The sequence below is a fragment of the Camelus ferus genome, chromosome 5 (assembly GCF_009834535.1).
Source record: "Camelus ferus isolate YT-003-E chromosome 5, BCGSAC_Cfer_1.0, whole genome shotgun sequence".
NCBI lineage: Eukaryota > Metazoa > Chordata > Mammalia > Artiodactyla > Camelidae > Camelus > Camelus ferus.
Genome location: NC_045700.1, coordinates 37,218,707 through 37,362,885, shown reverse-complemented (window position 1 = coordinate 37,362,885; position 144,179 = coordinate 37,218,707). Strand labels below are relative to the sequence as shown.

Sequence of the window (144,179 nt, the reverse complement as noted above, 5' to 3'; positions counted from 1 at the left end):
AATTTGCAATTTTTATTTAAGAAGAGGGATCTGCCAAGCTACCCACTGTTCCTTTGCTTTCCAATTTGGGGTAGTGATGGTATACCTAATTCCAGAGAGAAATTTTGGTTTTTTAAAAAATAAGACAATGTACTTTACTGCAAAGTCAAGCATATCATGAGTCACCTTGACATTTTTCAGGAAATGAGTTTGTTTTCAACCTTCCTTCTTTCTGGGTCTTAATTTTCTCCCTGAAATGATATGATCATTCTTTATCTTACAAGTAAATCTATTTCAGAATCAAAGTTCACAGTGAGGAGCTAATGAATGAACTCAGTGTTAAGATGGAGAAATGACAAAGATGCAGAGAAAACTAAAGGACCACCAATGCAAGTAGATGTTATGCTAAAATAAAGTTTAAAATTTTGGATTTTTTACCCTTTACATTTCTCTTGAAGTTAACTTCTGCACTTCATAATCAATGACTAAAATAGCATAAGCAAGAAGACTAGGTAGATGTGTTGTCTAATAGGGCCACCACGATGCCAATCCTCATTTGAGGTAAAAGAACGATTGCTGATTTACAAATACTAAAACAAGGCCACATAAGGCATTTAGGTTCCTGCCTGAACACATCAAACACATCAATGAATTTGCCACATGGAAGGTTTTGCTACAAACGATGACTAGAGAAGTGTACTGCTTGCAAATACTCAGAGAATAATTTAGAATTACCAAACGCAAAGTATTAACGGCCTGCATTTGAAAACAAAACTGTTGTGTTGAAGTGTAGCCAACTAGGCAAAAACAAATGGTTGCGGGGGACCCCCGTCAAGTGGATAAGTTATTTTGGGTCTACCTGAGGAGGAACAAAGATGAGAGAAGCCATTTAAGAGCAGTTCTGCTTTCTGCCTCTTTTGTTCTTGCCAGGGTGCCCATTTTTAAAGTATTCAAACAAAGAACCACAAACCGCCAGTCACACCATAATACCAGCTTGTGTTTACATTTTCAGCTCTCCGGATCGTGATCCTATTCAGTGCACACAGAGCGAGTGCTCGTGTACACGCGCCCGTCCGCCATCAGGAGGACTGAAACTGTAAACACAAGCTGGTATTTTGGTGTGATCACGCTAATATGGCGGCTTGTGGGGTCAAGGGGTGGAAGGTGAATTATGGATCCAGAATTTCCTTGCTTTTGTCAGTTTTAAGTCAGGCTGCTTACGCAGTAGCTGCTTTTCAAACTTGAATAACTCAGCTATTTTAAATAAATGAAGACCTACCTTAAATAATTAGAGGGACTACACTGGAGAACTGTCTTCCCAGGAAAGTAGTGGAAGCTCCATTCCTCAGAACCTATAAAATGAGACCATGAAAGACCTGTAACTTCTAGTTCAGAACATAACCATGTTGGTCAAGGCAGAAAGCGTTGGGTAAAATTATCCGAAGTCTCTACAGGACGTCTTATCTCAAAAGAAAGCCATTTAGGTGGCTTGTTGTACTATTTGAAGTCCGTTTAGCCAAGAAAATAGAAAAAATAAAATAAATAAAGTTAATTATTCAATGTACCCTTAAGAGAAGTGGACCAAGTTTGAGAGTAACAGAATACTTTCCCCACCCTGCTATTGAACAAAGATTTACTTTTGACATCTAGTTACAGGTAGATAATAAACCCTTAGCCAAAGTTATGCTAGATGGGATCTTCAAGATTATTTGAATTTTGAAGTGCTATGAAGTATTCTCAGTATAAAAAATATCAGAAATGGTATCCTAGTTCACCCCAACAAGGACATGAAAAAGATCATTAGGAGCAGATTTCTTAGAGCTCAATTTCTATAGAAACATAGGCTAGCAAATAAATAGGTAAAATTAGTTTTATAGTCTCATTAATTTCTTCATCAGGTACAGGTACATATAATCCTTTTAGTCTGTTACTTTTTTAAAAGTATAATCTTACTAAAATCATCAATGTTAGAAAGATAAATGGTGGTTTTAGTAAACGGAATACATTCATCTTGCTCTTGGCTCTTTCGAGTGGAGGTTACATGAGGACTGGTTGTAGTTCTAGGAAAGTAATTTAAAATTTTCATTCCTGCTGACAACACAGACATTTCTTTCAATGTGTTTTTTTTTTTAATTAATTAATTAATTAATTAATTATTTAATGGAGGTACTGGGATTTGAACCCAGGACATCATGCATGCTAAGCACACACTCTACCACTGAGCTATACACTCCCCAGTGTAATATTTAGATTTGTGTGAAAATGGTCCTAAAGTAGAATTCAGTTATCAAACTGTGTTTTTTTGTTGTGCATGTTGTTCTGTGGAAATGGAAATGGAAAACAGAAAGAAAGATTTCTTTGTCATATATGAAGTTATTTCCAGTTTATCAGAAATAAAGCTTTAAAACAAAGCTCAAAGAAGGGAAGTTTTTCACCTTAACACGAACAGACCAATAATAAGAATTGTATATAATAATAATTTTCTCTCTCTGTATATTTTTTAGTTGTTCCATTCCTGTGACAACACTGCAATTTCTAGAAGTAAAAAGTTCAGGTAGTCCTTTGGTCCATTATAATCTTAAAGCTTTCTACAGACGTGAAATTATCAGCCATCCGTATGTCGAGATATGTGGAGTCCCTTTCTCTTAGAAGCCATTTCTGATTAACACAGAACAATTGACCACTTCCTCCCTTTCATGTGCATATTTCTTTTTTTTTTCACATGTAATAATATATGTAACAGATGCATATAAATATCTATACAATAAGCAATCTTATAAAAAAATAACTAGAATAACTAATTAATCCATAACAGCTTATTTTAAGTGAATTCATTTTGGACTTGTCTATCTTATTACACCAACTATTTTAGAATTTGAATTATATTTAAATGAAAGTTGTAGTTCCCACAGCACCGTTTGTTCTGCTGGCTGTAATGATGGCACTACTGATTAAAGATGGAGGTGGTGGAGGGTGAGAAAATAGAATGTAAGGAGAGGCCAATGTTCTAAAGGACTGGAAAGGCCTCGGGAGGATTTTCCATATTTTTAAACATCATTAACATATCTTTTATTACTTGGCCTGCAACAATGTCTTCACTTTCCATTGACTGTAGATATACAACTCTTTTAGAAGGAAGGGAAAAGTAGATTTAAAGAATAGAGAAAATAATATGAATGATTAAAAACAAACAAAAAGCCACACTATTTCTTGTTGTATTTTCCTGCTTTAAGGGTTTTACCTGGCTTTTTTTTTCCTTGGAACGTTTTAATAGAAAAATGTGTTAAAGTGGACTTACTTTCTCCTTGTTTAGTTAAAATTCTTCTCTTCTTGGAAAAGGGAGTGGCTATTTCTGAATTTGAGTAGTTACAGCAAAAAGGGGTAACTACCATGAGATTTTATTTCATCTTATTAGCGTAATGCTTTTTAATTTGGAAAATAGTGATGTTTTATGAAATGATTATTTGGTTAGTAGTTCTTCTACTGACCAGATCAGATTCTGTGGCGGCTAACGGGACAGGTGATGCCCAAATTTATTTTAATAGTCTTACGTTAGAAGTCAGCTCAGAATATCGTTGAATGAGACAACCTTGGGCCTCAATCATAAAAAGTGTTTCTTCTTTTCAAGACAGAAATCTGTTCAGATTTAGTTAGGCGTCAGAGAAAATAATGACAGACTTGGCTTAGATACTAGAAGTTTTGAAAAGTGGAACTCAAAACTTCAAAATTTAAATGAGAGTTTGCATAGAGCAAGCACAAGTTTAAGCATTTATAACATTTTAAAATTTACCCTCTTTGAAAGGCAATTTCTCATTGTATGTCAGCTTTACTCTTCCTTATTCATTATTTAAAATATTTCCCATATGATAATACAGATAGAAACAGGAAAATAATTTTATAACAAAATGTTAAATTGTATACAAGTATATATAAAACTAGACAGTAAGAAATGACAAGAGATGAGTAATGCTTTTGTTGTTTTTATACCTGGATTGCAAGGGCATGGACGAGACAGTCTCAGCAATAAATAATGTCATGCATGAGGTAGGCAAATAAATAGGAAATACTACACCACAATGGAATATACGTTAATAAACATTAATACCTAGTAGTGAAATTAAAGCAATGTGAAGAAGTACTTGAAGAAAAATAATCTAGTCAGATGTTAATCAGTATAAGACAAAGAGATAAAATCCTAACATTGGATGTTCAAAAAACCATTTTTTCTCACACAAAAAATGATTTCAGAACTATTCTATCTTTAAGTCTTGGTAGAAATGATCAACTAACTGCATCTCCCTAGAAGTTTACCAAGGGGGACCAACACTCCAGGTCCTCCAGTGGTCTCAATATCATGTGTATAAATAGTTATTTTGCCACTAAAGAAAGAGAGGGACATAATCTGAACAAGGCATTTTTAAGGCATATCTTTATTTATTTCCATTTTTTATTTTTTAAGAGATTTTTCTTTCTTTGCTCTTCGTACCTTGTAATGGGTGGGATTTGTGAAGAGAGGAGAGGCAAAAAAGACAGAGATGGAGAGAATAATTATAAATAGTTTACACTATACTTTAACCATTGTTTACCAAGGAAGAGTTTCTCTATATAAAAAAGTATTGTTTTTAAAAAGTCACAGGTTTATTTAATTATTGACTACACAAATGCATGCTCATTGTTAAAAATTAAAACAATACACCAATGTATTAGAGTAAAAAGTGGAAGCTCTGTATAACTGAAAAATTGTGCTCTACACTGGAATTTGACACAACATTGTAAAATGATTATAAATCAATAAAAAATGTTAAAAAAAAAAAAGAAAGCTCTTATTTGTACCTTTAAAGCACATCATTTTATTATCAATGTATCTCCCTATCCCAGAGGTAAATAAGATTAAATGTGTGGTGTCTATCACTTCAGAACATATTCTTCTGCATTTACATGACATAAATTATTTGGAGAGTTTTGCTTGTTCGGTTTTTTAACTCTCAACCATAAATCTTATAGATTTTTTCCATGTACTCATATGTTGATCTATATCCTTCTTTTAAAACTGCTGTATAGTATTCCAAAGTACAGATAGATGTACCCCAATTTATTTATTCTGCCAGTGATGAACTTCCAGTTTCTTTCAAGTATTTTGTATTGAAAATAATGATGCAGTGAGTAGCCTTGCATACCTGTCTTTGTGGGTAAGTTTGAGTAATTTACAGGATAGGTTCAAAGGACTGGAAAGCTGGATCAAATGCATGTGTGTTATATTTTGGTGAACACTGCTAAACCGCTGATTATAATGAACGAAAGTGCCAGCTAAATACTTTTAAACGGTAGCTTTAAAAACAACAAAGTTATGTAGAAATTCGAAGAACCAAAGGACCAGTTTTGACCATTATATTACATTGTTAGTTCATCTAAGCAACAAATACGTATTGAGTGCTGCCATAACTCAGGTGCAGGTTAGTGGTGGGACAGTAAGTTACAGGGCAGAATAAACATTATCTTCACCCTTAAGATCATAATCAGTTCTGAAAGCAGAGTCCTATGGTACTGTTTTCCCCTTTGTTTTACAAAAAAGGAATGGATGTTTGAATAAAATACAAAATAATATAAAGCTAACTTGATCTTTCAACTTGAAGTAGGCATCCTACATCAATTTCAACTTGTGCATGTGTATGCATGCATTGGCAATTCTGTGACCAAGACAGCAAGGCTATCACTTTTGAACAAACTATCTTCCAAATAAGTTGATCTCTCTAGCTCCAGTGCAAAGAAAATGTTAAGGGATATTCAAAACTAACACAGACATCAACACACTTTGACAGCCTATTAGTTATGCAAATATGAAGTTATCAATAGCTGGAAAATGCAGTGAAAAAAACCCATGGAACCCACTGGAAGGCTTTCAAGAAGTGAAGGCTGTTTAATCGGGTAGAAATGAGTAAAGCAGTGAAGAGTGAGAACAGGGCTTCACTTGGGCCAAAATAAAATCATGGCAAATAATATCATTAATTTGGAAAGACTATTCTTTAAAAAGTTGAGAAAGATTAATTGACCCATTTATAATATGCAAATACATTGTTACACCACTGAGTTAAGACTTAGGAATACACTAATGTGCTTTCCACATACATTTACACATTTCTCAGAATCACTGGCAGATGATTAAATAAAAATAAAACCAATTTACCTCATTCTTGCTTTCTACCAAAACATACTTCTTATGATTGGATCTAAATTAATTGACAGGTTTGTGTTACATTTTTGAAAAGTGACATTTATTCTTTCTTAAAAGTTCTCTTCATATATATATATATATGTATATATATATATGATACACACACACACGGAACAGTCAGTGCCGATAAGACTAAAAGCAGAGTATGTCTCAGCTCCTCCCAATTGCCCTTTTATTGATAATTTCTTGGATTTTGTATTACAGACCCCTTTTTAAATGCTTTGAAGATGCCCCCTTTCAAAATTCATTTTTTCAGAACAAATAACATTTAAGAGAGCATTTTATTTCCAAAACTTGGGTCTTTGAAGGACAACTTTGAATATATGGCTCTAAATTTAAGCCTCAAAGTAATACTTGAAAGTACATTTAAAACCCCAAATTTCTATGTTATAATTAAGAATGAACGGGTAGAGTTTGGGCAACATTTTATTAAAAGCTTGTGAATAATAGCCCCAAATGACCCACACAGAATAACTGATGTGTTTCTAATATATTTATTGCTATTTATTAAGAGAAAATAAGAGTAAATTAGACAACTGTGCTATTTGCTTTATATTCAAAATGTACATAAATGTGTCAGTGTATTGCTATGATGAAATCACATAATAAACATTTGAGTTAATTCATTAACGAATAATACAGATTAAAGTGTTAGACAACTTGAGATAAATGCACAGGCTCACAGTGTTAGAAGGGGTCACTTGATCTGTCACTGACCTTCAAATGACAGTTTTAAGCAGATTGATAATTGCCTGTTCTCTTACTTATAAAATAGAATATTTGTCTTTCTAGAAATGAAATTTAAGTATCTTTCTTGGTATTTATCTCTAGTGTTTTCTTGACCTAACAAACATTGCTTCCTTATAAAAGCCACATACATAGGGAACTATATTCAATACCTTGTAATAGCCTATAATGAAAAAGATCATGAAAAGGAATATATATATATATATAGAACTGAATCTCTGTGCCATATACCAGAAATTAGCACAACATTTAAACCCACTATACTTCAATTTAAAAACAAAGTCACATAAAACTGTCTGTTTTAATAAACAACTTTTTCTTATTTAGACATGAGGAACCCCTGCTCGGCATCTTTTCTCTGAAAATAAATCTTACAATTGAATATCAAGCAAGTCACACCCTAGCCTTTTAAGACTAAATAATGGCAATCCTTAGCTTTCCTCAGGGACCGAAATTAGATCTCTTTAGCTATTTTTGTTGTTGTTGTTGTTCTTTCAGCTCTCATCAATTTCTCCATATCCTGTAAAAATGTGATCCAAAACAGGGAGTAATTTTCAAATGAAAGTATAATTAATACCTGATACAGAAGAGAAACTGTCCCTTGACTATTTGAGGTTATTTAGGGAAATCACGAAGATCGTGCTTGCTTTCTCCCACACCGTTGACTATTTGTACTTTGCTGATAAACCTTAAAGTATTTTCTCCTGTCCTTTTTGCCTAGATGCTACTATATAATCCTATATTGCACTGAATATTTATGAGCATTTGCTACTTCTGAGCCTCATTTTTATACAATCATTATCCTAAATTGAATTTTATTTTTTCAAGATACTGATCACCCCAATTAATTGAATATCATTTGACAATTTGTGCAGTATAGTTTTGGCTTTTTTGAATAAGCAGAAAATACGTTGATTATTAGAGGGTCCCAAGAATAATCCCTAAATCATCTCTTGGTAAGGCTTTGAAACAACTTGCTCAACATTCTAAAAGTAGTATGATTGAGAAGATATTTTCCTTAATTATCAATGAGATGAACATATGTGATGGACTCAAAAGTCTATTCATTTGGGAAAAAATAGTAAAGAATAGTCAGAAAAATCCTATAAAAGAAATAGTGATAAAGTAGGAGCTATTATGTTTTCCACATATTAAAGTATCTTACAAAGCTGTAGTATACTGTGAGGAAGTGTATGTATATTTTTTGAATTACTAGATGCCAGGTGCAATGTGTTTGACATTTATCATACATATCATTGACTCTTCACAATAATCATACTTTAACAGTGAGGAATCTGAGACTTAAAAAATATAACTAGCACAACATGGTAGATTGTATCATTTGTTTATAATTCTTCATTTTCTTTAAGTCCTTAACCTGTGAAGGCAACATACTTTCCTTTCCTATTCACTTAGGGCTTGGCCATGTGGAATAATAGAATGTGAATGGAAAAGAGAATGTTGAGATTTTTAAAATGTGGCCAAGTTTTCTTGAACTCCTGCCACTTACCATGAGAAGAATATGTTCTAGGGAGCTACTGTTACTTCAGTCTGAAAAGAGATGCATGTGAAACAGTCATAATACCTGACCAGGAGCCTGGAGTAAAGTCCATTTGTGTCCAGTGGACACTGCAGTGTCACAGTTGACCCAGATACCCATGAAAGAGGAATAAATGTTTGGTGTTGTGAGACACTGAGATGAAAGGGAGTGGTTGTTACACAGCACTATTGCAGAAAAAACCTGAACAATATTCTCAGAATCTCACTAATACAGATCACATTAATACAGATCAGTGAAATGGAAGATAAAATCTGGACCTAGATTACATTATATCCAAGAACTTAGTGGAGAAAATATACATTGCTCAAAAATGGTATGGGGACATAAACACGTGGAAAAAAAATCTGGTTAGATTTCTACTTACATCTTAAAAAAGAAAGTCTAGATAGGTTAAAGATATAAGTGCAAAATATGAAAACATAAATATAGTTAGAATAAAACATAGAAGAAATTTTTCTTATTAATGTTGTCATAGAGGATTTCTTTCTAATAATGATACCAAAGACACTGAATTCAGTGATAACTTGTAAATTTGATTACATAAAAACTTTATAAGACAAAAATGACACAAATAAGGTAAAAAGACTAAAGACACACTGAAAGAAATATATATCACAAAAAAAGTTCATACTTTCAATCTTTAAAGAGCCACTTACAAGTCAAAAACAAGATATATACTCCAGAAGAAAAAGAGGAATAAAATAGAATAGTTAATTCACAAATATGGAAATAACAACAGACCATGAACATATGAAAACATGATAAACCTCATTACTAATCAAATTATGGAAATTAAAAGAACAATGAAATACCATTTCCCACCTGTCAGATAATAAAAGATTTTAAAAACAGTATTAACACTTAGTATTGGAAAGGCCTGAGAGAAATATTACTATGACTTTTTGGTGAAATGTTAGGCAGTATGTATCAAGTCTTAAAATTATGCAGACTCATAGATCTAGCATTTCTATTTCTTAAGGAAATAATGTATCAAATATAAAAAGATATTTTAGAACATTCATTGCAAAATATTGAAAACTAAATGTTGATCAATGGAGTATTGATCAAATAAATTATGGAACATTGTTAAATAAAATAAACACTTCTATGGTACCCACTAAGAATTATGAAGTTCTGCATTTATGAACATTAAAAGACAGCAGTGTTTATACATTAACTGAAAAAAGGAGGCTATAAAACAGTATGTATAGTGTGGTCTCATTTATAAATATATGAAATATACATGATTAGAATTAATTCTTGAAGAATAGGCAAAATACTAACAGTAGCTTTTTGTCTGAATGATAGCATTATGGTCGATCTTCAAAAAAGAGAATACTTTTTTCCTATAATATTTGAATGCTTTTTACAATGAGAATGTTATATATTTATAGTCAGAAATAATAGCAGTAAAATACTTTCCTTTTGAAAAGAAAAAATATGAAAAATAGCATAGGTATCTTCTACTACAAATATGGAAAAAAAGTCTACAGGACTCAAAATAGGTCATATTTATTGTTTCTTCCTTGTCTAGGTTCTCATAAATTATTCATAGAAATCCTATCTATACTAATAATTATTTTGTTCATTATTCTTTTGCATTTCTTTTCAGAAAATGACAGGTAATATATTCTGCAGTCATTTATATTTTAGAGAATTCTTCATAATTGCTATTAAAAATCATATAAATAAAAACAATTATATTGAGTAAACTAGAATACTTCTACCTAAACCAACAACTTTAACCTGAACTTGAACTGACAAATTACTTTAGGATTATTTTTAAAGTCAAGAAAATTTAAAAATCAACCATTTCTTTCAATAATTTAAAGAAAAACAGATAATAGTCTTCAATGAGACAAATATACAAATAACAATTATTCAACATACATATGTATGAAATATATCTTTATATTTCTGTATATCAATCTATAGATATAGATATATAATTTACATATATTTATAGATATATAAAATCTAGGGATAAACTAGTAAACTATAGGGCTTGTGTAGTACTCACCTGAAGAAAATTACAAAACTTTTACTGAGGAACATAAAACTTTTATAAAAGTGCTCTTATATGGAAAATGATAATATTATAAGGATATCCCACTTTGTTTGTAAATTAAATGTAATTCTGTTTAGAAGTTAAGGTAAAATTTTAAATCCAAACTACCTAAAAAGGACTACATTATAGTAAAAAGCAGAAGTTCCTCTTTCCCACAGTGTCCATTCCCAATCCCCAAAGGTAATCACTGTTAACAATTTTTTTGTCTATTCTTCCAGAAATTCCATAGGTGTCTACAAGGTGTGTACTCACACACACATAACCACACACACACTTCTATGCTCTTTCTGACTTTTTTTTTTTAATTCTAGGACGGATAATATTATACTTATTGTTCTATAACTTGCTTTTCACTTAATATATACTGGGCATTTTTCCATAGCAAAACATAAGTTCTCAAGTGAATTTTTTTAACTTAATAAAGTAAATCTGAAGGATATAAAGAATAAATAGGCAAGAACAACAAAGAAAACTTTCAGAAAAAAAAAAAAACTACTTAAGAGGGACCTGCAATACTAGATGTAAAAATGTATACTTAAAATATTGTGATAAAAGTAGAAGAGTAATCAGTGGAACAGAAATTAATCTAAGGAGTGGGCCCTGGAATATAAAAGCTTTCGGTTTGATTCAAAAATTCTTTTTAAATCAGTAGGAAAGAAGTATACTATTCAACAAATATCCAGAGACAACTGCTTAACAATTGGAAAAAATGATCAAATCTTCACTTCACATGATAAACTACAATAAATTGCAGATTAAAGCATTAAAAGCATGAAATAAAAACAAAAAACAAAAAGGAAACAAGTTATCAAATGTGTAGGAGAAAATATAAGTGAATAATCTTTGTGAAGAATATTTTCTAAATGTATAAGCAAGGATAGAAATTTTCATTTAAAACATTTGAGAAATTGATAATTTAAAAATTGTCAATAACAAAATATGATATTAAGTTGGAAAAATACTTGTAAAATGTATGACATATGGTCAGTATCCTTATTATATGAAGAACTATCGTAATTAATTTATAAATACAAACATCCCAATAGAAAATAAAAGGATGATGTATAGGAAAAAGCAAGCCATAATGAAATAATATAAATGGCTAATAAACATGTGAAACATTAAATTTTTCAAGTGGCCAAAGTAACTGAAACTAAAAGAACACTTTTTTTTTTTTTTTTTTCAAACATCAAATTAGAGAAGGTTAAAAACCTAACATTCAGTGCTGGTGAAGGTATGGATAACTAGAGACTCCTATTACACACTTTCATTTTGGAAGACACTTTGGCTTTAAGTATCAGAACTTGTTAAAAAAAAAAAAAACACACAAACTTTTTGACCCTGACATTCTTCTTTCAGAAATTTATCTGGAGGAAATAATTATAGATGTATTCAAATATTGTCTACAGAGATGTTCATCATAGCATTGTTTATAATGTGGGAAAATTAGAAACCACCAAATACACCTTGTTAGAGAAATTGTTAGATAAACTATGGTGCAGTATATAGGCATTCAAAATAATTCTGTTGACAAGTATTTAATGACATGGGGAAATATCTGTGATACATTTTAAGTGAAAAATGTAGTTCACAAATAAGCGATGTCATTTAATTTAACATATTAGTGCATAGGAAAATATGCTATAAGGATATACTCTAAAAAATTAAGAGTGGTTCTCTCTAACTGGCTAGGTTATGGGTGATTTTATTTCATTATATTATTTCTATAATTTCCACAATAAATACTTACTAGTCTTATAACCAGAAATAATGTTACAAAAATAAAATGCTTTAAGCAAATATTTAAGATGTGGACATTGAAACATATGGTTTTCCTCAAGTGATGGGTGGCTTTGGAATGTTTGGTGTGGATTAGGAATGATCTGAGGCCAGCTTGTAGGCATTTCATTGAAAAAAATAAATGAAATAAATCATCATAATAAAATTATATATTGATTTAAAAAAAAGCAGAGTGAAAATATATTTTCATTTTTAAAAATGAAACAAATTAGTATAATTAAAAGAATTCAGTTAGCATTATATGCCTCTAAGTAAAGATTAAATAAATGGCCCTCCCTCAAATTATATTGTGTAATTGAGCTTCATTTTTTTAATAATGGGAACACAAATAAGTGTAATTTTATAATTTAATACTCAGTAACAGATCAGTTTGTAAATTCAAATTTTCTAAATATTTTTCTACATACTATCCCTAAGGAACAAGTCATACCATAAAATATGGCAAATAACTTGTAGAAACGTCTTCATTTGTTCTTTCTAGAAAATGCTGGCAATGATTTTGTGACAAGCATACATAGATATATTGAAAATAAATTTAATGTAAACTTAAGGAAATATTGAAATTGTGAAGTGCAAAGCAGCTACTTAAAATGCCCCATTCTGACTCATATATCCATCTTTCATTTTCTATTTATATTAATAAAGCAAACTTTGCAAAATCCTCAAATGGTCAATTAAAATAAAATATCAAAAGACTCCCAAATAGCAAATATTGTGCACGATCTTCTTTTAGGTTCCAATTTTAGGTATGACTAATTTGACTCAGTATGATAAGCAACAACCTGAATGACAGGTAACTAGGAGGGGTAAATTCCAAACACAGTCTGAATTAGAAGTGCAACTCATTTTCCATAACCCAGATGCCTTTTTAAGCCATTAATGCATTCTCCATCAGAAACCTGGTGCTGTTCCCAAAGGAGAAAACACTGCCCTCCAGTGGTCTTCACTGGAGAAATGGAAATAGTTTCAGGTACCATGACTGCAGCATTCATGTAAAACATCGTGAATATTTTATCTAGTTTCATTTCCGGCTATCTTGCTTAAGCTGAAACTTATGTCTCTAACAGAGCATAAGGACAAAACCTGCAAAGTAAATTCAAATATATAGGTAGTTACTCTAGTTAAATAGCAATATTAACTACGAGGAATGATTATGGCATCTGACCACCAAAGCTGACCGTTTATTTGACTATCACAATTGGATTGTGTTAGCCACCTAGAACTTCTCACTTCTCAGATAAGGAAGAAGAGATTTCATCTCTGTGTTTCCCTTGTTGGCCAATTTTTTAGCTAAAAGACATTTAAAATTGTACAGCAGGCAGAACCCCAGGGGACCGAACAGTGTTCCAACATCCTTAAAAGCTTCCCATCACTTGAAAAACCAAATTCTTCCTCCTGTTTCTTAAACTAACCAAAGTAGGCAAAAGCAATTTTAAAAAGTCTTTGTGTCTAGCATTGGAACTTTCTCATATTTCACACCATTATATAAATGTCACTCTAACCTATATGTATCACAAATGCTACGCTAAATTAGGGCCAAATTTGCAACCTAGTTTAACTGGGTTTCCTCTTTTTGCAAATGCAGTTTTTGTGTCTGCATTTAGCAATGCATACAAAACTGTCCGTGAAGCTAACTGCTTCGAATTGCTAAATTTGAGGATGGATGTGTAGATCGCCTGAGTCTTTATGCATGTGCCAAAGCAATCCTGCTTCTAGTCATATAAAGACTTTCCAATCAAATGGACCTTGACTACACTGCTAAATTCTTGGACCACTTCATTGACTCTCTTTGATTTAGTAAAGGAAAAGTGGAATTTTAAGAGGGGAGAGATGGTTTTCTAACCTCCTCCATGCCTACATCCTTCAGACATCAGAATGGAAGTGCCTCACATGATAAGAGTGCAGACCTCAGAGATCCAAGGCCATAGGGGCTTGTCCATTACTAGCTATGTGACTTAAACTTAGCCTCATTTTCCTCATCAGTAAAATGATAATGCTGATCTCAAAAGGTGGCTAGTATGATTGAATGAGGGACTGTGTATCTTGCATAGAGAAAGGACTTAACCAATAAATTAGTATTATTCTTTCGCCATCACTTCTTAGACTAAATCTGATGGCCAAGTAGATTTCTTAGAGGCATGATTTTCTAAAAATATGACTCTTTTATCATGTTAAGTAAAGACTATATGGAATCCTCCAGATAAATTCTTCAAAACAAATACCCTGTGCTGTGATAAAATATTTTAACATCATATTGCGCCAATAGAGCACCTTTAAATATGAATCAATTTTTTCTTCTTTTCGCTCCCACAGAAGGTGGTATCTATTATATATTCACCTGGATTCACAAAGTGCTTTATAATTTTAAAAAGTCAAAAATAGAACTTATAATTATTATGAAAGTGGTATAGGGATTAGACACACTTGGGTATATTTTAGTGAATTATAAAGTTTCTGGGCTTGAGAATATAGAGGTCCACAACCACACCTGTTCTGGTTATTTAACTCAACTTAGAAGGTGCACACTTCAGAAAGAAATATTGCTCTCTTTAGGAGATTAATGCACTTTCCTTTAAGATGAAGAAAAACCTACAAACACATTTTAATGAGACACATGATTTCTCCTTGTCACTAGCTGCTGTAAAGGGTTTTTACTGAGCCACGGTCCCACATCTCATCTCCTCCCACTGTGCACACCTGCAGCACTAGAAAACATCATTCCTCTCTGGAGAAGTTAATTGAGTGTTCTCCTCACTGTCCATGACATCTCACCAATCATCTCATGATACTTTGTGTCATACAACACAGACTCTTCGATTAATCAAAATAGTTCCTATAATGCAAACTGTTTATGATTTAAAACAAGACCATTTCGATATGTCAAATTGAGAATACAACAATGATTTGATAAATATTTTATATCTATCCGATGCTTAGAAAATTTTGAGATGATGTTCCATTTAAGGATGAAGCAAAGTATAGCTACAGATTGTAACAATGTATATGTGTGACATCGAAGCCTGGATGGATGCTTGATCTATGGATCAATAAATGCAAATAAAATAAGCTTTGGTTAAAATAGTTATAGCTAATCTAAATTAATCCCAAAATTTGACAATGGAACATATGAAATTGTGACAAACATTCTGAATTTTTAAAAATGCATCATATTTGTAACAGTACCAAAATAATCTAAAGTCAGAACACTTTTTCTGGGTATAATTATATTATAATTCTCTACCTTGACAGATGACAATTTTAGAAAACTCTAAGTACAACTTCTAGTATATGCACTAAAATAAAATGTAACAGATAGACAACTCATCATAGTATAAGTAACACATTCAAATTTAGTAATTTATTTTCCAGGTGGAAACCAGGCTTCTTGGAAGACTTCAAACTATGCCAAATGGTCTGATTTTACCATAGAGGTAGGCACTAAAGGACTAAATTTACTTCTGTGTAATTTTTGTTAACTACATTTTGCATGCAAATGTCTATACAACCATGTTAATGAAGTTATAGAGGAGGAAAGAAAGTTGGCATTCCCATTGTTCTGTTTTATTCAAAAGCAACTTTTCAACTGACTTACTATATATCATTTTAAACCAGTTTTTATTTAGTCATAAGAAAACAGAAGAGCCTAACAATTCATTCAAATTGGATCAGAAGTCAAGAAAAATAATACTTTACTTATGAATAAAATTTAGGCTTGACAGTTTTTCTCCTATACCTTAAAATCTTCAGAACATAGGATACTTTTATTGGAATCAGATAAAAAATGTTCTGTTAATGACAAATGTTTAGAAGAGTGCATAACCGACCCAGAGCTGGTTATTTAGAGGAAAGGATTTTGTGTGTGTGTGTGTGTGTGTGTGTGCTTCTTACTAAGGGCTAAAAATGTTCCATACCCCAAATGGGATTGGTGTTTAATTGACAGTTATCCAAAACCTTTTTCCCAAGAAATACAAACATATTTAAATTCTACATGAGTGAAGTTCTTATTAAAAATTTAGTATTCAAACTTCAGAGCCCATATTGGCAAGGAAAATGTACAGTATCCTTTCAACTGGAATGTTAATAATCCAAAACTTGTCTCAGATTATAAAAGAAGTGTTCCTAGGGTGTAAGAAAAAGAATGTTTTTAAACTAAAGGCACACTTGATTCGCAATAAAACTGGAAGCACTAATGCCAGAAGCGTAGGTGATAAAAGGAGAAAAAGGGAGAAATAATGGTCGCGATTCTGCATTTATGATACATGCTACAGCCAGGACTGATACAATCTCATCCCAAAACATCCAGAAAAATAAAGCAAAATAAAACCTACTTCACCCTTACACATTGAAGGGAATCAGGATCCTGACTCAAATTTCAAACTCCTGGAACTTGGAAAGACCTGCAAAACCCCAAACACCGATGTTTCTGAAACCTGCCACATCCCAGAAATAGGCAGACCATGGAAATATGATTATTAAGAATTCACAAATTATCTGATACATTTGCTAACCACCCCACCCCTGTTCTGGAGAGAGGGGAAGACTCCAATCAGTGGGCAAAGCCTGCTGTGAAAAATGCCAGGCCTTTCTTGGGGTTTAGGTTGTCAACTGAATTCCAACCACAACTACTGTATGACTGTATCAGGGGAAACAGTGCACTTGTGTGTCAGAATTGGGGTGGGGTGGGGGGACCGAGATGTTAAGAAATTTAACAAATTCATGATTTTTTTCCCTTTAAACATTTGAGAGTGCTGTGTTTATACATGCTGGGCAACATAAACCATAAATCTTGCTGGATTTCTGCAAACTGCTGCAGGAAAGCATACAAACGGCATTCCTGTCAATGGGAAGAAGAGACAGACAGAAATCAAGACAGAGACAGGCAGCACCCCCCGGACGTGAAGCTTGTTCCTACTGCAAGCTGTAGTGCAAGGAGATGATGACATCCAGAACAAAATGTCTTTTTCACGAGGATACTAAAGCTCTTGCTTTGTGATCTCTGTGCAGAGAAAGAATGATCAGTGGAAAGGGCTAAATTTCCACCCTTTTCTGGAATCAAAATCTAAGTTTTTTTTTTAAGTTATTTTTAAACTTCTTCCTTTAGAGTCCATTGTTGTGTTCCATAAAACAGACAAAACTCAGCAAGACAACAAAGACGATCTGCAGGAGAGAAGATAATAAAGAGCAAGCCCTCTCCAGAGGGTAATTAATCCTTAGTCATTCATCCTAGAAGTCCCAGTTACAGTTAAGGTTAATGTTCAGGTAGCTTCTTTCTATTTTCTTAAAAATTTTTTTAAACATTTTTTTTTTTTTGCAGAATGTTATACTATTAATTGCCAATTTGCATATGTGTGCAGCTGCTGTTTTGGCTCTGAACTCAATCCGATAAGCTTGCTGGAGGTATCGCAGAGCACTTGGCAGCTTTCCTATTTGAAAAGAAAGCCTCTCCCCACTACAGAACAGCTGATCGTCTATCAGCGATAGACCCTGATGGCGTGAATTACAATTACACTACTTTTCACACTAAATCTGGGTGATAGCTACTTGGAAAGAAGTTTCATCATTTTTTACCACAAACTGGAAAAAGAATTACATGGTCATGCTGTGCTTTTAAAGGCAGTTTGGTTCACTTTTGTCTATTTAACACCTAATTCCAAGAAGTCCATAGGCATCCAGAGATCTGAATGGCGCGTAATGAATTCACTGTTTAGATTGAAGATTTTAAAAATCTACCTCAAATTACATTTATTAACAAGGCGACCAGGAAGTGTTAAAGTTGTTAGACGCTTCATTTATTAAATAATTTGTGGGTATTTTCAGTTGTCATATCTGGAGTCAATGGGGTTTGCTTATTTTTTTAAATTAGCAATCCAAAACAATGCTGCTGCAATTTAACAATTCATCACATAATCTTGGACTTTTCAGCTCAGCTGTTAATGTTAGATAATTCAGATTGTTATTTTGATCTGTTTATAAGTGATTTCAGTTGCATTGTGCTGTGAGGAGAAGAGCAGCAGCTGAGGCAGGTCCTTCTCATCCTCCTCGCCTGGCCCAGGGTGGCGGAGGGGGCGCCCAAAAACTCGTCTGGGGAGTTGAGCGTCTCGAGGAGGAAACAAGGGATGGGGGCAGGGGACACTAAAATAACTTCATTTATTACCATTCCTTAGTTAACTTCTCTATGAATTTACGTTCCCTGCCTGCTTGGAAAACTGGGGGAAGGCCTCTTTGACGAAATGCATCTTATTAGAATCCTACATCTCTCTCATTTCCTGGGATGTTATAAAGTACCTTCCTTCCACTTCTTGCGAGAACCGCCCCATTATCAGAAAACGTAAAAAGCACCCAAACATCCCTCTTTTTATCTCTTTCCCCTCAAATCTCTTCCCCTCCCATCCTGACATTTGAATCCATTTGTTTAAAACAAACAAGCAAAACAAGCCAAAAAAAAAAAAAAAAAAAAGTTAAACCCACCTCAAGCAGCAGAAGTGGAACACATCCTGACGTAGTTAACCTAAGAGAAAAATAGATTTTGTTTTCCTTTTTTAGTCGCTAGCTTTATTAGATTTCTCACTCTCACAGATTATCCGAAGACTACCCATTGATTGATCGCCCGTAGAGCTGCATTTGGTGTAAAGAAAAAAATCACAGCTTTATTGGCTCCCAGGAGACAAAACAAACAGAACAAGATATTCGTATTAATGCAAACAATGCAACAAATGAGGGGAAGACTCGCCTGGCGGAAGCGAGGCGCGGAGCGGTCGGCCGGCGGGGAAGGGCCTGGGCGCCTCCCGCCCCGGGGCCGAGCTTTCCGGCCTCCCAGACTCCGGGCGCCCGGAGCCGTCGGCCGGGCAGGGGGACCCCCGGGCCCAGGCGCCCCGGCTCCCGGCCTCGCGGGCCCCGGCAGGGCGGATCCGCAGGCCTCGGGCGGCCGGAGGAGGCCTCCAGGCCCGGCCTCGGGCAAGGCCTGCTAGGCCCTCCCCCTCCCTGTGCGGGGCCGGAAGGACCGAAACGCCCCGCTGACTGTCCCCCTTCCCTTCCCGACGCCCCCAGGGCCCACTTCCCGAGTCTCAGTTTCCCTTGGCACCTGGGTCAGAGGTGGGACTGAAGGATTCCCGCTGCGCCTCCTCGCCCACCTGGGGCGGCCCGGAAGGAGAGGCTGCAGGACGCCCGGGAACCCAGTGGAAGGGAGGAAGCTAGGTGAGCAGCGCGCTCTCTCTGAGCAGCTCACATCATCCTGGGGGAGTTTAGACGATAAACCCACGTTTCAACACAACACAAAACGTATATGAAAAAGCGAGAAGAGCACTGTGTACAGCAGAGGCTGAGAGAGATTTATGAGGCACTGAGACTCTCCCTGCGGAATGAGAAAGGAAGAAACAAAATTCCAGCTACAAAGACATCCTTGCTCTACACCTAATCCACCCCCACCGCCCCCAAATCCACAGAAAGCAAAAAACTAGGGGAAAATCTGCTAAGAAAGACTTGACCTCACATCTTTTTAGTTAACAAGGTATTAAAAACAGGGATGCCAAATATTGCATAGGGCATACCGTAAGAAAAATTTTTTTTTAATTTAAAATTCACATTTAATTGGGCATCCTGTATTATTGTTTGCTAAACCTGGCAATCCTAACTAAAAAATACTTTATTGAAGAAAACTGTAAGAGAAGCAAGGCTCATTCTCTGAAGTATATTAATCAGGACATTTTAAAACTGACTTTATCGTAGAAAGGAAACGAGTTACCACCCCACCCCACTCCCTGCCGGACATTTTCCCAAGGACATTGTAGAGTGGAGGAGGAGGAAATGAAACACTTGGAAATGTCCTTATATTTTGGGGGAAGTGGCAGAGTTGTTTGACTCTTGACTGAACAGTGGACCAGCCTCCTTCCCTGAGGCTGGCTCCTTTCCAGGCCAGTGGAGGGTACCAGAGCATGGTACTAATTTTATTTCAAAAGAAATTAAGTTGGGACATGACAACTTGAAATGTGGAAGGGTAGAGCAAAATCTGATTTGAAATTTATCAAGTGCTCTAACCTAGAAATTGATCTCATCTAGGCCTTGCCTCGTAGATGCTTATGAAAAAGACTTTCAGAGTGCCAGTGGTAAAACCTCAGGATATTGGGGGTGTGTGTGTGTGTGTGTGTGTGTGTGTGTGTGTGTGTGTGTGAGAGAGAGAGAGAGAGAGAGTGAGAGAGTGAGAGAGTGAGAGAGAGAGAGAGAGAGTCACAGAGCTGCTTAACGGAGGAAGCCTGCTGCTTGCATTTCTTCCTCAGCCCTCGTTAGAGAGCTTTTCCAAGGAAGCTTTATCACCCTTACTGATACTTTGGATTCCTAGTGAGCTTGCCTTCTTTTTAAGCCAATTGCTTGAAGTTGTATGGATACACCCACACAGGACGCCCCTTTCTTACTGGCGATTAGTGCTATCTAACAACTGCAAATGGAGAAACTATTTGTCTAATGAGAGCTGTTTTCAGAGTTGATTCACTTAATACTCTGGGGAAGATAGCATAAAGCTGAGACACCTTTAGGAGCCTCAGTCCATCAAGACAAGTGAAGGCCAGCTCTTGAACCAAGTAGAGTGGTTTAGAGAATGTTTTAGCTCCAGATTAATAGTTTTGGAAATTGCATAGGCTCACTTCCAGCTCATTCTGGTTTACTTTTTTTCCTTTCCCATACAAACTATAACCTTTGGTCTTGAGTTTGGACTGTTAAATTGTTATCATTGTACTTTTGGTGTTATAGTGAGGTTTAACTCCATGCTTTAGAGGTACAAATCCTTTTACCTTCTCTCTTACCTTAGTTGGTGTCTCACGCTACAGAATACATTCCAACACTTGCTGTTTGCTGACTGGAGCAGGCATGAGAAATCTCAACACAGTGCGCTGAGATGCTTCTTCTTCCCAGCAGACAAGTTCTGGCCCTGTCTCAGGGTGGTGATAAATTGATAATCCCTCAATAGTACACCTCATCCCATATCAAGTAAGTCAGGCTCCCTACTGTCTCAGTGGTTTAGCATAATGGTTAGTCCCTTTGTGAACAAAAGATTCTGGATATAAGCTTCCTATGAAGCCAAGTACAAAGCCAGTGCAAAAGGATATCTTTTTTGAGATGGAGGATTATTACAGAAAAAATAGTGGATTAAAAGGCAGGAGAGCTTGAGTTGGGTTATAGCTATAAGACTGGGTTTGAAGGACTCATTCATTCTCTTTAGCAACAGTTTTTGGTTTGAGGTTTTTTGTTTTTTTTTTTTTGTCCACACAAAAAGAAAGTTGGATTAGGCAATCTTTAAGATGTTATTTCTGAAACAATTATTCCCTGAATTAATAAGTGATAACTCATCTTTTGTACACTGCTTCCAAAGGATATAAGCAAGATACTTCCAAAAATCTATTCATGATATAGCCCTACACAACAAAGAAAGCATAAGCACGCTCCAGGCTGTCCAGGCATTCCAGGTCCCTAGGGGATATTCAAATGATGGAGACCAGTTCAACATCAAGGGCTTCCATAATCAGGTGCAAAAACTCTGGAGATGTGTGAGTGACTTAAAGACAAACAACCCTAACAGGACAGGGGATAACATGTTGGAGAACTTACACTTCAGTCAAGTTTGGGAATTGAGACCTCAGAAAGAAGAGAACTACAATAAAGTGAAAGCTAAAGTTCTTTAGTAAATATACACGACATCGTCATTCCAAATATTCTCATGTTTGCTGCACTTTAAGTGTGTGAATTCACTCTGAGGCTGGAGGAAGTTAGCAATCTAGTTGTAACCGGTTCTAGAAATGACCTAAGAGACTTGCTTCCTCATCCTGTCAGTGTCGAAAGGTGATGTGTCTTTTAATTTAAGGCTCTCCTTGAACTGTAAGCTCCAACAAGCTTTCGCTAAACAGACTTCATTCACATTCTGAATCTGGTTTTTGTCTCACACATATTAAATTTTACAAAACAGAAAGAAACAATAGAGCTTATTAGGAAAAACTTGTTTTGAATAGTAAATTAAGCATAATGGAAATAGGCACATGTTTTAGCACGATTTTCTTCCCTTTTTTACCAATTGAACATTTACATCTTTTTCAAAGTGCTGTGATTTTCCCCTTAAGTCTTAAGCTGGCACCACACACTTTCAATGAGACTTACATCACTTGTATTTACTGAGAAAAGTCATCGTAATACTGTGGATTCCAAATGTACAGCCTTCTGAAAAAAGAGTTTTAAGCAGTCACCCCTAAACTGTATTAATCAAATCATTTTGGCATGCTAAGAATCCACAGAACTACCTAATTTCATAGATAGTGTAAAATCAACTGTCACTTCTGACTAGTTTCAAATTATGCCCTGTTCTTGGAGACTGGACACCTGTACATTCAGAGGTACACCTGACTAGATGGTTTGTTATTGAGAGATATGCCCCAGGTGGAGGCATCTTCAAAGCCAATATATTTTCTTTATAACTGGTGTCAAGTTGATGTATATATTAAAAAATCTTGGAAGATGATCTCAAAAAGGAAGTAACAGCCCAATGAGCCATATGTTCAGGGAACCTAACAGGTTTCCATTGGGACCAAATTTCACTTCACCTTTTTGTCCTTATGTGCAAATAAAAACTTATCTGTAAATACACCATTAAAACAATCATGCAGATTTGTGAAGTCTATAGACTGAGAAGAAATTACATTCAATCCATAACAACCAAGTTGTTGGAAGGTAAGGAATTTGATTATATATTAGAAACACATGACAGCATGGAATTGAACTAAATTTATTTGAACTCTCTAAGTTTACTGTATCAGAGACATTTTGCTTCTGAAGAAATGGTTAATGAAGAAAAGGTTGATGAATAGTTAATAAATTGCTTAATTTTGATGCTGATGGAGCATCTGCATCTCCAAGTTTACATTAATAAATGTAAAGTTAATTTTTTTTTCTTCTGTTAGGTTGCTATTTTAACAGATTCAGATGCCAGGGATTTTCCAAATGCCAGATAATACTCCAGCACTAAAAAGTCTGTGATGCACTAAGGGCAGAGAGGCCTGCTTAGTGGTTTTCTGAAGAGTGGAAATGAAAAAGCATTAATATTTATTCACACACAAGTCTTCATACAACTCTCTTAAGAATTCTCAATTTAAAAACTTTTAAACATCCTGTATTATGTCAGTAGATCCTAACAACTTTGAATTCAACTGTTGTATTGATATGCCTGTCCATATTCTAAAAGGAAAAATTATTCACTCTGTGGCTTTGTGTAGTTTTTCGTATGACTAGTCAGTGATGAAGATAGAAAATACCAGAATTTACTTGTCGTTTTTATTTTATTTGTTGTCTTGTACGTTTACTATGAAACATTACAGAGCAGGGTAGAGAGAATAATATCAATGAAATCTTCCTGTATATATGAACAGCTTTATCAAACTTTACCATTTTTTATTGATTTTTAAACGAACAGTTGTGTGTGTAAAGTTATGCAGTGGCAAAGGTCAGCACAACAAAAATTAAACTGCATGGATTATCTTTCAGCTGCTTTCCTTTTCCACCTATGGCTTGGGGAAAGAAAATTTTGTTGTTTAGACACCTGGGTAGCTAAATAGCAGGGAACATAAGGAATTGCATTCTCATTCAATCCTAATTCCTACCAGTTCTCTGTAGCTGTTTCTGTTAACCTACTTAAGCCATAAGAAGGTGTCTTTCAATGTTTTTAATCTCTAAGGGTAGATAATGTAAATCTGTACTAGTAGAAACATACGAACAAAAGTGTATTTTAAGCAAAAGCTGTAAACTCAATAACCAGGTTTTAAATTCAAAAAGGAGGAAGAAATTCGGGTCCTGGGCCCGCCTCAACAGGTGTAAGACCTTTTCCAGCAGAGACTCAGGTTCTGGTGGATTGTCTGTCCGGGGGCGGCCACGGGCCTGCGGTTTTGACCAGCTTCTCAGAGGCCAGAGAGCGGAGCGCAGCAGCCAGGCGGGGAGCGGTGCTGCCGGAGATGTCCCGGCCCCTTCCGGCCTCGGGTCGCTGCGGCGGAGCGGGTGGTGGTGGCCGGTTTCTTTAAGGCTTTCTCTCCCCCGCGACAGTTGAATAGTGTGTCTCTGGGGGTCCGGAAGCCCCTTAGTCTAGTCTTGGGGTCAGGAGGTCAAGCCTTGGAAGCACAACTAACACTAAGGCCCTTCATCTGTCTTTCTCTTGGTGCTTTTTAAATCGTACACGTCTAGTTCTGGCCTGGCCGGCGAGGGGAGCCGCTGCGGCCTGCGGGGCGCGACCAGGAAGACTGCTGGGGGGTGACCTCGCCCGTGGTCCGCGCGACTGCTCGTGGCGGGGCTGGGGGGTCAGGAGGGGCGGCGGCGACGCTGGGGCCGCGTCCAGAGATCTGCCGTCGGTCCGGGGGCCTTCTCCGCCTTCCTGGCCCTACTCTCTTCCACCCCTGGCTGCCCCTCGCTCTTACAGACTTCTTTTGGCTTCCCACTCGCTGCCCACCGCGTTCAGTTCACCAGCAGAAAGCGAGTGGGCTGGGGAATGCAGGCTCCCCGGCGTCTCCTCCAAGACGGGGACCCGAGAACGCGCCAGGAGAGCGGGCGCTGGGTGCGGGCCGGCCCTCGAAGAGCCGCCCGGGGCAGTGCCCACCGGCGACTCGCGGGCGGCCTGGGCCCGGAGGGCGCCCGCGGGGGACTGCGCGGGGCTCCTGGGCCGCGGGGTACGCGGTGGCCGGGCCCGGGCTCCACTTGCCAGCGGCGGGAAGGACGCGCGGGAGAGCGAGGGAGCAGGATGCGGGTGACGGCGGCGGCGGGCCCGCTGGAAAGGAGGGAGCGCCGCAGGCGGGAGGGGGAGCGCGGAGGAGGGAGGCCAGGAGGAAGGAGGGAGCGCGGCAGGCAGGCGGAGGGAGGGCTGATTAGCATGCAGCAGCGCTCGCGCGCCCGGCTCCATTGTTTTAACACCTCCCCTCTCCTCCGCGCCAATCTGTCACCGTTCAGCAGGCGAACGCTGCTGCCTCAAATGCTGCTCTTCTCAAATGAGACGGATAATTAGTTGCCCCGCACGAATGCCGCACTCTTCTCACCCCTGATTGCTATCACCTTCTTGCTCCTGGCAGTTTTGACACCTCGTAATCAGCCTGCTGCTTTTCTCTTTTCTTTCCGACTTCTGCTTCCCTCCCCCCTTTCCTTCCTAGTTTATTTATTTATTTATTTATTTATTTATTTATTTATTTATTTATTTATTTATTTATTTATTTACTATTATTATTTTAAATGCAGTCCTGGTTCCTATTTGGACGAGGCCTCAGCTGAGTTAACCTTCCGCGTATACATGTGTGCATATAGATGTATAAGTAAAATAGTGTGCGTACGTGAGTGGGGCGGACTTGCAGTTTTGCGGGAAACACTGCTTCCACGCGGAGAAAATTCTCTTCCCCGAAGATTCTTTTGGGAAGGGAGGAGTTGCGGAGAGGGACGGGAGGGGAGAGTTGGGGAGACCTCAATTAATGCTTTAAAGATCTCTTAGAAATTAACAAACTGGGGAGTCTCGGAATCTGCTGTCAGAAGCGTGTTTTCCCCTCTCTCCTTTAACAAGCACTGACAGTCTAATTACTGTAGCTACAAGCAGCTGTCGAGGCAGCAGCCCGGGAGAGAAGGCGCCACAGGCTGAGCGCACCCGGCCGGCCCCTGCGCCCGGCGGAACCGCCAAAACCCGGGCCGCCTCCGGGAAGGCTGGAGAGGAGGGCAAGGCCCCTCACCCGAGAGTCCCGCGAGCAGAAGGTGGGCCTGAGAGCCAGCGGACACGCTTTATCGTTTCATGTTTATAAAGTCTTTACCTTGAAGGTTAAAAGATGTGAAGAAAAAAGGAGGGGACGTGGGGGAGTGGGAAGAACATCTCCCGAGCTTCCATCCACCCCTCTTCTACCTCCTCGAGCTCTCCCTCCCCGCCGTGTTGGTAAAATAACCACGCAACCCGGGGCTGAGGGGGCGGGGTGAGCCAGGCTGGAGTGTAAGAAAGCAGATGTCCCCGCTGGCAGCAGCCTCAGCCTCCGGGGAAAGCTGCACCGGGGGGGCCCTCCCGAGGACATTCACCTCCCACTTCTCAGGCATCCCGCTCACAACTGCCTCGACTCGGCGGGGGTGGTTTTTTCAGACTCAGCGTTTCGCGTGTGAAGCTTTTTTACCTGGGAGCTGTTCTTACCCGGCCACGCGTAGCAGATGCCAAATGCAACCCTAGTACGACTCAGGATTAGAGCGGAGACCTGGCGGGGGTCCACCCCACCTTTCGAGCGGCAGTCAGCGCCACCACTGCTGTGCCGGCCGAAGCCTGTTCTCCAGGATGCCTGTCCTGTGGCTCGGGTGGGCCTCTGTCCCTCGGAAGTGGGAGCATGGGGTGCACTGGAACCCCAAAGAAAACAAGAGTTCCCCGCTCTTACTGAAAGTGCTGGAGTTGGGAAAAGGGTGGACTGGAGAAGGGTCAGTGATACACTTTAATTTGAGTCGCTTTCAGGACCATAATTTCCTTTGGTTGTCAGCGGGCTAGTAGATGTCAACCGTGTGCGGGGGACACTTCCTCACCTAGAAAAAGAGAAAGAAAAAGAATCCCCTTTCACGAGATAGGTAGGGTGGTGCATCCTGGCTGGTACACGCTGGGAAATTTTTATTTTTAATTTGGTGTGTGTGTGGGAGGAGTGAGAGGGGTGGCTTGGTGGGCGGGAGGTTGTGGGGAAGGGAAGATTTGGATAATTGTCTAGGCATTTCCATGCAGCCCCAGTGGCAATGAAAGAAAGATGCACATGCCTCAGAACCCTTCACAGTGAATGCTTAATAATCACGATGTCACCTTGGGGAGGAAGATGTCAGTGTGATGTGCTTGGCACCCTGAGAAGTCGAGGCACCACTCTCATTCTTCCACAAGTTAAGGCTCTTCACTGTGGCACAGGGGCCTGCCTGCTCCAACTCCCCTATCTGAAACCCTCCAGTTTTCTAAAAACACTTGCTCCAAAGAAGGCTTAAATTTCTGCCTTGAGAGTTGCAAATCAACGTTTATTTCATAAAATGGAAGCCATGCCTCAAACATTTAAAAAAATCCTGTGTGTGTGTGTGGGGGGGTAGGGTGGGGTGGGGGTGGACAGAAACCTAAAAGATGAGAATCATAGGGAAGAAAAATGAAAGGGAAGTCTCTTTTAAACAAAACTCTCCAGCCTTCTGATTTTGGTATCCTGTCTCTTAAATGTTTCCAGTGGTCATCAGTCAGGCTGCTAGCAATGAGTAACAAATTTCTCAACAAGAATGTGAACATTTCTAATATAAATTAATAAATATGGATTGTCCTTACAGGATTTTAGATTTGCTCCCATTAAATACAACTGTGTTTCTTTAGAAAGTTTAGTTTGAAAAATAATTTTAAAATCCAGTGACCTACTGGTTGTAATAAAATGTCACCAGAACTGGTATCACCCTTCTATCAGGTTACTGGATGAAAAAACAAGGATTTTATAAACTTCCCCCAAATGTGATTTATTTCTTCAATTCGGGAACAAAGAACACATTAATGATCACAACATAATGTTTCATCATGTAGCTAGACACACAGTAAAAATTAAAGCCATATCTATTAATAAAAAAACCCCAACAATCTAAAGTGTTTTAAATAATCCTATCATGATTTTTATCACTGAGCAACAAATGTCTTATGTTTTGTATTTACTTAGATGCTATTCTCTATTATAGGTTTATTCAAAAAGAACATCACCTATAGCATAAATAATCAAAAACTTAAAATGAAAACAAATGAAAAAAACCCTATAAACATGACATCACCAAATTCAACAGATCTAACTAGAAATCCAAGCAATAAGCTTAGACAATTGAAGCAAACATAAGTTATTGTTACACAATTCCATAAGTCACATACACAACTTTGAATTATGGTAATAAACACTGTAAACATGAATATAATGAATTAGTTTTCTACAGAATGATCTTTTAAAAGGTAATACAAGAAAGTTACAGTGTAAGTTTAGGAAAAACTCAAACATCTGTGACACTGATTTTTCAACAAATGATCTTGAACTACATTTGCAACCAAGTACCTAGTATTACAAACCCCAAATCATCACATAGAACTTGGTATGTCTGTTTTCAAATGTGTCTTAAGTCTCCCCATTAAAGTGTGAATTAAGATGCCGGAGGAAATCCCCCCTGGATGTAATGGATGGTGGGAAAACCGCTTGACAGAATTCACATACTCGAGGTATACGCAGTTCTGAGCCTGTGCCACTTAGTACCGATAAGTCGCTGTCTTGATTAGGAAAGGGCTTCCAAATGGGCTGCAGAAAACAAACAAAAACATCTTCTGTTATTTGTATTTAAGATCCACTTGCACTTAATTTCAAATTCAACTTTTCTGAATGGGTTATGTGCACATATATGAAATTCCCTAATATGAAAGCAAATTAACTTTCCATAGTATTAGCATGAGGACATGACTCAATTCTCTTTTTCATAAAGGACATAACTTTAAGAATCACTTAAAATACACATTCATGCACTTTCTTCACGTATTAAAAACTCTTCCAGCTGTAACACCAGCACCAGCATGTTTTAATACCTGTTATCACAATGGCATAAGTTTTGGATCAACAGTTAATAATTAAGACTTTCAAAAAATTAAATTCTATCTTTCTATTTTATATTGGAAGCCTTAAGTTGTAGGGCCTTTATTAATACACAGCACACCAGACATGATGTGTGTGTGTGTGTGTACATGCATTTTGATCAAGAGCAATTTAAATTTCACTACTATTTGTAAGCAAATATACAATGAATAGATCATACAGGAGTAAGTGTTCTGATTTTTGAAAGTAATTTTTTTCTTTTAAAGTACTAAACAAATTGCATTATTAGTTGTTTTTTGAAACCTCAAATATTTAATCATTCAATAAAATCTAAAATCAGATGCATTCTTTTGACTTCTTATTTTGCTCCTGTTATATAGCCCATAGTTTGGCCTTCTTACCCTTCCTTGTGGCTAACTAAAGGGAAACTTGTTAACAGTTGCCCAATTAAAGAATTATGGAAAAGTCTAATTCAACTGAACTACACCTCCATTATAAGCAGCACATAGATACCTTAAATAACTTAATTTTTTAAAAAAACATCTAGAAGGGCAAGAAAAAGCATTTAGTTCAGCAGCAGGTGTGCAATAAATGTTGACTGGACTATCTAATTTTCCATAAATGTGGTAAACCACAGTATTTTAAAAATTTGCTTTCTTACCTTGGCATAACTAAATTCTTACACTTTGAGGAAAATCACATTAAAAATTCAACTTAAAGAGATTGCTTTGTGCTCCTACTACTAATATATTTTTAAAATAACTGCCTAGTCCAATACCTGACACAGTGTTAGTTTTCATTCCCTTAACCAATCTCTTTCATTCTAGTTAACCAATCATTACATAAACAGTATATTATTAATTGAAGCATTTGGGTTTCACGATATCACTGTCTTCTTATAAACATTTTACTGGACAGCTGTGTACAGTTGGTGTCAATATACAAAGTCTGTCTAAGCTCTGAGATATATTTAAATATTAGTACAGAGGGCTTATAATAACACTGACTCAATCTTTTTGTGAGAAGCGGCAATTTTATTACAAAAAAACAGTAATGTTTAAAATACATATTTTGAAATTTGGGGTAAAGTTATTTTTTTTGGAAACATCTTTCTTCCATGATAAAGGACAAACAGTACTGTCAGTATATAACAGAGCTAACTAAATTTTACTGTTGTCAGTTTAAGCAAAAAGTGCAATTGATTAATATGTACTACTCTAATGGGAAATTGACATGGATATAAGTAAAAGGTTATTGTGTTGAAGATAATTTTAATTGAGATCTATAAAATAGTTAAAAAATAGACTCAGACGCAATTTAGCTTCTAAATTTGGTAAGCCTTGCCCAATTTATCTGCAAAGATACTTATCCTTCTCTATTAGGGGCTATTAGTTCAGATTTGGTCTTTTCATAGAATTTAGTTGGGACCCCAATCACTGACTCAGCAAATACAGGAAGAAAAGAAAATCGCATAGAACAAAAATAAGCAAATATATTTTAGAATTTATTATGATAGCTGAATGTATAAGAAAGGTGTTAGGTAATAACAATTGACATAAAATAAAAATCTGAACTATGCAACCAAAATTTCACTTCCCTTTGTTATCAACAACTCAAGAATTTTATATTTATCATAATAGCTTTATTAATACAAATAAAACAAAATGTTTTTTAAAACCCCATTTTAAGAAATATTCTTTCAATCCTAAACTGTAACATGGCCTTCAAAGTAAATGAATTTCTATGCCTTTTCTGCCAAAATATCAATTATCTAACCTTATGCCCCATGTCTTGTGACAGCTCAACACCAATTCTCCTGCATTTTTTAGCTGAATACTTTTCCATCAAGTAATCACATACCAGCTGTTTCCCTTGCTGTAGCATAGAAAGCAAATGCACAATGCAGGGTGCCATCTACTGAAACATGAATGCACAGACTAGTAAAAGAACAAGCAAGACAGAGAGGAGAAAAAAGTAACAAGCATTAGAACTGATGCACTTCACAGCTCCCCAGGAATTCTACTTGCAGTAAATGAAATTGTTTAATTTGTTTCACTAAGTAGTAACTGTAACTGTGGCTATGATGTGAAATAAGGTACAATGTAGAACATAAGTGAGTTTATAATTAAAGCTTATTGCAGAGATGCTTAGTTTTCTGCACTACTAAAATATACCACAGCTTGACTACTGCTTTCTTTGTATGCTGATTTAAAAGTCTAGTATACCAGAAATTGACACATTGTAAACTGACTATAACTCAATTAGAAAAAATAAATTAAAAAAAAAATCTAAAGAAGTCTATAACCTACAAAAGTACTTATAAAGCCAAAGGATATTAAACAAGTTGATGGTATTTGTTTGTTTTTTGTAAATTAAATACCTCAAGGCAAAGAGAAATCAGACAAATGTTTGCAAATTATATAAGCATTTACACTGATCAGTATTTTCACAGATTTCTATTTAATGTAACAATTATATGCTTTTCACTTGCCTTAAAAATTTTTTATTGAAGTAAAAGAATCATTCTGTAATAGACCTGAATAAAAGGGAGCACAGGAGTGGATTGGGGTAGGGGTGGAGGGATTGTAAGTAGTTTGCAAGCTTTAGTAACATTAAAGTGTTTGATTAAAATCACACATATGTAGAGATTATTTAAAAAATATATTAGGCTGCTTATTCAGTGGCAGATTAGAAACCAAAACCAAAACCAAACCCAAGCCCTACGGATCTACTTCTGTATAACTAAGAATATAATAGAAGTGTTAGTTAAAAGACGGTTCACTTACTTTGATAAAGAGAAATATACAATGTGATTACTTATAAAATCATGCATTCTTGTAAAGATATGATGTACACAACTTTTTGATAAAAAATGCCATTTGCTTCACAGAATGAAATGTAATAAAGAATCCTATTATAATACTGATGCTGAGTAAAAGCTTTGAATAAGGGGCTCAGAAAGTGATAACCCACTAGATATGGATAAGGTTTACATGTATTTTTAAATGTGCCATAAATTTTAAGGCACTTTATAATAGAGCCTCACCATATTCATCTTTTATAATTTCATGTCATTTATTATAGGACTTGGAATTTTTATTGAAAGCTTAACTTTGGCAAGTCATTAGTTTAAAAAAGGATGTCTGATAACCTGAAAGAGACGCGTATCTGTGCACGCATAGCAAAACGTGTGTTCACACATAATGTTTGTTAATGCAAAACAGTTACCTGCTGTGGTCCTCGGATAGCTTTTCCTGGGGAATCAAGTGAAGTAAAAGGTGCATCAGATGGGTCCTGAAGTGGGAATGTATTTATACATAATTTGTTATGGTCTGCAGGTGGCAAACACGGAGCTCTATCCAGAGTTGTCCTGATACAAGTGTTCACAAGACTTGAGGGTTTTGTTTTGTCAGTTGTTTTAAGGTTTTGTGTAGCTGAAGCTATCAGTTCAATGCCCTGAATGTCAAATAAAGTTTCTTCTGTTTTAACAAAGTTTCCCGGGTTGTCTCTGGGCTCCATATTAAATGTATCCTGGCACACAGCCTCAAATGCGGTGGGACCAAGGACATTGGGTCTTTCCGGAGTGCTATGTAAGAAAGTAGAGTCACTGTCTGTAGGTGGAAACTTGACATTGAATTTAGAAAGTGATTCGACAGAGTTGTCTTCCTCATCTCGGGCCAATCCTCTTGGTGTGACAGATGTGATGCACGGTGCACCTCTATTTATATCATCTTTAGCCTGAGGCTTAAACAGCACTTCTTGCTTATCTGTTTTATCCGTACACTGTATAGGCACAGAACACTGTGTCTCTGTAGGGAAAAAAACAGAAAGGGAAAACAGTTGCATTTCAATCATTCTTAAAAATCTGAATGTTCAATTCGCCTTGGATAGATGAGTATTATTTTTTCTATTGATTTTTATAGCAACTGAAGACAACTGGGAATTTTTACATTTGCTACCACCTAACACAGAAATATTAGCAGTCTCCAGCGGGTGAAGTGGAATGTAGATTATTAGTCACAGTTTAACTTTGTCTTTTCCTGGGTCTTGCACGGTAAGCTTTGCATCTTGTTCACAGTTATACTGCTCTACACTTAAGAAAAATTTGCTTGTAGTGTATACACTTAAACATTTTGTCAGTAATGGAAGCTGCAACTGTGAGCTTACTTAGACAAATAAGTTATTAAAAGGGAAAATCCTTACCAGGAATATATTATACAGGTTAAGAATGTATATGAATTAGGTCATTTACATTCCCTAACATCCCTGAGTGACGAAGTGTGTCACCAATCAACTTAGCCATTGTCTACCCTCAACAATCTATGTGAGTGAGTGGTGCTGGTGGAGGGGTTGGAGAGAGAGTAGACTGTGGAGACAAAAGAAGGATGACATTTTATGATGCATGTTCAGAAAATTTATGTGAATATATGATTCTCTCATCTTATTAAAAAAAAAAAAAAGCCTCTGCAGATAACAGATAAGTATCAGGTAGACACCAGGGTCTCTGTAGCTCATTTATGTAGAAGCCACTTATCTAACTAACTCACCTCTAGGACATAGGCAAAAGCTAGAAAGTAAGTAAAACTGCTTTTGAGGGGTCCAGCTTACAGCCACAAGGCCCAGAGAAAGATGAATTTTGCTCTTATTCTAATTTGAGACTTGTCCTAACAAGCTTGACGATGTTTCTCTAGTTCATACCTGGTTAGAAGCAGCAGGTTACAAAGTATGGATATGAGTTGTTGAAAGCAGATATACAAATCAATAAGAGCTAAAAGCACTAGAGGACACAACAAACAAAAAAGCAGATATAAGAACTCAGAAAACACTACAGTTTAGCAAAGAGCCAATAAGGGCTACATTTTTCAATGCAAAAAAAAAGCAATGATCAAAGCATTCTCCATGTTGATGGTACTAAGACATTATAAAAAGCTAAGTTATGTTCCACAATGTTACTTCAAGAAAGCAGTGAGGTTGGAGGTTGGTAATGTGTGTATTTTCATCAAATGAACAAATGGTAAAAAAATTTTTTTAATTAGCACTTTAAAAGGTAGTCATCAGTGAAGCTGTACATTAACCAATGATGCCGATTTAAGCAGACACAGTATACAGAGCCCTGCACACAGTGTCCGTCCAGGTTAGTAGGCACTCAGCAAATGTCAGTTCCTTTCCCTTCCTCTGGTCTTTGCAATCTCATGACACCCTTCTGTCTTGGGCACAGCACATTCCAACATGAGATGTTTTCTGTTTGGACACGATTGCAGTACAATGCAAACAACTTCTTTGGTTCACCCTTTCATATACCTACTGCCTCTCTTTAGTACATACCTTCTTCTCTTACTGAATTATTACAGCAGCCTTTGGCCTGTTTCCTTGCTTCTAAATTTCTCTCATATACACTCTGTTGTGCACACTGCTTTCCCCCTACCCTCCCTTAGTTTTTCTAAAGTACAGATCTGATCATGTTATCCTTTTAATAAAACTTTTTCATGGCTCTCCAAGGCCTTCAGCCTTAAAACTCATATAAAACTACTCATGATTGGCCCTTAGTTACCTCTCCATGCTCTAATCTTTCACCATATCTGTTTCACTCCTGGCTGTAATGAACTTTGGTACAGTTCTCCGAACAGCCATGCTCTCGTCTCTGGGACTGCCAGAACTGTCTCCTTCCATTATTACTCTTAGCCTGACTCTTATTTGTCCTTCACTTCTTGGCTTAGATACTATTTTCTCTGGATGGCTCGCTGGCTTCCCAAGATCGGTCTAGGCATGACTCCTGGTGCCCTGAGGACTAAACACTCTGTATCGTATTTTCAAATATACCTCTTTCTCTCATTAAAGTAGGTCTCTTGAGGTCCTAAACTATGTATTGTTTCCCACTTATCCCAGTACCCCTCAATAAATACATTCTTTCCCACATATCCTAGTATAATAATCTACTTTTACTAGATAATCTGTCTGACTAGGAGAGGTATAGTAACTGAGACCAAGCTCAACTGTTTAACAGGATTTCTTTGTCCTCTGAGGTTCTTCAAGTCTATTAACTCTCAAGTAGTCATTTTTCCTTGTAGTAAACTTAAAAGTAGCAGGAAATTTTAAGAAACAGTACTTTCTTTGTAGATTACATTTACTAATTGCAAATAACAAATCAGGAAAACCAGCTGTTGAGGCAACCAAGTTATGTAAACCTGAGAAGGAGGAAACACTTATCAAAATGTTCTTCAATAGGAGAACAAGTGAATGCTGAAGAATGTGCTGCAGCTGCTAATGACCAGTATTAACATTAATAGCACTTCTATGTGCCACACACGGTTATAACCATTCTATGTGCATTAATTCATTTCACATTCAGAACCAGTGTGTGATAGGCACTATATTATCCCCACTTTATGTGTAAAGGAACGGAGACATGGAGAGATTGATCCCAAGGCCACACAGCTAATGAATGAGTAGTAGATCTGGAACTGGATCCCAGCAGCCTATGCTCTGAACCATTATGCTAAATTGAACATGTTAGTTTCTTCATTATAGAGAAGAGTCTCCAAAATGGCAGAAATGTGCTCTGAATTTCTTTTCCAGTTGTAGCCCTAATCCCCTTGTGAACAAAACATGGAAAACCCAAACAGGTGCAATAAAGCATGTATTTTCCTTCAGTATAGCTAGCTAGCATAACTCAGCACATTAAAATAATCTGATTAATCTGCTCAAGCAGTGAGAGTTACTATCTATTAACATATAAAAATAAAAAAATTTAAACCTAAGATTTCTAAGGCTACTAGAAATCCAAGCTTAGAAAGCATAAAACCCAAACGAGGTACATGAAAGCACTTGCTATTCTGACACCACACTAAGAAATATGATCAGATGAGCAAACTGCCTTTTTTTTAAACTTCAAGGACACATTTCTGCAAGGAAAAAAAGTAAAATAAGAAATTTTTTTAAATTTCTAAATTTTAAGTACAGGCTGTCCATTTAGACTGCTTCTTACTTTGACTACCTTGTATATTGACCAAAAAAAAAGGTCTGATGGTTGTTTGTCACCTCTAATCCTGTATCCTTCTCTCCTGATCTCCACTGAAATATGACCCTGCTTTATGGACTAAATAGTGCTTTTTGTGAAACCACATTTGCTTAAACATGCATTTTACCTTTATCCTTTCTCAAGGCTATTGTCAATATATGAATGAGGAGAAGAAAAAAGTAATAAAAAGGAAATGTACAAGTCTACTAACTCAGCAATTCATGAATTATATCTGTTTATTTAAAGTAAAAATCAAATTTTAATAAAAAATAACAGGACAATAAGTTGTATTATGCAAATCATATTAAAAATAGTTCCTTTATATTTGTATTAAATGTACTGTTTATGCTTAAAAAAAACCTGAATAGGCATTTTTTTCTGACATTTCTTTTTGTTTCTTTCCCTCTTTGATCTACTACTGTCAGAAACACAGTATTTGATATTTTGGTTTGTTTAGACCCAGCAAAACTTCACTGGAGTCAGTAGCACAGAGGATCTAAAACATTTCAAGAATAATGTTGTATTTATTATTTGTGATGCAGTTAATATAAAGCACAAGAATAATGTTAGAAAGCATTTTAGTGGGGAAGAAATTGAAGTTAAACACTGTATTCTAGTTGACAGATACATACTCAGATTTAGATCTGTGCAATTTAAAAATGGTCAAAGTATTAAGCCATTGATAATGGGGTAGGTTCTCTGTGTAACTACGAATATGTCACCATTACAATGTTTTGAAAAGATGCTGATGTTCAAAAAAAGCATGTTTATGAATTCTGGGTACATCTCTGTAGCTAGTAGAGTTTAAATAAATAAAAATATTTCTTTTACTTCAGAAGTACCTAGTGTCTTTAGTCTGCACAAAAATCAATTTCTCATGAAAATTACAAAAATTAAGGTGGAAAAATTGGAGTTCTTTTTGGGGAAGTAGAGGGAAGGGAGGGGAAGAGATAAATTAAGTCTGTCTACAAAGATTGTTTTGCTTCTCCAACAGCACACGTATACCTTTTCTGAAAATAAGATGGTAGTAGTAAGCAAAAAGTGAATTTGCACTATGAAATGATTTTTAAATAACCTAGCTATAAGAGCTGTAAGAAATGCAAAGTGATCTTTAATTAAAGGAGTGTTAGCACTGCTGCAACGTCTTTCAGAGTGAAAACTGTAAATCACATCTCTTGGGAATTATATGCAGCATATCTCAAATCACAAGGGTAAAGGAGAATTTATCATTATAAATGATCGGTTTACCTTCCTTTTGTTTACAGAGTGCTTGGTAGCCAGATTCAATCCCTAGTATTTTGCTATTCATACCGACCTACTGGAGCAAACACCAGGAAGCCAGTCTGGGGTTTTAGGGAAGGGTGGAGCTTTTAAAAAACACGCTGCAACGTATCTGTAAAACAGATACTCCTTTTAAGTTATATTTTATACTACATTTGTACATTGTGCCTCCAACAGAATTGGCCTCATGAAATGTGAAATGTTTATTTCTTGAACCAAATTATAAGAATCTATCCATGGTGTTTAACTTTCAGGCAGAAGTTAAAAACAAACCTAATGTTATAATTTTACTTTGCTTATACATGGTAGTGCAGCTCCAAGGCTGCTTCCTCACATATCAATTAATATTCAATAAGACTCCCAAATAGCAACTGAAGACTTTGAGTGATATATCCTGTATTACTTTTCCAAGGTGGGACTCCTCATTAAGATGATTAGTAATTGTGTCATTCAATTCAATCTATACAGTGCCACACAAAATAGAGGGAGGGGGAAAGGCCAGTAATTATATAAGGTCATACATTACAGAACTTAAAACAGAACTTACCCATTATAGGTGGTGAGAGGCACAAGATGCAGATCCTCAGCACTTAATAAGCATTTAGAAATATTTTCACAATCAAAAAGAAATCAAATTCAACCAATAAAGTTAGTATTACTGTACATTAAATCAAACCTTACCAGTTGCAGTGGTTGGTACATTAAGTTTGCTTAAGTGGTCTTTTTGTGCTTTTGCCAGCATGCATATTCTATGAAATTCTTCTTTCAGATCCCGGAAAGTCTTCTCTATAGAACCCCTAAAAGTAAATCAGTATTCTGAAATGTAAGGCTATATCTTCAAATTTTTTTGTTATGATTTAATTGGCACAGCACCTTTTAATGTACCACAAAATAATCACCGAAATTTGAAGTTTAAAACATAAAGAATCATTTTATTATTAGGAATCTAGTGAGCGCATATGGAACATGTACTCTAGCTTCTTTATTTGTCTAAATACATACAGCGTCTTGGGATCTTACTGATATTCCAGTAAGCCACACGGAATAACAGGAGATTCGGGGGAAGGGAGTTTCAGCAGACATTTGAGAGGAAAAAAGACCAGATATCCCCTTGACCTTTTATTCAGCACCAATCACAAGGAAGGAGGAAGCATAAGAGAACAGCTTCACTAAGGGGTGCCGTCTTGTAATGCAAAGTGTCTTGGAATCTGACTGGATAAGCATCCCCACCTCTTGGGGAGGGTCAAGGAGGAGGGTGGGAAGGGAGCAGGGATTTTCTCTTCCTCTCTATTTTAAAGCATATAACAAAATGTTTGTTTAGAAGTGCTGGTGAAGTGGCTAGACTTGGGGAAACTTCCATTTTGTACTTTGCATATTTTCCATTTTAATTTGTCAATAAACATGTATTCTTTTTAGAATCAGGAAATGCAACAGATACTAAAGATAACTGCTATTTTTATTTAATTAATTTTACTGTTTTAAAGAAATAGTCTCTGGAAAGCTGTAATCTTGTGCTTCTATAAAAAACAAAAGTATTAAAGAAAGGTTAAAGTTAAAAAAAATCACTTTAAATTCCTAAAATGTCTCCTAAAATAGCTCTAATATTTGGAGAGCCAGACACAAAGTGACAAAGTTCTAATACATGAATGTAGCGCACACTAGCATATCTACTTATTCATATATCACACTATGCTGTATTGACTTTTCGTTCTCTGTAAACAGAAGGAAAATATTCCTCACTTTGATAAGGTTAACATTAAAATCCATCCATATCAAACAATGTGGCCATAATATTTGTTCTACTGAAGTATGAGAGCTCCAGAAAATTCAGGTTTTAGACCCATCTCTGCTATTAACTGTGTAGCTTATTTAGGTCACTTTAACATGGAGGAGGCTTGAGATGGTCTCTTCTAGTTGTAAAAGGCTGCTATATTTTCTCACGATTGCTAAAATTTTAAAATATGTAAATAAAAACATATTTCAATTTTATAATTTGTAGAGTTGGCAAAAAAGAATATAGAACTACCTTTCATGGAATGAATGAATGCCAAGACTCCTTGGTGATGTTTCTTTTCTTGGAGAAGAAATCTCTTGTCTTCTTACCTTAAAGATATAAAATAATTACCACTTTAAATTGCTTCTATACTCAAATGAGAATGGGTTGACAGAAAACACATCTTCATCAAAAAGAAAGTTTAGTTAGCTTACAGATATATACATATATAATGTACAACAGAATTTTTAAAATGAGAGCAGGGAAAAAGGAAAGTGAAGGCAGAAAAATAAGATGAAGACATGATGTATTTCTGGTAACTTCTTCAATTACTATTTCCAGTATTGATAATTCAAGAAATTTCCTCAAATTCATATATTGATCAAATTGCTACTCTGACCAACAAGCAACTGACATGACTAGAAACTTAAGGAAAAAAAAATCCCTGTGTTTGTGTGTGTTTACTTCTTTTCCATTACTGGCCTATACATTTAAATCAATGTCTTTGTATTTTGTTATAGAGTCTTTGCTGAGGAATGCAGCTGTATTACAGGAATAAAGAAAACTAAGCTACAGTCCTTAGCATTTAACAAGCATTTTAAAGATAGTGCAATTATGTATTTAAGCTGCTTTAACACAAGTTCTTGCCTTCCACTCCCACCCTGTGGCTTCCACTGGTATTACACTTATTATGACATTTAAAAATCAACATTAAAGAACAAGTAATAATTGACTGTATAGTTCAGAGCTGTAAAAAAATCTTCGGTCATACCTAGAAAATTTTGTGTACCTTTTAAAGCTACAAACTGATAAATTCAAATCTTTGAAGGAGTCCTAATATTATTCAATCATAAATTATAATTCAGCCAAAACTGTATAGGTCTTATTTAAGTTCAAATTCAAGCCAGTCTTTTATATTTAGTGACTTTTTATATTTTATTCAATTAAGGTCATTGTAGCTATTACTAAAATGGATAATTTTACTTCATTGTTTCTTATCATCTGAGTACATCTCCCTTAATCTTGCTTTTCAAAAGGTTCTTCCAATTTCTTAGGAGTCTTATTTGTTCTTTAGGGAAAAAACTTGATTCCAGTTTGTTTCTCTTAAAATTAGTATCTTTGCCAATTTTTTCAGTTTATTATTCTACTTTCTCAGCTTTTTCTAAATACTAGTGTTTGCATAACATTTCTAAAATAGAGTATTATTTTACAGTTTAGTAAATTAGTAAGATATAATCTTGGCAACCCAAACAATTTGTGATTTTATATATTATGTCGTCAGATTGAGGTAAAATAAAGATCATTTGCTGCTGCATACTTTTTGTCTGACAAATACTTAGGCCTTTTCTTCTAGATTAAAACTGCTTTGTTGAGCTTTATAAAGCAGTCTTATCAGAAGACATTTTCACATTCACAGTTTGTTTTTAAAAGTGGTAGACAAGGTTTTTCTTTAGTGTTACGTGTAATTAGAACACTCAATGGATTTTAGTGTGGACTAGGAAGAAAGGCAACATTTTAAAGCTAACCAATCATTCGGAATGCTACAAGTATGAAAACAAACCCTTAAAAAGTTGTTTTATATTAAATCTGTAGCAACAAAATCAGAGAAGAGGTAATATTAAGAGAACAGAAACATTTGACAATTTGATATATTAAATAAAAAAAACGTGACTAAATTAAATGGAATGATTAATCTTCTTTTAAAATTTACTATTAGAAACTCTCAATATGAAAAATCCCATTTTATTAGGAGCCAGAAAGAACCAAAAAGTAGTGCTCTGTAATTTTAGCCTGAAAATGAAGATAGTTAACATAGAAACAGTAATGAATACTATTCTAGTTTTCACAGTACTGACTTTGACATAAAGTAGGAATGACTGCTTCTGAAGTTAAACCTTGAAAGCTAAAGTGGGGGAGGCAGGGGGAGAATGAGGTGTAGGAAAAGAATGGTAAATTTTTGTTTGGCTTGCCAAATAACTGGTGTTGACTTCTGTGGTGTCTAGATTTGATAGCTGGTGTGGGTGAATGTATTTGGTAAAGATTCCTTAGGTGTTTTGGCAGGGGGTAAAGGGAGGACTGCTTTATTGCGGAATTTCTATGAAGTATCTAAACTAAGGTCTTCAAGCTTCTTTAGGGTTAGGAACACCTCTGTTTACTATTATTTCTGTTATAATTATTGAAGAAAAGTATTGCTGATTATACTAAGTATAATCACACCAAATAAATCACACCAAATAAATTCTCTCATTCACACCAAATAAATCTGTTGATATATTTCAAATGAAAGTTTTATGTCCGCACATCCCAAGAAAAAATTTTAAAAGGGACCTTAACATGTTAGCTGCCTCCACTCCCACTCAAAAGGCAAAAGCAGTTCTCTGACAGACATTTTTGAAGTAGGTTTATCTAGGATGGGTGTAGAATGTTAGTATTTTCTATTATAGCAATCTGATACAACTTTCTGAAAATTATCATTTCTTTCCTTCAAAGGATTTAGAATTAGTATAGTCAATAGCAACTCCAACACTTTCCCCAGAAACTCAAGACTTTCTTTTAAATGCTAAATTATCTTACCTAATGAAGATTACTCAGTTTGCTGAGCATCCCAGAGAGTAAACATCTGAAGAGATAACTTGTATTTTTCTTTAAAAAATGTTTTTTGGTTTTTTTTGGAGGGGGAGAGATAATTAGATTTATTTATTTATATTTAGTTATTTATTTAAATGGAGGTACTAGGGATTGAACCCAGGACCTCATGCATGCTAAGCATGTACTCTACCACTGTCCCTTCCCCAACTCCCCCAGTATTTTTCTTTCTATTCTCAAATATTATCCAGGTGGACCCTGTACTGCAGGAAGTTGAAGTTATTACAACTTCAAATAAGAAAGCAAGAGAACTCAGAACACTATATTTTTGGAGGTTTTAAACGTTAAATCATTCAACAAATGAATTTATTTTGAGGTACTAAAACTTAAAATACTTAACATTATAAACTGTTCCAAGTACTAGTTTGGAAATGGCGAACTTGTGGAATGAATACTGAAATAAGAGTTTTACACGTCGTACTTTTCATTTACACTTCCAGTATGGCACGGGGATAAGTCATTCAACTAAATCATTAAGATAAACCCATTTGAAACAGTTGGAAGACGTTGTGAAATGATTCCTTAAATTTCCTCTTATGTAAATTGGGAGAATTTGTTTTAGTGTAAATCAGTTTAAGCTTCTCATAGATGTGTATTATATATATAAAAAAATGTTCTGTTCAAGGCCTAGTTGAATATGCAATGATATTTAAGAAGGAGAAAAAACAAAAAGTGGCTAATATTTCATTAGTCCAAAACCACATTTATTCTTAATGGAAAGATCTTGGGAAATGTTTTTGTGTTGGAATATAGGATCTGTTAGACATCAACATTTCAAAGAAAGAAATGTATATTTTCCCCAATGCCTGCCCTTTTAATATTTGGTACTAAAAGCAGAAACATTTTGTTCCTTTCATAAACCAATATGAAAAATAAGGAGATGAGTCACAATAGCCAAGATACGGATTCAATCTAAGTGTCCATCGATAGATGAATGGATAAAGAAAATGTGGTAGATATGCAGTAGAATGTTGTGTGCAAATATATGTTTACATATATGTATACAGGAGTATTCTAAGAATGAATACAGCAGCCTTAAAAAAAAAAGAAGGAAATCCTGTCACTTGAGACAATATGGGTAAACCCGGAGGACATCATGCTACATGCAGTAAGGCTGGCACAGAAAACTACAGCATGATCTCACTTACATGTGAAAGCTAAAAAAGCTGAACTCATAGAAGCAGAGTAGAATGGTGGTTGCTAGGGTTTGGGAGGTGGGGGCAACCAGGAGATGTTGGTCAAAGAATACAAAATTTCAGTTATGCAGGATGAATAAGTTCTGGAGATCTAATGTATAGCACAGCAACTACAGTTAATACTACTACATTGTATACTTGAAATTTGCTACAAGTGTAAATCTTAAATGTTTTCACTACAATAAAAAAGAAAGATAATTATGTGAAGTGATGGATATGTTACTAAGATGACTGTGATAATCATTTAATAATGTATACATATATCAAAGCATCATGTTGTACACCGTAAATATATACAATTTTTATTCGTCAATTTATACCGCCACAAGGCCAGGGGGAAAATAGAAACGCAATGAAAAATTTTAATCAGCATCATGTTTCTTCTTAAAAACTTTACGCAACTAAAGTCAGCAAAATTAAATTGAGCTATGGAACTTTTAAAGATAATTCAGTTCAAATTCCTTAATACCTATTGGTATATTCTCTCATATGGAAGAAATCTAAACTTTAAAAGGCTAATACTGAATTAAGGTGGTAAGTTTTCAATGATGTATGTTTGAACTATAGCAATGACTATTGCTTTATTCCAGGGTTCATAAGAAAAATTCCCTCCACACTCTGGTTGAGATCCTTTCACACAATAAGAGTATTTATTTTCAGGTGGCTCAGGCAACTGAGTGTAGCCATATTTGATTTCGTTTCTGAGATTATATTTTAAAAACAAAAAAGAGAGTTATGTTCTTACTTGGAACAATGTAAACCAAGAAAGAAGCCACGGTGAGATGAGATGGATTAGTAAAGGGAATATAAATTGTGGAATAGTTATAAATACTAACTCGATAAAATTTACTACAGAAAAAGCAAAAATGAGCAGTGGAAAAAGAAACTGAAAATAAGGATTCACTTATCACTTAGATTTCTGAAATCAAGAATAAAAGGTTAAAGGAGAAACTGAAGTTGAATATTTACCAGTTTTAGATATATTGAGACAAAGATGTTATGGTGAAGTGAAGCACTGAATATGGCTGAATTAGAGAGAAAGTGAGAAAAAGGCTAAGACGGAAGAGAAAAGAAAATAGGAACAGAAAAAAATTACAAGAGATTTGATAGGAATATAAGACACAGTAAAAGAAAAGTTTGAAGACAAAAGATAATTTTAAAAAATACAAGGAAATTGTATTTATAAGAACTTACAGCCATGTGAAATCTATGGTTCTCTCACCCTCAATAATTTTACTAAAAACCTAGAAAAGCAAAAGGAACAAAAATCCTAAAAGGCTTGTCTGTTCCGCATGTCAGTGTGCTAGGCAAACCCACTGCCAGGGCGGGAACAATTCCAGGACAAAATGGGATCCATCCCAGAGTTCTAAAGAAAGTGGCAAGAAAATAAACAATATAGAAATAAAATTAAATATCCCAATCACTTCCAAAGTCTTTCAAAGTTTTGGTTTTAATGTAAATCCCCCAAAGCCTCTATTAGTTCAATGTTAACAATAAAACATTAAAAAAAAATAAATTCCTTTACCAGTACTGCACATTTACTATAATTTTAATTCCACGAAGTTAATTTGAAGCAGAGTGAGATTAACACTTTCCTACTCCCTGTCTTTTGAGTCTTTCTTAGTAGTTTAAAAAATCTTTATTTTCTTCATAGGAAGAAATACTGAATTGTGAAAATCTCTTTTTATGAATGCAAAATAGAAAAATAACATAAATGACCAACTTTAAAAAGTAAGGTTTTCCATGCTTCCCTCTTCCCTTCTTCAAACACTGCATTTAAAATGAAATTATCTGGGAAAACCCTTTTCATTAGTCACAAATTTTGTTACACCATTTCATGGTGAACATAAAATAACTTCATGAAAATAGCTGTTATTTAAGCAATTTGCATATATTACTTATTTAACTTAATCCACAAAATCCTGTGAATTAAGTATTTTGATTTTAAAGTTTTCTATAGTAAATAAGGCACAGTATTATGCCAAGTTTTGACGTTTAAATACTACAGAGGGAAAAACCTTTGATATGGACTTTTTTGTGCTCAAGAATGTCCAAGTAAAAATTTACACCCTCAAATAGGTTTACTAGACAGATTTACTCAAGTTCTGCCAAGCCAGATCATTTGTTGACATGGGCAATTCAGCAATAGTTTCTTAACCAAAATTTCATAGTTTAAATATTTCTCAAACTTGTTATTAAAAGTTAACCATTTGACAAAGCATGACAATGGTGTACCTTACTGTTAATTCTATCCTCTCAAAACCTTAATTCTCTTCCTGTCCTGCCTCCGTAATAGAAGACTCCTAAATAACTTCCTGCTTCTTAATAGAAGACTGGGCATAGTTACAGTAGCTGATTTAAAATCCTTGTCTGATAGTCTCAAAATCTGCATCATCTTAGGGTTGGTATCTGTTCCTTAAAATTAGGTCACATTTTCTTGACTCTTCATATGTTGAATTAATTTTGGACTGTACTCTGAACATGGTAAATATTATGTTGGAGAGAAATTATGTTATATGGTGCCAAAGGGGGTTGGTATTTTTGGTTTTGCAGGCAATTAAGTTGGTTACACTCAGACTCCAAATTGTCACTCCACTGAAGAGCAAAAACTCGGATCGCAGTTCATTCCTTTACGTCTTAGCTGCAAACTGCTTTCAGTTTGCCTGCACATCCTTGGGCTCAGGGAGAGCTAGAGAATTGGGCTGAGTTTAAACACAGAACGTGGGTTTTCTTTTCCTAGCTTTCTTCTCTCTGGGGCTCCTCTCACTCTGGTGACCATGGTTATTCTGGGCTCATTTTCCTTTCTGATTCTTCCAGTCAGAATGGTGGTGGGCTTTCAGTTGGAATTTCAGTCACTGCATCTGTGGCCACAAAGGATAAAACCACAGAAAACTGGGAATTTACTCTGAGCTGATTACATGCTCCACATTTTCACTCTTCTCCAAACTATGCAAAGTTTATATCCAAAGTCCTCAGGTAGTTGTTTTTTATGTGTGTGCTCTACAGAGTTATTAATGTTATCTATAGAGGACTGGTTTGTTGGGCACTCATTCCTTTGTAACAGATGAACTCCCAAACTCAGATTTGTTTTAATCCCTCCATTCTTCTAAGGATTCCCCACGATTTTCCTGAGATGTCTTAATCACCAATCCAATGACTTCCTAAAGCTCTACTTCTGCTTACTGCTCATTTGACATTACTTCACACTTAGGAACAGCTCCTTCTTGAGACTTTGACTACCAGTATAATATTTAGGTTTCCTTCTTAAGTTTTAGTGTTTTCATTAGTCCCTGTTCTTTGTAGGCCAAAAATGCGGGCATTCTCTAAGGTTCAGGCATGGGTACGCTGTTCTCCCCATTATACACCTTATTACTCATTCTCATGTTAAATCTATTGAATATTCATTTCCTAAAGTCTGTATCTTCAGGCTCACCCTCTCTGATAGCCACTCCCAAATTCTCTTTCAGTCCAATATATTTTCACTTGTTCTACTGTCTACTGTAGAGCACCAAGATTTAAAACATAACATAATCACCTCTTCCTCAAATCTGGTTCACACTTCTAATCTTCATTTTCCTTTATTAATGAAGGCCATACTGCTTAGCATCAAAAAATCTTAGGGCAATATAAAACCTTAAAGAAACGGAGTTTAGGCTTTCCTGAAATAGTGAAATTCAAAACAAAACTGCAGGTCTTATAAAAGGCTACCAACTTTTTATTTTGCCAAGAAAGAACTTAGTGAAAACAACTAACTATTAAAATCTACTATTTTCTTCATGTAAAAAAGAAATGGATATTTACCAAAATGTAGGATGGAGTTTTAGACTCAGCTTTATAAAGTTTTCACTTTGTCCTCAGAACAAGATGAGTCACAAGAGCTGGGGACAAGAAGAGGGATTCTGAGGCTGCAGCTTGGGGAAAGGGGAGGAGAGAATGTTCAATCAGCAGCAGCAAGAAGGGAAAGCAACAGGACTACTACTACGTCCAGCAGGAGTACGTGCTAGATGACACTGTCAGGGAATTTGGACAAGCCTGTGACCCCTGTGGCATTATTTAGATGGAACACAGAGGGAAATACTGTTAAATAGTAAAGAGCAATTAGGGGTAGAAATAACAGTGGGTGAACCCAACCAATATGGAATACAAAAATCACACCACCATTGATAAACACAACCAGAGAGAGAAAACAAAAGATATCCATCTTGAAATTATTTGGTTTTCCAGAAGAACTTAACCAGGAAAGAAAAAGAAAAAACAAAAACCACAGGTTAATGACTTACAGAATGCCTGGGAACCACTTTACAATAGATTCATTAGGATTCTAGGATTGATCGATCGATCGATCTATCTTAGAGCAAAGTATCAAGTGTACGAAAAGATTTCTAATTGGCAAAGAAAAAAGTCTTTCAGGGAAAAAAATCAGCTTTTATAACATGGCAAGAGTGCCTTAAGCAAAGCAACAAATAAGTTGAGAGAATATAACCTATTAGTTGCAAATGAAAAACCAGGTGAGCCTTTCCCATCTCTCTTCCACCAAATTCTAGCAATATCTTCAAGGGGACTACAAGTTCAGTAGGAGTTGTTAAAATACAATATTGGGAAAAGTGCTAGCTAGAGACTTTGTGGTAAAATGAAGCTAAGTTATTTTCTTACTGTTGATTTCAGATCCTATAGTATATTCTTGTGCCTTTAAAAATTACCACAGAGAATACATAGTACGCAGCATTTCACAGGTCTAGGGTTCTGTAGAACACCTCAAGAAATACATCACTCACCACACTATCTTTTAACAGATTAGAGGCAGTTTAGTTTACTTTAGACTTAATACAGTATGTGTAGATAAGTAACCAGGATTAATTTACAGGTATTATGATTTACAGTATAAAGATGTAAAACAAGTAAGTACTCAATAAATGTGAAAGGAACTGATAAGCAAGCTCCATGACCTCTATGCACAAATAAGGGTACCTGAGATGCTAAAGAACTCTTAAGAACCTGACATTTTTTCAGTAGGATGAAAAGTAAATAACTTACTGAGGAAAAAAGTTAACGTGATTTTTCTAACAGGAAATTATAATCTGGTAAAACCAGTGGTTCTCAAAATACGATCTAGGTTCACTGTGGGTCCTGAGATCCCTTCAAGGGATGCACTGTTGGGACAGGAAATCTGCATGGGCCCTGAGTGTTCCTGCACATCTCTGCTATGTGTGCCAAGAATATAAGGCTCTGATTGTCCCTTTACCTGGGACATTTCTCAGGGTTGTGTTTGCAAAGCACAAACTTGAAGGATGTCTCCCTCTTGGCCAACAAGCAGGCTGCTTACTGCTTGCTATAAAATGGTAGGTTTCCCAAGCTCAACTGTTTCTGTCCTTTATTTATTTATTTATTTATTTATTTATTTATTTATTTATTTATTTATTTATTTATTTATTTATTTAATTTACTTACTTACTTACTTACTTACTTACTTACTTATTTAAATGGGGGGAGGTAACTTTAGGTTTATCTATTTGTTCATTTATTTATTTTATTGAAAAATTTTTTTTAAACAGAGGTACTGGGAATTGAACCCAGGATCTTGTGCATGCTAGGCATGCACTTTACTACTAATCTATACCCTCGTCCCAGTTTCTCTCCTTTAATGCAATCCATTGCATATGTAGGCAACCATCTGGGTCTTCCTTGTGTCCTCTACCATGGGACCAATGTAAATATAATGCTCTTATTGCTCACTGTTCTATGAATAACAAAGACCTCTTTTCTCTGATTCAAGAGTCTTGTGTCTTCTTCCAGCATCCATGAAGTAGTAACTGTTTAACTTATTAGCTTGTAGGTAGGGTAAAATCAAATCCCAGACACTGAAATACATGGGGTCAACAACTGTCACAACAGTATTAGGTATCATTTGCCTTTAAAAAAAATTTTTTTTTTTTACTGTGTTGACATTTATACTAATGATGCAGAAGCAATGATGAGTAAAACTGCTGATGCCTGAGTATGACCAACACCATGGTAGCAAACTGTAGTTATTTACTCTTCAATGCCATACATCCAGTAAAAAAAAGAAGCGTTTCACCTCAGAATGTCCTTGATGACACAGTAAAAATTATTAATTTTATTGAATTTTGATCCCAAGTTAACATTTTTTAATATTACATGTGACAAAATGGGAAATATACACAAAGGACTTATGTTTCATACTGAAGTACAGAGCCGTCTTGGGGAAAAGCACTTGTGCTAGTGTTTGTTTGAGCTGCAAGCTGAGCCAGTCACTTTTTTAATGGAATGCCATTTTTCATTTGAAAGAATGACTATCATGCAAGCTATGGTTATTCAGACACTTTCTCAAAAGCAAATGAAGCTAGTTTCTTACTTTAAGGAAAACAACTGGCAAGATTTGTTGTCTATGAAAAAATTTAAGTATTCAAGTGAAAATTTTGAAAAACTCACACCTGTTACAGTAACCTTGACAGCTGCCCAGTAAAAAGACTCTTCTGATAATTGATGATGTTAAATGCGATTTAAAATATTACAGCATGAAATAAGTCAATATTTGGAAGGTCTGCAGAGCTCAGTGAACCAATATTTTCCTAATGACCAATTTATGATGCTACAAAATCATAATGAAGTAAATGATACATACAAAGTATAAGACAGACCAATGGCTTTTAATGTAGCGGAAAAGTCTGTTGGTTTCAGCTTTTATACTGCAGCTAACATTTAAGAAACTACCACTATCAAGTTTGGGTATAGTATCAAAGAAGAATATCCACAATTTCTAAAAAGATTATTAAAATACTCTTCCCTTTCCCAACAACATATCTATGTAAGGCTGGATGTTCTCCATGTAATTCAACCAAAAAACCCCCCAAAGCCCCCAAACCCCAAAACCACCCACCACAACATATCACAACAGATCAAATGCAGAAGGATTTCTAACTCTGAAAAACAAACACCTTCAAAATAGACTTTGAGAACTTTTGGGATAACAGATTACATTAATAAGAGAAACTAGATTGTTTTAGGGGAACAGCCCTAACCTGCTGAGGTTGAAAAAACAGCCTTTCATGCCTTAGTCAAAAGAAATTAAGGCTGAATAGAATATACCAACTCTGTTTGTAGGCTCTGGAGAAGAGTAGAAAAAAGAAAAATGGGAAATATGAGAAAGGGTACAATAAGGGGAAATAAGGGGAGAAAAGCCACATTAGAGATATTCAAATTTGTTTAGAAGCCAAGGAAAAGAATTTAAACAGTGATATGCTGCTTCTCATTTTCTTCTCCTCTCAAAAATTATTTCCAGTATTAATAACAAAGCAAAAACCCTAAAATTATATATTAAGAGACCCAGAACAGGAAAGGGTTATGATGGATTACTAATTCAGCTTTGCAAACAATTTCTACAACAGAAGTTTCAATGTAAATATTAAAATGCTTTGGAAATCAACATTTTTTTCCCTTAGAGTTCATGATATATTTATTATAACACTTTGGGAAAAACTCTGAACTTTAATAAATGAACTTGCTGAAAGTAACTTTTTTCCTTCTAATTATTACTCTACCAGAGAGTCTATAAGCAAGACTAATCTCAAAAGAAAAGTAATATAGAAGTGTTATATATAAAAAGAAGGCATATTTGATCCAATCTCCAGAAATAAAACCAGGAGGAATGGGACATTTGCTCTGACCAAGAAGCCACGTTGCTATACACGTGCACATCTTCTCCAATGCTCTGGAATCCCCAGGCTAGACTGGCATATGCCACTGCATTGTGGGCATTTCTATTTAATAAAAGATTACAAAAAGGAGGAATCAAGCATTAAAGGAATATAGGGATAATTTTTTTTTAAACTTGAGTAATGAACATAAGTAGTCATATTTTTTTCAAGTTCTTCTCTGAAGAAAGGTACTATGATAAAGATAATACAAACCACATTTGCTTCGCCACGGAAACCACTTGATAGTTACATATCTTGACTAATGGTCTAGTTTTTAACTTTTTTTCAAATAATAAAAACATTTTTATCATATACCTGTATATGATACTCTAAAGCCTTTACAATGTATATAAAATCAGGTACCTGACAATATATAGCTATTTAACCAAAGAGATTTGCGATACAGAAAGTATCCAGAGCGCTGAGAGAAGCTATGGGGGCCTGAAACTCAGATGGAGATCCCTGAGTGGGAGGTGCACCTCAAGTCCAGAGTATATGAGATATGAACAGTTCAAGGATGGGGATGCCATCCAAGACCTAAACTTGTGAGACTAGGATTTTATAAGCTACAGAAGCCCAGAAAGCAGATCAGGTTAAACTTCATACACTTCCTGTAGAAAATGTCATACATAGTAACTCGAGAAACACATCATGGGTAAATGTCTCTCACTAAAACTGTCCATAGATTAAAGTTAACAAAAAGGTTAAGAAACACTCTCTCCTCTCAAGTCATAATTATGTCAATAATTTAAAAAAGGTTATAGTAAATGAAATTGTTCTTCCAAAACCCTCCGTTTTAGCTTTCAGTTTATTTAATGTTCTCCAAAGTGGCCTGGAATAATACTGATTCTTGCCTAGAAATTATTCTTCTTCCATTAAAATACTGCAGAAAATTTAAGTCTACATATCTATGCACATACTAACTACCAAGATATAAGCAAGTTAAGAATTTGTTTTCTTTTCCCTACTTAAACTAAATGTTGAGCACCTGCTCAAGCCTACTTTCAGCTCAGTGGGAGTTTTTATTTTTAAATTAAGGTCCTATATGTTTTCTCTGTACCATAAATTGATAATTAGGATTTCATTTTGTCATGTAATTAGGACTTTACATTGTCATAATGCTTGCTAATTGCTTTTGGGTCTCCAAATCTTTGTTTCCCCAACCAGACTGTAGCTCCTTAAAGGGGACAGATCTTGTCTTACTCTTTTTTTGTATTCCTATCCAGGACTAGCAAGACTGGGCAAATAAACGGAGTTCAAGAAATACTTTTTGTCTAAGTGACTGACAAGTGAATTTTCAGACATCAGCTTTCTTCAAACATGTCAGAGCTTCTATGTTTACTTGCAGTTGCCAGGTACAGCAATCTTATTTCCTTAATGTTAGCACTGATGGCAGCTCCCCAGCTTCATCACTGTTTTACTATTCTAAACCTACAAAATCTTTCCTGCTCAAAGCTACCATGTATCTGCTGATCTAATCACAATGATAGTAGCTACATTAGAATTCTGCCAACTGTCTGGCATCTTTCAGTAACAACTGCATTCTTTGTGTTTTTAAATTTTTGACTAAAGCTTGTAACTCAGACGAAAAAAGATATATAAAAAGAATAAATCATGTATATAGAAAAACAAATAAAGCATAAAAAAGCTCTTTGTGGGGAGGGTATAGCTCAAAGTGCTAGAGCACATGCTGAGCATGCATGAAGTCCTGGGTTCAATCACCAGTACCTCCTCTAAAAAAATTAAATAAAAGCTCTTTGTACACATGAACACATGATCTCTAAATAGTTAAAACTTCAAATAAACTCATACTATAATCTACTTCATATCTTGGATCCTAGAATCTGAAATAACTTTACAACATTCAATAATGTCTATTTTGGTTATTAAACCAAGACTCTAAGTCGGAGGGCAGTTCAGAGTTACTGAATGAATGAGTAAAGAAAAATTACCAATATCCCCAAATTCTTTTATGTATTCTATATTACTGCACTCTACATTTTTTCTTGCATCAAAACATTCTAGACTTTTGTATAACTTCTACAAAAACAAAAAATAGGATAGAAAGATGAGGGCAAAATTTTTTGTCAAACCCTAGACATCAAGGATAGCATTCAGTTTGGCAACTGAAGTGCTTCCCAGAAACAGTATTATTAAAATATCTCATTTCTAAGATCATAAAAATGACCCAGTATATTACAATCGTAGTTTAAAAAAAAGTGAATTAAACAATGCCAATATGTATTTACATTAAACTATAATTTGTTAAATAATAACTGTCATGACATATGTTACTATGTCTGACAATGGTGTCCTGCAAACGAGATAGTAGTCTTTGTCAAGAATAAGTGTGTATATTTTTGTGTTATTTGATTTCTTACATATAAATATTTTTAATTTTAAAAATCAGTTATAAAAGAGAGTAAGTAATAACATGCAACAGTTTCTTGATTCTCTAAAGCACTGCTCAGCTAATCCCTGGAACGTCTATATTCATAACAGAATTTCTGAAATTATTCTCAAGATAAATTATGATATTTCTTTCCTCTGAGATTAATAATGATAGGATTCAGGAAGCTGAATTGATTATTAAGTTCTGCCAGGTTCCTTTACCTTTCATTAATATTTATCATATGGCAAATGAAGTACCACTCCCCACCACACCCTTGATCTCTGATACCCTCTTCTACACACCACAATCTGCAATCCCTGGGATGCTTTTAAAATACATCTACAAAATCTTTGATTCTTTCTTTCAAGATGAAGAGCTTATTTCCTTGTCTCTGGAGCACTTAGTGACTTATTTCTAATGAACAGAATGAAGTGGAAGTGAAGGTATGTGATTTTAGAGACTAGACTGTAGAAAGTACAGTGGCTTCCTCCATGCTCTCTTAGATTTCTTAGAAGATAGCTGGCACTCTGTGAGGAGAGGATCATATGGTGAGGTCTCCTGCCAACAGTCATGTGAGTGAGCCATCCTGAAAGTGGATCCTTCCACTATGGGCAAGGGCTTCAGTCATCTGACTTCAATCACATGAGATCCTGAATCAGAACCACGCAGCTAAGTCACTCCTGAATTTCTGACCCACAGAAAGTGAGACAATAAATAGCTGTTGCTAAGTATTGGGGTAAATTTGGGGTACTTTGTTATATGACTGATAATACAATGAATCCTAGCTCATCAAGAAATACTGAGCAAACTACTGTTGTGTACAAGAAGTGAAACTCAGGTTTTCCATTAAACTGAATACTTCTGTAATGCTTCTGAACTATAAGGAGAATACTAAGGGTCATCCAATGATACAGGTTCTGCTATCTTGACTTCTATATGTCCTTTTAGAAATCAACCGCTCTTGCATGCTCTTTGTGTAGGATTACCAAGAACAAAAACTCAACTATAAATTTCACGTTTCTCAAATATAATTTTCTAAAAGGGCCTCTTTCCCCTCAATATACTCCTTCCTTTTCCCTCTACTCTGTGTCTCATTTTCCAAGGCAGCCTGAGTGGTCATTTGCCAAAATGTCTAAGGGTCTTTCCCTTCTCAAATATCCTAACCAAGATAAGCAAGATAAACAGTCTAAAGAAAACAAATCTTCAAACTACCCACCAACAGGAGGAGGAAAGCACTGTAGGTGGGTAGTAGTAGCTTCCTTCTGTTACTAGTTCAAAGGATTTCTATTAACTTGCTGATCCATTACAGAGGGTAGGCCAACTGACTGGGAATGTGATTTCTAAAATCAGTTAGTTTTTGAGAAGACTAATAATATAAAAGCATGTTAAAAACAAAAAAACTGTACCATTCCCTTAGCATTTCTGCATACTGCCTTCTAGTTCTTGTCTTGTGTGTACGTGCATACTTTTGCAAAATTGCAACCAACCAATATGGAACTTTTTCATTTTGGAAAAACCCTAATATATCCACATCATTCAAAGTTCTTCAGGAAAGGATTTCACTTGTATTAGCTAAAAGTGAATTTAATTATAACTTAATAAGCATAGATCAACATATATGCCAATGGAAAACATTTTAATTTCAATTGGCCAGTATTTTTCTAAATTCAGCTTAATTGTTTACAATGAATATACAGCCAGCTCTTAAATATTCAACAAATCCAATTTATCCATTCTTTTAAAATGTATTTTCTTTTCTCTTTAATCCTTTACATATTTAGGCCTCATTAGCACTTTGGCTCTATATGTATAAAGAAAGATGAGAAAGTTGAAATATAAGACCATTAACTTTTATCATAGTATAAGAAGACTGAGTTGATGAGCTATTCAAAGTATTAAATAAGTGGCAAATAAATCTTTTTCCTATTAGTAAAGATAATTAAGAGAACTCAATGAATTTAGATTTATTTCTTAGTTGGAGATTTAGATTTTTTCCCTCTTATTGTCTGTCCACAAATATAAGTTACAATTGATGCAACATTATTAATTTTTTGGAAATAAGCTATCTTTGACATGATTTCTGTTTCTTACACTTAATTTCAGCCCAGGTGTCCAGATACATATTTTATAGATAAAAATATCTTACAAATTAAAACCAATGTCATTTAAAAAAGAATTCTGTTCCCATAAACAACTGGCAACACAGTGCCTCGTGGCCACCTCTCACTCCCTCATCTTCGGAGATGGCCTGCACTCTTGTCTATGGAGTATGTAACTACTTTTACTTTAATTTGAGCACCCAACCCCCACACCTCATGGCCTTTCTTTTGCCTTTTGAAACAGCCTACATTCTATGCAGTATGTATTTCTAAATAAATCCACCTTTACTCAAAAGAAGAAAAAAAAAGAATTCTATTGAAGATTCCCTTTGAACACTAATTGACAAACTGAAAACTTTTATAAATAATGACAAATTATCCAAGTTTAAAATAAATTATACTATTAATATACGTTAGAGCTTTTCACATCATCCCTTTTGTTCTAATCTAGATTGCTATTTTCAGAAATACCTTGTATGTATTTTGAACTGGAGATATTTTATTATCTTCAAAGAAATGTTAAAATTGTAATAAATATAAGAATTTTGACTAAAAATTAATGGTAAACAATGACATATAGAAGTCCTAGAAATAGGAAAATGGACTGTAAACATTATTTACTTAAGCACTAAATTTATAAGCAGCATTCCTGAATTTTGTCTTTTGCAAAATAAACCTAAACATATTCCAGTGTCATGGTTTCTTGTCTTTATTAGCATTTTTAGATAAATGGAAATTGGAGTGGGGGAGAAGAGAGCTAAATGATTCAAATAAAAAAACCAATAATGATTCTTGGTGAGGAGGGTATAGGTCAGTGGTAGAGTGCATGCCTAGCATGCACAAGGTCCTGGGTTCAATCCCTGGTACTTCCATTAAAATAAATTAAAAAATAAATAAACCTAACTACCCCCCCAAAACAAACAAACAAGAAAGTTAAAAACCCAATAATGATTCTGAATAAAGAAATATGAACTGGGAGATGTGTACACCCTCCCTGTCTATGTTTTCATAGTTTTACTACATATTTGTGTTTTTATAAATGATGTCAGAATGTTTTATATGATTGAAAAACCTACATTAATTATTCCCAATTTATCATTTTGTAATTTCCATTTTTTATTCAACCTTGTTTTTGAAATCTAGGCATATTAACATATAAGTATTTAGTTTAATTCTTCTAAAATGTTTAATTGTAAAGATGGGCCATTCTGCTCTTGATGGATGTTTAGGTTGTTTCTAACCCATGTAGCATGAACATCCTTGTACATGTCTGCAGATATGCAATATTCCTCTCTACATTGCTTTAGTGAAGATTTTTGCTTAAGCTTTTTACATGGATTTTGTGTTTTAATTAAGCAAAGGCAATTGGAAAGCTGGAGTGCTATTTTCTAGCCCAGAATCATCTGTGTCTTACTTTCTTAGTTTAATCTTTGTTTGTTAAATCTTTTATTTCTTTGTTAAATGCCTATGATAATAGAAAAGAGAAAAGTAGGAAATATGAAATTTAAGCCTCTATTTTACTTGGAAGTAGTGCTTCTATTTAGGAACATGTAAGTCATTTGTTTGTATATACAGAACTTCTGTTTAGAATTCCAGTCGTGGATCCACTCCAGGAAAATAAAATGAAGAAGATGTGTTATGTATCACCATTTGAACTTTGGTTTTTGCAGAAGCAATGTTAAGGTTGAAAAGAATTTTGTCTACTTTCTTCCTGGTTCCTGCTCACTCCCAATTGTGACAGAATACTGAGAAAGTAATTCAGGAAGTCTATGGGACCTGATTTCTCACTTATTTCCCTCAGGGAATAAACTGGCAGCACAGCCTACCTTTGATTCATTTTCTCTTGGTATTCCTGATTTTCCTTTCTCATGTGGCTCATCAAGAGTCAAATTATTCTTCTTTGCTTCACTGTCTTCACGCAGGGGGACACAGCCATAACTATTATCTGTAAGATAAAAGCCTCTTGGATATAAGTGGGAAATCTTTGTTTTTGGTACCACCTGGAAAAGTAAAAAGAATACAAATCCAAAGCCCTAATTTTAAAGAGTAGAGATTTTAACCTATGAGTTTAAAAAATTCTTTAAGTAAGTTATTTTGACAATTTAGATTTGCCCCTTTAGATTTTAGCATATTTGCTTCAAAATTTTTTTCATTCCCACTAAATTCAAAAAACCCTTACTCTTCCAATATCAGTAGTATATAAAATATGTAGAATTTAGAAAACTAGAAGTATGCTCTCTTTAGCTTACCATCAGTAACAGGAATTAAACTTTTATATGTCATATTTTCAGGTATGCATTTATTTAAGATAATTATTTGCATAACTACTTCATGCTTATTATAAAAATATTAGAAAAATACAGTCATGCCAAAAAGAATAAAAAATAAAAGCTACCCACAATTTTTATCTGTGAATTATTCTTGCTAACATTTTGATTTATATTTTATCAGAATTTTTCTCTTTCAGTACATATAAATTCACACAAGAATCTTTGTTTTTGCACAGATAAAATAAAATTACACTTATTATTTATCTTGCTTTGCTCATTTTGCTATATATCATGAATATGTCTCATGTTAGTAAGCGAATACCTATTACCACTTTTCTTGGCTATATAGCTGTTCACTACATGAATGACTGTAATATTTAACTACTGAACATTTCTCTATTTCTAGTCTTCCATTATTAGAAAATTATACTGTGATGAGCATTCTTGCATATATATCTTTGAGTACTTAAAGAAATACTTTCTTATGATACATTCTAAGAACTTGAATTTTTGGTTTAAAAGGCACAGACATTTTAAAAGCTTTTGCTATTTATTGCCAAATTGACTTCTAGGAAGTTCTGTCAACTTAGAGTTCCACCATATAGTATCTGTCCATATCCATTTTCCCATTTCCTGCAAGTGTTCATTTCTTAAATAAATATAGTAAGTAACTGCACTACAGTTATTAAAATATCAGAACTATTGAGAAACAATGGAGAAATAAAATACAAAAATTTCACCACCACCTTTCTTTTCTCCAAGAAGTTTCAGAAATACATAAAAAATTAACATAAGCATACCTCGACTGGAATTCACAAGGAGTAACTGTGATTTTAGCTTGTCAATAATAGTTTGTTGAAGTGACAGCTGTTCCTGTTGCTCACGTATTCTCTGCTCATAGTTCTCAGTCTGCTGACATAAAAACCAGTTAACCTGATATTTACTGACAGACATGTATATACATTTACTGTCCATTAATAATTGCATAGATACGAATTACCCATATTGCCATTTCCCAAGTACTGAGCATTTATTTATGAGCTAAAAATAGGCTCCAGCAATGTATTTATAATCATTACAAACTAAGTCATTTAAAACACTGTAAAATTTAAAAAGTCATCTTAATTAAAGAAATTTCCATTAAGAGTTTCAATGTATGATTTCTTGGATAAAAACAGTAATTTAGAATTTAATCCTTAATGATAAAAAAAAGCATGAATGATAAAATAGATGCTATATTAAAGTTATTCTATAAATATCAACTAACTTTAAAAAGTTAGGGTTTCATGTCTTTTAAATACATACACTTTTGATTTTATTTTTAGAGTATAAAAACACACAAAGGAAGTAGCTCTAACTAAAACACTATGAAAATCAAAGGGACAAGTATAAATTTAAAAATTATATTGATCAGAAACTTCTTTCCTAGATTAAGTTTTAAGGTGTCTTGAGCACATATGGTTAATCTTTAGTGGTTATCTTTAATACCACAATTTCCCTTAACATTTTTAATTCATTCATCTTGCTACTTAATGCAATGATCGTGAGAATTAAGCAGTGAAAGACAGTATGAGTTTGCTTTAGAGAATACAAATGTTGCAGACCTGAAATTTGAAAATGTTTCATTACAATTACCAAATTAATACAGAACCTTAAAAATATATTACTCTATTAAAAACTTCTTTACTAATTTCTATCATTGGAAGAAGAAATAAATAAATGACTAAATTGTAAATTCCTTGAAATATGAAATGAGGTCCTAATAATCTCAAATGTTCTTTAGTAGACACTAAATAGTTGATCTGGAATTAATTCTTAAAGTTCAAAATTAGTGAAGCAATATTATTTTCAAAGACCAATAAGCCTAAAATTCTTTATAAATTACACAGCTATTCCTATATTACCAAAATAAATTAGCTTAAGAAATGAAAGCAAAATACCACATTTTCCCAAATAAAAGGTGAAATTTTGTAAGTAATACACTTCAAACATGAGTAACTGACAAAGCTGATCAGTAACCCAAGCTGTGTGTTGTCTTTGCATGTTGCTTAGAGGTAATCTTATATAACTCGATACTCCCATTAAACTCTGCAAAGTAACTTATACACAGGAGGTATTCAGTACATGCTTACTGGAAAAAAAAAAAAAAAGAAAAGAAAAGGAATCCAATTAAAGAAAATCCAAGTAAATTTTATTATTATGAATATAACAATGAATCTTGTGAATCTGTCTGAACCATATGTCCTATGACTAGGAGTCTCAAAACAGAACCTTAAATACCAAATTCCAGTCTAGGGCTAGGCTTCCCAGAATAAGACTTCTTATTCCTACATAAATTTATATCCAAGCCCCGAGAAAGAGTGGGTAGATTGACTATGAGGAGGATTTAAACCCCAAGTGCAAATTCTGTAATAACTTAATTTACCTGGCTACACAGAGCCACCAGGACTGAGGAATCAGCAAAAATGTTGATGTTATAGTCTTCTATCTACTTCTGTGTATTTAGAATTTTCTCTAAAGAAGGCAAAGCTTTTCATAAACATCAAACAATAGTTACCTATTCTTTCACTACTTTTTGATAGGTATATATTCTACTATATACCTTTTTTGTAAGTAACCAGTACAAAAAAGGAGTAAGTTACAAACAGGCTCAAAATAAATATGTTAAGTTGTTCAAGCCTCAGCCCATTGCCCATCTACTACATATTTTCCGTCCCCTTAATGGGAAACCAAACGACATGTATTTTCTTTTGGAACCAACTCAGAAAACCTCTGCCAGGTAATTTTCATCTTCTAGTTTCTGGCTTAAAAAACATACTTAAGCACATCTGCATATAACATATAATAAGTGAGTAATACTGAAAATATATTCATTAGCTGGAAAAAATCAATAGATCAACAATTTCAAGTTGAAGTTTTAAACTATTTCTTAAACCACTTAATAAAGTACTTTATAAACTCAAGCAAATTCTGTAATAATTTGAAAACGAATACTCTGGAAGATATCAGGGGAAACAGAGTAACAATGATCCATGTTCTTTTACTGCTCTTTCCCTATACTTACATTATACCAATTACAGTATTCTAGTCTAGTTGTTTATATGTGTGATTTCCCTTTAGAATATGACCTCCTTAAACTCAAAGGCAGAGACTATTTTCTCCTGATATCTCCAGAGTATAGGACACTACCTGGCACATAATGAGATGCTCAATAAATACTAGTCAAATAAATAAATGAATTAAGTTGTTAAGGAAATATCAGACAAATAGGTATGCCTTCAGAAGTGACCTGAAGAATGGAGAAAAGGTTTTGTTCATATTTCTATAAGGAAAACAAAACAGAGAGAGTAGGTCAGTAGGTAAATAAGACAAAAGGAAATTAAGTTTCAGAAAACAGATGCAAAAAAAAAAAAAAAAAAGGCAATGTGTGAAGATTTTTTCCTCCTTTTTTGGGGGAGCTTATACCATCGGAAAAAAAGGGAAGCTTATACCATCAGAAACAAAGGTACTAAACCAAGAAGAGAAAATACATATTCAGAAAATAGTTTAAAGATTTTGGCCACCAGGTTATGAGAGGGAAAGTCCAGAAGAGGATAGTCTATCAAATTGGGAAATAACCAGCAGAATTCAGTTCATTTGCTATGTTTGGAAACTAACAGAAATAAGAAGCTTTTTTCCTTTTTATTAAATGCTTTTGTTCATTGAGCAAGATGTTAATAAACTTAAAATTTGAAAAGTCCTTTTAAAAGGTCAGATAATTGTTGCACTATTACAGTAGTTTTTTAAAAATAATACAATTACAAAGTACATTCCAGCACTATCAAAGAACCCACAAAACAGAAAAATCACCAACAACCACATTGAAAATGTACAACAGCAATGTCTTGTCAACACTTCTGTACAGAGCACAGACATGACAGCTAAAACAGACAGAAGAGAAGATGCTTTTGACAGCCAGTGTGTGTGAATGATTCTTTGAGTCAGATGGCAGCAACAAGTTACCAACTAGGAGATCTGCATGACAACTAACCATCCATCTGTATCAAACACCATCTGGCCAAGATGACTCTGGCTTCTGTGTATTTGACACTCTTTCCAATTCTAAAGACTATCAGAACAAGTGGTCTACCAGCATCTAAAGAGGTAAACAGGTACTTAGGTACTTGTGCCATAATATTCTTTGTATTCTTTCTCAGTGTTCAAAAGCAAAACTTAAAACAATGGTGATCAAATATAGTACACATCTTGAATTTACTAAAAATGGTTGTCCATACACACTCTTGACTATCATAAATAAAGCAAAAAGCTTAAGAAACGTCCCTTTATCTAGGCAAAATTTCAATTCATCTTCAAAACTAAGGCAGCACATTCTCCGTAATTTTGGACATACAGCTGCTCAAGTTTTCATGGGTTTCATAAATATTAAAATAAGAGTTCTATAAATTGAATTTTTTCCCTATTGCTGACATTAAAAATTCTCATTTTTCATATTTTCCAAAGCACTTATTTCCTAGACAGGGGAAAAAAAAGTTCCAGTGTCCTTAAGTCATCCATAATACTCTGAATAGGTCAAACACTCTCTCTTCTCTTCCTCAAGAATGAATCCCAATATTCTGAAAAAATACCATTCTTTTCCTCCAATTCTATTAAAAAGAACAGAAATGGAGTAAATGTTGCATGGATTAAAAGAAATAACCTTGGTTTAAAAACCTTTCCAACTGTTTCAAGATTAACAAAGAGAACAAAAGCTTTATTGAAGGATTGCTTGGCTACCACAAAAGCTCTCAACAAGGGAGCTCCACAGTTTATGAAGGATGATAATTAAATATTATCCTAATACATAACACTTTAGACACAAACTAACTGTTTAATGTAAAACTTTGATAAAATAAAAACATCAACTTCAATTTCAGGTTATAAAAAATGAGACTGTATAGGATTAACAATTCAGAGATCCTGGTTTACACAGTTCATTCCTCAGCCATCCTCTGTTGAGTCTCCTATAACTAGGTTATAAACCCTGCTCTCCCCTACCCTCCTGATACCAAGACTAAACTAGGAGATCAGCAATTTGGCAGATCAGATTATCCATCTGATTATCTACTATTAGGTGACAGTGCTGTCAGCAATTTCTCTGCATGCCAAATAGTAAACTATGACAAACTATTTTAAGTTTTTATTTTACGATCTTGTGTTTTGGTCTTGATTAATTTACTCAGCTTCTTTGAGCCTTGGTTTCTTTCTCTTTGAAATGAAAATAATTATTTACTTGAAAGATTGAAGGAGATGGCATGTATAAAATATATGGCACATAATAAGCTATCTGCAAATTCTAGTTCCTTTCCTTTAAGAATGAACAAAGTTTCTGCATAATATCTCTTACCATGTAATGCATATGTCCATTAACTAAGGCTCTGATTACCATCAAATATAGCCAATTTTGTCACCAGACTTACCACACAACCACGCCGGGCTCTAAGCCAGTTTTCTCAGTCTTTCTTCTAGCTCATTGTAATCTAGGACTCAGAAGTTTCTTTTTGAGAAATCAGTGTGGTATCTCCATTGAATCAAAAACATTCTGTCAAGCAAAAAAAAGAACAAAACAAAACAAAAACTCTGGTTGTTCTAAGTTTACAAAGAGACAAAATAGGCTCAAAGATGATTAAGAAACAAAATGGTTGTTAAAAATCCCAAAAGTAGCACATTTGTTAAAGACAACAAAAAACAACAAAATGTCCACCATCATCACCATAACAAAAACCCATATATGTACAAAGTAAAAAGTGACACTCTCTTCCCTTACTTGAACATATATTCTAGCATACCTATCTAAATATTTTGACAGAACATATTTCTGGAAATAAAGACTTGGAACAAAGGATACAAACATTTTAAATTCTGATAGGTGGAAAATGAGTTTATGGCAAAGTACTGACAATGTATAATAGAAGAAATAAGGCTTTGATCGGAAACAACCAGAAGCACCTTTATTCTAATACTAGAAGCTTCAGTAGAGAAAAACCAGAGTGAACTACTTTATTCCCCTACCACCCCGACTCACACTTCACACTGAGATAAAAGTTTTGAGGAACAAAGAAAGGAAAAAAGGAAGGGTAGCAAACAATAGTGTGAAGCTAAAGGCATTTCCAAATAAAGTAGTACCTAAAATAAATTTTATGCCTTCATGCAATCCTCTAAAACATGTTTTACAAGCTTTTAGAGGTAACCATAAGCCTTGAGAGTTTACATTTCAGATGGGTCAAGACTAGGTCAAGAATAAAGCAATCTGACAACACAGTCCTATGGCTTTACATTTATTGCCGGAAAAATGTTTAGATCTGTAATTTATGATAAAAAGGCAGCACAAATAGTCTTATTTGAGGTCTTCACCTTAGACTCATTGGTCAGTCAATAAGCCTCTTTGCTTAGCAAGTGAGATGATTTTAAACATTCTATGTCCTTCACCTTTCTTATCAGTATTAAAGAAAAGCAATTTACAGCACAACATCTGAACTATTTTAGAATTATTTCTTCCTTTCTATACAAGTTATTGTTGATTTTTTTCTTTTAATCAAGAACTGGGCAAGAAGAGACAAATACATTTTATTCCATATTTCTCTTCTCAACAAGGAGATATTTTCTGATTACATAATACAAAGGATCTTGGGACAAGCAGATCAGTTGTAGGAAGTTTTCTGTAACTTAATCATTTATGACTATGATAATCTGACTTTAAATTGGCAATTAGTTTTAAAATTTTCAGATGTTTGATAATTTTATTACTGATTCTTCTCTTGGAAAGATGTTCAAAGAAGCAATAGAGGGTACTTAATTAAATCTTTATTAAATATATTTGGTATCTCCCACAGAACAATGGCAGAAATGAATGACAAGCAACTTCGTATAACTGATAAAACTGATTAAACATTTAATTCCACATTATGGAGTCTTGTGATATTTGAAACTCTCCAGGCAACTTTTACTAGTCAGTCACAAGATATGGCAAAGACCGCTAATTATTACCACATACATTCTCATTCTTTCTTTTAGTAATACAGATTTTTAACTGGGGACACATCATCCAGCTAGAGAATGTATTTATTGGCCTTCCTCACTATGAGATGTGACCATGTAACTAAGTTCCGCCTAATGGGGCATGAACAGAAGTGACCTGCACAAATCCTGGACCACATCATTAAAGGGAAGTTGTCTGCTCTGCCCCACTTCTTTCTCTCTTCTCACTAGCAGGGAGATGATAACAAGTAGAGCAGCCACTATGATTCCAGAGAGGCAAACCACATTTTAAGGATGATACAAGCTGCCTTACCAGCCCTGGTACTCACTTCTGGACTGCTGTTACATGAGAAATAAACTTCTATCTTATTTAAGTATGATATTTCTTGGTCTCTTTGTAACAACAGCTTATCCTACCTATACCAAATTCTGGGGCCAAGCCAACTCTACCATTGCCCTATATAATAATCTCTTCCCTTATACTATATGCACATTAAAAGTTGTCTATGCCAGGGGCTACTATGATTGAAAATTTTCTCTACTTTGGAACAGTCAGAAGACCTTTTAGTCTGAGTATACATGAATGCTTATACAAAGCAAGAAACAAAATAACCAATATTAGACCATGAATACTTTAAGTGCGCATTCTATGTTTTATCTATCTTTGAATCCCTAGCATTTAATACACAGATTACCTGACATTTTACTATGGTCTAGAAAAGATTCTACTGCAAGGAAAAGCTAAAAATAGTCATGTTTTCCTAAAGACTAAAGGTTCTAAGACAATTTAATGTCATGGTGGTGGCAGGTATAATAATGGAAAATTTGGTAGAGAGAAACACTATTAGGGACCAGGGAAAGTAAATATACTTGATGATCAAGTATGAGGGATCATCCTTTGAAATTTAAATGAGGTAATTTAGGATACATAAAAGGCAGTATTATTTCACACAGCAGCTTATAAACTCATTACTCCTTTGATACGGTGCAGGTAAGAAAAAACAGTGGATATATAAGTTCAGGTCTGACATTCAGTTTAATGTGCTGTCCAAGTGGCACTGAGATATATGGGTCTAGAGCTCAGAGAGTTAAGTCTGGAGTGGGAGATAAATTTAGGAGTCACTGTCATAGGTATCTGAAGCCACAGGAGAAGATGAAACAGCTCATGCAAGAATATAAAGTAAGAGCAATGAAGGCTTTGAAAACCTCTAATAAGCAGTAGCCTGGTAGTAGAGAATAAATCTACAAAAAAGATTGAGGAGGGAGGAGGTTATAAATAAAAACCTAATTACCTCCCCATCAAAAAAATTGTAAAAAAAATGCACTTATATGAATACATTCATTAAACAATTCGGCTTAAAAAAAAAAAAAGATTTGAGGAACTGCAGCCCAAGAGGGAATGAGAAAAATCAAACATGGTGTCTGGAATGTTAAAGAAAAATAATGTTTTAAGGAAGACGTAGTGGTATGATCAGTTATTAAATGGAATGAGGTAGTTCTATATGTGTGAACTTGAAAGACTATCTATCAATGATTTTAGGCAAAGAAGTTATAGACATGAAATTTATGATCAAGCAATTTTTTTCAAATCATAGTTCTACTCGCTTAACTACTTGTTAGTGGTGTGGTTGTGGGCAAGTCATTTCATCTCTCTGCACTTAATTTCCTCAACTGAAAAATTAAATAAGACTTCTTCATAAGATCTGTATAATGATTAAATCAGATGACTGTAAAGCACTTTGACTAACATAAGCCTCAATAAATCTTAGTGATGATGGTAGTGAAGATAAAGACATTTTAAAAACATTTAAAACCTTGTTCAAATTAGCACAATTCCATTTTTGAAAAAATATAATTCACACATTCTGGAAGTATATATATATATATGTTAGTATATATATCAAATTACTAACAATGGTTACCTCTGGGGAATGAGGGACAGGACCATTACTTAAAATTCTGTATGTCTTGAATTACTTCCATTTTTTTCATTAAGTATGTGCTGCTTTTGTAATTTTGGTCAATAATATTTTAAAAAATCACTTACCAGCCTTATTTGTCTTTGTCTCCTTTATTGATTTAGAATACTCAGATGCCTTTGCTTGACAAAATGTTCTTAAATGGATGTAGCACACTGATTTCTCAAAGAGGAGCTTCTGAGCCTTAAACTGCAGTGAACTAGAAGAAACACTGTGAGAAGAACTGGCTTGGAGTATGGACAGCTAAGTGGTAAAAGGCTGGTGAGTCTATACAAACTGATGAATGACAGATGAATGGTAATAAAACATAGCTAGGAGAATCTAGGCTATATTAACTTTTGGTTTTTGGTAATATTTTAAAAAAGTTTTTGTGAAATATATACAAGATAAAATTTACCATTTTAACCATTTTTAAATGTACAGTTCTGTGGCATTAAGTGCACTCATGTTGCTGTACAACCATTACTACCATCAATCTCCAGAACTTTTTCATCTTCCCCAACTGAAACTCTGTACTTATTAAACACTAACTCCCCACTCCCTTCCCTCAGCCTCTAGGAACCACTCTACTACTTTCCATCTCTATGAACCAACTGTTCTACCCATTGTATGTATACACAGCATTTTGTTTATCCATTCATCCACTGAGGGGCACTTGGTTTGCTTCTACCTTTTGGCTACTGTAAATAATATTGCTACAAACGTGGGTGTACAGGATATCTCTTTGAATCCCTGCTTTCAATTCATTTGGGTATATACCCAGAAGTGGAATTGCTGGGTTACATGGAAATTCTATGTTTTGTTTTGAGGAAACATCATTTATTTTCCACAGTGGCTATACCGTTTTACATTCCCATAAGCAATGTACAAGAGTTCTAATTTCTCCATATCCTCACCAATACTTACCTAAAAAAAATTCTTTTTTATAATAGCCATCCCAATGGGTACAAAGCAGTATCTCATTGTGGTTTTGGCTTGCATTTCCCTAATGATGTCAAGCATCTTTTCATTTACATATTCATCATTTGTATAACTCCTTTGGGGAGTGTCTATTTCAAGTCTTTTGACTACTTTTTCATCAGGTTGTTCTTTTGTTGTTAAGCATAGGAGTTCTTTATATATTCTAGATATCAATCCTTTATCAGATTTATGATTTGCAAGGATCTCCCTCATTCCTTGGGTTGCCTTTTCACTCTGTTGATAGTGTCCTTTGATGCACAAAAGTTTAATTTTGATGAAGTCCAACTTATCTAATTTTTCTTTTGTTGTCTATGTTTTTGGTGTTGTATATATCAAGTCCTATGATTTCTTCTAAGAATTTTATAGTATTAGCTCTTGCATTTAGGTCTTTGATCTGGTTTAAGTTAATCTGTATATGGTGAAAGATTAAGGGTCCAACCCATGAACACAGATTTCCCCCATATGTTGGTTTCCTCTTTTAATTTCTTTCAGAAACACTTTGTAGTTTTCAGTGTGTAAGTCTGTCACCTACTTAAGTTTATTCTTAAGTATATTATTCATTTTGATACTACTGTAAATTGAATTTTCTTAATTTCCTTTTCAGTTTGTTTAATGCTAATGTATACAATAATGTATATAATGTAAAGTTGCTTTAGTATCTTAGAACTTTGCTTAATTTGTTTATTACTTCTAACATTCTATTTGATGGAATCTTTAGGGTTTTCTATACAGAAGATCAAGTAATCTGCAAACAGAGAGTTTTTCTTCTCCCTTTCCAATTTAAATAATGTTTTTCTTGCCTAAATGCTTTGGGTAGGACTCACTGAAGTCCTATTATGTTGAACAGAAGTAGTGAAAGTGGACATCCTTGTCTTGTTCCTGATCTCAAGAGAAAAAGCTTTCAGTCTTTCATCATGAAGTATTATGTTAGCTATGGGCTTCTCATATATGGCCTTTATTATATTGAAAGTTTCTTTTTATTTCTAGTTTGTTGAGCATTTTTATCATAAAAAGGTATTGAATTTTATCAATCTTCTACATCAATTGAGATGATCATGTGGTCTTTATCCTCCACTATTCTGTTTAAGTGGTATATTACACTGACTGATTTGACCATCCTTGCATTGCAGGAATAAATCCCACTTGGTCAAGGTGTATAAGCCTTTTAACACGCTGCTGAATTTGGACTTGCTAGTATTTTGTTGAGGATTTTCTGCATATATTCTTAGGGGATATCAGTCTATAGTTTTCTCATGGCACCTTTGTCTGGCTTTGGAATTAGGGTAATAATGGCCTCACTGAATGAGTTAGGAAGTGTCCCATTCTAGGTCTATTCAGATTTTCTATTTCTTCATGTTTCAGTCTTGGTAGGTTGTGTGTTTCTAGGAATTTTCGATTTTACTAGGTTACCCAATTTGTTGATATATAATTGTTAATAGTGCTTTTATAATTTTTTATTTCTATAAAATTGGTAGTATTGTCCCCTTTCATCTCTGATTTTAGTTATCTGAGTATTCTTTTTCTTAATCAATCTGGCTAAATATTTGTCAATTTTGTTGATCTTTCAGAAGAACCAATTCTTGTTTCATTGGCTTTATTAGTTTCCTATTCTCTATTTTGTTTATCATTGCTCTAATCTTTACTATCTCCTTTCTGCTAGCTTTGGGTTTACTTTGTTCTTTTTTGTTTCTTAAGGTGTAAAGTTAGGTTACTGATTTTAGATATTTCTTCTCCCTTTCAGCACTGCTTTCATTGCATCCCATAAGTTTTGATATGTTGTGCTTTCATTTTCATTTGTCTCCAAGACATTTTCTAATTTCCCTACTGAGTTTTTCTTTGATCTACTGGTTATGTAAGAGTGTATTATCTAATTTCTGCATATTTGTGAATTTCCCAGTTTTCTTTCTGCTACTGATTTCTAGTTTCATTCCACTTTGTATGATTTTAATCTTTTTAAATTTATTAAGTCATTTTTAATGGTCTAAAATATGGTCTATCCTAGAGAATGCTCCATGTTAATTTGAAAAACATGTGAATTCTGCTATTGCTGGGTGGAATAGTCTATATATGTTTATTAGTTCCAATTGGTCCATAATGTTGTTCAAGTCTTCTATTTCCTTATTGATCTTCTGTCTGGTTGTTCTGTCTATTACTGGAAGTGTTGAAAGTAAGAAACTGAAGTCTACTACTATTGTAGAACTATCTATTTCTTCCTTTAATACTATAAATGTTTGCATCATATATTTTGGAGTTTTGATGTTCAGTGCATATATGTTTATAACTGCTATATCTTCTTGATGACTTGATCCTTTTATCATCTATAATGTCCTTCCTTATTTTTGTGACAGTTTTTGACATAGTATCAGTTTCATCTGATATTTGTATAGTCATACTTGTTCTATTTTGGTTACTTTTTGCATGACATCTTTTCCCATCCTTTCATTTTCAATGTATGCATGTTCTTAAATCTAAAGTGAGTCTTAATGACAGCATATAGTGGGATCCTGTTGTTTTTATCCATTCTGCTAACCCATGTCTTTTGATTAGGGTGTGACCCATCTACACTTAAAATAATTACTGGTAGAAAAGTAATAACGTTTATCATTTTATTCCTTATTGTATGTATGCCTTATAGCTTTTTGTTTCTCATTTCTTCCACTACTGTCTTTCTCTATATATAGTTGATTTTTTTGTAGAGATACATTTTGATTTCCTTGTGCATAATCTGTATTTTCTTTGTGGTTATCATTGAGATTACATATAACATCCTAAATTTATGACAATCTATCTTAAATCGACACCAACTTCAGTTGTATACAAAAATCTTATGCCTTTATAGCTCCACCCCCACTTTGTTATTGATGTCACAAATTACATCTTTATATATTGTGTACCCATTAATAAAGACATACAATTATTTTTATACATTTTCATTTAAGTCCTATAGAAAATAAAAAGCAGAGTTACAAACCAAAATTACAATAATACTGGTTTTTATATTTGTGTATATATTTGCCTTTCCCAGAGAATTTTATATTTTCACTTGGCTTCAAGTTACTCTCTAGTATCCTTTCATTTCAACTTAAAGGACATTCCTCAGCATTTCTTGTAGCTCAGGTCTAGTGATAATGAACTCCTTCTACTTGTTTATCTGTTAATATTTTAATTTCTCCTCATTTTTGAAGAACAGTTTTGCCAGATATGAAATTCTTGGTTAACAGGTATTTTTCTTCAGTACTTTAAATATCATCCCATTGCTTTCTGGCCTGCCAGGGTTCTGCTGAGAAATCCACTGACTGTCTTATTGGGGCTCCCTTGTACATAATGAGTCACTATTCTCTTGCTTTTTTCTAGGTTCTATCTTTGTCTTTTAATGGTTTGATTATGATATATCTTAATGTAAGACTTTCTGGATTTATCCTACATGAAGTTTGTTGAGTTTCTTGGATTTGTATATCCATGTCCTTCCTCAAATTTGAGAATTTTTTATTATTATTCAAATAATCAATTTTTTCAAAATAATCTCTCTCTTCTCCTCCCACAATGAATATATTCCTCCACTTGATAGTGTCCTCTCAGTCCCTTAGGCTCTGCTAACTTTTTTCTTTCTCTTTTCTTTTTGTTCCTCAGACTCCATTCTTTCAAATGACCTGTCTTTAAGTTTGCTGACTCTTCCTTCTGCCAGTTCAAGTGTATCCTTGAACCCCTCTAGTGAAATGTTCAATTCACTTATTACATATTTCAGCTAGATTTTCTGTTCATTCTTTTTTAATATTTTTAATCCTGTTGATTTTCTCATTTTCTTCATATTATGCTTTCCTGATTTCTTTTAGTTCTTTGATTCTGTTTTTCTTTAGCTCTTTAAGCATACTCATTATGAAGACAGAAAATCCTAAACATCAATATTTACTCATTGACAATAACCCATCCTTTGAACACTCACATTCTTCTACTCTTTCTGTATCTGTTCTCTTACTTCATGAATACTTCAGCCATAAACCCCCTTTTTGTTCTTAGTCTATTGGACTCCTTCTAGAGTAGCTTCTTTCTGATTTTAGCTTATATTGCAAAGCATATAATTTCAATTGCTTTTGTATGCACTTTCTGGTCACCTAATCAGAAATTCTTCTACTCTAAACTCTACAATCTCTTAATCCTGGATTTGGCCACCTAGCTGTTCCACTTGTATATTAAGAACATTGCTGAAAAAATAACCAACAAACATGGACTGACAAAAATTCATCGTAAAGGCTGGATGTAACATTTTTCTTCTTTCATTTCCTTTCTTTTTTCTTTTTAAATTGAAGTACAATTAGTTTACAATGTTCTGTCAATTTCTGGTGTGCAGCATAATATTTCAATCATACATAAACACATACATTCATTTTCATATTCTTTTTCATTATAGGTTACTACAAGATATTGAATATAGTTACCTGTGCTATACAGTAGAAACTTGTTGTCTTCTTTCATTTTTTAACTGAAGTTATTTACTACCACTTACAGAATATCCTAAAATTATTTCACTCAGTAGATGACCTCATCTTGTATTTCACAGGAAAAAAGACTCTTATATGATAAACCTTCTATTTTTTTGTTGATTTTTTTTTAATTGAATAAATTTGACATGTCACATTGTGCAAGTTTAAGGTGTACAGTGTGTTACTGATACATTTATATATTCTAATATGATTGCTGTTGTATATTTATCACATTAAATTATTATAGTACATATTATTGTCTATATTCATTATACTGTAATTAGATCTCTATGGTTTATTTACCACTTGTTACAAATTTCAACACCGTCAATTTTATCTGCTCCCTCCAATTCCTGGGTAACCACCATTTTACTCTCTGGTTTTGCATTTTTTTAAAATAGGTTTGACTTTTTTGGATTCCAGCTGCAAGTCATACATGATAATCCTGTTAACATCTTGCCACCTCCACCTCCTATCTGCAGATTTATTTTCATCTGCAGCTACTCTTCCTCTCTTGTTCCCTCCAGTTCTCAGAGAAACCTGTATTTCTCCTCTTGTTCATAATCAATTCCTTAACATACTTCTGAAATTCCAGCGACCAACTGGTTGGGGCCTTATTTCCTTCCTCTTGCCCTCCTGTCCTTCAAATAGTACTTCCCCCTAAATACTCTAACTTGAAAATGTTACACACATTCAAGACTATAATGAAATCTGCTGTTCTATAATCTGTATCTCTAATCTCCAATTCAGAACTCTACCTAGGCTCCTAGCTCTGTATTTGCAATCATTCACTGGACATTTTCACCTGCATGTCCCATAGGTAACCAAATCTAATAACTAAAAACTAATTATACATCTTATTTCCCCATTTATTGAATCTGAACCTTCTCCATTCTTGGTTTCAGTCATCAGCACCACCAATAATCCATCTTCTCTTCCAGATACCTGAGTATTATCCTAGAATCTATGCCATAACCCTCAGAATTGACTTATATTCAGGTGCCACCTGCTTTCCATTCTATTGCCTAAATAAATCTTAAATCTCCCAATTCATCCCCAATGCTTAATTTAAGTCCTTATTTTGATTGCTTGAAATGACTTCCATTCATTTCTTCTTTTGAAAGTTGAAGTATAATATACCATACATATATATTTAATATATGTATATTAATAGATACTATATATAATTATATGTATGTGTGTGTATATATTGCACTATATATATATTTAGTGCAACTTGATGGTTGCCACTTATTTTTATACTCCTGGGTCTCAGAACATTGCCTAGCCTCAATATATGTTTGTTGAGTGAAATCCACATTATTCTCTATCCTATGTATCATCTATCCCACTGTCAGGAAGACTTTTCTAAAGCATATATTAAACCCTTCAGTAAATTCTGAATGAATAAGAATATAGTACAGACTACTTAGTCATAGTCATCATGTTAAGGCCCTAATCTACCTTCACAGCTTCTTTTCTTATATTGTCCTATTGTTCTCCCTGGAGCCACAGGATCACCTTACAGTACACAGAATATACCAAACCTTCCTTCACTTCTGAGTTTTTATTTTATATATAATGCTCCTCCTGCTTGCAGGACCCTTCTTGTCTAATTTACCCAACTCTTCCTTATCTTACCTCGTGTTGGGCTTGGTAATGGGCTTATGACCTGATCCTCCCAGAATGAGTTAAGTGCCTCTTCTCTGGGCTCATATTATCCTGCACAGAGCTCTACTGTAGCACTTTGTATGCTGTGGTAATAATTGCTGATTTTCTTTTTTACTTATTGAAAAGTTCCTTAAGGGCACAAACCATGTTTTATTTCAGTATTCTCAGAACCTCATTAATGGCCCAATATAGAGCAGACATTTTATGTTTCTAAAATCAGGATATTTAGAGTTTAACATATATGAACATACAGTATATATTTTTTCTTCTCCTATTCTTGAGAAATACAAAAAACATTTCTCTTTACCCTCTTTAGGATAATTGCTGCTGTGAGTGAAGTCTTCTTCCACGGCAGATAAGAGATTAAATTACAAAAATTTTCAGTTGCTTACCACTGACCAGTGTAGGAAGAGGAGGAGATAGAGAAATTCCTTCTTCTGCCTTTACCCAAAATATCTCAATACTCCTTTTCCTTAATTCTGTGTTTCCTAACTTTCTGAGAACAAGTATAGCATTGTTGAAGTTTCTTAGTGAACCTAATAGTAAAGTAAGAATAATAAAAGTTGGAAGGTTTTATTTTGTTTTTTTAAAAAGTGATTATGCCTTATATCTAAACTGGATAGGAAAAGAAATCTAAATTCTAAATTTCATTTCAATAACTGAGAAAGTGCCCTGTCATTATCATTCTCTATTTTTCTTATGCACCCCTAATGAAGACCTCTAGTCCATAAATTTACCTATATAACTGGAAGAATTCTTTTGTAAACCAACAGGAGAATCACAAAGAATAATGATAATTTCTATGGAATGCAGGAAATTAAGTACTATAGCTAGTTTTACAGTAGGTATATTAAATAGAAAGGAGGAAGGGAATTGTGTAGTTCCTATATTTATGGAAGAAACTAAGAACTGTGTGGCTAGCGTATTTCTTAGACTTCAGAATTTCATAGGCTAGTAAAATTTTTTTCAGTTGAGGGAACCAACGAAAGATCCTCCACTTTAAACTGACTATACAGGAATAATATAACATAGCAGGCCTTAGGCTATTTATCTTCAGAAAGGCCTATTTGCGAGGCTAGCCCTTGATTGGCATCTAGAAACTTGACATTTGAAAACACTTCCTAAGTGATAAGGTTCTAAGTGCTATGCCAGCCTCCTAATTAGACTGTACAATGAAATTTAAGGTGAATAAGTACTTTCCCTTCAAGAATCTAAAACTTTGGTTGACAGAGGGTGCCTGTGTAACCATTCCTTAGTAAAGCCCCAAACTCTTGAGTCTCAAATGGAATTCCCTGTACAGAAGCACTGCACATGTGTTGAGTGAATTTTTTAAGCTGGAGAGAGGATGCGTTCTGTGTGACCCTTCAAATGAATGAAAGAGCATAAGAAGCCTGTATATGAACTCCTCTAGATTCCACCTGATGTCTTTTCCCATTAATGCCTGGCTGCTTATCTTTACCATGTCACTGTAATAATAAATGTTAGCTCTGAATATGACTGGGTACTCACTCCTGTGAATCCTTGTAGAGAATAACAGAATGTGTGGGTAGTACTGTGAACCTCTAAAGCACTAAGTAATGAAAAACAAACAAAAAACTATGATCATTGTTTGACAAATGTGTATGCTAATAAAATTTTGCCCTTTATTCTGATAGTATGGAAACATGGAGATAGTATGGAAACATGGAAACAGCATCAGAATAAAGGACAAAATTTTAAACTGAATAAATTTAGTATTTATAGAAAGTTCATTACATTGTTCTCATTTTTCTCATCTTGCTGTAGATTGGTGAAAACCTTATCATTGACCAACAACAGACATGTACCTGGGAACTACAGACCAAGTAATTTTTGTCTGGATATATCTTTCCTCCAATTTACTTTCTTTTGAAACTGAAAGTACTAAACAGAAATTTTGTGTGTCCAAGAGTAGTTTTAGAAAGCTGAAACTTCTGATAAGTCATTAAAGATTTCACTGAAACAGTTTACTTTAAACTGTTACAGTTAAAGAGTGGAAGACCACTATAAGTTAATAACAAATTTAGTTCCAGGATATTTTAAGATTTGTACAGCATTCCTGCCAGCCAAGTAACAATGTAAAAAAACAAAAAATAAAACTAGCTGATATTTCTGATTTTCAGTTTGTCATTTTATTTAAAAAACATTTATGCAAGATAACTTTCTTCACATTTCCTCAGCATAATCATCTTAAATGAATTCTTCCCACAGTTCACAATGTTTTTAAAAAAAATAGCAAATAAAAATCTCAACTTTCATTCATTAATATATCCCTGTGTTTTAGTTCTTCAAGGTACTTACTAACAATATAATATTCTTCCATTGCATAAGACTTTCAAATTCCATTTACTAAGATAAATAACAACTTTCAAAACCAAAACTATATACCTTCTGCTGTAGTTCTTTTATTGCAGAATCTCTATCCATGCATGCCTGTCGATAGGCTTCGTAAGCTTTATTGAGTTGCTCACCAATGTTTTTATCCATTCCTCTCTGTCCTGTAGCATCACTATAAAGGATGGAGTAAATGACAGGTCTGGAAAATAAATGAACAATTCAGATAGCTATTAAGTTATATAAATCTCATTTTTAAAATGTACCTCAAGGACAGTTCTATATGGTTTATCATGAACATTATAGCACCAAGTACTTAAAGATTTATAAATGCAAAAAAGTCTCATCTAAAATCCTGATTATAAATGTTGTGAAACCTTAACTTCTACAATTAAAAAAAAATACTCCTTACTATTGTTTAAGGAGCAATTGGGGTTCCAGTTCATAAAGATGCTACTTTGGAAATAGTACTCTATAAATGCAACCTAAAAATGGAAAAATATAAAAGGTCATTTGTTATTAATCTTGAAATGCACAACAGGATTAGCAATGTGAGAAGGGATTTCTTTTTACTAAATGGACAGTTACTCCCACTTACAAGGTGAATGCTTGCTACACTGAAATTAAAGCAAAATTAAGTAGATAATAAATGTTTGTGGATGGAGCTCACACTGTTGTTATCACAGAGCAATTAAAATGTGTGAAAATGCTCTTATTTTAGCACAAAATCTAGGGAAAGCTGCTGTTGGATTGTACTACATTAAAAAAGAAAAATCACATCCCATTAGTCTACCCCAATCCTCTGTTAGTTTTCCAACTCCTATGCTATTTCTGAACTACAGGTGATCTACTCAGTGGACGTAATTTAGTTTCATCATCTCAATTTGCGTAACATCTCTAATGACATCCCTCGGCTCTGAGCAGAAGGCCATCTAATGACTATGATTCTTCCTGTCAAGCTGTAAAAACCAAACCAGAGCCTTTTTCTTAATCCTCTGAAAGCCACAGAATAGACAAAGTTCTCTTTCAGTCATAGGGGTTTTGGGAGGGTACCAAATTATTTCACTTCTTTAGCACTAGAAATCCTTCATAATCTGTCTCTAATCTTTCATAACATCTTTATCTTTGGGTACACATGCTTTAAAATTTTTTAGTATTTTACATTAAGATTTAATTCATATAACATAAAATTCACCACTTTAAAGTATACACTTCTGTTGTTTTTAGTATAGTCGCTATGTTGTGCAACCATCACCATTATCTAATTCCAAAACATTATCATCACAGAAAGACACTCTGCACCCATTAGCAATTAGTCCCAATTCCTCTCTTCCCTCTATCCCCAGACAATCACTAATCTGCTTTCTAACTCTATGGATTTGCCTACTTTGGATATTTGGAGTCATTATAATACATGGCTTTCATGTCTGGCTTTTTTCACGTAGCATAAAATTTCCAAATTTTATCCATTTAGCAACATGTAATACTACTTCATTGCTTTTTATGTGTGAACAATATTCCATTTTATGGCTATACCACATTTTGTTTGTCCACTCCCTAGTCAATGGACATGTGGGTTGTTTCGACTTTTTGGTTATTTTGAATAAAGCTATTATTTGTGCATAGATATTTGTGTGAACATATGCTTTCAATAATCTTAGATATATATCTAGGAGCAGAATTGCTGGGACAGATGATAATTATGTTTAACTTCTTGAGGAACTGCCACAGAAGTACCAGAAGTTTCCACAGAAGCTGTATCATTTTACATTTCAACCAGCAATGTCCATGTCTTTACCAACAATTATTGTCCATTTTAAAATTATATGCTAGGATCCTTGTGGGTGTGAAGTAATACCTCATCATACTTTCGATGCTGAGCATCTTTACAATGCGTATTGGTCATCTGTTTATCTTCTTTAGAGCAATGTCTGACCAAATCCTTTAGCCATTTTTTAATTGGGTTATTTGTGTCTATTGTTGAGTTGTAAGGGCTCTTTATACAGTCTGGAAACTAGACCCTTACCAGATATATTCACAAAATTTATAAATATTTTCTCCCATTCTGTAAATTATCTTATCTTTTTTTTTGTAGATTATCTTTTCATTTCTTTGACAGTGTCCTTTGACACACAAAGTTTTTAATTTTGATAGTCTAATTTATTTGTTTTTTCTTTGTTGGTTATGCTTTTCATGTCATATCTAAGAAACCAATACCTAATCTAAGATCACACAAATTTTCATCTATATTTCCTTTTAGAAATTTTATAATTTTAGCTTTTACATTTAGATCTTTGATTGATACTGAGTTAACATGTATATGGTATGAGGTAGGGTTCCAGATTCATTCTGCATGTGACTATCCAGCTGTCCTGGCATCATTTGTTGAAAAGGCTATTCTTTTTCCACTGAATGCCCTTGGTACCCTTGTTGAAAACCAGTTGACCATAAATCACAATGCTTTTAAATACCTAGGTAATATTTCAATCCTATCGGCCAGTCTTCCATTTTAAGATACTAAATACACTCCTAAGTCATTTTTTTAGGCTGAACAGAAACAATTTCAAGGTTTTTATTATGGGGAGCACAGTGTCTTTACCTTCTGAAGCAATGAAAGAATGATAATTTTTTTAGGCATTCCATTTAGGAAGTTTGCTTTTACTGCTACCTCTGATAAGTGGAAAAGACAAAATACTGTTAGGATAATTAACACTGCTAAGATCTCTGATATGTCAAAGACACTATGGAAACACAGGTAATTAGCATTAATACAAAGCATCACTTTGAGTATTTATTTAGACACTGTATCATTCAAAGAAGGATTCAGGGTGGCTTAAAAAACACACGAGGTTAAAAATAAGTATATAAGCAGGGAAAGAAAAACCAGGGCAGGTAGCTACAGGGACTATGATATACTGTAATATGTTCATGCAGAAATTAGATAATCTAAGTAGCTATGTGGCTAGGTAGTCTATCACTGTTTTAACAAGCTGCAGATGTCATAACAAACTGTTAATGTAAACCACACCCATATTTTAAAATCTGGGACAAAGAAGAACCTTGAATTGGGAGCCCATCTAGTTTCTTATTTTGTTCTATTACTGACTGACCCTGTGACCTTAGTTCAGGGCCACTAACTCTTTTTGGACTCAAGTTTCTATCTCTTTGATACAAAAAAAGATATTTGGACTCAATTTGTAAGAAACTGTTTCGTTCCATAGGTTTTGAGTCTGTGAATCTAAAAATGCATGTCTGTTCCATCAAGAAGGTGCATTCTTGTTTTTAAAAATGTAAATACAGTACTAAAAATAACTGCATCATATGCAAGTAAATCATGTGGAGACCATGTCAGGTCCTTTAATTAGATCACACAAATGTCACTAGGAAGAGTTACTGAGTAAATTCCACATGGATGCATCCTATTTCCTGAAATAAAAATGTATGCTGGGAAGATATGATTCAGGACAATACAGCTAAATAAATAATACATTTAATTTCTATCTCACAACCAAGAAGAAAATTGGGTGTTAGATCAGTGACACTGACCAGAGAAAAAGGAAACAGTCTCTAAGACCCTGCTAATTAAATTGGGCAGATTTCAAATATTAACACCCTGAACTTTAAGACCACTTGTTCATTTATTTTTTTTTAAAGCATTTGTTAAGTGTAAAATTAATCTCACAATTTAAGAGGCAGTCACATTTCAATTACATTTTGGTATGCCTTCTGCAAAACTTGCCAGGCTCTAGGGAAATGGCTTTATTTATAACAAACATGCTCAAACTCTTATCTAAGGGCCACTCTTATCCCCTAAACCCAGGAGGTCTAAGCTAGAATAACCTTTGCCTTGGAAATACTCTTCTAGTTACAGTTTCACTCTTTCAAATGTATTTTAAGGAAAGCCTTCATGGTAATGTCTTTATTCTGGGTTTCATTTGCTGGTTTCCTCATACCACACAAGGAAAAGATTAAGTCACTGACGCCACAGAAGGTAGCTGGGTGAGAATACAAAGCATCCCAGTCCCGGGGCAATCCTCCAGCAGCCAGGATGGTCCTGACTCAGCCACCTCTGTTCCTCTGGCAGTAGTTCCTTTTTTCCTTTGAGTGGTTCCTGTGAGAGGGAAGATGGAAGGTAGCAAGTTCCTGTTCTGCCTCCCAGGTCCAGCATGTGCCTGCCCAGGAGGAAGCACCAAGAAAATCCCTGGGCATCAGGCTGCTTCCTCTTCCATTGATCCTTGGTTCAATAATGAAACTGTCCTAGGGTAGTAGAGTCAGCCTCCACAAGGGAGATCATTTTATTTTCCCTTGGTAAAATTTCCAGGCTTCAACAATGATCTGTCAACTGCTAGGGCCAAACTTTGACTTGAATAAAATACATACCATTACTATTCAATTAAATTAGAAAAAATGAAGTATTTGTTTGCCTAATACATGTAGAGTACTGTGTGGGAAGCAGCAAGGGGCCTGAGGGATAGTACCACCTTAGACTTGTGTTCTTTCCACAAAGGTTTTTTTTTTTTTTTTTTCCCCAATCAGGTCTTCATTTCCTATTATTCATGTTCCCATTTGACTGATAAGGCTCAGAGGAGTTGAATGACCTGCACACAGCTACAAAGCTATAAGCGAGTGACTGGGACTAAATCTCTGAAATTCTTAGTTCAAGGACTGTTTATTAAAGCCAGCTACAAAGTATTCTCCTATGGTGCATGTGGATATTTCATTCAATAAACATTTACTGAGTGTTAACTAAAAACAAAGCCTGGGATGGGCACCACTGATGCAGTGAGAACAAGACAGACATGAAACCTACTCTCAAGAAGGCATCATTCTCTATAACTTACTGTATTTGAGTACCTGGAGATATCCAAAGACTAGAGTTTGGAAAAGAAAGTGGTCACATCTATTTACGAGGTTTAGGAGAGGCTTTGAGAGGTAGGTGGCATTTGACTTGGGTTTTGAATTATGGGTAGGAATGACCTCACGCATTCCTTTTATTTAACTGTCAAATAGCAGTTACCCTTTCTAAAACAGGTTCCTGATAGCTATAAAGATGTTTTTAATGCTAAATAATATCCATTATTCACTAAAATAGGCCAGGATTATATACATTTCTTACACATTGTTCAGCTTGAATTTCCAGATCAGGACAACTCCGCAAACCTGAGACAATTCTTAAATACAACAATGACGGTTACTTACAGAAATGATTAACTAGCTAGTGCTTTTCCCATGATGCTTGAGAAGAAGCAGGGGTGGTAATGAAATAAAGGACAAGTTCTGTTATCACTTCTGGACCTCGATCTTCCTTGCTTTTAAAATGAAGGCATTACATGGTATAATCTCCAACTTTATGATTAGATAGCACTTCTAAACAATTACAGAATACAGAAGCTTTTGCTGGGCAAATATGTGATTTATTGACATCATAGATTTAAAAGTTACAAACCAGTTGATATAGCACTTCATTTAAAGGCAGTGAGAAGTACGGAGTAAAGTTATACAGGGTGTCCTAGCAGTAAAGTGATGATATGATACTGTGAAAATACATAACATGAAAATATGTGTTATAACACTGTGAAAATGACTTTATTTAATAACAGTCATATATTCCCTCCTAACATTTTACTAGGTAGAATGAAAGATACAGGCTTTGAATTCAGATCTCAGGTCTTCAATTTTCTAGCCATTTACTTAGCTTCTCTGATTATTAGTTTTTCTATAAGCAGTTTGTAGGGTTATTGTGAAGATTAAATGAGATCATACATGAAGCATATATGTTAACTGTTCCTCAATATCCATTTTCTCCTCCTCTAGTATTCCTGATTTTTAGCTGATGTAGTCATGTGACTATGTTCTGGTCATCGGCAAGTAAGTGTAACTTCCAAGACAGCTCTTCTCCTCACCTTTTTCCCTTTCCCAGCTGGATGGAATGCTGTGGTGAGTCAACCAAAACACTGTGGTGAGGGTAAGACTTCCAGGATGCTGGAACAACAAGTGGATGTGGTTTGATAATTTTCCTTTGTATTATCTTGGCTTCTTTTTAGTTTTTGTGATTCTATTGTAAGCTTTTGGCTTGTGGTTACCCTGTTTAGTACGTATATTAACCCATTACTACATCTGTTTGTTTTAAACTGATGGATGTGGAACAACAAGAATGAAGATGCCTTGGTCCTTGATACCGTGGAGCTGCCAGATCAGCCCTGGACATCTTATAGTTTGAACTGTAATATGTGAGAGAAATAAAATATCTGCCTCATTTAAGCCACTGTCTTTGTGGGTCCTTTAAGAGAAGAGCTGAGCTGTATCCTAACTGATAAAATATTCTAGACTGACTCAGTGCTGAACACATAGTAGGCACTCCTTTTATCCATGGGAAAGAGACAAAGTCACAGTCCTTGCCTTTTCCTCTAATTAGAACTTATAATTTAGTAAGGAGGAAACACATGAAAATGATTAATGATATTAGGTCAATTATAAATGTGTGAAAAGGTATGAGCATACCTTGATAGGAGTCTGGGAAACACAAGTAAAAGCATTGTAGGAACTCACTCAGTGGTTCACTCAAGATTTATGCTTTTTCTATATCAGGAGCAAACTCTTAATTTGAAAAGATACATGCACTCCAAAGTTCATAGCAGCACCACTGACAATAGCCAAAACATGGAAGCAACCTAAATGTCCATCAATAGATGACTGGATAAAGAAGGTGTGGTATGTGTATGTGTATATTCACACACACACACACTCACACACAATGGAACACTACTCAGCCATAAAAAGAATGAAATAATGCCATTTGCAGCAACATGGATGGATCGAGAGATCATACTAAGTGAAGTAAGTCAGACAGAGAAAACAAATTATCATACAATATCACTTGTATGTCGAATCTATTAAACAACGACACAAATGAACTTATTTACAAAACAGACATAAACTCACAGACAGAAAATAAACTCCTGGTTAGCAAAGCGGAAGGGGGGAGGGATAAATTAGGAGCTTGGGATTTGCAGATACTAATTACTACATATAAAATAGATAAACAACAAGGTCCTACTGTACAGCATAGAGACCTATATTCAATATCTTGCAATAAACTAAAATGAAAAAGAATTTGAGAAAAGAATATATTTATGTATAACTGAATCACTATGTTGTACCCCAGAAACTAATACAACATCATGAATCAACTACACTTCAATTAAAAAAAAAAAAAGATTTGTTTCTTTGTATTTAAGTTTTACATAGAAAGAAGAAGAAAGAACTTAAATAAGAAGTATAAGCAGGAAAAAGGCTCAAAGGAAGGAACAATTAAAATAAGAGGAAATATGGAAGGCTTCAAAGATGTGACACATGAACTGGGACCTGAAATATGAGAAGGATTTCAACAAATAGAGAATGAGAGGGGAAAGAACATTGGCTCTGAAAGAGCAAAGGCCCTGAGAAGTCACTAGTATAGTGCATTTAGGGACTGGTGGTGAGTATTCTATTTACGCAAGCCTAGTGTGTGTGCAGAGAGGATGAGGGGTCAGGGTGCTAAGACAGTATGGTCAGGGCCACCATGTATGACTGTGTTGTACTCGAAAAACCCTAGGGGCACCATTCATGTAGACCATAATTGAAATGAAGCCCCCTAGAATTACAGAGTGTGTAACTACATACATAAACTATATGCAGCAGACTTAGCTATGGTCAGACTGGAGCAGACCTTGAATGTCACTCTAAGAAATTTAGACTTTAACTTGCTGACATTAAGGAATAACGGAGGATTTTCAAGCAGGAGATGGCTATGTTTTAGAAAGATAAGCTGGATATAAGCATGGAATATAAACCAGTGAGGGAGACAAAGTGAGGATATTCATAGGAAACTACTGCTGTATTCTGGGTGAAAGATGAAGACTTGTACTAGAGTAGGGGAAATGCAACATGAATGGATTCAAGAGATATTTAAAAGGCAGAATCAACAGGATTCATTGGCCAACTGGATCTGCACAAGAGACAAGAAGGAAACATTCATGTCCCAGCAATTCTAAAATCAGTTGGCCTGGGATGCAGCCATGGAATCTGCATTTTAATAAGCAAAGTAACGAGGTTATTTTGTTAAAGATGATTCATCAGCCACAGTTTTCAAAATACTAGGCAAACAGTGATGACAGCCTGCCACAGAGAAACAGGAAGAAAAACTGAGGGGGTGGGGAGAGGATACTGAATTCAATTTTAAGTGCTAACAGAGACATAATTAACAATAGGCAAGAAAAATGTACCAATTGAGTGATAATGAAATCTAGAGGAAGAATTGGTGGCTAAGTAAGCCTTCCCTCCTGCTTATATTCTTAAAGTTCTATCTGAATGTCCTCTAACACTACTTGACAGTCAACCAGGCCAAAATCTTTTTACCAAAAAACAAAAACCAAAACCAACAAAAGAACCCCTACATTTTTGAAAAGACAGTGGAGAGAGAAAGAAGCAATATGCATTATTGTACCACTTTGTGTCACAAGATGTACACTTTTTTTCCCTCCCAAATATAGATCAAAACCAGGACAGGCCCACTTATTATCTGGATGATGTCAGAAGGAAAATTAGGAAATGTTTAAAATATTCAGGCATTTTGGCATAAGTTTATTATCTTATGTGAAGAGACTATTAGCCAAATAAGTAGGAATGTTATCTAATGCTGTTCTGTTAACCTTATACACTGTTAAATAACAGGAAAAATAAATTTCTAGTAGAGAAAGTTTTGAAAGTTTGAATCCGTGATTTTTCTTAAGTCTCTTCTACTCTACTGGATTTATGACAATGAAAATAGTATTATTAATGATCTTTCACAAGAGTAGAACAGGTTGTACCTATCTTCTGGTTTTAAACAGAGGAGTTTGAAAAAAATGTTTTCGGTAATCTTAAAAAAGGTCTCCCCGAACAGAAGACAATAATGTAAGAAATGTCACAGGCTATGCCAGATTCATAAAGGGCAAATTTGTCTTTGAAAAAGGAGTAGTTAAAATCTCATGAGTTAACAGATTAGGGGCCCCTCCAGCATCTCTGAGTCATTTACTGTATCAGAACTACTATGAAAGGAGAGAGCTCTTTTATGAAAAGAGAAAGAAACTTCAGTAGACAGAAGACTTTTTCACAAAAAGACCTGTTTCCTCTTAAATAGCAGTTTAAATTGCTGAGCAGTCATTTAGCCTTGAGAATACGACCAATGATAAATGGGAACAGGCAAAAGCCCACATAATTGTAAGTTGTACTCTGTGCTCTTAACCACTGGCACAGAACTCTACAGCTCTTCATACCCCTGCTTTTAATTTCCCTGAGGACACTTAGAGGCTGTTGGGCAAATGTTTGCAAGTCACAACTTGTTTTATTAGAAGTAACTGAGAGAACTCCAGTGAGAAAATAAATAAGGTTTCAGAGATTTTCAGGTCTCTATTTCCAGTCATTCCCAAGATGTTTAGGGTGTGATCCCAAGATGTTTAGGGTGTGACTTTAAATGTATAATATGATAAAAATTTAAAACCAGATACAGTATTTTTATACCATGCAACATACTCTTTTACTCCAATTCTTGAATACTCCTGAAGGCAGGACCAAAAATTCTTGGGTAGTCTGGCAAATCAACTTCTCAAACCTGCCTCTGTGCCAAAATTACCCAAGTTTCCACACTTTCAGGGTCACACCAGTTTTTCTCAAATGTGAATATTCAGATCTAGTGAATCCTAAAACTTGCTATGCTATCCTACCGTGGAAAAGCAAGAGTTTATTAAAAATTTTGGTTTGCTGTTTCACGTCCTTTTGTATCTGGAAAAAATTAAAAGACATTATAACATAAAGATTTCAAACCTAATTTTCAACAAGACCACATCTTGTGTAAAATGTATTAATTTCTAAATTCAAATTAGAGAATCAAAATGAAAAAGCCTACTCAACCAAAGATAAAATCAGATTTGGAGTGCAGAATACATGTCCAGTCTAGATATGTTTGTTGATGGGTAAGAGTGAACAAGCTGTAACCTTTCTGTGGACCTCAGGTGAGGGGAGGACGAGGAAGAAGCAAATGTGAGAGATTTAGAATCACTGACATGGGGGTAAAGACATAACTGGGAAAGCACTGTACTCTGTAAAACATTACACAAATATGCACCAAGGCAGAGAAACAGGCTTTCATAAAGTGTCCTTCTGTTCCACAGTGATCATCTGATTTTTGAATTGTTCCAGAAGTGCATAGAATTTGGAAACAAAAATAGCAGTTGCTAAGGTAGATGTTCTTAAGGGAAAAAAAAGGTATTCTGATACTTTGGCAGAAGGCCTGGAGCAACAGCACTCTGTTGATCTTGGTTCCATGAAATTTCCATAACTCAGTCTATATGACAAGCGTTATCTGTATTAACGAAGAGACACCATTAATGGCATTTTCACTGAAGTTCATGTTGAGAAAGAAATCTGAGTATGACCACAGCTGTTCTCCTACCAAGCAGCAATGGTCCTTTTAACTTAATGTTCCCCCATCAATACTCTAAATCATTTCAACTCTATTTAAATTCTTTAACTATCTGTATAGATAGCTGAGAATGGACATAGATCCCAATGACATGCCTTCCATCTGAACAGGCACAGAGCTATGGACCAGAAGGGCAATCTTAGTCTGTATTTGAATAGCAAGCATCCCAACAAGGGTGCTGGTTCCCTATTTCCCCATGGGAAACATTAGGGACAGTGGTAGGGACTGACACCTACTGAAGTAAAATCACTTGCCAGCTGCTTCACCTAAACTACCTTACTTTAATCTTCCCTTTGTAGGAGCATATATTATCTTCCTTTTTCAGATAAGGAAGCTGAGTTTCAAATGGTTAATAAATTCTACAGTCACAGAATTAGAAAATGGAAGACCCAGATAAATCCAGGTTTCTCTGATGTGAGAGTACAGTATCTAGATCTTTTCACCCTAATTTAGTTTTTATTTTTAATCAAAGCATAACATATCTCTATTTTAATGAGTCAAATAGCTTTACAAAGCTTAAGAAAAACAGTAGTCTTGCTCTCCTCTTCCTACTCCCCATCTCCTGCTTCACCTTTGCAATAATCTTCAGCATTTTGGTTGATTCCTTTTGGTATTTAACTCTGTATCTCTAAAATAACATGCTAATACCGCTACTACTGATTTTTTAGTTTTACTTGTCTCCCGCTAAGCAAAGTAAGGATTCAGCTCTCTTTAAAACCTCCCCTCTCTTTTTATCTTCCCCATTCTCCCAATATAGTTTACATCCTACTTTTAGTTAGATTTGCATTCCATTTTTACTTTCTTATGACTATGTCATGCTATTCACTGTTGAGCCGTATAAAATACTATGGCTCCTTTTCCTTTCCTGAAAAACATTTTCTTTGAAAAAACTTGTTTGCTTTATTTCTTACACTAATACAACTCCTCAATCCACTCAGATGCTTCAATCATCCTATCAATTTCATCTTCTTAGAAGAGTAAGAATCTCTCCTTGAGTTTTCTGACTTGCTCTAGTCTAGACTTGTTGATCTCTATGTCTAGAGAAACACTTTCATCTTGAGACCTTCTTTCAATTCAAATTTGGTAATTTCTTTTGTTCATTTCTCTCTCTAGCCGAATCCCTCATTTTCAGTATCCCAAATCTTCATCCTTCTTGTTTTATTCTCCAATTTAGTGGAGTAAACCCTCCAGTAGCCTCCTGATAAAATGTCCTCAAAGTAAATTTTTTGAGACCTTGCATAACTGAAAATATCTTAACTCTCAAATTTAACTGACAGTTTGCCAGGTTAAGATTTTTAGACTGGAAATAATTTTTCCTCAGAATTTTGTAAGTTTTGCTCTGCTCCCTTCTAGCTTCCATCTTGTTTTTGTTAAGTCCAGAGCCATTCTGATCCCTGATCTTGTACTTAACCAAACTGTAAGTTCGTTCTTCAGTTCTTGCAAATTTTCTTGAATTACTTTCGGGCAATTTCATTCCTTCTGTGTCCCTTTCTGGGACACCTACTCTCTGGATGTTAAATTTTCTGAAGCGGTACTCTTAACTCCTCCTACCCTCTTTCTCTTTTTAAAACATTTTTCTTATTTTATATTAAAAATACCTTAAGTCTGTTGTCTTTTGCAACCAGTATTATGCTGCCAAATGATAGTTAACCATTCCTGAATAAATAAAGTAATAATCAAGGAAAGTAATGGTGCTTCTAAAACTTCACTGAGGCTGTGGGTGTGTGAGGAAAACAATGTTCGACCATCAATTGCCCAGTTCAACCAGAGCAGCTCCACTTTGATTAGTTATATATATTGGGATTTCAAGTTTGAAAAGAATCACAGGCTTACGCAAGATATATTACCACCACTTCTACTGCCACAATGATTTATAAATTTTTAACAAGGTCTACTTTTTTGTGGGGTGGTAGAGACAAGTATGGGTGATTTGGGAGGTGGGAAAGGGTCCTCTGCTGGGTTTCCACCACTATTGAAACTATTCTGCTTCTGGGTAAGTGTTCTGCCAGGTTCATACTTGTGGTAAGAGGCCAGTTAAAGCAATTTCAGGATGGGGGGAAGGAAATCACGTAGAGTAACTGTTACCTCTTCTACTCTGCCCTAGAAAAGAAAATCAGCTGCTTTTCCTAACCCCTTGGGGTATGAATAATAATAAGAGTTCACATTCTATTTCAGAAAAGTTGCCATCTTAGCAAATGAAGAGGTGAATAAATGAGTGAGAGATACATCCTGTCTTTTCTGTATCTTAGCTCTATGTCTGCCTGCTCACCAACAAAAAGCAACAGAAGCAAAAAGCAGAAAATAAGTCAATAATGAAGTACATACACATAAAAAGAACATCCTCTGTCTTAGATGGTTAAGGTAAACCTCTAAAAGACACTCAAAAGTATGTGTTTTTCTTATTTGAAGAAAGGAAATGGAAGAGAACTGTCACTCCTAACATTTACTTATGATCATTTCCCACTTTTAAGAGAGTTCGAGATTTGCAGATACTAACTGCTACATATAAAATAGATAAACAACAAGTTTCTACTGTATAGCACAGGGAACTACATCTAATATCTCATAGTAACCTATAATGAAAAAGAGTATGAAAAGGAATATATGTATATATATGTATGACTGAAACATTATGCAGAAATTGACACCAGAAAGTGATACAATATTGTAAACTGACTATACTTTAATTAAAAAAGAGAAAGAGAGAAAGAGAGAGAGAGAGAGAGAGAGAGGGAGAGAGAGAAAGAGAGAGAGAGAGAGGGAGAGAGATTGAGAGAGCGAGCCCAAGTGAGTTCCATAACACAAGCAGCCAATTCCCCAAAATGACAGCTTGCATTTCTATTCTCACTTTCCAGATTGTAAACTTTGGTTATGGATATACCCGTAGCACACTGCACTACCCTGTTACTACATTCCAATCAGTAGCTGAAAATAATAGAAACTTAAATATCATAGATCCAGCAGGGTCAGAATTTGGATTTTGCATTTTTTCCCATAGGCTGGTTGGCAGGATGCATCAGGATAAACAAGGTAAGTCAACTGCACTGATCAAACCCAAAACTCCCCAGACCAGGTTTTCGATTTTGCTGGATGTCAGAATTCAGATGAGAGTTTTTGTGCTATCTTCTAAGAATTAAAAGAAGATTTTATAGCCAAAGACCATATCCATAAGTCTCAGCTTTGCCTCACTTCCTTCTTTTTTTTTTTCCTCCAGTAGTACTTCTTTCCCTCAGACTATTTATCAAATTCTATGGGTTGAAGTGCAGAAGTAAACACCAAAACAGAAATTAGGCATGTGATGTACCCATCAAGGTAAACACAAACACTGCACTGCTCAGCTTGCTCAGCCACGTAAGGGGTATCCTCTCCGTTGAGCAGGAGAGCATGTTAGAATCTGAAGACAGGATAGGGGGGATTATCAGTTTAAAATGGCTATTTAATGTTAAAAAATCTGTTTTCATAAATTATATAAAGTAGAGCTGTACAGAATATTCTTGGATGGGAGAACTACAAGAGAAAGTTTATATTCAGTATGAGGAGGTGTAAGAGAGGACTTTGAGGAAGAATTTGTGATATTTTGTGTTTATCAAAAAGGAAATATGGATTTTAAAAGGTTGAAAAGCATCATTATTAAGGGAAAGAAAGGCATTTCTAATTTAGGGACAGCAAATATATAAAGTCATAAAATTACATTATAGTAAAAATCACATAATAAATGGCTGTAAAAGTAAAACCATTTAAATATCCCATAAGATCAGCTGATTTTCTTCAAGCAATTTAAAATAATATATTATCTTGAAAATAATATATTATCTTGAAGGGACCTGTGTCCCTGATTTCTGTCCTTATAGAAAATTATTCTCCACAGCAAAATTACCTGATTATGTTTATTCTGCTGCTCAAGAGAACAATTCTCTATATCTCATTCTACTGCAAATATCTCAAAGATTATTACAATTTCAACTTACTAAGTAACCATCAAAATGGAACTCATGTTATTTTTCTCAGTGCACTTAATTTCCAATAATTCCTTACTGCAATGACGTGAAAGACAGACATTGTTTTCACTGCTAACAACCTATTTTCAACAGATCCTTCTTTTTTGCAAAGAAAAAGTACTGGTGGTAAGTGAAAGGTATTACAGATTACAGGTGCTCAAATTGTTTACTCTCATAATTTAGTAATAATAATTACCATCATGAGAGTATATCTCTGAAGATAAAAGGAAGAAAGCTCAGGTTGCTATCCAGGGTATTTCCTCCGTGAGACAAAGAATTATTATTTACTTTCCAAACATTTTTCTTAAAAAAAGTAAATCTCTTAGGAAATTTTTTCTTGCTTGTACAACAATGTGAATACATTCAACACTACTGAACTATGTAATTAAAAATGGCTAAGGTGGTAAATTTCACATTATGTGTGTTTTACCACAATTAAAAAAATGTTTTTATACACTATGGATTGAAAAACTATGACATATGCATTACACAGGTCCCAAACGCTTGTTTTCAGTTGCAAAGGAACTGGTACCACTGCCTGTTCTAAGTCTCTTCAACTTTTGGGAACAGTTGTCAAACACTGCACATAGTTCAAAAGACTCTGTACATTAATTAGCTACCCACCAGCACAGCAGTTCATTTCATATTCTCTGTTATCCTTTTTTGAAGATAACTCAGAATCTTGGTCCTGGACTATAAAGAGATTTTGTTACCTATTCTAGATAACAGCCTCCTCTTTCCCTCCATCCACGACTGCAAACCACAGCAGCAAGCATAGAAGACAGCATGGGAGGAATGGCAGTCACAACATAAATCCTACAGAAAATAGAACCTAAAACTTGGCTTGACATAATTAAACACAAATGAGTTGAAATTGACCAGTAATACACATGCTTAGAAAGGAGTTATAAAACAAAAGGATAAACAGTAGGAACAGCTATATCAGCTAAAGCACGAGAATACAGTTGGCTCTTGGCTCTTGAACAACACAGGTTTGAACTGTACAGGTCCATCTATCCGTGGGATTTTTTTTCAAGAGTAAATATTATGGTACTGTATGATTTGTGGTTGGCTGAATCCCTGGATGTGGACCTGCAGAAATGGTGAAACCACAGATGCAGAGGAATCTTGGATACAGTAGGCTGACTGTAAATTATATGCAGATTTTCAACTGTGCAGAGGGTAAGCATCCCTAACCCCTGTGCTGTTGAAGGGCCAACTACAGTTTGAGTAGTGAAGTTTTACGTTAATAGGCTATCTATTTTTATTTACCATTTCCTTATGGATAACAGCTATGTTTTTAAAAAACATGCAATGTCTTTGTTACAGGGCACATCCCCAAATTATGTCAATAATTATTTGTTCTAGATTATTAAATTGTTCTAAACTAAAATATTCAAATATCCAAGCGTTGATACAACATTTATGAGGTTCTTGAAGAATCCTCCACAGTTCACAGATGTACATTGTTAAATTGCATTATCTAAAGTCATAGTCTTGAAAGTAATCAAAAAGTATTTCAAATAGCCACTTATAAAAGTTAATAACTCTACCAAAGATTACATAATACACTACTGTACACACATTAACAGTAAAGAGTTGAGTAAAACGGTGGTTAGATGGTTTGCATTTCTTAGAAGCCAGCCTACTAATGATTTTCACTTCATGTTAAGTAAAAACATGCTGCTGAGCTTGCATATTTTCTTACCCACTCATTCTGAAATACCCCTATAGGATTTGTCTAGAGTAGAATGTCAGCTTGACTATACCTCTAAAGCAAGAAATTTCCCGGCAAAATTGGGAAGCTGATGACAACAAAGTGAAACTGATGCTTTCTCAGCTGAGTTTCACTCTTGGTTTCTTTCAGGGCATAGAAGAGCTTGCCCATGTAGAAGCAATACCCTCTTTTATAAACTGGAGTAGAGGAGAGAAAAAAAAAACAGTAAAACACTTCATTATCAGCCTCAGCCTACCTACAGCATTTTCCCTGAACGTGAGAAAAAAAAAAAAAAAGGGCACGGGATAAAAATGACCAGCATCAGTACAGCAGTTCTTTGTTCTTGATATTATTGGTGTTTCACACCCTTTCATTTATAAGGAAAACTCTAAGGAGTTTTTATTTGTTTGCTTTTTAAAGTTCTCTACCTTTTAAAAACAACATACAGTTGACCCTTGAACAACATGGGTCTTAACTGCATGGATACACTTACAGGCAAAATTTTTTTTTCCCACTAAATACATACTTTAGTACTACACTATTTGCAGTTGGTTAAATCTGAGGATGCAGAACCTCAGGTATCGAGGGCTGACCATAAATTACAAGTAGAATTTCACTGCTTGGAGGCTCAGCACCCCTAACACCCAACTGTTGTTCAAGGGTCCATCGTACTTTTAGACGATTTCATGAATTCTTTCAGATGTTCAAAGAACAGATAGCCCTTAAGCTAATTAAACTACCTCAAAGCAGAGAAAGAAGGAACTCTTCTCAGTTTTTTCAGGAAACCAGTATAACCTTGGTAACAAACTCCGGCAAAGAAAACACAGAAAAAAGATGACTACAGATGAAACTCAACTATTGATTTTAAATAAAAATGTTACCAAAGAGGAAACTATCTGCTTAAATATGACAGAACGACCAAGGGTAAGGCTGGTTCAAAAACTGGAAATCTACTAAAATAATTTGCCATTAGGTCAAAGAAGAGAAGCACATGATAGGACATGACAGATGCCAAACTGCCATATGACAAAACTCAACCTCCATTCCTGATAAAAATTTAGTTAAGTAGTAATGAAAAGACATTATTTTAACAACAAAAAATATACAGACCAAATGAACATTCAACATCTATTATTTAAAATTGCTCTCAACATGCTAGACAATCAAACAAATGAAAAAAAAACAACAAAACAAAAACTTTAGACACAATCCAAAATCCATTCTCTGCAAAAATCTCAGTAAGCTAGAAATATTGGTCACTTCCTTGATAAATAAAATTTACTTGAAATTAATTATAAAATTCATATTCAATGATGACACAGTAAAAACATCTAAGACTAGGAAATAAGAAAGAGATGGCCAGAATCACTATTATTATATATCACTGTTCTGGAGAAGCTTGAAATTATTAAATCAAAGAAACAAAGAAGTATAAAGAAATAGGTAAGATTATATTTAGATGATCATTTTTTCTAGAAAATTCAAGAGAAACAATTTATTAAAATTAGTAAGTTTATAAAGTTGGCCAGATACATAAATCATCTACATACCAGGCACAAAATATTAGTGAATAACTAAAACCGCAAAAGGATTATGCTAATGAAACATAAACAGTTTACTTTAAATTTTACTTGAGAGAGAATGCAATAATCAAGGGCATTTTGAAAAAGGCAAAGAAAAGAGGGACTTGCTTTGTAAATGACTAAAAAGTGTTCAATCAAAAAGACTGTTATTTGTAAAGAAACAAAGAGAACAAAGCAACAGAAGAATTAAAAAAAAGACCCATGTACATATGGAAATTTACTATATTAGGTAGTATTTCTAGTTAGTTGTCAAGAAACTGATTTCAACAAATGATCTCAGGAAAAATGGCTAAGTCCCTATCTTATACAATGTACAAAAATAATTTTCATATATTTTAATAAGTAAAGCATACAAAACTATAAAAAGAACTAATAGACAATATAGGAAAATACTTTAATAATTTTTGAGTGGGGACTACCTTCTTAAGCAATACAAAACCTGGGTATTTTAAAAGAAAGACTGATAATTCTTGAAAACATTTGCCATATAATTCACAAAGGATTAATATATCTGTATCCTAATGAAATACAGACAACTAATTTTGAAGAAAAAGGGCGAAATATGTGAATATATATGTGATGGTTAACTACATTATGGTACATCCAGGCAAAGGAATACCATGCTGACATTAAGATAAAGCTGGGCTACATATGGTAAGATTTTCATCATTTTTTTTTTAATCTGAAAAAGCAGGTAATAGAATTGTATGCATGTAAAGTCTCATTTTCATAAGAAAGCAAAATAACACGTTTATGTACACACAAGAGCAACCTGGAAGGCGCTGGAGTACCTGTGGTTGGGGAGAGGGCTGAGAACAAGTTTCATTTTCTGCTTTATACACGACTGTATCACTTTAGGATTTTCCTCCCCTCCCCTATGAGAGGGACAAAATAATTTTTCAGCAGAATACAGAGCTTGCTTCTCCGCAACCTCTCGTTTGACATATGTATTCCAATCTTGATAGGAAGGCAGATCATTTTATCTTCTTTCACTTGCATTTACTTCACTTCCTTTACTACCATTTCTCCCTTATGACATAACCTGTCAAAAGAACCTGTGAGATAAATGACACTCTAGGTAGCAAGGCTGCTTTACTTTTTTGCTTGTTGCAGTATACCAACAAGAGACACAAAGACTTTGGTTTGAGTATCTTCCCGCTTCTTTCTTCACTTCGTGACAAACACAGCTTGTTACACCCTTAACTCATCGCTCATCAGTTTACACCGCAATGGGGATTCCACCACCGAACGCCCGGTTCCCACTGGGGGCAGAGTTTGCTTCCGTTACTTCCGCCTCAGCCACCCATTCTCTCCATGACCCTCGGGGAAGTTACCCAACTTCTCATTGACAAGGCTATGATGACACCCCACAGGAAAGCTGAGAGCGGAATTGTGCAAGAACCTTGAGAAAAACAACAGAAAGATCCTAGGAAGTTTTCGAAAGAGTAACAACGGTAGTACTAGCTTCTGGAAGGCAGCCTCTGTCCGGAAGGGAAGCTGGGACACTCCCGGCGGGGTCCACAGCTCGCCCTGACACGGCAAGCCCTGCCTCCCCGGGCTGGCCGGCCAAGAAGTCACGTCACCGACAGCGGCTGACGCGCAGTCAGGCAGGATCCCGCCCCGGGGGCCGTCGCAGCGGGGGACGTCGTTGCTGCGCTGACGTCGCGGGCCCGGAAAGCCCCTCCCCGGGCCGCTCCCGCACGCCGACCCAGGTCGCTTCTCTCACACAAAGTCCCTCCCCACGCCGAGAACTAGTTCTCTCTGCAGTTCCTCGGCTTCTCTCCCCGCGGCGCCCACAGGGGCAGCAGAGCCCTCTCGCGCACACACACACACACAAGTTCTGTGTCACCGTGCCCGACGGATTCGGACACATCAACTCGCTCACAAAGTTTCTTACTCACAGTTCCGGGATTCTGCGCCGGTCTCTCACGCCTCCGGTCGCCGGCGCCCGGCGGAGACTCCAACCGGAAGTTGTTTTCCGTTCCAGTTCAGAGGGCAGCGCCTGCGCGCGGAGCCATTAACCCTTCACCCGCCACCCCGCCGGGCCCGGCTGGGCTCTTCCCGCCCCGCCCATTCCTGCCTCCCCCTCTCTCACCCCGCCCCGCCTCGCAGGGAAAACAACAGCCGCGGAAAGGCATCCACTGTCAAGTTTAAAGGTCACCTGAGGGTCTTGGCTTGCTTTTTGCCAAACAATAGATAACAAAGTCTAACATTATCCAGTGTGTAGCTGAGAATCACCTGACAGTTGTAGATCCTAAAGTTGTAGATTCATCCCTAGAGATTCCCAGATTTCAGAGCAACTGGGATGAAGCCCAGGAACCCACATTTTCAACAGATTCTTATGTGAATGTGATTAAGGTGATTAAGGTCTACACTCTGAGAAAAACTACACACACACACACACATACACACAGAGTTTGTTTTTCCCCCCAACTAGTAACACGTTTCATTGATGTACTTGCCAAAGTTGGTTGCTACAAGTGAGTAGACCTTTATTAGAAAAATTTCCATGACTTAACAACTTCCCCGTTATTCCACTTCCTAGCCGTGCTTGAATATTGTCCAAGATAGATAATTTAGACGGATACTTCAAGAAAATTTTAGCTCTGATATCTAGTACTTCAGGCAAGTTGCTTAACCTAATGAACCTTGAGTTTTTAAACTCTTACAAATGAGAACAATAATAACCTACTCCACTGGATAGATGGTTACAGGATCAATCAATAATGTAAGCAAAAGCTCATGGTAAAGTTTAGAATGCTCTGCAAATGAAAGGTGTTGTCTGGTGTCGTGGTGTCATGGGTGTCATGCTAACTCCTTTCCACCACCAGGGTCATCCCTAGGACTCCTTTTAAGAAGAGAGCAGTCAAATCTACAGCCCATGTGGAAGCTTCTTGAGAGCACTGAAGGCTGAGACTCTCTACCTTGACTGGAGCATGACTGTATCTGGCTGAATACATGTAGTACTTCCAGAAACTTCCATGGTGTTGACCTACTGTTTATTTAAACAATATTTTTAAAACTCTCATTATTTTTGCATATATCTGACAAAGGTTAATGGTGTTTGAAAAAGACTCTATCACTAAACACAAGCATACTAGCAATGTTGAAATAGCAATTTGATAACCAAGATTAAAATGACCATGAGTGCTGTGTATTGTTGTCAAGCAGAGTCTTCTCTAGAACACAGCTCTACATCCATAGACTTGACAAAATTTCCAAAGCTGGGAACACTTTTGCCCTAATGATTTTGGCCAAGACTTGCTTGGACAGGTCTTCAGTCCACCCATGATTCTTTCTTCATCTTGAAAGATTCAAGCCAAGCTCTGGTGTCTTGAGCTTCTTTTTTTCTAGTCATATTGTCCCATGTAACTTAGAAGCGGCTATCTCCCCAAAGGAGCCCAGGAGTTTGCTCCTCCTGGGATAGTATCTTTTCTCTGTTAGATCAGGAGGAGCAGATTCTGACTGCCTCAGTTTCTCCCTACACTTCTGAATCATGGACGTTTATACTTCTTTCCTTAGGCCAGTAAGTTTGAGGATTTAAAAACTTGCCAAGTTGCAGTGTGTTCTACTTGATTATTTTGCGTATTGGGCTTACTTTAAAAAGGCAAAACCAAAACATAATTTTAAAGATGTTTTCTTTTTAACAAACAGAAACTTCTTGTATATAGCATTGTGACCAATTGAACTATTTTCTTGTAATAAGTAATTGAGTTAAAGATGACAATATAGCACTTTTTTTAAAAAAGAATTTTTAAGAGTAATTTTAAGTTCACAGTAAATTTGAGAGGAAGATACAGAGATTTACCATATGCTCCCTACCCTGAAACATGCATAAGACTCTTTTGTCATCAACACGTCCCACCAGAGTGGTACATTTGTCACAACTGAACTTACACTGGCACATCATTATCACCCAAAGTCCATAGTTTACATTAGGGTTCACTCTTGATGTCCTACATTCTCTGGGTGTGAGCAGAGGCATAATGACACACTTCCATCATTATAGTATCATACTATACTAGAGCAGTTTCATTGCCCTTAAAGTCCTCTGTGCTCCACCTGTCTCCCCCCATCTCTGACAACCACTGATCTTTTTACCATCTCCATAGTTTTGCCTTTTCTAGAATGTCATATAGTTGGAGTCATACAGAATGTAGAACTTTTAGATTGGTTTAGTAATATGCATTTGAGTTTGTCTTTCCGTGGCTTGACAGCTCATTTCCTTTCAGTGCTGAATAATATTCCATTGTCTTCATGTACCTCAGTTTATCCCTTCACCTACTGAAGGACATCTTGACTGCTTCCAACTTTTGGCAATTATGAATAAAGCTGCTATAAATATTAGTGTGCAGGTTTTTGTGTGCACATAAGTTTTCAGCTACCTTGGATAAATACCAAAGAGCATGATTGTTGGGTTATATGGCACAAGTGTGTTTAGTTTTGTAACAAGATACCACACTGTCTTCCAAAGTGGCCGTACCATTTTGCATTCCTACCAGCAGTGAATGAGAGTTCCTGTTGCTCCACATCCTCATCAGCATTTGGTGTTTTCAATGTTCTGGATTTTGGCCATTTTAATAGAAGTGTAGTGATATCTTGTTGTGTTTTAATGTTCATCTCCCTGATGACATATGATGTGGAGCATCTTTTCACATGGTTATTTGCAATTTGTATATCTTCTTTTGTGAAATATCTGTTAAGGATTTTGGCCCAAAATTGGGTTGTTTGTTTTCTTATTGTTGAATTTTAAGTGTTCTTTGTATATTTGGATAACAGTCCTTTATCCAATGTATCTTTTGAAAGTAGTTTCTCCCTGTCTGTGGTTTGTCTTTTCATTCCTTTTGCAGAGCAGAAAAATTTAATTTTAATGAAGTCTAACTTACCCAGCATTGCTTTTGAGCAAATTGAAGGAGCTGCTTTGACTATTTCTAATTGAAATAGTAGAATTTAATAATACACTCAGAATCTAAAACTGAATTCATGAGCATTTTGAAAAATGGAAGTGCTAAATACTTTGAATAAGGAAAGAAAAATGAAATGTACATTTTTATCTCTTTCGACTCCTGTGATTTGTCGTCATGAAAAGAAGTGACTGCATACTTCTTCAGTGTGTGAAACATGCATCAGTGCTGGGGTAGATGGATGAATTTTGTGCTAAAGTGATGTCAAACATTTTCCTTTTTTATAATGATGATGAATTTTTTAGAATTGACATACAGTATGTTTAATTAAGGTTAGGAATTGAGTAGAGACACTTATTTGAGGAATAATTCTTTTTTAAAAATGACATAATTTCACTCCAGTTTTCCTCATATTATTGTATACCTCAGGTTAGCAAGCAGTGCTGGGGGTAGAGTGAAATGAAAATGAGAACTGCAGGCTTATTAAACTATTTCAGGACCTATTTCCAAAACTGATTAATATTTTACTGAGAATCCTGAATATCAATCTAGAAACAAGGAAAGCTGCCAGTATAAACACTTACTACAACTTGGAATGTCAGGTGTACATCAATGATCTCAGTCAAATCTTTGATGTGAAATATCACTATTAATAGAATCTGGTAGTCTTCTGATTTAGGATGACATCTGGACTAGCTGTTTGTGTCTCAGATTCTCTGAATTACACACCTAATGAAAAATCAGAAAAGTATCAGGACTCATAATAGCATCAAAAGGCGGGACTGATGACCAGGGCCACGTGTATGGCTGAGAGGCTGTGCCCTGTATAGGGTACCCAGCTGACATAAGTGCTCTCTTGCCAAGCCTTGCCACCCTGGGTTTGAGTCTTCCAGAGTAGCTGTAAACCTGCTGAAAAGCATCCCACTGACAGGCTTTGACAGGATTTTCCACCATTTGCAAGAACTATAGGGCTGAAGTGAACATGAACTTTTACTGTTGGAAGGTGAGCAAATCTGCAGCCCTGAAGGATAGAAAGAAAGCTGTCTGCCTCATGGCACCTACCAGTGAACTGGACGGTAACCCTACTACTACGTGTTACTTACAAGTAATATTTTACACCTTGTTGCCCCATTGTCCCCCATTAGAATTTCTTTTGATTATCCATTTTGGAGCCATGGTTTGGAGTACACCAACATGATCCCCATGGGCGAGGACAGATGTGATATTCTGTATCTAAGGGTATGTGAAGCAAATAATGGAAGGGCCTGGACAGACAGATCTGTGTGCCTGACTCTCTGGGAGTTTAATTTTTCATACATGGCTCCTGTCAAAGAAAAGACCAACATTTTTTTTTTTTTCTGATTAACCAGGAATTCTTCTCTTCGTAGTAAAATAACTAGGCAATAAGGCTGAGGGATCTCCCCTCAGGCCAATACTAATAGTGACAAAGTTGATAAATGTTAGCTTTAGGTCCAAAAGTTAGCTGTGAGCTATGTATGTCTACGTATCTCCAGCTCAAGATATCTGCTGGAGAATTACGGCCTCCTATTTTACCCTGTCCTTTCCCTTTTATGACATACAACACACTTGAAATCCCAAGATATACATTTGGATGTTTTTGAAGTTAGAATGGCTATTATAACTGACATTAATTAAACTTGCAACCATTAGTCTGAGGCCTAGATGGTCATTGCCTTCAGAAAGGCAAACTCAAGCTGAGGTAGGTTAATGTATGTAGGTCTTAAATGAGAGTTCTCAATAATATTGCCTCATTCAAATGTTGGTATTGCCATTTACTAACCATATGACTTTGCTAACCATGAGCTTCAGTTTCTTCTTCTATCAAATGTAGATTGTAATAATACTTGCCTCAAAGGTTGTGTGTGTATGTGTGTGTGTACAATGAGATAATATATGAACAGCGACTGGATTATAGGAGGAACTGAATAGATATTAGCTAATATTGCTGACATTTGAACAATGTGAGGGTTGGGGCACCAACCCCCCCCCAGTTGAAAAATCTACATATAACTTTACAGTGATCCCTCCATATCCATGGTTCATTATTTGCAGATTTAACCAACTGCAGATTGTGTAGTACTATAGTACATATTTATTGAAAAAAATCCATGTATATGTGGACCTGCACAGTTCAAACCCATGTTGTTCAAGGATCAACTGCATAGATAACATCCGTAAGTTAAGTAAGTGGTTCTACATACAGTTGATTTTTAATTTAAATAGTCAGAATTATTATTTAAAACGTCTTTAAAAGTTCACACTAAGGAAACCTAGAGATTGTACTTATTACAAAAATCTTCTACTAAATCAATTGTCTAACATATTCCCAGAGAGCTAAAGGGAATCTTGGACAATACACATTCTTCTCAAGTGGATGTAGAACCTTCTCTAGGATAGATCAAATGTTAGTCCACAAAAAAGGACATTACCACACCAAATAGAAATAACAAGGATTATAAGAGAACATTGTGAACAATTGTACACCAACAAATTAGTTAATCTAGATGAAATGTACGAGTTCCTAGAAACACAAACTACCAAAATTGAATCTAGAGGAAATAAAAAATCTGAACAGACCTATAACAAATAAAGAGATTAAATCAGTAATCAAAACCCTCCCAACAAAGAAAAGCCCAGGACCAGATGGCTTCACTGGTGAATTCTACCAAATACTTAAAGAAGAATGAACATCAATCCTTCTCAAACTCTTAAAAAATAGAGGAGGAGAGAACACTCTCTAACTCATTCTGTGAGGCCAGAATTACCATGATACCAAAGCCAAACAAAGACACCACAAGAAAAGAAAACTAAAAACCAATATTCTTTATGGATGAAGAGGCAACAATTTTCCATGAAACACTTGCAAAGTGAATCCAATAGCATATTAAGTGGATTATGTAGCATGACCAAGTTTGATTTATCCCTGGAATGTAAAGGGGCGGTTAGACATAAGAAAATCATTCAGTGCAATATACCACATTATACAATAAAGGAAAAACATGGCCACACGATCATCTCCATTAATGCAGAAAAGGTATTTGACAAAATCCAACACCCTGTCATAATTTTTTAAAAAAAGACAGAAAACTAGGAATATAAGGGAACTTCCTTAATATGATAAAGAGAATTTTTGGAAAGCCCACAGCTAACATCATAGTCAATGATGAAAGACTGAAAGATATCCCCCTAAGATCAGAAATAAGACAAGGGTGCTTTCTTTCACTACTGCTATTCAACATTGTCACAGTAGATCTAGCCAGAGCAATTAAACAAGAAAAAGAAATAAAAGGCATCCAAATTTAAAAGAAAGAAGTAGAACTATCTCTATCTGCTGATGATATCTTACATGTAGAAAGTCCCAAAGAATCCACAAGAAAACTATTTGAGCTAATAAATGAATTTAGGAAAGTTGCAGGATACAAGATCAGCACTCAAAAATCAGTTGTGTTTCTATCCATCACCAATGAACAATTCAAAAAGAAAATTAAGAAAGCAATTTTACTTATAATAGCACCCAAAAGAATGAAATATCTAGGAATAAATTTAACCAAAGAGGCAAAAGACTTGTACACTGAAAACTACAAAACATTGCTGAAAGAAATTAAAGAAGACTCAAGTAAGTGGAAAGACATTCTGTATTCATGGATTGGAAGAATTATTAGTGTTATGATGGCAATACTCCCCGAAATGATCTACAGATTTAATGCAACCTGTGTCAAAATTCCAATGAGTTTTTTTTCAGAAATGGAAAAGCCAATCCTCAATTTCATATGGAATTGCAAGGAGACCTGAGTGGCTAAAGAATATTGAAAAACAAAAACAGAGTTGGAGGACCCACACTTTCCAATTTTCAAACTCACTACAAAGCTACTGTAATCAAAATAGTGTGATACCAGCATAAAGACAGACATATAAACCACAGGAATAGAATTGAGAGTTCAGAAATAAATACTTACATCTAGGCCAATTGATTCTGACCAGGGTACAAAGACCATTCAATGGAGAAAGTATAGTCTTTTCAACAAATGATATTGGAACAACTGATATCCATAATCAAAATAATGAAACTGGACCCCTATCTCACACTATATACAAAAATCAACTTGAAATGGAAAAATAATCTAAATGTAAGAGCTAAAACTATGCAAGTCTTAGATAAAAGGTAAATCATCATAACCTTGAATTTGGCAATGGATTCCTATGTACGATACCAAAATCATGAAAAGAAAAAAAAAATAGAATTTCCTAAAAATTAAAGAAATAAACTTTTGTTCATTGAAAGACATTATCAAAAGGCAATCTACAGAATGAGAGAAAATGTTTGCAAATCATGTATTTCATGAGTCTTATATCCAGAATATACAAAGAACTCTTTGTATAGTAGCATGATAACAGAAAGACAACCCAATTAAAAAATGGGTAAAAGACTCGGAGACATTTTTCCAAGGAGACTGTACAAGTGGCCAACAAGCACATGAAAAGATGCTTGACATCATTAGTTATTAGGGAAATGCAAATCAAAACCATAGTGAGGTACCATGTCATATCCATTAGGATGGCTATAATCATAACAATAATAAACCAGAAAATTACACGTATTGGCAAGAATGTGGAGAAACTGAGACTCTCCTATATTGCTGGTGGGAATATAAAATAGTTCAGCCATTGTGGAAAGCAATTGGGTAGTTTCTTAAAAAGTTAAACATAGAATTACCATATGACCCCACAATCCCACTGCTAGGTATATACTCAAAAGAACTGACAACAGGTAGTCAAACAATGTAAATGCACAGTGATAGCAGCACTATTTACAAAGCCAGAAAGTGAAAATAGCCCAACTAGCCTGTTCATCAATAGAGGAATGGATAAACAAATTATATATATATACACACACACACACACACACACACACACACACACACACACACACACATACATCACATACATACAACAGAATATTGTTTGGCCATAAAAGGAATGAAGTACTGATATATGCTATGACATGGATGAATCTCAAAAACACTATGCTAAATGAAAAAGCCAGACAGAAAAAGTCGCATATTATATGATTTATATGAAAGATCCTGAATTGGTAGATTTATATAGACAGGACAGATTGGTGGTTGCCAGGGATTGAGGAGAGCAGGAAATGCAGAGCAACTACTTAATGGGTACAGGGTTTCCTTTTAGGGTGATAAAAATGCTTTGAAACTAGATAGAAGTGGTAGTTGCACAACATCATGATTGCACTGGATCATTCACTTTATAATGCTTAGTTTTATGTGAATTTTACCTCAATTTTTTAAGAAGGAAAAATAAGGAAATCTGAATAAACTATAAACTGAGTTAATAAAAATGTATTAATATCATTCCTCTGTCACAAGCGTACCATACATTATGATGCTAGTAGTAGGGAAAACTTCATATGTTTGGGTTGGGGCAGGCAGTGGGGAGGAGGTGGGGTGGTAGATAGGAACTCTCTGTAGTATTTACTCCTTTTTCCCCTAAATCGAAAACTTTCCTAAAAAAATAAAATATATTAACTAAAAAAATTTATTCTCCCAAATAACTCTTGGACCAAAAAGGAAATAAAATTGCAATTAAAAAACATAAAATAATGTGAAAGTGACATATCAAAAGTATGAGTAGTTAACCTGGTACTTAGGAAAAATTCCTAGCCTTAAATACTTTCATTACAAAATAAGAAAAAATAAAAATAAATGAACTAAGCATTCATTGCTAAAACCAAGAAAAGGAAAAGCAAAATAGTCTAAAAAGAGGGACAGGCAGTAAGAAAATAGTAGTAAAGATAAAAGCAAAAAACTAATTATTTTAAAACGATCTAATCATAAAAGTGACAAATCCAAGAAAGTAACCCTTTGACACATTCAATCGGGGAAAAAAGAGAAAGAAAACATAAATGGACAAAATTAGTAATGAAAGGGTGATCCATATGGTTATAGAGATGACAAAAAAGCACAATACTGTGTATACTAATACATTTGAAAAATTTGATAAAAAGGATTATTTATAAGCAACACAAATAACCTAACTTGTGTGAAAAAATAGCATAAAACCTGAATAGATCAATAACAATAGAAAACACTGAAAAGCTTTGAAAGAATTACTTCTAAAAGTGAGTGCCAAGAAAAAAAGGAAATAAAAGTAGGTGCCCAGGACAGTGTTAAGATTTGCTCTTTAAACATTTCAAGGGGCCAATAGCTTCCATTAAACTTCTTTAGATCATGGAAAAGTTTGGTATTTTTATCAGAAAATAAAAATTCAGATTAATTTCACTTATGAATATGAATGCAAGAGTTCTCAATAAATTACAGACATTTCTTTTTCAGTATATATTTTCTTAATATGAATTGGTGTAAGATTAATCAGTTTGGACACACATTTTGCACACCACTGTTGGTTGTAACTGAATCATGGTTTGCAGTTTGCACTGTTAAAATTGGGAGAAAGCTTTTTGCACACGTGTAGGAACAGCTGCTTTGTTTGAGTATCTGGTTGCTCTGCCTTGATAGGGTTCCTTGGCTATGCCACATTGTTTTCATTCTTTTCTGTTAATTTGAGTTGTGAACCGAATTGTGAAGCCAAAATAATAGAGGAGAGGCGTTTAAGCATGTGGATTGAAGAGAAAATGAGGAAATGTGTAGGCTTGGTTTGTTTTGTTTGATCAAACAATTTATTATCTTAACTAGAGCAATAACAAAATATACTTTATAACTATACACCTACTTTTATTACTGAGGCATGGTTTTTAACATCATTTAAGTTTTTAAAAATGCAGTTACTGTATTGTGTAACAGCAGAGCATTGTATAGTTTAAAGAAGAAAAACCATACAGTTGTCTCTAATGGTACCAAAAAGACAGTGAATACAGTTTAACATGAAGTCTTGATACACTTTTAGCAAACTATGGTTAGAAATATACTTGGTAGTTATTTGGTTTTTATGATTAATGTGTTTGTCTCAAACCAACAGCCAACGTCATTCTCAATGTTAACCACTAGGGAAATTCCCACTGAGATGAGAACAAGACGAGGTTGGCTGCTATCTCCTCTGTTATTAAACACTGTTCTAGACGTTCTGGCCAATGTGGTGAGAAGGAAAAAAGAGAGAAGAAAAAATTAAATTTTTCCTATCTAGGCATCACATGTGAATTACCTAAGATAATTCAGAATAAATAAAATATCAATACAATGACTGGACACAAGACAAAATTATGATATCTAGAACTGTCCTAAATGTCAGCCGTAATTAGGTAGAAAATACAATGAAAAGAATGTCCCTATCAAGGTAGCATCCTATTACACACATGAAGAAGATGAAATATATTGGAATACATTTTATAGTAAAGAACCTATGTTTCCTGAGGCCTTAATACATGAGGAGAAAGATATTTCTTAGACAGGAGGGTTCTCTACTGTCAGGATGATTATTTTCACCAAATTAGTACATAAATTTCATGAAATTTTTGGAGGAAACGAACAGATTTATTTTAAATCTTCCATTTGGCCATCTCTTTCACTGTCACAAGTGTTTAAGAGAAAGAATTGGACATTGCTTTAGGGCCCTAGTTGACTGCTAGCAGGAAACTTCAGTCAGGTTGGACCTGGTGTATATAGCCCCAGGTCTCCCCTCTTGCATGGAAGCAAACAAATGGTGCACGTGTGCACAGGTGGAAGTGTGCCCTGGAGGGACTGAGGGGGTGGGGTGAGCACGTGAGGACAAGGGAGACCCAGGAATGAGTTTTAAGCTTCTATGAATGACGGCTTCTCAGTGACTTTAACCAAGTGTTGTCCTTTCTCCCCTCCCCGACCCCATAATTTTGCAGTTTGGATAAGAGATCTCAAAATACTTTTTCAATATTGTAAGAAGGCAGGGCAGTGGTAACAGAGAGCTACAGAAAAAGAAGTGATGTGGATTTATGGTTAAGCCTTGGCTCTACCACGTACTAGCTGGAAGATCCTGTGACCATTTCCCTCCAGCAGACATTCAATAAATGGAGGCTATTAATATAACAATAGTGATGATTCTTAAAGTTTAATCCTTTTGAACAATCAACTTGTCCTAGGATTATCCTTTAAAAAACTACACCATCTTTAATATTCACTTTTTGTAAAAATAAAAGCCAATTGGTAATAGAATAAGACTAGATTACTATTATTATGTAAATATAAATGTTCCAAGGTAGGAAATGCAAAGTTTTCTATAAGGTTAATACTTTACTGTAAAGAAATATTCATTAATGTGTTCCTTAGAGGATGGAAAAATACTAAATGTGAGTTAATGTTTGAATGAACACACTGGATCAGGCCAGAATTGATCTTTAAAAATTTAACCAAAAAAGTATAAATATATACAGTATTAGCTTACTTTTCAACCTAGTAAGCTATATACAACTTACTTATGCCAAATACATATCTTTAAAGTCTCACATTATGTTATAATAACCACTCATTGGAGAAAGCTATATTCCAGATAGAAACTTTGAAAAGTCATTTCAAGCAGAGACATAAATTCTATCTTAAAAGTTGAGAAGAACGCAAAGAGATCATTGTATTTTAAATTTTCCCTTAGTCTTGGCTAGGTACCCCATTTTTTAAAGGCCAAATTTCCCACTATGGCAATGAATAAAAGGCATTAATGAATCAAGTCATAAATTACTCACTTAATAGAAGCAATTGTAGAACAAATCTGCAACACTTCAGTTTAAGACATCCAGGCCACACTGCTAGTCTGAGAATCAGTAGGAGCTGCTGAAGTTTTGCTTACCTCTTCTCCAGGTTACAAGTCTTCCTTCATAGACTCTTGCTCTTTAGAGAATTCGGCAGTTACAGGGTCTGGAAGCTTTATTTGCAGGCTCTAGCAGTGCCGCCCAAACCGTCCTGAGATCTCCCTTGTGTTAAACTGGGAACTTCCACTGAGAAATCCCCTGACTTGAAGACTTCCTTTTTTGTAACTATCAACAGCCAATCATGGCAAGATATTGAAATGAAGCAAAGACTACCAGAAAATGTTCTGTAAACCACCGTAACTGTAGCTTTGACTTCCTTTTGAAGCAAAGACATGCTACTTGAATAGTTAGGACATTTTAACAAAAATCCAGAAACTGTAAACCCCAGAATATATTTGGATTAAGCACATTGTCATGTAAGAAAATTGAAAAGTTAGCTTATTGGATAAGTGGCTTTTTTAGGTTTAAGAAGTCACTTTTTGACCTCAGGAGGGTATTTATAAACAGCAGGTGAAGACTAGATTTGAGTATAGCCGTCTTCGCTTCACGGCCTACAGAGGTCATGGATGAAGCCTAGTAATGATAGACTTTATGCTGGATTCCAGAGCCTGACCTCAGGTACGGAGAAGAGAGGGGAAGCAAAGACGGCTCTTAAGAGATTTTCTCCCCGGGAACTAAGATGCGCTGTTCGTGTGGATGAGTGTATGTTTCAGCACACCGGGGAAACGCTTTCCAAACGCATGTACCCTTCTCAGGCTACTTGGAGCAAAACATCAAGTTCTACATGCAAGTGGAAGGCGGCATATGCATCCCAGACATTTTCCTTTGTTTTAAAATTTTAGAGCTGGAAATGTTCTTACACACCATCTGTTCCATTTCCTTTTTATTACAGATGAGGAAACAGGAGAGGGTAAATGCTCAAAGTCACAAAGAAAGTTAGAGGCAGCACTCAGAGTAAAATCTGTCTTCTGAATTGGAGTGTGTTTCATTGTCTTGAGTTATTGAGCAGGAAAAGGATGGTAGCAGTTGAACCGTCGCTTTGTTCAGCTCCTGCATTTTGCAGACGAGGAGTCTGAGACCTTACCCAAAGGTCCAGAGTTAGTAAAAGAGCTAGAATTTAGAACTTCTGATGCTCAGTCTAGTTTCTTTTCCCCTTTAAAACACAACCTTCTTTTAAATTAGATGTTAAATAAACCTGAGATACTTCTACTCATGAAGAAATTATCCTATAAAAAGGAAATAATTCTGAATTAACCTAAAATGATCAATAAGCTTATGATTAAACACATCGCTTTACTGATTTAACACATAATGAAGTATTAAGTTCCTTCAGCACCCTGTATTTTATAATTATCTTACTGATATCAGACATTAAACTTCCTTGTGTGTAATGGAAAAATAAAATCTATCTAATACCATAAATATAGCAAAACAAAGCAAAAAAGTGACATATTCACTGGTGGAAGGAAAAGTTTCTTCTCAAGACTTAACAGTTTGGGAGGAGCACGATTTTAAAAACAGCTTCCCCCCCCCCTTTTTTTTTCTTCCTACTTTCTTTTTTTTCTTTAAAGTAGTGCTGATGTTTTAACTGGGAAATGCCCCTTTGGTCTCTCCATTCTGTGCCCCTTCCCTTTTCTATTTACTTTGGCACGTGAACTTGGCCTGAGCCCAAGCTCCAGCAGAACTGTTTAACCCTGGGTATTTGGTCTCAATCTGGTGGGACACTGCTTGTAAGAAGGTCGTGGGGCCAGGACAGGGAAGCTATGGTTAGAGACGCTTTTTGAGGAAATTCTGGCTGTGTTTGTGGAATTTAAAACCTACGCCATGGACTGGTTCTGGCTCTAGGCAAAACATGTGAGGCAGATGGAAGTTTTGTCTTTGTTGTCTCTCGCGGTTTCTTTTCCTATTCCCTCCTCCTCCTTTTTTCTTCTCAGCCATAAGCCATGTGACCTGGGCAGGCAGATAGAAATGCAGAGATTCTGCAGGGGAGGAAGGAGCAGATTGGTACCAAGTCAGGAGTGGCAAGGGTTAGGGTACAATGATGAGGACAGGAGGGGATTCAGGGGGTGCGGGAGCTCCAAGCCCAAATGAGAAGAAGGCAGGCAAAATTCCCATTTAGGCAGAGGTGAATGGCCAAGGGTTTGGTAAGCAAAGAAAAGAATGAAGAGATCACCAACATGAGGAACAAGGTTCTCAAGGCAGGTCTGAGTAAAAGGCCCCTCCCTAAGAATTCCTGGAAAGCAGAATCTTCCCTGGGGACGATGGAGGGCACAAAAGCCAGTGTTCTACATTGCTGACTGGGATGCAGAGATGGGCTTCCTCCTTCAGGAGGGGACCCAGGTGCTTATAACTCTGGCCAGGGAGTGAATTAGGCAGCCAGGCTGCGTGGGGTAGGTGTTTAATTGAGAAACTTGGTTCAGACAATCACAAGGACACCTGCAGTATAAATCCATGTTCCAGGCATGGTATTTGTGGGAGGAGCAGAGTTTTCTAGCCTCTACTTGCTGGTGGGCTGATGCTCCAGGCCTTCATTGGCCAATGGCCACAGTGGGGCTGGGACCTGCAGGGATGATGGATACTCTTTTTCACCACCACCCCTATCTCTATAGACTTCACAGCGGGGAGTAGGGGGACAGTAGTTGGTATCACTACTTTGCAACTTAACAAACTTATGCCAAAGTATCACTCTGGTGAGGATACATGCATTTTATGTTGTACAGAGTAGTAGAATTACAGTGTCTTTATCTAATTGAATTTCTGGCCATAGTGAGCAGGGGAAGGGGGTTTGATGGAAGTCGGAGGAAGTGGGGGAGGGGAAATGTCCTTACTCCTTACAATTCTTCTACTTAAGCCGTAACCTAAGTTAATGGTGGGCCTTGCATGAGTAGAGACATGTGGTTAACATGTTTGCTTAATTAGTTATTCAATAAACTCATATTATCTATTAGATCCTGTGCTGGGTGTAAGAGTCATTAAAATGCTTTCCCTTGCCCTTGAGGACCTCGTGATCTTGAGGAAGAGACAGACAGGCAAACAACACTTTCGTCCTCCCATTGCCAAAGATGAGAGCAGAGAAATGTACAAAGTGCTCTGTGAGCAGAGAAGTTCTCAGAGCTGGAGCCTCATGAAGAGATGCCTAGACATCCAGGAACTGAACAAGGAAAAGGATCAAGGGTTAAAAATCAATTTTATACCTTTTTGGATATTCTCAGTAAATTTATTCTGATTTGTTTTAGGCTAAACTTGTGGCTTTCTGCTCATTTTCATAGCTTTTTAAAGTAAAAAATTTCTAAAATCTGAATTTGCTTTTTAACATTATAGAGGATTATTTATAGTCTTGATGATAATTAGATTTTTTTTTTTTTTTTTTAGTGTTTTTGGCATCTATCCTTAAGAAAAAACAAAGCTGTGAGGTGCACAGATAACCTGAACAGTTAAGAAGCATGTTAGGCCTATTATTTTTGAGACTAGGAATAAAAGTGGGACTCTGGCTTCCCCAGCACTCTGTCTTCCTCATTGTATAACTACATCTTTTTGGCTCTTAAAAGAAAGAGGACACTTCATGACATATAATGAAATAAAGGTTGATAGAATTAAAGTCCAAAAATATCTTGACAAACACATATTATAGGCTGATGTCGACATGAAATGTAACAGGAGTTATCATAAAGCTGTCTAGTTCCTACTCCCACTTACGTCCTGCATTACCCTACAAAGAAACAAAAAACAAGAAAAAAATTTGCAGAGAAGGATGATGAGATGCAATTTGTAGCAGCCATACAAAAATGACTTAAGAGTTTTACTTGAGGTGTTAACATGGGGATGCTAAAAAAATTCTAAAATGAACAGGACCTTTGAATTCCCTCTAGAATGAGGGAAGCACTAGTTCTGCTTTCAGACCCATCTTTCCAGGTACCACTCTTTAAAAGACCAGAGACAAACTAGTTATTAAATACTTATCCCTATTACATGTGTATAATTACAGAAATGGAGGATGTTTAGTGTAAAGAAAATGAGACAGAAATAACAATATTTAAACATCAACTAAGTTTTTCTATACAGCTCCAAGATAGATCTCAAACCAGTAAAGAGGAGCTAAGAGGAAAACAAATTTTAGTTCACTGTGGAAAGATCAACTTTCCAGTAGTAAGAATAACAGTAAGGCATCTTGGGAGACAATGAGTTCCATGCTCCAGAGGAAAATCAAGCATAATATAAATGACCAGTGCTTGGGAACGCTGAAAGTTTATTAAAATCTCAGATGAGATGAGTACCTATATAGAATTTAGGGCAGTGCTGGCACAATTCTAAGTGCTCTATGTGTATCATCTCATTTAACCCTTATACGTACCTTATGAAGAAGGTACTCTTCTATAGACACAAAAATTGAGGCATAAAGAAGTTAACTAATTTATCCAAGTACATGTAGCTAGTAAGTAGAAACTCAGGCATCTGTCTCCAAAGTCCATGCTTTTAACAACTTTACTATAGTGAAGCCAGGATGTCCATTATAGTACACTTCATCAAATACAGATTCCCTCATTCACAGAGAGTGTGGAAGTTTGGAGGAGGTGAAAAGAAATTCAGATGTTTTCCCTATCATTTTTTATTCCTTCTTATGCCCAATTTTGAAAGCTTCCAGCCTGCAAGAAATTAATGAACTGAGAATATGTCACCTCCAATCCCTGCTCAACATCTACCAGTTTGGTCTTAGGAGGGGAATATAAGAATTGTACAATGGGAGACAGCAAGAGGATGGGCGAGGAAAAGGAGGGTGGGGCAGGACTGGGGCTCAGTTAGAGAAGTGGAGGGCGTACTAGACTCGCTGCCTTTTCTCAAATGCCAATTTATGAAAAAAGGGCAGCCTTGGAGCAGATTCAGTGACATTAGTTAAGGAAGATGACAGTGCACATTTTGCTTCTGCAGAATTACTTATCCTTCACTTTTTTTTTTCCTTTCTAATCTGTTATGGATAGCTTAGTAAGTCTCATAAAAAAAATCCATGATACTTTCCACAGGGTACAAGGTAAACTATCTAACTCTCCATAAAAAAATCTCTGTAAGTTGACAGAATTTCATCAGGAAATGAAGGGATCTCACCATGGAAAAGTTTGTTTCAGGTATTACACATTCCACTTTCTCTTTTAGTGGCCAAGGTAGAATACATTTAGTTCATTGCCAAACAGCCCTTTTATTTTGATCTATATACTAGGCTTTCTACTGTCTAAAGTTAATGAGAATCGTGAACCAAAAGGAATGATTCTTACAGGCACTTTCTTTCTAAACTGAGAAACTCAGAAAGTGGTTTAGATACCAGAATAAAGAAAATGGAAATTACTTGGATCTTTCACAGAGGTCCAGAATTTCTAAATTGTAGGAAACAAACTTTGCATTACCTGAAACATATTTAGTTTGGATATATAAATTTATGAAATTGCTATAAGATGCTTAAGGTCATCAATAAGTTTCTATGTGAGCATACAGTATAGTAATTTATTCCTGATATAGTTTCTAATATTATCAGGATTAAGAGTTCATACCTGCAATTCTATATACATGAGGAGATAAAAAAATCTATAGCCTATCTATAACCTCTAAGACACAATGGCAGTGAGAGAGAAATTACAGAAAAGAGGGAGAGACAGAAAGGATAATCCATAAACTCTGGGTTTTTCTATAGCTTTAATAAAATAAGTCAGGCTTTCAAAGATCTGACCTTTGAAAACTATTTAGCTTGACTCCAGGGGGATGTTGGGAGGATTAACTGGCTGAAGCTTGCAGAGAGATTTCAAGGTTCCTTGTGTGTTATTTATTCTTTGGTTTACCAGTTAAGTTCCTTTTTAATTTGATCATATTTGGAGGGATGCCAGAGCCATGATGAAAGATCCAATAAACATGGGTTCCAAGTAAAATCACAAGCTATTATCTGGGGGAGTGGGGAAAATGAGGTAGTGCTAAGAGTGTACGAGTAATTGTGTGTGTGTGTGTGTGTGTGTGTGTAGGTGTGCATGTGCTGTTTTTCAGATAACCTTGTTATACTCCTTTACTTCAAAGAGGAAGAAATTGAGACTCAGATTGATTTTCTCAGTACCAAGTGGCTGATTGATGGTGTTGACAGCTTTGCACTGGAATCAGAGATCCCCGATCCAAAGTACCTTATCACCTCTGACTTTATAATTTGAGGATGCTGGTAAGGTTTGGAAGCTGAGTGGAATGGGACTGGAGAACTTCAGATTACTCTGTTGGTGAAAGGTCTATGTGCTTTGTCTCTTGTCATTGGGTTTCAGGTTTTAAAATACTGTTAGAATGGAAAAAAGCTCTCTAGGAACACCTCCTTCCCATGTCATTCATTTACTCATTTGTCCTTCATTCATCAATTGCTCTATGCTGATCACCTCTGGGGAAAGGGCATCATAGAACCATACTCCACAACCTTTCTGTAGCACATCAGAGGAATTAAAAATCGCCTCTTTGTTGAGAGACAGTCTAGCAGAAGGGTTAGGCACTCAGTTGCTGGAGCCTTATTGTCTAGGTTCCGAAATTCTGGCTCCATTCTTAGTAGCTCCTTGCCTAAATCTTACGGTGGTCTTGAGGATTAAATGAATGAGTATATCTAAAGCATTTAAACCACTGAGCACATGATGAGACTATATAAGAGATTCTTGTTTATTGTTTGTTGTATTTATGTTCATTTTCTCTATAAAATCATAATGTGAGTTTATACAAGCATTACAGGAAAACTAGACAGAGAGTAATTAAATTAATTAAGCAAGATCCTTTTGTTTGTCTAGGCAACATCCATGTTGCCTCTCCCTCTTCCCCCTTATAGCCTATGTGCCGTATGGGAAAAGTCCACCCCTGATTCCATGAGAAAGCGAAGACTGGCTTAAGCCAGCCAGCACATTACATTTCCCTGAGCTTTGCTACTGGGGTGAGCCTGTGACCCAAGCCAATCTAATCTGGATGAATCCAAGGACTCTGGTTTGGAATACAGAGCTCACTTCCCCTTTACCTCTTGACTTTCCTATTATGTAGTTCCCAAAGCCCTTTTTTATTGTTTAATCTAGTTGGACTTAGATTTTCTGTTACTAGAGACTGAAATCTTTTTGCTATAATACTCAATATAGTAAAAAAAAAAATAGTCATAAATAACAGAAAAAACTACAAAAAAATAGCCTTTTAGAGACGTTGCTACATGGCAAGCCCTGTCCTAGGTTCTGATCTTTACAATAACCCCATGGGCTGGGTAGTATGATTCTCTTTCTCTCCTATTCAAAGAGTGAAACTTTAAACACCATGTGCAATGTTTCATGACTGCAGACCTTATATTCCCAGTAGGCCTATTTGTGGCCTAGTTCATGCTTACATTTTTGGGGGGAAAACAAATGTAAAAGCCTAATTAGTCAGGCTTTCTCTTCCTTGATCTCCCAGAAAAAATTTTAAACTAAATACAGAAGATACTCACTTGAGCGCAACAATACTGAAACTTGACAACTGATTAAGACCCTTGTGTCTTTAGGTTTGAATTTTTAATTTGCTTGTTTATTTTGTTTTATTTTACTGCAGGTTTAATATGAGAATCCTTTTTTCTAAAATTTTTCAGTGCCCTTTTTTTCCTATATCATTTATTGTAACCGAGATGTTAGACTCATTTGCAATAGATTACTCTGACAGAAGGTCAAACTCTCTCTCTGGTGCTTTGCATTCTTTGGGGTTTTTAAACAAATGCTTTGAAGGTTTATTCCTCAGGATATAAACTCTCATATCAGTGAGAGGTCAATGAAGAAACAGACACCATAGAGTAATTTAAACAGGGAAAGCTTAATACAAAGAATTATTAACTGTAACTGGTAGTGGTCTTATAAAGCATAAAGAAAGCTTAAAAGAATAGCTTAGGGCTCAGGGAGGGTACCCAAGGAAGGAACAAATGTGGAAAAGATTCCCTTTCCCCAAGGCTGAGATTCAGGCCATGTTGGAGAAGGTGGGGACCACTGGATTGCAGAGAATTTTTCAATCCAGTTGCCCAGGCCAGAACTGAGTCACAGATACTGGGCAAGCAGGAAACACTCCTCCAAGGTACAGGTGGGCCAAGGTTGGGGAATTCGCTTCTGGGATACCTGTGAGACTCATTGGGAAGCTGTCATTAGGGATGCTGCTGAAACTTGATGAGAAGCTGTCCATACATGTGCCACAGAAACTTGATGGGGTGAGTGCCACTGGATGAACCCCAAGCGTGAAGCTGGCAGTCATGGGTTACGAAAAAGAAGAAACAAATGGAAAACACCAGAACCAGCAGGAGAAGCCCTGTTCCTCTTGTAGAGTTTCTCCAGTTCCCTATACTGATGCAGCTCATGATCATTGCAAAGAAATATTCTAACATTCCAGCTCCATTTTTTTCAGGGCAGACAACAAAGGGTGGCTTTGGACTGGGAGGCTGGCACACTTCTGAATGTAAGGAATTAGTCTTAAATTTACCCTGCTATGTCAATATTCAACAGTAGCTTTTGTTTAAGTAGATTGTCTATATTACTTGAATGTAGGTAAAACAGGTGTTAACTCTAAAATGTCTCTTCAGGTATGGTCCCCACCAAGGTCTTGGGGCTCCTCAAATCCTCCTTGACTGATGTCCAAAATAAGTTAGACTTTTGTTTGTAATATAAGACCTTGACCCCAAATAAAATGTAGCTACCCCATGCAGGAGAACCTGCTGTTATACTGTTATGGGCCATTAAACTTTTAGGTGGCTGAAGACTCTAATGATAACTTTTGATAAGGGAAATGAGAAGTTTTTGAGGAACTGGGATGGAGGTGGTCACTGAAGAGGAACATGGGCTCAGAATGAAGAGGCTAAGAGCACAAAAAAACAGTGTGTCTATTTCTCAGTTTTGTCTAAACTGATTACATACAAAAGAAGCAGGGCATAAAATTCTTAAGGACAAGGGAAAGTTAGCAGTAAATACAGTTACTGGGAACTCTGTATATAATAGGGTGGCTTAGATGTTTTTGAAGTGAAATAATGAATGACTGAAGGATAGTAGGAGATGGAAAGTCTTCGACTGCCTACAGTGGATGAAGAGAAGGGTAATCTGTGATATCTAAGATGCCATCCAGCTCTAACATACCAGTAACTTATCATTTTATTCTTTGGCATGATTGAATTTCTCAAACAGAGCTTGTTTATGAGGGGATAGGACCAAGAAGAAAACTGAGAAGAAAAGAAGGTGGAGTGGGGGTAAAAGTGCAGAACAAAAATGTGTACAAGAATGGTGGGCTGCAGAGATGGGTTCTTGCCCAGTGTTCAAGGCTGAGGTTGGGGTTCTTGAGAAGAAAAATGAAACTACCCAACTTGAAACAAATACAGTGAATTTAGTATTTGATGGCATATTCATTGTGAACATTCTGTTCTTAAATTAGAAGTCATTTATTGCCCCAACCTGAAACTTTCCCCTACCATTAGGGTAACTTCCCTGTCTCTTCTAAACTTTTCTAGCACCGAGACTCTGAAACACACACATTAGCTATATCTCATATATTCCCTCATCCTCTGGAATTATTCCACATATTTTGAGAGTAGAGGCCATGGCTTGCACATAATTTGTATTCTCACAGCACCTAGAAATGCTATGCCTGTGCTAGGCACTTAATAACACATCAGAGGGAAGAATTTCCTACTTGTCATTGCATGTTAAGAAAAACTTCCTATAGTGACAAGACTCTTATTCATGAAAACAAGAGTCTAAAGGATTTGGGCATTCACTCTTTTTTTTTGGATTGAGTCCCACCCAAAAACTTGAGGAAACTACCCAATTGAATACCTTGGTCCTATCCATTTATAAGAATTATGGTTCAAGGTATTAAACAAAGAAACTTTACAACAATACCCAGTACGAGCTAAAGTCATTACTGGCAGGACTCCAGGCTTTTCCCCGAGATCCTCAAAATAATTCACAGTGCAAGAAGAGAGAGCCAAAAAAAAAAATATTAATAAAGAAGACAAGAGAAACGTATTTATTAAGTAACTTCATTGTGCCCGGTGCCATACTAGCTGCTATGTTCAAATACATTATCTTGAAAAAAATTTTTTATTAAAGTATAGTCACTTTACAATGCATCAATTTCTGGTATACAGCAAAATGTTTCAGTCACACATACACATACGTATGTTGGTTTTCATATCCTTTTTCATTATACGTTACCACAAGATATTGAATATAGGTCCCTGGACTATACAGTAGGACCTTGTTTTACATCTACAAATACGTTATCTTAATGACTCACCTCAACGACACTATTAAGCTGATTTTGTTCTCATCCTGCAGATGAGAAAACAGGGATGGCAGAGTCACACAGTTACTACTGTGGAACCAGGTTTTGAATTGAGGCCTTTCTAACTCTGGAGCCCAGGCCCTTTCTACCATGTGACACAGTCACTCTAAACAAGAAAGTCTTAGTTTAGGTGGATGACCTGGGCCTCCTCTAAGAGCAGAGAACATCTTCTATAGGGATTGGATTGGTAGCTTTGAATGAAATTGGCTAGAATGAAGTGGGGGCTTGTCAGAGAAACTGCCTAGACCAGAACCACAGTTTTAATTCATCTGGTGGCCCGGCAGGGAGGGGATGTCCTGGGGAAGGTTTCTGTTCCAGTTGGGTGCTCCTTGCCAAAGTGAGGGGACATGCTGTGGAAACAGGTGGTACCACAGCTGGGATAGCTTTGGAGCTTGGTAAATTTCTGAAGCTAAAAGTACCTGAAATATTTATTCACTGGGATTTCCCATTACATTTTTAAAATTTCTGTCAACTAGAGGAGACACTTTTTTGCATATACACACTCTTTTTCTGAGGCTTTAGAGGAAATGGTTATTTAATTGCTGAAAACTCTGAGTAGAAGAAATTACTTTGCACTAGTATGTGGGGTATGGAGAAATATAAAACATTATAATCTAATGAAAAGGCGAGAGATTAGAGGCAGGGAGATCAGTTAGGAATGATTATTTGATTGTAAAATTGGCGGAAATATGGGGACTGGTTAAGTGTGGGAAATCAAGGAAAAGGAGTTATTGATGACACTACTGGGTTTCTAAGTGGATGACTGGAAAGCTGGTGCTCCCACGGACTGAGAGTAACTGCTGTGTCAGATGCGGTTCTAGCTGCCGCGTGCAAGTATCTTATAGCAAGGGTTTCAATTCACCCATTAAAGTCTTAAGGTGGTAAATCTTACTAAGAGTCTGAGCAGGCTTTAACTGAAGTTCTGTATCTTCATCATTATTCCATATTCCCCCACAGTTTTACTGAGAAATAATTGACATACGTCACTGTGTAAGTTTAAGGTGTATGTAATGATAGTTTGATTTACAAATATTGTGAAACAATTACCACAACAGGTTCAGTTAACATCCATCATGTTTTATAGATACAATAAAAATAAAAGGGAACAAAAAAAACCCTTGTGATGAGAACTCTGAGGATCCACTCTGTTAACAACTTTCCTATATATCATACAGCAGTGTTAACTATAGTCATCACGTTGTACATTACATCCCTGGTACTTGTTTATAGCTAGAAGTTTGTATCTGTTAACCACTTTCCTCCAGTTTCCCCTCTCCCTGCCCTATGCCTCTGGTAACCACAAATCTGATCTCTTTTTCTATGAGTTTAGTGTGGTTTTTTTTTTTCAGTTAGATTCCATATATAAGTGAGATCTTATTCCTTCTTTGTTTTACTCATTGCACTTAGCATAATGCCTTCAAGGTCCATCCGTGCTGTCACAAATGATAGGATTTCCTCATTTTCGAATGAGTGAATAATATTCCATTGTATATATATGTATGTATATATACATTTATATATACATAAACAATCTTTTTATCCACTCATCCATTGATGAACACTTAGGTTGCTCCCCTGTCTTGACTGTTGTAAATAATGCTGTAATGAACATGGGGATGCAGATATTTTTTCAAGTTAGTGTTTTCATTTCCTTTGGATATATTCCCAGAAGTGGAGTTGCTGGATCACATGGTAGTTCAATTTTTAATTTTTTGAGTAACCTCCATACGGTTTTCCATGGTGGCTGTACCGCTTTACAATCCCACCAGCAGTGCACAAGGGTTCCCTTTTCTCTACATCCACACCAGCATTTATCTTTTATCTTTTTGTCATCATTCCCTTTTGAAAGTTTTTGACAAATGATTACTCTCTCTGAACAATTCCTGCTCCACCCCCAACCCCCATGCCAACTATACTCTTGTCAAGAGTCATCACCTTGCCTCCAATTATTTTGGGGGTTGAGTTTCTGGATTAGCTTTTTGGGTGATCCCTGAGCAAATTTATAGATAATGTGGGCTCTTAACCTGATTTTCTACTCTGGGGCTTCAGAAAATCAGAGGCAACAGGAACAAGTTGACTCATTCTGCTACCCACATCAGTAATTTTATTATTGAGACAATTTAGGCACAAAATGTAGATTCAGGCTACATCTATCAACAGAACACGGTGGCTTAACTTACAGACTTGTTTTCTCAAAGAATTGCTTCAGTCAATATGGTTGAACCAGTTTGGTGTGTAGAATTAGCCTCAGAGACTTTCATCATTCTTTCAGGGTGGCTCCCACAGACAGGCAATGAACAGACCGAGCAAATGAGAGTGATTTTGTTAGGTTAGAGCCAGCAGAGGAACAGGTTTCCAAGAGGACTATTTAAGGTTTCTTAGACCTTTTTTCCCAGAAAGCCCAAATCAAGGGGCGTCACCTAGCATCCATCTATCTCTGGTCTTTTCTGTTCCCGATCCTCAAATAATGATCTAATTCTGATCTATTGTGTTCCTAATTTTGGCTTAATCACTGGGCTCACATAGCCTGTGGCTGGTGCGGTTTCCTACTTTACTCCTGGTTTCAATGATCATAGTTCCAATCTTCACTTTACAATCTTGGCCTGATTCCTGCTTCTCCCTTGCTTGCATTCTGGTGTCTGCGGCCTTAAATGTGCTTGCCTGTGATTCACTCCATTGTTGTGACTCACCAGGAAGGCTCCTGCCAATGCTTTCACAGCTTGCCTACGAGAAAGGATTTCAAAAGTTAATATATCTCTAATCCCCAAAATCTTTTCTTTGACTTCATCTTTGCTGTCATTGAGGTCAGTTTAAAACACAGGAGAAAACAGAGCTGTTTTGTCTTCTCTTCAAAGCCAACACAACTTCTTAAAAGGGATGGCAGGATTAAAACCTGACAGAGACTCAGAAACTTGTTCCTCTTCTAAATATTTACACTGTGTGGGCCTGCCTCATGAACAGGCTCAGAAACTCAGCCCACACAGGGTGGGACAGTCTGTGTCAACCTGATTGAAATCAGAGATTCACATTCCGGAATAAATGAGAAAAGGAAAAACTCGCTTTTGTCCATAACCGGGTATTTCCTCAATAGATAGTAGAGAGGATTGCCATACTTGGATGCGATAGAACCTATCAGTGTCGAAGAGCAGGTGAGGGAAAGGAGCTAAGATGGGACAGATGGACAGAAACTGGCCTTCCAGGGACAGCTGGGGTCCTCCACACAGACCACAGCAAGCATGACAGGCACAGGCCTGGATTAGGCAGGCGCTGATTTTCAAGCCTGGTTCTAAAAGAGCCAATTTGTTCCCTGAGCAAAGACCCTAGTCCTTGTTCATGAGGGAAACATTACCTGCTGCCAAAAGTTCCAGTTACTTAAGCCTGTGGTACCCAGAGGGCAGTATATGAACTTTTGTCCATCGAGAAAGTTTTTATCAGACTGTGTGAAATGAGAAGGATAATGTAGTGATTTTTTCCTCTAAAGCTAAATTCATTCACTTCAAAAAACTGCTTTTTATTCTGAGAGTTGTTCCCTCCTACTTGACTTTTTGGTATTAATAGGTGCTCTGTAAAAGTAAAACAACAGCCTTAGTGGATGTTAGTTATTTGTTTTTATACCTTTGCTTAGTAAATTAAAGATTAACAACCTTATACTGTTCTCCAAAATGTTTTTTTGAAAATATTACTAGTTCCTAAAATCCAAACATTTTGGAAGTTCTGATTTAAGCCACACACTGTCCAGTGATGTGGCAACTGAGAAAGAAACAGGAAACCTAATTAGGGAGAGACCATGTTCTCTGGATGGTAGCGGACAGGGTATGGGGCAGAACTGGCATCAAATTCCAGACCCAGTTCTCTAAGTCAGCAGTAGGGGCTGCCGACCATCATAAATGTCATCCATGGGTGTCCCAGCAAAGCTATTTTTGCATACCATTTGAAATTATTGTTGTTGTTTTGTTGTTACTGATAGTAAATAAGGAAGATGAAAATTAAGGATTTCATGAGAACTGTTGATAAGCACAAACTATAATTACAGAGTACAGGTAAAATGAAGATTTCATGTTATCTTAGGTGTGTGAACTTCAAACATACTACTTATTATCACTGTCAGGTTGGTGTCACAGAGAGATGCTGTTGCTGACTTGTCCGGCCAGGCCGAATCACAATCCCCTCCCTTCAGAACATGCTCCTCATGGAGTTGATTGTTTCCTCTTCTAAACTCGTATCATCTTCATGTCAGGGATGCAAATATTGGATATTGAGTTAAGTTGCTGTGTTGGGAAGGATTCTAAGGCTAAATGTGTGCTCAGAGAGGAAGGATGCTATGAAAAGCCACTGATTTCTGCCAAGGACTCCAGAGGGGAGGCAGGGGACACGTGTGTGCTGGCTGTGTGCTTATCCACTCAGTAAGACACCCTCATTTGGTATTTAGCATACACTACTGCAAACTGTAGCTACTGGTGAATTCATACAGGAAAACTCCTTTTTTCCACCATGGTACTTCCTGTGAACTGAGTATAAAAGTGGATTTTCATAAAATGGATGACGCTTTTCCATGGGAGCAATGCTTTAATTGTGGGATACATTTCCACCCACAGACTCAACATCGAATATGCCAGAAATAACAAGCAAAAAATGACCTACAAAAGAAAAAAGGGCTCGAAATAACAGAATTGCTTCCTTCCCCAGAATTTAGAGATGAAAAAGACCATCCATGTCCTTGCTATGTCTGGGTGGTGGACAGATCCGCAGCATCAACACTGTGAGACTACTAGAAATGCAGAATCTTAGGGCCCTGCTTCTGCATTTCTCAACCCAGATCAGTGTTTTGACTAGACCCCAGGTGATTCTTGCTGTCAAGGGAACCAGGACCTGGAGCACTAGAACTCAGAACGAAGTCTATTATGACCACAAGATGGGGGCATCCTGGGCATAAGTTTAAAAGAGGAGCTCAGAGCAGCGAGGACACAGGACCAGGTCGGGTCATCAGGAGGCCTGAGAGGAACAGCTGTGTCATGGGAAGTGCTGCTGGGCTGTGCCTGGAAAGTCTGTGCGAACTCACCGGGCGGCCTCCTGGGAAGAGGTGATGTGGCTCTTCTAAAACCCCAACCAATGCCCTGGTTGGAGTTGAGGCTCAGAGATTAATCAGTGGGCAGCAGGGCTCTGAGGTATAATCAACAAAAGGGGAGAGAAGTAGTCATGTCTTTTCCACCCGACTCCCCCCCCCCCCCCCCCGGCCGCTCATTAACATCGTCTGGGTAACCTTAGAAACTCTCCAGTGCCTGGGTACCACCCCAAGAGATTCTGATTTAATTGGCTGGAGGTCTGTCCCAAGTGTCAGTATTTTTAAAATTTCTCCAGTTGATTGTTCTGTGCAAAGAGCATTGCAAAGTCATTACACATATGCCACATAAATCAATATAAACATGAGAGTAAACATTTAATTAGAAATAATCCTTTTCATTGTGTTAGAACCGAGGAGGATGAGGGGAGCATGAATTTGAAGATCTATATGTTTTTCTAAAACTACAAATAAAGAATCTGCCCTTTCTTTAGATTTCCTGTCACAAACAGATACTCAGAAATTTAAGTTGGTATTAAGAACCGGGAGGCCTGGATCAGCTCTGTGACCTCCTGCTGGTGACTAACCATGTTGAGACTGGCGGAGGCGCGGGTGAAGGCGAGGAGTGGGTGTTAATTAGACTGCCTGGAAGTCGAGCAGCTCCACAAAAGGCTAATCTGGGAAATGCAGAGATGCTTCTTATCACCTTACCACCTAGTTTGCAAATTCCTATAAAGGAAAGAAGCAGGAAGCGAACTTTTATTGGGAGGCCTGTTCTCTGCTGGGCTGGGCTTTCTCTTTTCATTTTCACAACTACTTGGGGACTTAGATGTTTTTCAGAGGATAAAGCAGGGTCCGGAGACCAAGTAACTCGGACCCAGAGAGTAAAGGGCAGATCAGGATCTGAATTCAGGTATGTCTGTCTCCAAGGCCTGCGGTCTTTGCGTGACACACATGCTGTGTTCCCCAGAGGGCAGAAGGGCCTGTTGGCGTTTTTTCCCCTAAGTCTGCAAAGATATTTCCCACACATGATAGATGGCTGACAAGTATGTCTTTAAGAATTCACAACGAAGCTGCATGTGAAACAGGTATTAGGCAGCTGTGTCCGGCTGTGTGTTACATGGCGGCAGTGGGCTGTGGTCTGACTCCTCTCACTCCCCATCACCCCCATCATTCTCTTTCTGCTAAACCTTCAGCTGTCCCCATCCTATGATGTGCTCCTTCTCTCCCAGTGGAGCTGAAGAGCCAAATGCCGGCCTAAATCCCAGAGTCTCCATAAATCCTATGTCCGCTGATTCTGGCCTGACAATCTTTGCCATTTTAGGGGAAGGGTCAGATTGGACCAAGCCGGGAGAATTCACTGAGCTGTATGGTGCTAGAGCCTTGATTTGAGTTAAATCCTGGTGGAATTAGATAAACAACAACTTCTTCTGTATAGCACAGGGAACTATATTCAATATCTTGTAGTAACCTGTAATGAAAAAGAATATGAACACAAATATATGCCTGTATATGTACGACTGGGACATTGTGCTGTACACCAGAAACTGACACATCGTAAATTGACTGTACTTCAAAAAAAAAAAAAATCCTGGTGGAATTGGGATAGAATTGTAACAGCAAACACTCTACTTCAGAGATTAGTTCAGGCTTAACCCTCAATAGTTAACATTAGGGGTTTCTGAGACTCTTCTATTTCCGAATTATTGATGGAACGGAGTAAAACTGTTTTCAAAGGTTAATTTTGGGGCTGCCTTTTCTGTAGAATTTGATGTATTTAAGACTGCTTGAATCAGTAGGGTGAGCTCATGGGAAAATTTTTTTGATAGCAATTCCACAAAGTGAACACTCAATATTAAATAACTAAAATTAAAACTGTAATTCTTGTTGGATTTGAATTAGAGGAAGTGCTAAAAGTAAGCAAATCTATTTTAAAAAATACTGGTGGTTAAAGAATTGCTAAGAGTTGTGAGATGGGCTTGGTGATAGAAGTAACCTGGTAGTGGTGTGGGACAACTGTATGGGCACATGACTGTCACGAGTTACGGTTTCGATACTAAGTGTGGTGTGAACATGCCTTAATCTGGGTAAGGGTTAGCTAAGCGGAAAATACTGTTTTGTAACCAGCCTGAAACTTACCCAGTGCATTACTTTGGGATCTCCCCACCTCCAATTTAATGTTTGACTGATTTCCTCTTTACTCAAAGTTTAGATAAGAGAAACAACAATGATGAGATTAATATTTATGATTCACTAGGTACACAGTTGTTCCAGGTTTTGTGTTAGGCACTTGTGTGCATCCATTAGCCCTGAAGTTAAATCTCACAAATAGAGAAGGCATTTTTTTAATTTCAAATTTTTTTCTTCCAGTTTTACTGAGGTATAATCCACATGCAGCACTGTATGAGTTTAAGGTATACAGTTTAAGGTATACATAATGATTTAATTTACATACATTATGAAGTGATGACCACAATAAGTTTAGTGAACATCCATTATCTCATATAGGGACAAAATTAAAGAAATAGAAAAAATAATTTTTTTTCTTGTGATGAGAACTCTTAGGATTTATGCTCTTAAAAAACTTTCATATATAACATAAAGCCGTGTTGATTACATTTACCATGTGGTACCTTATATCCCTAGTACTGATTTATAACTGGAAATTTGTACCTTTTGATTGAGAGGACTTATTATAGATACATTGTGCCAGCTTGTATCTTTTATTCCTTATCCTGAAGAAGCTATGGTATTTTCAGGGACACCAGCATCATTATTATTGAGTTCTCGTGGAATTGTGCTTGAGTGGGACAGATACTAGAGTTAAGTCAGGGAAACACAAGTCATACTCTGTTCAGGAGTCTTTGTGCCCTGAAGAAATTGAACACTGGGGGTACTCTTGGCAGGGTCTGATCCAATTCCTTTGTTTCCTAGTACAGTTAAAAGGACAGAGGAAAAAAGTACTAAGGAAGGGAACAATTCTGTATTCACAGGTTGTCTGTTATATGGAAGCCTTTCCTAGATAGACATTTTTGATGGGGTGAAAATCATGCAATCAAGGGGCTTTAAAAATAGACAAATTTATATAGCAGATTTCTTCTCCCCAGGGAGAATGTACACTCCCTTCTAGGTGTTATATCAGCAAATGAACAGATCTGGTGAACAGAGTTCTGACTGGATGTTGACTGCCATTCAACCTCTTGCCTGAGCTCTTGGGTAGTACACCTCCTGAACAACCTTTCATGGCATCCCTGACACAAGATTTTATTTTATTTATGATAGTTTATTGCTTGTAAAATAAGGGGATAGTTTAAGAAGAGTATTTCATTTTCAGATTCTCAATAACTTATGTTTTCAACTTATAAGTAGAGGGAAAAAAATTCTCTCCTCCCAAATTGAAACTCTAAGAACAAAAACTACAACAAAAACCAAGTATGTCCAATTTTCATAGGTCAACCAGTGGCTTTTGCACTTCAGAGCAAAATTTATTGTGGATTCTACTGTGGGTTTCCAGAGAGGGGAAATGTAGGTACTTTCTGGAGGGTAGATCTTGGTGCTACCCTTAGGGAGACCGTAAACAGATGCAGGAACTTGAGGCCAGTAGGGGAGGGAGGAGAAGAAGGAGAGGATTTGATTTCTAGTTTGAGGAGTGAGTTAAAGTCTTAATGATAAGTGTTTGGATATTAGGGGGAAGATGATGGAAATGAAAAGAGCCTTACTATGGTAAAGTGAAATCTAAGTCCCATCAGAAATCTAGGTAAACAGAATTAGTCGCTTTCACTTATTCTCTTGTTTCATAATACTTGCAAGATGGTGTTGTTAATCTACTTGATAGAATAGTCTGAGGCTACAATTTGTATTCCCAAGCTCTCTCACAATCTATTTCTTTAGCTTAAATCGTAGAAAATACACACTAAATATATTTTTGAAAAAAAAATGGAGCGAGATATTCATCCATAATCTTATAACTTTTCTCTTTTTTTTTCCAAACACTTACATATATTTAGTTGTAGCAATTATGTGCATGCAGGTTTGTGCCCTACATTTTTGTGTATTTTCTCATAGGTGTTTTTATATTGCTTAACAGTTTTCATAATGATCACTTGTAACAACTGCAAAATATTCCATTGAGAGGATGTACTATATAGTTAACTCTTTTCCTATTGTTGGGTATTCAATACATTTAGACTCTGCTTTTTAAAAAAATTTTTTATTGAAGTGTAGTGGATTTACAATGTTAGTTTCAGCTGTACAGCAAAACGATTCAGTTACACATATGCATGTATATATATACATATTTTTAGTTTCTTTTTCATTATGGCTCATTACAAGAAATTGAATATAGTTCCCTGTGCTATACAGTAGGTCCTTGTTGTTTATCTATTTTATATATAGTATAGACTCTGCTTTTTAATAAAGATAATCAGGCTTTATAATTATATAAAGATAATATACTATACGTATATTATTTAGATGCACTTGGTCTTTAGAAATTATTTTATTTGTTTAAAAAACATTTCTTGTCTCTTGCTCTTTTTTTTTTTTGCCTTCAATGAATGGCCTATGCTTTGTCTTATATTCTCTAATTTAGAAGATAAACATAATTATTGAAATTCTATTGGTGATTATTTTAAAAGACAAGATCTCAAACTTTAGTGACTATCAGAATCACCTGTGGGGCTTATTAAAAAACATATTTCTGGCTCTATCCTTAGATGTTTTGATTAACTAGATCTGGAGTGTGGGCCTAGACTTTCTTGTGTAGGGATCTTAGAGCACATGTGATGAACGCTGTCTTCAGGAGAATCTAGGACATCTTTTAACACAATTGCTACTAGAATTAACCATAGAATGCTTAGTTTCTATATTTTAGTTTAAGTAAACTTTTAAAGATAGGCTGTAAAACCTAATGATTCTTCCCTCTGTAAGCATAAAATCTAGTTTTGACTTATGCCATCACTCACTAAGCAGCAGAGAGGAGGTGAGCCTGGAGGAATGAAGAGAAGATCAGCTACGCCCGAGCTGGGAGACAGACAGGGAGGCAGTCCTGCCCACCGTGTGTGTGACATGATGTGCGGTGTCGGGAAGATGTTGTAAGGGGGACTCAGGGATCCCTGAGCTACAAAACAATGTGATAAAGAGACAGCAAATCTATTGGATCTCTTAAGAGACCTCAGTAGTGATTTCAATAAAAACACAGTATTTAAACACATCTAGTCAGCTTTATAGTTTGATAAATCTAATGGCTTAAATTCATGTTCAGCGTTAAAAAATGAATACTTTCACCTTATCAGAATAAGGTATCTTTATGTTTATCATACTTCCTTCAAAGTCATCAGAGTATAAAAGTGTGATTAGGACCTAGTGTGTTTTTATATTATGTTCTTCTAATTTAGTGTGCCCATCATGAAACTCAAAGCATTTGTCAGACTGTTCTTTTTCCTTTACTTCTCAAAATAAGCAGTGAGTGGGCTGATATGATTTCTGTTTTATAACCACAGGAGGAGAAGCACTGAAAAATGAACTTTTTTGCTTGCAGTTTCCTACCAGCTAATAGATCTTATTTACTGGATTATTTGAGGGTTGAGGTCATGTTGTTTTCTTAGCCTTTCGAAATGCTTTAGCAGGCTTAGCACTGTTTTTCATGTATCCTTCCCATTTCTGCATGTCTTAGGAGCAGAGACACAGATTGCCCATTGCTATGGAATGTCCTTTCAAGAAGGTTTGTATAACGAATAGCCTTTGAAGACAAAATAGTGTTTCCCACCAGAGCAAAAGGCAGGCACGCTTGCTGTCCAGTATAAAAGATCTAAGCTCTCTAAGTTCAAAGTTCCTTTCCTGAAATGCAACCCACCGCATGCACAGGCATGCATCTGGATCCATCTACGTTGCCTCCGTGGGATTTGAAGATAGGAAGAACTGAGAAAAATATCCTATCCATGCTGCTTGCTGTGCTGTGAGTAATAAAGCTCTTCATCTTTGACCCAAGAGTCTCATGTCATCAGTCAACAATCATGAATCCATGGCAGGCGAAATCGATATCTAATCAATAGGATAAAGTCTCCAGCCTTCACAGTTCTTGACAACCACGAAATGGCATTCAATTAAAGACAGTGGAATAGAATCACGACCCAAGTAATAGACTCTGGGTCTTCTGACCATAAATTCATGGTGCTTGGATAAGTCAGCTGTGCCCTACAAAGTATAGCCAAAGAAGGACTAACAGCAGCCACACATCCCCTGGGAGAAAAAGACACCCAGGCAGCAGGCACTGCTAACAAATGTGCTCAATCTATTTTGTTTGTATTTGAAACTATTGAATTTGGAATCATAAATGTGTGTGACCAAGAAATGTCATATTACTTTACTTCTGTGCACTTTACTTACTGAACAGATTAAAAAATCCAATCTTTGTCATCATCGTGCTCCTTTTCCTTCCTCCCAGAAGTTTAAATTTTGCCCAGAAAATGGGGGCAGAGCCAGTATGGTTCAGTATGGTCACCACTGATAAGCACTTTATCTAAGCCAGTGAGGTTCCCCTTGAAGCAGCCAACCCTGCAGCTTCTGTGACACCTGACCTTGGACATCATCTCTGCTGAGGCTCCACCTCGGGAAGGAGGTGCAAGTTGCAGGCTCCTCCTTCTCCTTCCAGATGAGGGGAAATCTCGTTTCTCTTTCAGGCCAACTTCTTTCTTATCATCCTTGTAACAATACTGTAATACCTTCAAGGAGATTGCAATTTTTGGAAAACAAAATCAGAAAGGAAACATTGGGCTCCTGGGGCAAAGGGATCCAAAGTGCATGGTTCTTTTTCTTGAAAGGGACTGAAGAGGGAAGTGTAATTTAAGAATAAAGCATGATTTAATATCTCAGTAAATTATCCTGCCACACTGTGTTTTATATCTTTTCTTCCTTTACATTCTCTTGGATCCTTTCCTTTAATAAAAGGGAATGATCATTTTAAAAGTGTTGCATGGACCATATTAAGGATGTAAGTTCCAGGACAGTAGCCTGGGGGTAGAAGTGGGGTTTAAGGAAAAAGGAGACACATACAGAGAGCAAAGAAAACAAATTGGAAACCTGTAGGTTGATGCCTTTGGCTCTAGTCCTTTGTTCTCTTTAACTAGTGACCTTTCCTCTCTCTATCGGGTCTCAAGGTAAAACCAACCAGCAAAATGCCTGCTTAAACAACACTTTTACATTTGAAGACTATGTAAATGACAATAAAACACTGGCAGTATGTGCAGATTCCCTTGCATACTACATTCAGAAAAGAAAATATGGTCTGTCTTGACTCTCACTGCTGTCAAGTGTTTAAATTGTCCTTCCAGCATATATTTAAAACACATTGTCATTGCAGTGTTACCAAACAGTGAGCAAGTCAATGTATCTGAGACCACACAGTGATTGACACTTTCTATGTCAAACAGAGAGACATGGAACCTCATCCTCTGACTGCTGTTTCCAGCTCTGAGCACGGCTGATGCAGTTTCTGCCAATGTGGAGAGATGTGTCATGCTGGTTTGCAACCACAAGCTGTAGAATCAGAAGGCAGCTTCCACTCCTCGGTGGCTTGGCTCACGTGGCTTCCTTGAGGGGGAAAGAACCGAGGCAAAGGGCAGTGACGCTGCTAACACATTTTCAAACGGTTGTTCTTTTTTATGTGAATGTGTGTGGGGGACTCTTATTTGTTGATTTTGGTCTTTTGCTTTATTTGGTTTGGAAAAGAGGAGCATATCTGGGTTGCACGATCATATAAGGATCATACGTGGGTGAGCAAGGTCCTTGCCCTCAATTTAAATCATTTGCTAAGTTTCTCACAAATCATCCCAAGAATTCAACTAAGCTTCAACTTTAATAATGAAATTTGCATCTGGAATGAAAGGTCAGACTAACCTCAATTAGAATGAAGTCCTGTCTGAGCAGCTGCCCCAGACACCATCTCAACCGAATTAGGGTGAAATGTTTTTTCACCCCTAGATTATCTGCCATTGTGGAAGGCAGAAAATGCATTTTTCGTCCTTGTACTCTAAAACTGCTTGGCATGAAATACATATTTGATAGATTTTTGTCAAATGAGTAAAGGAATGAATGCCAACAATTAAATAACAGTGCAAATTAAAAAAAAAAAAAAAGAGCTCTTCAGGTTTCCTGGGTCTTGTTTTCAGAGGTTACTCTTTCTGGGCCATTTTTTCAGCTCTAATGACTACATCTCATTTTATTACATCTTTAATTTTTTTTCTAATTAAGCTTACCATGGTCCACAAACCCTGAGAAAATAGCAAGGTTATCCACTAAAGAGTGTTTTTTTGACCCTCATTCCCTTAATAAGCATCCCTGGCAATGTTTTTGACTTCCCCAAAGAGTTGTTACATAGATTTTATATTATTTAGATGGAGAAAGAAGAGAACAACATGATCAATGAAATTAAGGCTTTTGCATAATTAGGGGGAAAAAAAAACACCCTTTGCCTGGCACGACTTCAATCTTCTTTTTCACCAGCTGCTAAGTCATTTCCATATCCCTAGCTGCTTCCTCCAAGCACAAACACACCTGTTCTCCCAGCTCAGTACCCATTTTATGCTGGCTCCTTGTGAGCAGGAGATGTGAGTGTTTTGACTTGCATCAGAGAGCCTAATAATCATCTCTTTATTCTGAGATGACAATAGTCGTCTTTGGCAGATGCAGGCAGCAGACTGATGACTGACCTCAGAGTTTTCCTCTGGAGACTTTGAGGAGGACAGTTCACTTAGTAAACTATTTTAGGTATGATGACAAGCTTGAATTTCTTCCTCTGGTTAACTTGTTGCTCTATCCACCTGTGAAAGCCCCTCTGGCCCAGCTGTACTTTCTGCAATGCCCAGAGCTTCGTGTCTGGGGGTCAGTCCAGAAACAAACAATCCTGTACTTCCGTGTCCACTGCAGATGAAGTCGCCGACAGGTGAGGTGACTGGCAGCCAAAGTGGCTTGTCTTGTGCTGACTCTCAAGGAAGGAACTCGAACTAACTGCATAAAGCCTGCACAGCTTATGTGTAAATGGGAACAAAGCAAAAGCGAGTGTCGGAGATAAGATTAAAGGAGGTCAGAGGCAGAGCAATCAGTGTGCTGACTGGTGGTGATATTTGGCAATAGTAGGGGCTATTCCCACCTCTGCTATTCCTATTATACTCCCATCAGGTACAGATGAATTATTTGTAGTCAGGAGTTTTAGTCCTCAGTATCCTTAATGCTTTTTATCTCCGAATGTTCAATAGTGACTGACTCATTTTTTATTGGGAATTGCTTATAGGTCCCCAACCCCCATCTGATTTATAACCATTTCTTAAATAATGGTGTCATTCTGAGGATTTCTTCCCATTGTTCCACTCTGTATCCCTCCCATCTGGTTAGTACACCACTCCTCTTAATTAGTAAAATGCCATCCTGTCCGGCTCTCCCTTGCCAGCAAGTCATTCAGTTTCCGAATCACTTCTTCACCCTCCATCACATAATTTAATATTTTGCAGCAGGAAAACTGTAACCTACCACATTCTTCTCCTAACAGGGAAAAGTGGAATCCGCTACAGCAGTGCTAACTAAGCAGAGTTTAATGTTAGCTTTAATTTAAAGCAGCCCTCCTGAGACTTCCTAGCATACACTCAGGGTGTCATAAAATATGAAGCCACACTCCCTCTCAATTAGCATCCATTTATTTGGGATCAACACCACGCAGCAATAAACAGGCACAACCTGTTCCTTTCTCCCCTATTCTGCCCAGCAGCAGCCTGTCGTTGGAGACTCGCTTCAGCAGCAGCAGCAGCAGCATCCTTTGGGTGACTGGGTTAAACCAAATCGGGGCCAAATAAAGTGTCGTGCTAGGCATCTCTCTCTCTGTCTAATCTTGGGTGTGTTTTACAGTTTAAAGTGCATCTTGGTAGTGAGTTAACCGTTGAAATAACTTGTATGAAAAGAAAGATTAAGTCACACTCAAAGTGGAATTGGTTTGGCCAGAGGTGATTTTAAGCAGGAAGCAAGCAGATGGTGGAGGCTGCCCGGCATGAGACTGGGATGTTAGGTCTATGGATCAAGCTGCTCTTTTTAACCTTTCATATCTTGGCTATCACACCTCCACCTGCCAGATCTAACCCTCCACCCCTCTCCTCCTGTCTCCTGGTGGCCAGTGCCCTCATTACTGTGTTCTGATTCCCCTCCTTCATGGAACTATAAATGCTCAGTGTATCTCTGGTTAGTAGTTAATGCTACTCTATTAGTTTAGCCTAAAGTGGTGATGTTAGACCTCCCGGATCAGCATTTTTGGTATAGGTAGGGTTTTTAATTTTTTTCAGTTTTAATTTTATAAACATCAAACACCTAAAAAGAATTTTCTAAAAGAAAAGAAAGAAACCTTGTTGCATCAGTAACTCCTTAATAAGTTGTGTCAGTTGTTCCTGCTTGTAAGACCTCAATTCAGTTACACGTGCACGGGACTAACATATTTTAAACTGTCTGGATAAGACGATCTTCACAAATTCAGCCCGAACACACAAGCCTTCTGTTTCTCTCTTGTTATGTAGATCAGAGCTAGAATTTTAATAAATAATAAATAAGAGAGGTGGGAAGAAGAAAAAAAAATCCAAGGGAAATATCAATAATATCAAACATCTTCTAGGTTCCATCTGTTGCCATTAGCCGAGAAATTGCAGAGAGCCCTAATAATAGTACTTGTGATTGAAATAGCACCTTTCAAAGAGCTTGGCTGTCGCTAATCTCATCTTTTACAATATCCTTCTAGAAGCACCTGGGACAGGAATTATTGTCTATGTCTTACAAATTGAAACCCACTGTGGCAGAGGTTAGTGGTTTAAGCAGGGTCATACCATTCGTCAGGGCAGGTAGAGGACGTGTGCCATGGGCTGTGACTATGGTACACCTTTGCAGCAGCTACATTGTTTAGATCTATGCAGACCCAGATCCAGATGTAATGTAATGACCTGAACAGGACTGTCCATAAACTAATTGTGGGCAAAGATCAGCTCCTCTGCCTAAGGGAATCCTGGTTGCATACATAATAATATGTGTTCATTAAATGCATAATACATGTCCAATGCCCGGGTGAAAACACTTAAAGGACTTTCTCTTAATGGCCTTTCTCCAGCACAAATTTATTGTTTTCATGGAAATACTTGTTTATCACAGCCTGAGTTCAGTTCTTGTGTGTGTGTGTGTGTGTTTAGGTGTGGGACTTTTTGATATGCTGGTCAAATCTGAACTCCTGTTATTAGTTCACATTTAGTTCACATTTAGACAAAAAGCAGCAATAAGTCCTGTCAGAGATAAAAATGTTACAAAGTTCTGTCAGTCTTACATGCACTCCAGCAGGTTGCCTCGGCGTATGTAGTCATCTTCCACCATCGGAAAATATTCCTAGTTGGAGGCCAAAGTCTACTTGGCTGTGGGCAAGACCACAGTGCTTCACAAGAAAAACTATACATAGGGGGAACAGCAGCTCCTTTAATATTTAAGAAACGTTTAGTATTTCAGAAAAGAAGGGCAAGCATCACATTTTTTAAAATGGCATCTAGATTTCTCAGTTCTTATTTTATAGCTCTGGAAGCAAGGATTTAATAGATTTAGTCAGCATTCAGTCAATCAAAAATATTAACTAAGCTCCTGCTATGTGTCAGACCTTTATGTGGGTGCTGGGGACAGAGCCTTGAACAAGACAATCCAAGGTCCCTGTCTACATGGAACTGATATTTGAGGGGAGAGGTAGTAAGCAAGGAAAGAGTGGGGACTATAGAAAATAAAGCCATTGGAAACAAAACAGAGAAATAAGCTAATTAGAGATTTTTTTTTTTTAAAGTGCTCTGAAGGAAATAGGGTTAAGACACACACACACACTCAGAAAGAGAGCGAGAGAGTAAGAGACAGGCGGGGAGATATACCAGGGGAGGCCCCTTTGAACAGGGTGGTCAGGGAAGATTTTCCAAGAAAGTGACTTTGAAGCTGAAGCTTAGAGCCTTTATTAATCTGATATTTGTGCTATTTATGTGTTCCTTCCTCCCTACTGGATCCCTAGTGCTGTAAAAGTAGAACAATATTTCATTATTGATTCCTTTGCAGTAAAGCTTGCTACACAACACTCACCTTGGTTCTCACTGACCCATGGTTTTCAGCATCCCTTAACACCCTTAACAACAGTTGAGGACCCCAAAGATCTTGGGTTTATGTGGGTTGTATTAATATTTACCATTTTAATAATTAGAGAAATTTAAACATATTAATTAAATTATTTAAAAATAATATGCGATGGGTTTATTATTGTTAACATAAGTAACATATATTTATATCTCATACATCCATCTATAAATAGAATTATTTTTAAAACAAAAAAGTAGGAGAGTGGTTTACATTGTTTTACATTTTTGAAAATCTTCATCTTATTTTGGCTTAATAGAAGACAGCTGGATTTGCATGTCTGCTCCTGCCTTCAATCTGTTGTGAAATGTTGTTTTGGTTGAAGTGTATATTTTTAAAAAATCCAGTCTTACACAGTTTTGTAGTTGGAAAAGGGGGGACCTCATGTATCCTCTGAGAACCTACCGTCATAGAGTAGCTTTTAGCTCAACTTCAGGAAAAGTGAAAAATATTCATAGGAAGGAAGATGTCTGGTGATCTCAATCATCCTCACATTTATGACTTTTAAGTGTTTTACATCCCTCCTTGTTATGGGCATGTGTTGGGTTAAACTCAGACAGCAATAAAACTAAAATCCGACTTTTAGTAGCTTATTCCTTTTTGAGTGATTTACAAAGTGACTTTTAAATTTCTGAACATAGAAAATGTAGCAGGTGGTAGAAATTTACACACCAAGACTCATATTTTCACCCGCTGATTTCACTGTACTCAGGAGACCTTATTCCCACTGGTGGCAGAGCGCATGGCTATGCCAAGAGCACATACCTTCGTCTCTGTAGGCTCAAAACAGTCTCTTTTCTGTAATTAGTCAGGTTTTCAGGGTCTCTTCCCAGAGGTGAATTTAAGGGAAGCTTATGCTTCAGGGACTCGCTTGCCTGGGAACTTTCAAGTCCCTGGGAGGTACCCTAGCAATTTTCTGTTTATAATCTTGTATTATTTTTTTTTTCCTGAAAGATGAGTCTTTACATTGTAAAAGATTCAGGCACTGCAAAATCTGGATTTGTTTTTCCCTCCCCCTTCACCAGAGTCTTCCCTTCTCTCTTCTCAAGGTGGCATCTAGGTGAGAGGAGATGCTATCATCCTTTTGGCAATGGGTGAGTGATGTCTGCTCCTGCTGCACTCTGGGTTTTTGCTGCATGAGGTCTGAAGTGCCCCAGCAGCACCATTCTGTGCTGACTTGACCCTCCCCTCAGCTGTAGTGAGTTAAACCTCCTGGGGTCTGGCTGCCATCCCGGGCTTAGCAATGGTTCGCCTGTAATCTTAGTGAGCCAGCCCATAAGCTTGACTGGCCAACATTTTCAGCAGTCTTCTGTGACCACCCCAGCCACATGCTGGCCTCCAGGGACAAGGTGCTTTTCTAGGCCCTTCTGCTCAGGCACCTCGTTTAGTTACTCCTCTTCTATTGCTCAGGGTCCATGTGACGGTGGGGCTCCTCTGAGAGGCTCGTAGCTGGTCCAGGAGAAATGCTCCTTCTCTGGGAACCTGCTCTCCTCAACCACTCTGAGTGTTTCTGTCACTCAGTCCATCTGAAGTCTACCCTGAAGGTATCCTGATGCGGGGGTGAGCGCATTTGATCTGATCTCTTGTCTCCTCTTCCTCCTCTTTTTTTTTTTTTAAACAACCTTAGCCATTTTTAAGTGTACAGTTCCATAGTGTTAACAGATATCCAGAACTTTCTCATCTTGCAAATCTGAAACTGTATACCCATAAACAACAACTCCCCTTTCCCCGTGCCCCAAGCCTCTAGCAAATATTCTACTTTCTGTCTCTACGAATTTGACTACTATAGGCACTTTGTGTAAGTGTACAGTATTCATCTTTCTGTGACTGGCTTATTTCAATTAGCATGATGTCTTTGAGGTTCATCCATGCTGTAATGTGACAGGATTTCCGTTCTTTTTAAGACTGGATAATATTCCATTGTATATATAGACCACATTTTGTCTATCCATTCATCTGTTGTTGGACATTTGGGTTGTTTTCACTTCTTGGCTATTGTGAGTAGTGCTGCCATGAAAATGGATGTTCAAATGTCTCTCTGAGACCCTACTTTCAATTCTTTTGAATATATATCTAGAAGTGGAATTGCTGGACCATGTGGTAGTTCTATTTTTAATTTTGTAAGCAACCTCTATACTGTCTTCCATTGACATCTGCACTGTTTTACAGTCCCACCGACAGTGCACAAGCATTCCAATTTCTCTCTATTCTTGTCAACATTTTTACTTCATGTTTTGTGTTTGGTTTTGTTTTTTTGATAGTAGCCATCCTCATGGGCATGAGGTGCTATCTCATTGTGGTTTTGATTTGCATTTCTCTGATGATTAATGATGTTGCTTATCTTTTCATATGCATGTTGGCCATTTGTATATCTTCTTTGGAGAAAAGTCTCCAAGTCCTGTGCCCATTTTCCTTCTCTCTCTCTCTTTTTTCTGATAACTCCTTCTACTTTGTAGAAGAAAACTTCTTTTCTTGGGTCAGGAAATTCCTATAGCTAATAGTCTTATCTCCCCTACTCCATGGTTTTTGTAAAATCCTATGCTCCACTATTCTATACCTGGTTCTTGAGAAATAAAGTTCAGCTTCACAAGTAAAGCCTGAATATTGCAAATCAAAATAACTTGTTTTAGACCATTGTCTTCCTATTGACTAAACAAGTGATGAATTCCTCACTTTAGGATTTATTGTGGAGGGAGATTTTCCCAAAGCAACATATGAATCCACTCAATAAGCTTCTTTAACGACATTCATTTCTTGCTCTCCACTCTGCCTCCACTTAAATTCCATCTTCTCTGCTTTGATTCTAGTTCAAGCCCTGATCATTTTTCATGTAAACTCTTGCAATAATTTTCTATTTGGTTTCCCCATCTCTGGTCTTGATCCTTCCAAACTATTCTGTTCCCTGTTGCTGGAGTGTCACTATTTATAAAATATAATTTTGACAATTACTGGCTGTTTGAAACTTTTCATGGCTCTCCTGCCCTGTAATAAAAAGTCTAGACTCCTTAGCACAGAATATAAGGCTATTTCTTGTCTGAGTTTTGATTATTGATTTGTGTTTCCATGACACCCTGAATACCATTTTTTCCCCCTCATAGCACTAAATTGCTTCTCCTTTTCTAGTGAACCTCCTGAGGGCAGAGCTCTGTATTATCTTTGTATCCTGTATCTCACATAGTGTCTTACAAGATGGGAACTTAGTAAATATTTGTTGAATTAATGAAGGCAAATAATCACTCCTAATTGTCCATTTTATTATTTTAAATTTTATTACATTGGCTTTTTCTTAAGCTAGACTATGTATGAATAAAATTAAACTGGCTTTTCCTAGAACAGGTGTGTGTGTATAGATACATATATCCCGTTAAGAAATATTACTATAGGGATACATAACATTTTTGAATGTTCCCCCATCCCAAAAATCAACAGTGAAAATTAATAAAATTTGGAGAGTAAAATAAAATGAAACTATGTGGTTCATACCTGTAAGAGATTTACAATCTGCTAACAATTTCATAGCAGAGTTCTAATTAAATGTCCTAAACAGCAAGGGATATGGAGGAAGAGGGATTCATGCCACATCTAATTTCATTTTCACATTTAAACAGAGGATGCTGCTGTTTTCACTGTCAATTTCTTCTTATCTTAGACTCACGATCCAGGGGCTTAATCATTTAGGGCATTCAGATCTTGGTATTTAAGAGACATTCTTCCTCATTTTACCATGACTTAACTTTGCAGGCTGAACCAAATATGGTGGAATAAAACAATGCATCATTTACCATGTTTTCAAAGTTATTTGTTCACCAAATTTGAGTATGTCTAGCACTTTCCATCTGACGGTTGAAAGCATGGTCGTGGCTGAAGTTCAAAGAGCCCTTTCAGCTGCACTTCGCGTGTTCTTTCCCAAAGTGTTCCTGTGTCTCAGTACTCCTCAGCCAGCGTTTACCTGGCAGGGAAAATGTCTCATCCCTTCTGTGTAACTGTGTGCAGGGCTGCACATCCGTAGGCGGCCTCATTCTTCTGTGCCTTTGACAGCTGCCTCCCTGTGGGCCTGGGAATTGGTTGCCGATATTTATGCCACCAGAAGTAGCGGAGGGCTCAGTCTGAAAACTGACATGGCCCCTTGGCCGTCCGGGATAGAAGTTTCTCACGTTTTCTTTCTTCATCACATGTCTTCCTGTTTGGTCATGTGTTTTCCAGAATCATGGTTAGGTTTATGCTGGTTATCATTTTGTTTTGTTTTGTTTTGTTTTAGCTGTCTCTTGTCATCTAAGAAGCCAAAGGTCCTTAGAACTTGGGCATGTCCTTAGATTTGAGGAATCTGGGAGCCTTACAGTCTCTGATCCTAATTGAATGAATTTGGGTAAGTCATTTGACAGAAGTCTCTGTTTCTTCTTCTATTGTATGGAGTTTTTTATTTTTTATCACCTGACAAAAGGATTTCTTTAAAGTTTCAAAGAGATTATTTGTGAACAAGTGCTTTGAAAGGTATAAAATGTTGTCCAGTTTGGACTTGGTATTATAATAATGTATTTTTCTGACATATAGCTATCAAATTTCTGTTGGCAATCTGGTGGATGAAACTTTGTTATATTGTAATAATCAGCAATTTCATCTAATTCAGCCAAACGTCTGGTCAAATCCATTGTAATGTTATTTATTTAAAAAAAAATTGGGGGGGTAATTAGGTTTGTTTATTTATTTATTTAATGGATGTACTGGGGGTTGAATTCAGGACCTCCTGTGTGCTAAGCATGTGCTCTACCACTGGGCTATACCCTCCCCTCTGTCATGTTATTTTGACTGAATTGATTGATAGGCCTGTATCGAGAAAGTCCAAAATAGCCTGGAAATCTAACTTGGCTATTTAATAAAGAGGCTTCCTGTTTGTCTCACTAATGGCACCTGTATGACTCACTTTTGAGCCAGATGTTGCACTTCACCATTTCACAATGTGTCATTTCTGCACACCGGATTTCTTTTCATAGTTTCTGAAGCAAAATCTATTTCATCCCATCACCAGGATATTGCTGGTGACAGCTGCAACACCTGAATAGGTAGCTTCAGCTTTCATATGGACATAGACAGTAGAACTTGTTCTCAGAAGGGAGCCAGCAGGGAATGAAACATATGGCAGCAAGTGGAGGAAGTGAAGACTGGTTTCTGTAACAAACTCCTGCGAGTTTTGACAAGGCTCTCTGATATACTGTCAAATCCACCCCAGGGCTGAGAGGCAGGTAGTGCTTCTGCATTTCTAGTCTGAACACTAATATCTGCCTGCGGAAAGAACTTTCTTTCATTGCTATCCAAAAAAACTATTGGGAGAGTGAGTTCTTCATTCCTGAATATAATAAAGAAATGCTTTGTAACCCCAGAGGCTCATCAGATTCACCTGTGTAGGTGCTGAGGCATCCCCAGCCCCTTTCCCCCCTTGGGTTTTTAATTCTGCAGGTCAAGGATGGGTTTCAGGCATCTATATTTGTAAGAAGTTCTTCTGGTGTTTCTGATGTGCCAAAAAGCTAGGCAGAAATGTACTAGAGAATCTAATTATCTAATGGGTGATTGTTCTAGGAGATGGACTTCAAGCCTCCTGCCAATGCTGAGTTTATATGAAAGTGTGAAGGTAAATCTTCATTTGCAGGGGTTGAAATCTGAAATGTATACAGGGGACTAATAGGTAAAGTGAATTGAGGAGTGGGTCTGTGAAATATAACATGTGGTGGTGGGGGTGGCGGCAAATTAGAGAGTGACACTCTACAGAAAGGCTTTCCAGCTAACAAAACACATCTGTGGACAGACGTGGACCCTTAGGCCTGCCACTTCTGCCTGAGTATGAAGTCTTCTGGGGGCTGAGGGGAGGGGGAGACCCTTCCCACGCCCGGACTTCTCTTCAGCTTCTCTGGTGTGGAACAGTCAGTGCTATTTTCTTTTTTAGGTTTTTAAAACAATGTGAAAACATTAAATGTAAGAAGTATATCTTGTAGATTGCCTTTTACAAAAATGGAGAAGAGGAATATGATTCAAATGGATTCATTTCCTTCTCTCATTTTATCCTCCAGTTTATCCCATCTGACGACATGTTTGGAGCAAGTTTGAGTGGGGTGTGGGTAAGCGGAGTTTGGGGAACTTGACGTCCAGTTTACCTCGATTTCTTCTGCTTCTGGATCCAGTCCAAATCCTGTAGGGCAGTGGTAAGAAAATGTGAGTAAACTAAAAGAAATACGAGTGAATAGGAAGCACTTCCAGACAACTTAAAGAACTATTTTAAAGTTAGAAGTATTTTAGGGGCATCTGCTGAAAATGTTGCCTAACTGTGATATTCATTTTTTTTTTTCACTTTGGGGCAATGAAATTTTATGAGTCACTAAATACATATTTTGACATCTGGCTTCACTGCTTTTTTTTTCCTTAAATGCTGTAAATTCTCATCATAAGAGTTCCTTCTTGTCAGTCTTCTGATACTACACTTTCAATCATTTTCTGGGTGAGTTACAGATGGCTGTACCTAATTGCTTTAGGTTTTAGTTTCCTGTGAATTCTCTAGGCTAGGGTAAGGTGTTAGGGCAAGGAATGGAAATGTTAACTTTTATGTGACGACTGGCTAAATTTTGGCTTTCCTTAACTGTGTCATTTTTATCCACGTGACCGTCTCATCTGTTAGTGTACATTTTTATATGGAGTATTATTCAGACATGATTTCTTTCAGATTTGAAGATTTTCTTGCCTCAAAATTTCATTCTGACACCTCTAGTCTTAATAACAGCTACCAGTTTTGAAACTCTGATCCATATGAGATTCAGAGATGTTTTCATTTTGAATTTGTCTGATTTTGTTTTGTAGAGAGATTAATTTTGACATAAGGTAATGAAGGCTCTTTTTATGAGTAAATTTAAAAAATTCTAAACAGGATGTTTATGACCAAAAAAGAGTTTTAATTCTGTAACTGAAGAAGGATGTCTATGCTGTTTGATATCTGGCGTCCTGGTTCTGCATTTGTGGACTCATGCTTTGATGTATGAACTTTTATATCAAGAGTTAGATGATAAATGTGAAATGACTCTTGACAATACCACATCCAAATTGGTTGCCTAGAGAGTGATCTTTTTCCTCGTATCTCTCTTCTCAAATTTTATAGATTCCTCTATAAGTATCTGTAAATGTTCCATTAAAACCTGATCTCCTAATGGGGAGAAGGACCTGTAAAGAGGTCATCAACCATGTTCTCCTTTAGACGGCCTTGTGAAGAGCTACACAGAGAAGGTGCTGGGTTGAATTTGCAATCACAGGTGCTAGGACATTTAGAATAATGTGAAGTCCTAGCTCCTAGTAACCACCTTGATTAGTGAAGCTGAGAAAACGTGATGGAATTCCTGTTTATGTATGTATGCTTTTAGGAAATTAGCTTGGTATCCCTCAGGAAAATCTTAACGTCTGAGATATCAACATCTTGAGCCCTGGCTGGTCACATTAATTCCTTCGCTGATATGTGTAGTCTTAGACTGTGCTGCCAGGATGTGAAAAAGTGTGTTCTGAGCAGGTTACTCTTTGCATTTGCCAGCAATACTCTTTGGGGGTGTCTAGAGGTGCAGAGTTAATGGCTGAAGCCAACTACAAGAGCTCGGAGGTCTGTCACGTTCTCAGGGCTGCAGTAAGAAGCTTGGGGTGGTGGGCAGGAGAGTCACCCTGCATTGCTAACATTTCTCAGTAACTCTGATTTCTAGTTGAAAACAACTCAGCATTTATTTTAGAATCTGTGAAATGGCTTTCATTTTTTGTCTTGTTTTGGTTTGCTTTCACTTCTGACCTTGGAACTGGTGAGGAAGGTTTTGCCAGGCCTAGTGGCCTGGAACTCCTTGTTAGCTGCTTTGAGGCAGGGGTCTTCCAGCCCATATGCCTGAGGGGAAATGGCCAGTTTTGTTTTGCTGCCTTTTTTTTTTTTTTAAATTTTCAAGGGACCTTCAATTACAAATTTCATTTCTTAATGATTATAAGACTATTCAGACTACCTATCTCATCTTGGTTGAGTTTTGGTAGTTGTGAGTTTTGAGGAATTGATTTCTTTATTTTAAGTTATTAAATTTATAAGCATAAACTTGTTCATAGTATTCTTTTATTGTTTTGCTGCCTTTTTAAGGAGAACTGCTGCATCGTGCAGCCTACCTTTGGCCAGGGCTAGACATTAATGAAACTCAGGCCCAACTCTGAGGCACAAATCCTTGAGCTGCTCGAAGTAAGTTATAGTTTTAGTTTCACTGGCTGCCTCCACATCACTCAGTGGTTTTTACTCTCAATAACATCATGCATATTCAGCCCATAAAATTTGATTAAAATATTAGAATACATTTTTATTTTATTGCCTTTTGCATCTGAGCAGAGCCTACCCAGACAGCCCATCACAGTGAGCACGTTATTGATTATTCATGAAGACACCCCGGGCATTGTAATTATTAGCTTTTCTTCAAATCGAATAGGCGTAGTCATATAACTGAAAAGATTAATAGGAGCTGCAGCAGCAAATGAAGAAACCGGGAAGGCCAGCTTGCAAATCTGATTAAAATGTCTAGTATATTGAAATTGAGGAGAAGATGTAAAATAAAGAAAGTTACAAGCAGGAAATGGCAAACACCAGCTGAGGCGATAGGGAATGCCATATGTTATATGTTCTTCATGCTTTTTTTTTTCCCTCTTGTTTTTTTCAAAAAGACTATATATAAAATACATTTATATATATATATAGATATATATATATACATGCATACATTTCCTTGGCACATGTATCATTAAGGATCTCCTTGGAAAGTCAAGTTGATATATTTATTTTTTGGAATTAAAAAAAATCCAGAGTTAGTTACTTTCTGCAGCATCAGGTTTGCATTGATACCAGTCATCCCACGATGCTATTCATTGTTAAAAGATTTAAAATTCTAGTCAGTTTTCTTTTGGTTTTCCTGTTGAATTTTATCTGTCCAAGTTCTGAGCTCTGCTGTCTTTCTGTGTTTCTGTTGATGAGCATCCAAGGAATGGTTTTGGAGCCTGTTCCCATCTATTCTTCCCACAATATTTGTTTAACACGGGATAAACAACTGATCACAAGGGATAAA

The 144,179-nt window shown here is 36.2% G+C and overlaps 1 protein-coding gene across 8 annotated transcripts; it reads right to left on the bottom strand.

The window, feature by feature from the left end:
- Positions 1 to 27,852: 27,852 nt before the first annotated feature.
- On the bottom strand, positions 27,853 to 107,681 carry TANK (TRAF family member associated NFKB activator). 8 transcript variants are annotated; one of them, XM_014552451.2, is made up of 8 exons: positions 107,552 to 107,681; positions 76,095 to 76,242; positions 58,384 to 58,495; positions 57,140 to 57,258; positions 39,299 to 39,375; positions 37,954 to 38,069; positions 32,202 to 32,782; positions 27,853 to 28,685 (listed from the first exon to the last, which is right to left on the bottom strand). In XM_014552451.2, the coding sequence occupies exons 2-8, from the start codon at positions 76,191 to 76,193 to the stop codon at positions 28,509 to 28,511; spliced, it is 1,281 nt and encodes a 426-aa protein (XP_014407937.1). In that variant the 5' UTR covers positions 76,194 to 76,242; positions 107,552 to 107,681; the 3' UTR covers positions 27,853 to 28,508. The 8 variants fall into 8 exon arrangements, with proteins under 8 accessions (XP_014407937.1, XP_032335456.1, XP_014407935.1 ...); XM_032479565.1 differs by lacking the exon at positions 107,552 to 107,681 and adding an exon at positions 107,448 to 107,469; XM_014552449.2 differs by lacking the exon at positions 107,552 to 107,681 and adding an exon at positions 95,741 to 95,878.
- Between the last annotated feature and the right edge of the window lie 36,498 nt (positions 107,682 to 144,179).

What these genes read in the sequence shown, in the direction of transcription:
- TANK (XM_032479561.1), bottom strand. Translation starts at nt 94,665, where the DNA reads ATGAAACTTGTTCTCAGCCCTCTCCCCAACCACAG. An exon ending in CAAGAGAAAATGAATCAAAG is followed by an intron (nt 39,376 to 57,139) that starts GTAGGCTGTGCT and finishes TATATCTTTAAG; the next exon opens with GTAAGAAGACAAGAGATTTC. An exon ending in CTATCCGAGGACCACAGCAG is followed by an intron (nt 28,686 to 32,201) that starts GTAACTGTTTTG and finishes TGTTTTCTGCAG; the next exon opens with CCCATTTGGAAGCCCTTTCC.